Source organism: Rhinopithecus roxellana, chromosome 1 (genome assembly GCF_007565055.1).
Source record: "Rhinopithecus roxellana isolate Shanxi Qingling chromosome 1, ASM756505v1, whole genome shotgun sequence".
Classification (NCBI taxonomy): Eukaryota; Metazoa; Chordata; class Mammalia; order Primates; family Cercopithecidae; genus Rhinopithecus; species Rhinopithecus roxellana.
In genome coordinates this window covers 181,849,807-181,967,633 of record NC_044549.1, presented here as the reverse complement: position 1 = coordinate 181,967,633, position 117,827 = coordinate 181,849,807, and the positions used below count along the sequence as shown (strand labels likewise).

The window sequence follows — 117,827 nt, the reverse complement described above, 5'->3', positions numbered from 1 at the left end:
AGGTGAAGCGCTGAACCCAGAGAGGGCTGCCTCTCCTCGCACCTGTAGCGCGATCCTGCTCAAGTCTGTGACTTATGCCTGAGGAAAATCTGAATTTAAATAAAAATTTAAGAATTCTTAATTAAAGTATAATAAATATACATACAACGTCACATGTCCTAAATAAATGTACTGCTTAATTATCATCAAATGAACCCATCCACATAATCAGCACCCACATCAAGAAACAAAACGTTAACAGAGCTGGCACAGCCCCTCCCGCAAAGGTACCCGTTATCTTGACTTCTAACAGAATAGACTAATTCTGCTGATTTTTGAGCTTTATGCAGATGGAATCATACCATATGTACAATTTTGTGTTTGGCCTCTTTCACTGGAGATTCTGTGTGTGAGATTCACCTATGTTGTGTATAGTTGCCCTTTATTCATTCTCAGCATTGCACATTTTACACTGTATATGCAGCACGTTTTATCTTTCCTCCTGATCGTTACAGTCTTCAGTTTGGACTCCTAAGGATAGTGTTACTGTGAATACAATTTTAATTTTATTTTCTATCTGCTGCTAGTATCTGAAAAAAACAATTGGGTTTTGTATATTGACCTTGAATCTAGTGATCTTGCTGAATTGTCTTATTAGTTGGAATTGTTTCTTTTCTATGTACATCCTTATATCTTATATGGATAACATCAGTTTTGGTTTTTCCTTTCAGGTCCTTAGGAATCTCTTTCCTCTTGACTTACGGCACTGGCTAGAACTCACATTACATTCTACTACATGTCTTTTAGTGCACTTAGGTATGCATTACTGCAGGGTTTCCCCATACATCATGAAGTAGATGTATGTTCAGCTTTAATAGTTACTGCCAAACTATTAACAGAATATTGAGTAGAAGTGGTGATAGGGAACGTTTTCAATAATTCTCCATTATGCAAAATTTTTGCTGGTGTTTTGTTTCGTTTTAAATATTATTAACCATATTAAGGAAATTTCCTTCCTTCCTGGGTTGCCTAAATTTTTTAAAAGTCATGAATGGGTGTTGCATTTTGTCAAGTATTTTTTCTGCACCTAAGATACTTATATGATTCCCTTTTCTTTTTATGTTAACGTGGTAAACTCCTCTAATTGTTTCTTTCTCTTTCTTTTTTTTCTTTCTTTCTTTCCTTTTCCTGTTTACCTTCCTTCCTTCCATCCTTCCATTCTTCCTTTCTCTTTCCCCCTCCTCTCCCCTCCCCTCTCTTTCTTTCCCTTCCTTTCCCTTCTCTTCCCTTCCCTTCCCTTCCTTCTTGCTTGGGTCCTGCTCTACTGCCCAGGCTGGAGTGCAGCTGTGGGATCATATTTCAGTGAAGGCTCCACCTCCTAGGCCCAAGTGATCCTCCCTCCTCAGCCTCCCAAGTAACTGGGGCTACAGCTGTGCACCACCATGCTGGACTCCTTTAATTGATTTTTAAATGTTAAACTACTCCTACATTCTTGGAATAAACCCCCCTTGGCTATTATGTATAACTTTTTTTACATATTGCTGAACTTACTTTTCTTTTTAGGATTTTTTGCATTTGTGTTCGTGAGAGAAATCATTCTGCAGTTTTCTTTATCTTAATGTCACTAAAAGTTTGGTTTCAAGGTTATAATGGCTCACAAAATGAACTGGAATATGCTACTTCTTTTCTTATTCTCTGAAAGACACTGTGTAAGAATAGCGTTCTTTCTTTCTTAAATGTTTGCAAGGCTTCACCAATGAAGCCACCTGTATTTAGAGTTTTATTTGTGGAAAAGTTTTTGATAACAGATTGAGTTTCTTAAATAGCTAGAGAAATATCCAGGTTTTATGATCCTTCAAATTTCAATATTGGTAAGTTTTTTTTTTTAAAGAAATTTGTCCATTTTATCTAAATTTTCAAATTTATTGATATAAAATCATTCACGATCTTATCCTTTGACATTTTTAGTATGTGGTATTTAGTATTTTCATTGCTGATATTGGTGATTTATGTTACCACTTTTCCTTGGTTAGTATTGCCAGGATTTTACCTATTTCATTAATCTTTTCACAGAATCAACCTTGGCTTTGCTGTTTTTCTCTATTGTACAATCATTTATTATTTCATTGATTTCCACTCTGTTGACTTTCTTTGAGTTTTGGTCTTTCTCTAGCTTCTTTATTCTTTCTTTCTTCTTCTCCTCCTTCTCCTTTTTCTTCTTCTTCTTCTTCTTTTTTTTTTGACAGAGTCTCGCTCTATTGCCCAGGCTGCAGTGAAGTGGCACGATTGCGGCTCACTGCAACCTCCGCCTCCTGGGTTCAAGTGATTCCCCTGCCTCAGCCTCCTGAGTAGCTGGGATTACAGGCACGAGACACAGCACCTGGCTGTTTTTTTTTTTTTTTTTTTTTTTTTTTTTTTTTTAGTGGAGATGGAGTTTCACCATGTTGTTCAGGCTGGTCTCTAACTCCTGGCCTCAAGTGATCTGCCTGCCTTGGCCTCTCAAAGTGCTGGGATTACAGGTGTGAGCCACCGTCCCTGGCTTTTCTTGCTTTTTTTTTTTTTTTTTTAAGGCAGTTAAGGTCATTGATTTTTCAGCCTCTCTTCTCTACTATATGTGATGAAGGCTATGAATTTCCCTATAAGCAGTCCTTTTCTTGATATATTATAACTTCATGGTTATTCAGTTCAAAATATATTCTAATTTTATTGTGATTTCTTATTCAACTTATGGTTTATTTAGAAATGTATTGCTTGATTATCCAAGTGGGCCAATATCATCATAAGGGTTCTTTAAATGTAGAAACAGAGCCTCCAGAAAGGAACTCAGCCCTGCTGACATCTTGATTTAAGCCCAGTGAGACCCATTTCCGACTTCCTACCTCCAAAACTGTAAGATACTAAGTTTTGTTACAATAGTAACAGGCAACTCATATACTTGATGTATTTATTGGAGCCTCTTCAAGGTGTGGCATTATCTTTTTATCTCCCATTCCACGGAACTTCAAATTGTGCCAAGTATCTTAAGGAGAAAACTGGCCCTTTGTCAAGCTTAGTTCTCTGCTCCTCCCTTCTCACTGGGATCTTGCCTCCACTTCTGTTTTTCCAGCCCTGAGACTGCCATCAGCTCGGCTGGTTTCTCTGTAAGCCAGCAGTGACCCTCTGCTCAGGCAAAGCCAGATTCCCTCTGACTTTGTGCCGAGTGGTTCATCTTTAACTGTCCTGGCTCTCCCTTCACTTATTCAAACATTTGAAAGGAAATAGAGTCTATGAGGGCAGAGATCACTTTTTCTTGTCCAACATTCTAATACAAGGTTGGAAAATAGTGTCTGCTATAATATTGGGCTCAAAAAATCAAACAGATCAATAAATGCACACAAATATCTCAAAAGTGGGTTGAGCAATCTCCTCTGCAGACCTATGGACAAAAACCAAATAAAGTCCAGAGGTGATCATTCCTTCTAAGGTTAATTATCCACCTAAAACTAACACAGCTTAAATCCAATAGCAGCCACTGTGCCCCCGACCCTAGATTAGATCAAACTCTGAAAACTTCATGTGTACTGAGACAAAGTAATATTGCAAAGATAGGACATCCAAAGTGCTAAAGTCATTTCTGTGCTTTGGTGCAGGCTCTCACAAATAGCAAAGCAGAAGGTATGATGCTTGTATGGTGGAAAACAGTTTAAAAACTTCATGGCAAAGATGATCTTTGGAAAACTTGGGATGTATAGATTTATTATTAATTATGTACCAGGCAGGGTGCTAAGTGCTTCCCAAATGTTAATAGATAGTAACCCCACAAGGTTATTGCCATCCTCTTTTTGTACAGAGAGAAAGTGAAGCACAGAGAGGTTAACCAGTGACTTGCCCAAGGTCAGGTAGCTAGTAGGTGTCCAAGCTGGCATTCAAACCAGGCAGTCTGCTTCCATAGTCCATGCTCTTTCTCATGTGGCCTCTGGCATTTGTCTCTGGAGCAATTTCACACTTTCTGCTTTCCAAGGGATCTTGAAGTAATAATGTCATGGGGGCAACATGTTTGTTTAAACTGTTTCCAAGTTCAGAATTGGTTGGATTGGCACTAACTGCTATAATAGCAAAGCTCCAAAATCTTAATGGTTTAACACAATAGGAGTTGACTTCTTAGTAACATAAAGCCCATCTGGCAGCAATCGTGGTGATTTGTTAGGGTGGGAGTGGGGAGTTCACTTTCATAGCTCCATTCAGTCATTCAGAGATCCAGACTGAGAGAGGTTCTGCCATTTTCAATACGTGCTTCTAAGATTGCTCCATGTGCTGACATTCAAATGACAGAATAAGGAAGAGTGTGGAAGATAGTGCAAGAAATTTTCTTGGATTAAGCCCAGATGTGACAAACATCACTTCTACCTATATTTTATTGGCCATAACTCAGTCCCATGACCCCACCAATTGTAAAGAGGATGGGAACTGTAGTCCCTGGCTAGGAAACTACTTCTCAGCAACAGCAAAACACTATGAAAGGGGAGCACGTGTCTGGGGTCTTTTGTCTTAGTTTGAGCAGTCCCAGAAAATGGACTTTTAGACAAGACTTCTCAGATGTTTTATTTGACAAGAAACACAGGCAAGAAAGTAGAGATGTGGCTGGGCACGGTGGCTCATGCCTGCAATCCCAGCACTTTGGGAGGCCTAGATGGGTGGATCACCTGAGGTCAGGAGTTTGAGACCAGCCTGGCCAATACGGTGAAACCCTGTCTCTACTAAAAATACAAACAATTAGTCAGGTGTGGTGGCAGGTACCTCTAATCCCAGCTACTTGGGAGGTCGAGGCAAGAGAATTGCTTGAACCTGGGAGGCAGAGGTTGCAGTGAACTGAGATCTCGCCACTGCACTCCACCCTGGACAACAAAGCAAAACTCCATCTCGGTTTGGGGGCGGGGGAGGGGGGAGAGAAGAAAAGAAAATAGAGATGTGAGACAGGGAGAAAGGCATCCAAAGAATGTGTTAACAAGTCAATTGCCACTGTGCCACTTGTGGACCCTGGGCCTTAATTCCCCTGAGGAAACTATGAGAGTCAGAGTAGATATCCCATCCATGGGACATGCAAACAAGGGTTTTTGTGCGCCAACTCCTGTCAGCCATCATTTGAGGGTTTTTTTTCCTATGGGTCATAAATCCTTTAGCCCTCTGGCCTACTGTGCAGGTGGCAGAGCAGATTCCTGGTGCCAGAGAATGCCTTCATGCAATGAACACAGATGCTGGCAGCTGGAAGTTTCCTAATGTGCATGAGTGCTAAGGGTGAGGGGGTATGGGTGAGACACTAAGGGTTTCTACATGGTCTCTGCCAGAATCCACCAGTAACATATGGACTCAAAAGACAATGTTTTTGTCCCTCCCTGCCCAAGCACACATCTGCTACACAGTGGGGAATGGGGAGGTACAAACAAAATAACAACAATAAAACTCCTTTTCAAAAAAGGGAGGAGTGGAGACCCATAGCCATCATTGGTCAGTATCAATTTTGAAGTTGGGCAGGCACTAGGAGGCTCTCTATTGGGGGTTCTGTTTAGATCAGATTCTGTTCTGTTACAGGAGCTCCTTTGCTCATTGCTCTTCAAGATCCCTGGTGCCTCCTTCCGGGATGATCTTCATTTTCTATTACCTTCTCTATCCATATCTCAATATTGAGGAGTTTGTGCTCCTTGGGGCTGTATGACTTTTCACCTACTCGTGCTGCGAAAATTTGAGGATTAAATCAAAGTCTGAATACTCCAGGTTTCTGGTTGGGTTCAGAAAGCAATTACCTCAAAATGTTCGTAACCTTCAGATCTATTTGGTTCCAGTCAGTTTCACGTGGTAGCTGTCAACCTCACACATACAAAACAAGGTCAAGGGTAGGGCCTGATTCCACCAGTGAACATACTTGAGACATTTTTAGATTTAGATGGTTTATTACTTCCATAGATAGCAACAGAGAAGAATAAGTGAAAGATGTCATCTCCCTGGGTCTGATGATTGCAATGTGAGTTGTAGGATACTCTATTACCAAGGAGCCAAATCTAGATGGCAGCTAGTGCTTTTATATTCTGCAGGCCTATCATAAGGGGAGTGGGGCAGAAAGCCCCATAGCTCATCAAAACCTGGGAGGTGATGAGAAACTGTCATGACGGCCTCTTAGGAGAGACAGAAAGGCGAGTGAGAGATGCCTTTCTAGTAGCTCCTTAGACACCTCCTTTAAGGATGACAAGGTGTTCTGCCAGGGCTCAGAGAAGTTGCAATTCAAGCCTTTGCCTCTACTGATATGTGTAAGCTTATCAACAGGGGAAGCCATGACAGAGTTGTTCTTCTACGTAAGTAGTCCCCTCCCCAGTTCTTTCCTAGACAAAATTTTCACACCTGATCGCTATCTTTGGCCCCATACCTCTCTCTCTCTCAGTTGATGGTGCCTACCTAGCTTGGGTGAGAGGACCATACTCTTTAAGTAGATCTTTTCCACATAGCCAGGTTGTAATGGACATTTGTTGCTCAAAACCTTTCTTAGGTTTATCTCTTGTTTTTAGGACACAGATGAAGTCAGCTTTTCCAACTTTGCAAAATCTCACATGCTTGAATTTTTTTTTTTTTTTTTTTTTTTTGAGTTAGGGTCTTGCTCTGTCACTCAGGCTAGAGTGCAATAGTGAGATCATAGCTCACTGTAACCTCAAACTCCTGGGCTCAAGCAATCCTCCCACCTCAGCCTCCCAGTACCTAACCTAAGACTACAGGGGTGTGTCCCCCACACTCAGTTAATTTAAAAAAAAACAAACAACTTTTTTGGAAAGACAAGGTCTGGCTGTGTCACCCAGGCTGGTCTTGAATTCTCGGCCTCGAGCAATTCTCCTGCCTCAGCCTTCCAAAGTGCTAGGATTAAAGGTGTGAGTCACTGCACCTGCCTGGATTTTTAAATTCTCTTTATTTTTGTTTGCAAACAGGCCAATTCCCTGAGCTTGTCTTTTCCTTATCTAATTAAATGCAGCCAGTAGCAACCAACATAGAATAGAATGTGCTGCTGATATTCTATTTTACCTCCTCTTCACTAGAGCTCAGCAGACTTAGTAGGCCTACGTTCTATCTTCCGGGTTACTGAAGACCATAGTTTAAACAAATGTTTTGCTAATCAGACTATTTCTGCAGTGATAAATATCATTTACTAATTTCACTTTTAAATTGTACATTCAGTGTTGGGCGTGGTGGCTCGTGCCTGTAATCCCAGCACTTTGGGAGGTTGAGGTGGGCGAATCACAAGGTCAGGAGTTCAAGACCAGCCTGGCCAATATGGTGAAACCCCATCTCTACTAAAAATACAAAAATTAGCTGGGCATGGTGGCACGTGCCTGTAGTCCCAGCCACTTGGGAGGCTGGGGCAGAAGAATCACTTGAACCCAGGAGGCAGAGGTTGCAGTGAGCTGAGATCATGCCGTTGCACTCCAGCTTGGGTGACAGAGCGAGACTCCATCTCAAAACAAAAATAAAAATAATTTGTACATTCATTTATTTATATGTATTTATTCATTTACAGCATTGGAAACAAACATAAAACTATCACTCAAAAAACCTATTTTTAGTTTGGCTTTAATTTTGAGAAATATTATCTATGTAGTAAAATATAATAAGAAATATTCATATTTCCACCACCCATATTGTAAAAGTAACTATTTAGTCATATTTGTTTCCTGTGTTTTCTTTCCCATTCTTTTTTTTTTTTTTTTTTTTTGAGATGAAGTTTCGCTCTTTTTGCCCAGGCTGGAATGCAATGGTGTGATCTTGGCTCACTGCAACCTTCGCCTCCTGGGTTCAAGCGATTCTCCTATCTCATCCTCCTGAGTACAGGCGCCTACCACCATGCCTGGCTAATTTTTTGTATTTTTAGTAGAGCCAGGTTTCTTCATGTTGGTCAGGCTGGTCTCGAACTCCCAACCTCAGATGATCTGCCCACCTCAGTCTCCCAAAGTGCTGGGATTACAGGCATGAGCCACTGCTCCCGGCCTCCTTTCCCATTCTATAAACAGATAAAGTTGCCTGCAATCTCACCCCAAGCAGGGTCTGGAGAGATTGGCTCTAGGTGATAGAAGTGCCAGAGAAGAGAGGAAACTGACCCTAAATGCCAGGAAAGTGATGGGAAAGTTAATTCCCAACCCCAACTACAGTTTTTTTCTTTCTTTCTTTCTTTCTTTTTTGAGACAGGGTCTCACTCTGTTATGCAGTGGCACGATCATGGCTCACCACAGCCTCGACCTCCTAGGCTCAGGTGATCCTCCCACCTCAGCCTCCCGAGTAGCTGAGACTACAGATGCCCGCCACCACATTCAGCTCATTTTTGTATTTTTTGTAGAGATGAGGTTTCACCATGTTGCCTAGGTTGGTCTCAAAGTCTTGGGCTCAAGCAATCTGCCCACCTTGGCTTTCCAAAGTACTAGGATTACAGATGTGAGCCACAGCACCTGGTTCCCAGCTTCTTTTTAAAAAAATTTTGTAAATATTAGAGATGGGGGATCTTGCTACGTTGCTTTGGCTGGTCTCGAACTCGCAACCTCAGGCGATCCGCCAGCCCGGGCCTCCTAAAGTACTAGAATTACAGGCATGAAACACAAAGACTGGCAAATATGGAATGCTTCACAAATTTGCATGTCATTCTTGTACATGGGCAATGCTAATCTCTGTATCATTCCATTTTTTTTTTTCAGTAAATATGCTGCCAAAGCAAGCACCAAAACCTCAGCTTCTGAGGTCATATCACAACCTTTCCCCGTTTTCACCAAAGTCTTCAGGGACCACAAACCCCTGTATCTGTGGGTTCCACATCTGAGGAGGTCAACCAACTGGGGATCAAAAATATTCAGAAAAAAAAATACAATTTTTGTGTAAAATTTGCCATAGTGGAAAAATAAATAAATAAATAAAATTGAAAAAAAAACAGCATAACAACCATTTACATAGTATTTACATAGCATCAGGTATTATAAGTAACCTAGTGATTATTTAAAGTACATGGGAGTGGCCAGGCACAGTGGCTCACGCCTGTAGTCCCAGCACTTTGGGAGGCCAAGTCAGGTGGATCACGAGGTCAGGAGTTCAAGACTAGCCTGGCCAACATGGTGAAACTCGTCTCTACTAAAAATACAAAAAATTAGCTGAGTGCGGTAGCAGACGCCTGTAATCCCAGTTACTCGGGAGGCTGAGGCAGGAGAATTGCTTGAACCTCAGGGGTGAAGGTCGCAGTGAGCTGAGATTGTGCCACTGCACTCTAGCCTGCGCAACAGTGAGACTCCATCTCAGGAAAAAAAAAAAAAGAGTACATGGGAGTATGTGCATAGGTTATATATAAGGACTCGAGCATCTTCAGATTTTGTTACCGCAGGGGGCCTTGGAATCAATCCTCCGTGCATGCTGAGAAATGACTAACCATTTTCACCCTTAACTGAAGGACTGCTATTCAAGCAAACTTTAATGTGTATCAAAATCACTTGAAGGGCACAGATTGCTAGCCCTACCCCAAGTGTTCCTGACTTAATAGATCTGAAGTTGAGCCCAAGAATTTTCATTCCCCCAAAATTCCCAGATGCTGATGCTGCTGATCCAGAGACTACACATCAGAACCACTGCTCTATCCATTTTCCAGGAGTAGGTACTAGAGACAGACCCTCTCTGCTTGTCTGGAGACACACAATGGGAGAACTTGCCCCTAGTGGTGAATTCTTACTCTAAAGACAGGTCACTCCTCTGGTATCAAGTTCTGGCTGGCTAAAAGCTAAACGGTGCATTTTCTTCATCTTCATTAGCAGCATCTATGAATCTCCTTCTCTCATGAGGTCTCTACTTGGCCCAGAAATGCCAGGAATGGGCTCCCTCCCTGCTGTGGACCTTCACACAGAGATGGGCAGACAGCATGTACCCAGGAGCAGTGTGGTGTGTCAGGAAAGGCGCGGGCAAGTGACACGGTCCCTGAACTTCACTTTCCCCATCTCCACAACATGAGACAATGATACCCATCTATTACAGGGTTGCTGAAAAGAGTAAACGGGAATAGTGTGAGGAGTCCCATGTTAACTGTAAAGTGCCCTAGAAATATTAATTATTATTACAGATTCAGGTCAGATTTGCACCTTAACAATTAACTGTGGTTTTTTTTTTTTCCACCTCTAGTGATTTTTGTTTTTTGTTTTTAAGGCTTTCTTCACCTTTCCCCCAGCAATAGGCCTTTACCTTTGAGCCCCAGTGTTAATTGATTCTGACTCATTTTTGGTAATAATAAATAAATAAATAAATAAAGAATGAATGAATGATAGTTATTTATTAAAGCATAGTAAGACAGATTTTATTCAGGACCATCAGGATAGGTATAGCAACCATGGCAATGGGATGCTGACTTAGGAGAAAGAGAGTGGGCTCAACTTTAAATACAGCATGGGCAAGTGGGAATTTATAGCCAAGGAACAAAAGTTTGGGGTCAACTAAGAAGGAACTTCAGGAGTAAAAGGGTTTCTTGCTGAAAATAGGTGAAGGTGATCAGACATCACCTAAGGATGGTAGAGGATGAGGAACCTGATCAGATATTGAGGGTGGAGGGTTCTAACTGGATTTTCCAAGGAAATACACAGATAAACCTACGAGAAAGTTGAGGAGTCTGACTAAAGTTTGGCCAAGCAAAGAATCCTTGTCACCTTCCATCGCTGTATTCAAACACTTAAGACTCAAGCTGCTCACTACTATCTTTAGGCTCTAAAGAGAAAAGAAAAACAAAAACGATCAAGGGACATGGCATTATACTTTTACATTAGTAAATCCAAAGTCATTTTCTCAATCTCAGCAGTCAAGAATAAAATGATCCGCATTAGTATAGTGGCCGGAAGATTTTATAAAATAAGAAAAAAAATTTTTAAATAATAAAATGAAAAGAAGCAACAACTAATCAGTTTACCACTAGTTATCACTGAGCTAAGGTTTTGCAGGCCCATTTTACCCCCTCTCCTTTTGCTCTCCGCCATTTGAACCTTAGGTTCAGTCCTATAATCTCCCCAGTACGAGGCAGATGCAGAGAAAGAGAACGGAGATGTCCACTGAAGGGGAGGAGGAGGGGAGGCCATTGAAGATCTTGGCAAAGATCCCTTTGCATTAGCTGTGTAGTAAGTCATCCTTTCTTCCCTTGCCATCTTGTGGCTGTGTTAGGCAGTGATTCTATTCCTGCTGTGTTGGAGGGAATCCACCCAGTCCGTAGTCAGAAGACCTGGATGCAGTATTAATTCTACCACTTACTAGCCATGTGCCCTTGAACCCATCATTTAACTTCCTCCATTTTTACATCTGCAAAATGGAACTACCACTATTTGCCTCAAGGAATTGTTTTGGATAATACGTTTTCCCGTGCGTGTCTGGTATAAGGCAGGTGTAAAGTAAGTATCTATTGAGGACATCCTTTCTTTCCGTGGCTTTTTTAACAGTAAAGGAGTATTCCTGGCCTGTGGTCCTACCTCTTGAACCGACGGCGCTGGGCCTACTCGCCGCGGAGGCTAGGCCTGCCCAGCAAAGCCCTAAACCCAAGGGATCCGGCCTAAGCTTTCCCTGAAGCCCCACCGCCCACGGACCGCTCACCTTCACTTTTGACATTTCCGCTCTCCTGCCGCAGCTGCCGATGGCGTCACTTCCACCGGAAAAGGCGAGCGCAGCCGCGCGGTTGGCGCGAAAGTCGGTTCCCGTTCTGGGCAATTTCCGGGTTCTCCAGCGTTTGCTTTGGGGTAGGGGCGGCGCCGAGTCGGGGGAGGGGGCTGTGCGCCGGGCTGGCGCCCGACCCCAGCCACCGCCCTGCGGGCAGCGCGTCCCCCGACTCGCCGCCCGGAGACCCCGAGGCTCCAACGAGGTAAGTAAGGCGCGGAGTGGGGACTCACTCCTCCCCGGCCCCAACTGGGGTTCGCGATGCCTTCTGTGGCCTTCGGGACCCTCTTTTCCTGTCCTAGTAACTGGCCCTGGGACTGACGGGTGGGCCTTTGACACCTAAAGGACGTGGCTTCCGTGATCCCAGAGCCAGGCCTTTTTCTGGAGCTGGGAACCGGAACATCTGGCCTTATGTAGGGGCAAGACCATGCTAACTGGCTTCCATGTTTATATTTAAAATCTGTTTACTGAGGGGTGAACGAACCTCGTAGGCCGTGGGTATCCGCAGGGACAGATGCACTCAGTGTATCCATAAAACAAGTGCAATTGAATGTCCATTGGCTTCAAGGGCTTAGAGCCTTCATAGCAGGGCCCTCCTCAGTGTATTCAATTTGGGTTAATTTTGCTCTCTGATTTGCAAGGATTGGTGTTGTTATCTTTTTCTTGGCTTTGCCCACATTCCAGGGTTTCTTACAAATGCCTTTGACGAATTCACCGGCAGAGCCAGAATGTCTGTCTTTAGGCATTCTTGTCTGCGTGGAAAAATAGGTGGGTTAAACATGGAACTTTATATCTAATGTGGTTTTGTTCTTGTTAATGGTTCCTTTATTTTGACAGTTCAGAAATGTCCAGAAATGACAAAGAACCGTTTTTTGTGAAGTTTTTAAAGTCTTCAGACAATTCCAAATGTTTTTTTAAAGCTCTCGAGGTAAGAGTTGAAAACGTCTTAATACCGTGAATTCATTTTCTTGTTTTTAAGTGTTTTTGATTTGTTGGGCTTTATGTCTTAGAAGTAGATAGTTCACTTTCATAATAATTTAGTAGTCTACGTTAATACAGATATATCATTATTACATATTTTCGAATTGATCTAAGTACATTATTAAGTATTTCGGGGGGCTGGAAGTCTATTATCACGTTGCTGTTTAATGTGACTGACCTGCAGTTCTTGGAAATTAAGTTGCTTTCATTTGCCTCCTAAGCAGAGTGGTCCTTTGTGTGCTGTAAAAATTTGAGTCAGTCGTATACTGGTCATACTTGAAAATTTTTTGGTTAATTGTTAAAAATTATGTTTTATCATGAACAGTGTGATAATTGGATGATAGTAGAGGTGATATAGAGCCTTGCTTCTCACAGATCTCAGCAGTATCAGCATGGCCTGGAAGTTTGTTCAAAATGCAGAATCTTGGCCTCCAATCCAGACTTACCACTTAGAATCTGCATTTTTAACAAGATCGTCAGTGTGCATTAAAGTTTGAGAAGATTTGTAGCAGATTTTTTTGAATTTCATTCATTCAGCAAGTATTTATTGAAGTGTTCATGATTTGATAGGCACTTCTCTAGTACTTGGAATTTATCACTGATCAGAACAGGCAAAGATTTCTGTTCTCTCAGAGCTTACATTCTAGCAGGAGGACATAGACACTAATCAGATATGATAAATTAGGAAGAGAGAAAAGCAAAATAGGTTAAGGGGTTCCAGAGGATGTTTCTTGGGGGTGGGAAGAAAAGGGGGTTATAATTTTAAATAGGGTGTGATCAGGGTAGGCTTTATGGAGAAAAAGATATTTGAGTAAACGTGAAGGAGGTGAGATAACCTTGCAGATATTTGGAGAAGAATGTTTCAGGCAGAGAGAGCAACCTTATACAGCCCCTGGGAAAGTGTCTGTAGTCTCTATCCAAGTTTAGTGTTCTGTTGTGTAGTAAGTGAGGGATGGGGGAAGAGTGCTAAGGAATGTGTCAGAGAATAATGGTAAAGAGGTCATGTAGGGCCTTGTGGGCCATTTTTCTCTCAGTGGAGAGCCATTGGAGGGTTTCAGTCAGAAGAGTAAACTTGATCTGACTTACACTTTTAAAGGGATTACTGTATTTAACATAAGGACCTCAAAATTGGTTCAGAACATTTTTGAGTGCTTACTGGGTATCAGGATATAGTAGCAAACAAGATACATAATGAAACTTCCAGGGGAGAGAGACAAAAACTATATATCTCTCTCTCTCTCTCTATATATATATATGTATTTTTAAATAAAATAGACTAAAAGGGTAGAGGGTAGAGGAAGGGTATTTGAGAAAGCATGATTAGGATAGGCATCTCTGGGGAGGTGATATTTAAGCAGACCTGATTGAAGTGGGGGATTAAGTCAGGTGAAAACCTGGAAAAAGAGTATTCCCTGCTGCAAGATCGAGAGCAGAGCCTCTAAATGAGGTTATGGTTGGCTTGTTCCAGGGCTGGCAAGAAAGTGGGAGTGGCTGGAATAGAGTAAGCAAGGGAGATGAGAAGTAGGAGGTAAAGGTGGGAAGATAGGCAGGAACCAGACTGTGTTGTCTTGAAGGCTATAGTAAGAAATGTGGATTTTATTCTGGGTGCGGTGTGAAGATATTAGGTTTTGAGCAGACAGTGACATGATCTGATTTGTATTTTTAAGAATATTATTAGCTGCTGTGTAGAGCACCGATTTAGGGCAAGGAAGGGAAAAAGACCATTTGGGAGCCTTCTGCAGAGGTCTAAAACATGATGGTGACTTTCAATAGGGAAAAGGCTGGATGTGAGATGGAATTTGAATAGGACCTAAATACAGGGGAGTCATTTCAGGTACATTCTTATTTTATTTTTTCTTTCAGTCCATAAAAGAATTCCAGTCAGAAGAATATCTTCAGATTATTACAGAAGAAGAGGCATTGAAGATAAAGGAGAATGACAGATCACTTTATATCTGTGACCCTTTTAGTGGCATTGTCTTTGATCACCTCAAAAAGGTTTGCTGACTTCTAGTGTGTTCCTTTGGTAGTCTGTTTTTTGGTTTATCTTTGCTTCAATAGACATACATTCTTTGCCGATTATGAAGTATTATGCAACTTATGAGTACATTGGCATTCTTTTGGTTTGGCAAGACCAGGATTGAAAGGCTAATTATGTTACAGTAGGCTTTCTTTTTTTTTTTTTTTCTTTTGAGACAGAGTCTTGTTCTGTTGCCCAGGCTTTAGTGCAGTGGCATGATCTCAGCCCACTGCAACTTCTGCTTCCTTGGTTCAAGTGATTCTTGTGCCTTAGCCTCCTGAATAGCTGGGATGACAGATGTATACCACCACACCTGGCTAGTTTTTGTATTTTTAGTAGAGACAGGGTTTCTCGATGTTGGCCAGGCTTGAACTCCTGGGCTCAAGTGATCCTCCCACCTCAGCCTCCCAAAGTATTGGGCTTATAGGTGTAAGCAGTAAGGCAGTTTTGAGTGAAAGGGGCTCTTGAAGTTTATTTTCTTTTCTTTTTCTGATACAGGGTCTCACTCTGTCGCCCAGGCTGGAGTGCAATGATGCGATCTCAGCTCACTGCAACCTCCGCCTCCTGGGTTCAAGCAATTCTCCTGCCTCAGCCTCCCTAGATACTGGGATTACAGGTGCCCACCACTGCACCCGGCTAATTTTTGTATTTTTTTTTTTTTTTTTTTTTTTTGAGGTGGAGTCTCGCTCTGTCGCCGGGACTGGAGTGCAGTGGCCAGATCTCAGCTCACTGCAAGCTCCGCCTCCCGGGTTTACGCCATTCTCCTGCCTCAGCCTCCCGAGTAGCTGGGATTACAGGCGCCCGCCACCTCGCCCGGCTAGTTTTTTTTTTGTATTTTTAGTAGAGACGGGGTTTCACCGTGTTAGCCAGGGTGGTCTCGATCTCCTGACCTCGTGATCTGCCCGTCTCGGCCTCCCAAAGTGCTGGGATTACAGGCTTGAGCCACCTGTGCCCGGCCATTTTTGTATTTTTAGTAGAGACAGGGTTTCATCGTGTTGGCCAGGCTGGTCTGGATCTCCTGACCTCAGGTGATCCACCCCCCTCGGCCTCCTCTGAAGTGCTGGGATTACAGGCGTGAGCCACTGTGCCTGGCCTGAAGTTTATTTCTTTTGATAGTTTGCATTGTTTGATTTGCTTTTGTGTGTGAGTGTTTAATGTATAGTGTATCTGAGAAATTATATAGTCGTCTTTATTTTTTTCTTATAACAATTTGCTGATTTTTCCACAGTGGTCATCAACTTTGGTAAAGAATTGGTGAATATTACAAAATGTAATTTGGTAAGACTGGTGGTCTTTTCCTTCTTAACTCATGTAAGCTTTTCTCTTTTTCGTAGCTTGGCTGCAGAATTGTTGGTCCACAAGTAGTCATATTTTGTATGCACCACCAGCAATGTGTCCCAAGAGCCGAACATCCAGTTTATAATATGGTTATGTCTGATGTAACCATATCTTGTACAAGTCTGGAAAAAGAAAAAAGGGTAGATATTGATCTCATCATGATTGAACAATTTATGTATCTATTATTCTTAATTTTTCACTGCATAGAAGATAACTTAAAAGACCTACCATTTATTGTTCGTGACTTTTAACAAAGTTCAATATACAACCACAGTGTGTATATATGTATACATATACATTTTTTAAGTAAATTGAATATAGAATTTGTTTTGTTGAAAACTGGCTAATTTAAATTTTTTGTTTTAATTTAAAAGGACACTCATTTTTTAATCACTTACATTTTTTTCCACTATAGGTGGACAGCCTTTTAAAAAAAGGATTCTAAATTGTTTGAATCGGGGAGGTGGAGGTTGTAGTGAGCCAACATCATGCCACTGCACTCCAGCCTGGGCGACAGAGCAAGACTTCATCTCGGAAACAAAAAACAAAAATCATTCTTAGAGCTATAGAAATACGTATATATAGATATTTGGGACAAGGTCTTACCGTCACCCACACTGGAGTGCAGTGGCACAATAACGACTCACTGCGACCTTGATTTCCTGGGCTCAAGTAATCTTCATGCCTCAGCCACCCGAGTAGCTGGGACTACAGGCATGCACCACCAAGCCTGGCTAAAACCTATTTATATATTATATAGATACAATTTGTGTTGTTAAAAAACACATGTATATTAAAATATATAGAAGCAAAGATTTATACATGCTCTGTATAGTAGTTTAATACATTCATGGAGTTGAAAGGGATAAATATAGGAAAATAATCTTTTTAAAATATAATTCATATTTATCTCCCAAAAAATAATTTGGTTAATTATTTAACTTTATAATATTATGTAACACTTATGTATTCAAACTATCAACAGCAAAATGTATTTATGAGATAGTGTATAAAAATGGAAGCAATATTGTTTGCTTCATCATTAATGTGTTCTCTTTTGGGGCTGCAGGAAGAAGTTCATAAATATGTACAAATGATGGGCGGACGAGTATACAGAGACCTTAACGTATCAGTAACTCACCTTATTGCGGGAGAAGTTGGTAGCAAAAAATATTTAGTTGCTGCAAACCTGAAGAAACCTATTTTGCTTCCCTCTTGGATAAAAACACTTTGGGAGAAGTCACAAGAGAAGTAAGAAAGACATTTTTATATTTTCTAGATTTGAAAAATGATGCATTCAGTCATTTTTGGCATGTGATATACTCTTTGGATTTATCATTCAGGGAAAAAATTGTATCATTACTGTTTTCTCCAGCGAAAACAGAAGAACAGAATCTACAAGCTCTTATTACCAAGACATAAGTTGACAGGCATAGAATGGGCTAAGGGTTTATCATTAGCTACAGAGTGATAATTGCTTTGGTGATAAAGTTCTCAGCTGTAAATGTTTCTGAAATATTGAGAAAATGAGTTTGGCAATTTTGTAGCTTTTATGTTGCATTATCCTTCAACTCCATTCCCATATGTTAAGATGGAGAATAAATTAGTCATTTTGGCAGTTGCATTCCTTCCAAAAGATGGTATATGTAAGGTTGAATATAAACATATGTAAGTCATCAGCTGAGATGTGATCATTTAATAAATGTTAATTGAGCCCATTTTACATATCTGACCCGAGCTAGGCTTTAGTTATATCTAGTAAGCAAAACAGATAGTAACTTCCCTCATGGAGCTTAGAGCTTATTTCAAGGGGCACACTTTAGTTCCCCTGCAACTAGATAAACAACCACAAGACCAAATACCACACAATTCTATTGGCATACGAATTATATCGGTATTTTTCTGGGCTTGTTTTCAACACCATCCGGCATATCCTAAGTATGTCTCCATGTCAGCAACTCTCATTCCCAATGTGATTACTTCATCAGCACATCTGCCTTGCATGGCAACAGAATAATAATATTTTTGTTAGTATTTTGCCAGAAATCATTGCTTTTACTTATATAGAATAATGGGAAGATTAAAAAGTTCGTTTTTCTAATAGGCAACCAAATTACCTTTGGGTTTTTAAGTAGAGATTCAGACTTACAATTTTGGAAAATATATCACTGTGACCAGCAAGGGCTAGAGTTAAGGAAATGTATATTTTTCCCTTAAAATGGTTTTGAGAGACTGTATCTGGAACAATTACTTTGTATTAGAGACATGTTATTGAACTCGGTGAGCAATTAGTGTAATTCTGTTTGGTGGTTCTCCTTTGTAAAAAAATGATTTTAAATCCTAAAAAATGAGGAAAGCAATAGTGGTATTTGTGTTGTTTTTCATTATTCTTCTGGTAAATTTAATATTTTCTTTTTTAACCATTTGATTCCCACAGAAAAATAACTAGATATACTGATATAAACATGGAAGATTTCAAGTGTCCTATTTTTCTTGGTTGCATAATCTGTGTGACTGGCTTATGTGGCTTAGACAGGAAGGAAGTTCAGCAACTCACAGTTAAGCATGGAGGTCAATACATGGGACAATTGAAAATGAATGAATGTACACACCTCATTGTGCAAGAACCAAAAGGTAAAACTGTGTTTCACAGAGGGACAAATGAAACATTTTCTCTAGTATTTAATATTTTATTTTTTTTTGTTTATTTACTTTGAGACAGAGTGTTGCTCTGTTGCCCAGGCTGGAGGGCAGTGGCACAATCTCAGCTCACTGCAACCTCTGCCTCCCGGGATCAAGTGATTCTCCCAACTCAGCCTCCCGAGTAGCTGGGATTACAGTCACCTGCCACCGTGCCTGGATAATTTTTTATTTTTAATAGACGGGCCTTCACCATGTTGGCCAGACTGGCCTCTAACTGACCTCAAGTGATCTGCCCACCTTGACCTCCTAAAGTGCTGGGATTACAGGCATGAGCCACCATGCCCAGCCACTAGTATTTAATATTTTAAAATCTTTAGAGAACAGCTTTTACTTCTGACATGTCATTAATCTAGTTTGATACTGTTTTCTCTAGCATCTTGCAAAGGTAGTTTGGGTCACAATCTATAAACCGATTATATGACTTTTTTTCATATTTATTCAGGTCATTGAGTAAGTATAAAAAATCCAAAAACTTTTAGTGATGTTTTATTTAAGCTTACTTTTGTATCTTTTGATTTTTTAAAAATGTTCCTCACACAGTTACCAAATAATGACAAGAAGTTTGGGTAAATAACAGGAAAACTAATAAATATAGCTAATTGGCATTTCTTTCTAATGACTAATTTAAAAAGGCTTAACTTAGTTTTAGTTTGACTGAATGAACTACAAGTTTTAACTGGAAGACACACCTTGCGGAACATGAGGCAGTAAAAAATGAAAAAGAAAATTACCAACAAGAAAAATTCTTTAAAATTGCTGTTAAGTTTGGTGTTCCATAACATTATTCTGGATGATTTTTTATCAGCACTCTTAAAATATACACAAATTGATAAAAGATGAGTTTTGTTAATGTTTTTATGATTGCCTTTTATATGTGTACCATGTTTTACTAAGCTACCTAGATTGAGAAGAAATTAAGATTAAATGGTAATGTCCTTAAGTCAGAACTTTGGGTATGGCCAATTGTGATAGAATCACTGTGATTAGAGTTGATACTGCTGTTCTTTTTCTGAATCTGAAGACTGTTCATTGTTGATTCTCTCAAGAATGCCAAAAAACGTTTCATGTGACATATTGACCTCAATTCCTCTGTGATACTGCTTCAAAATACATTGTGTTAAAGATTTTTAAGGTAATAAAAAGATACATATTTTTAACGTAATTTATCTATTGGCTTATCTATCCTGGACTTTAAGTAGCAGCCTGTTGACATTGGAATGGTCTGTTCAAAGTTGGGATTTATTATATTGCACACATTTACAATTTTCACATTGTACAAGCTGGTTTAAAGAAAGTAAATGATGGAGCCTATATGCAAACCCAAGTCCAGTATTAATTCAGTTACCCCACAGTTGCTCCTGTCTTCCAGCAGTTTGTGTAAAAGATAAACCCTCTCACATGGCATGTGTATTTTTACAACACATAGAAAATATAATTAGGCAGTAAGCTAAAATACTACTTTGTAATAAACTATGTAGCATGCTGTTTAAGAGTAAGTACTGGTAACTTTAATTTTGTTGATAGGTTTTTAAAATAACCTGTTACAGCCAGGTGTAGTTGTTCACGCCTGTAATCCCAGCACTTTAGGAGGCCAAGGCGGGCAGATCACCTGAGGTCAGGAGTTTGAGACCTGGCCAACATGGTAAAACCCCGTCTCAACTAAAAATACAAAAAAATTAACCAGATGTCGTGACACGTGCCTGTAATCTTAGCTACTCAGGAGGCTAAGGCAGGAGAATCGCTTGAACCCAGGAGGGAGGTGGAGGTTGCAGTGAGCCAAGATCTCACCACTGCACTCCAGCCTGGGCAACAGAGTGAGACCCCATCTCAAAAAAAAATAAAATAAAATAATTAACCTGTTATAATTTGAATATTTCTGCAAAGATAGATTTTAATGGTTTTCATTTCTTGGTTTCTCCTGTTTTCTCTATTTCTTTCTTAACGCTACAGGTCAGAAGTATGAGTGTGCCAAGAGATGGAATGTACACTGTGTGACTACGCAGTGGTTTTTTGACAGTATCGAGAAAGGTTTTTGTCAGGATGAATCCATGTATAAGACAGAACCTAGACCAGAAGCAAAGACTATGCCCAATTCTTCAACTCCTACTGGCCAGATCAACACAATTGATAGTGAGTCTCACTGAGATTAAATATTCTGAAGACAGTCATATTTCTGTGTAATAATCAGCATGTTAATAGAATCACTGAGATAGGGAATTTCTTTTTCTTGTTTGCTATGCTTCTAGGCATAATTGTATAATAGTCAAATTGTGTAAAAAATTAGTACTGAACTGTTCATGACTTTTTTTTTAGAATGAATGAATGCTTTCTTTTATACCCTGATATAATACAAAAGATGATTAAAGAAATTAAGAACAATGGTAGATGGAGGCTTAATATACAAGTATTAATCTTTTAAACATTACTGACATGCATATATTAATCTTTCCTTAATTTATGGTTTTGCTGCAATTGTTATAGATCGTCTGTATTTGTATAAAAATTAAAACTGTTTCTATTTTGTAGGTGTTGTGTTGGCAAAATGTTTAAAATATTTTTTCAAATGTAAGCCTCTTGGACCTTAAAGTCAGCAACTTCAGATTTTTATGGGAAACAAGACACTATTAGGAAAATGTGTTAAATCTATTTTCATTTAAGTAAGATAGGAGGCTTAATTAATTTCCTTTTCCCTTTTTATACTTTGCCACTAAGATTTCAGTAAACACCCCTGAATCTTACTTTGGAAGTTGTTTATTGCCCTATATTTGTAAGAAAAGTTAATCCATAGACAATATATAATCATGATTATTTTATCTCCCATAAATTAATACATGTTTTCAAAATATGTAGGTCGTACTCTTTCAGATGTCAGCAATATTTCCAACATAAATGCAAGTTGCATAAGTGAATCAATATGTAATTCACTTAACAGCAAACTGGAGCCTACACTTGAAAATCTAGAAAATCTGGATATCAGTGCATTTCAAGCACCTGAAGATTTATTAGATGGTTGTCGGGTACGTCTTTATTATATAATACATGCAGTAAGTGATGATACGCATTAGCATTTCCTGGCCTGACTTTGAAGACCCTTCAGAGTTGGGCTTGCGCCTTACTACCTATGTAAACTCTCCACTCTAGCTAAGTAGATGTGCTTACTAGACCATGTCCATCCTTTGGCTGCAAGAGTCCCTCTGCCTGTGAGGTATCTTCCTCTGTTACCTTTTAAAAGTTCATTTCAGGTTTTAACTCTTCTCTTAACCCTCCTAACTACATTAATCTTTCCATCTGCTGTATTTTGAGAGCACTTAGTTTCTGAACGACTTACTGGATTTTTTATTTTTATTTTTTTGAGATAGGGTCTCACTCTGTTGCCCAGACTGGAATGCAGTGGCACAATCATAGCGTCCTATAACCTCAAACTCCTGGGCATCAGCCAGCCCTTAGTCCCTGAGCAGTTAGGACTACAGGCATGTGCCACTACACCTGGCTAGTTTTTAAAATTTTTTTGTAGAGACAAAGTCTCACTATGTTGCCCAGGTTTGGACTTTTATTTATAACTATCATCTAAGTGTTTACAGTGTATTAGACACTGTACTAATCATTTTATATATGTTAATATATATATAAAATCTCATTTAATTCCCACAGATAACTCTAAAATGGATATTATCTTGAGGGTAAGACTTAGAGAATTAAAATTCTTGTTCAGAGTCACACAGAGAGACAGTAAGTGGCCAGTTATCTACTCCAAAGTCTGTATTCCTCACCATTAGAGCCACTGCTTTGTTTGGTATTTCTTGGGCTATTTAATTTTTTAGTATATGAATAATTGTCTTATGAGTTTGTTGATGGAAATATCATATGCTATACTTTTTCAGCTGTCTTAGATTGGAAAACTTAATGTATTCCTGTTTGTAGAATGACTTGGCTGTGGATTAATTTTCACAGAGTAGCAAAAATTTAACCCTACCTTATTGTTAAGAAGGGAAATTGGAGCTGGGCATGGTGGCTCATGCCTATAATCCCAGCACTTTGGGAGGCCAAAGCAGGCCGATGCCTGAGGTCAGGAGTTCAAGACCAGCCTGGCCAACATGGTGAAACGCCATCTGTACTAAAAATACAGAAAAATTAGCTGGGCGTTGTGGCAGGCGCCTGTAATCCCAGCTACTTGGGAGACTGAGGTAGGAGAATCGCTTGAACCCAGGAGGTAGAGGTTGCAGTGAGCCGAGATTGTGCCATTGCACTCCAGCCTGGTCAACAAGAGTGAAACTCCGTCTCAAAATTAAAAAAAAAAAAAAAAAAGGAAATTTAGCAAATTACCTTGTTTTTTCTTTTTTTTAAACTTACCAACTTACTAGCTAAACAAAAGGTGGGTTTTTTGTTTTTGTTTTGAGATGGAGACTTGCTCTGTCGCCTAGACTGGAGTGCAGTGGCGTGATCTCAGTTCACTGCAACATCTTCCTCTTAGGTTCAAGCAATTCTGCCTCAGCCTCCTAAATAGTTGGGATTACAGGTGTGTGCCACCATGCCTGGCTAATTTTTCTATTTTTTTTTTTTTTTTTTTTTTTTTGAGATGGAGTCTTGCTCTGTAGCCCAGGCTGGAGTGTGGTGGCACAATCTCGGCTCATTGCAAGCTCCACCTCCCGGGTTCATGCCATTCTCCTGCCTGAGCCTCCCAAGTAGCTGGGACTACAGGTGCCCACCACCACGCCTGGCTAATTTTTTGTATTTTTAGTAGAGATGGGGTTTCACCTTATTGGCCAGGCTAGTCTTGAACTTCTGACCTCAAGTGGTCTGCCGCCTTGGCCTCCCAGAGTGCTGGGATTACAGGCATGAGCCACCACACCTGTCCCAGAGATGTTTTGTATGATCTTTTATCCTAGACTACTAATTCTAGATATAACTTTTAATTATTTCTTACATATAGAAAGTATATGATTCCAATTATTTGTTAAAATATATTCTAGTAATGGGGGTGATTTAATTTGGGGTGTAAATACAGTTTGGGATAGATTTGTTATACTTAAATTTTTTTTAAGATCACCTTATGTAAAATAGAGGTAAAATGATTTTTATATTGATTAAATTGATTTAAATATATACATCCTGGTAGTTAAAAATATATTAACTGCATACATGTTATCCTCAAAGCATTGTGTTCAGTTCTTTGATGTACATATATTTTTTGTTCAGTCAACTCTGTGAATAAGGTAACATCAATTTATAGGTAAGAAAATTGGTTTAAAGAGTGTAAGCAACTTGCCTATTGTCGTTAATCATTGGCAGCTGGAAACACCACCCCCCCCCCCCGTGCGCGCACGCGCGCACACACACACACACACACACACACACACACACACAATTTAAGCCCAGGTGTTCTGAATTCAGACAGCTAACTACAATTTACTTTTATAATTACTTTAAAATTTACAAGTAAGCTTCACAGTTAAAGAAGTTACCTACATTTTAGAAATTGGTATGCACTGATATTTAGAAGATGTTGGAATCTGGCTTCTATTTTATTTATAGCCTCAAAATACTTATCAAATATCTACTGTGAAAGATAATAATGCTGTATGAGATTGTAAAGAGTGATTAAAAAATCAATGTTACAGAACAGTTAAAAAATCGAAAGTTTCAGAATATATTTATTCATGTATCTTAAATGTACACAAGTTGTTTTATTTATACACAGTGGATTTAGATATATATTTTGTGGATTTAGATATATATTTTTAGTTTTTTTCTATTGAGAGAAAGCATGTTATATACATTAAATATTTTCTTTCTTGCAGATATATCTTTGCGGTTTTAGTGGCAGAAAGCTAGATAAACTGAGAAGACTTATTAACAGTGGAGGTGGAGTTCGTTTTAACCAGCTTAATGAAGATGTAACTCACGTTATTGTGGGAGATTATGATGATGAATTGAAGCAGTTTTGGAATAAATCGGCCCACAGGTTTTTTCAGTTTTTAATTCAAATCAATTTCTACTACATAATTTTTCTTACAATTGCATATCCATGCAGTTCTGGAAACTGCATGACAAGTGGGGTGATGGTTTTATAGCTTGCACTGATACATAACTATGTGCTGTTTTTGTAGGCCTCATGTAGTGGGAGCAAAGTGGTTGCTGGAGTGTTTCAGTAAAGGTTATATGCTTTCTGAAGAACCGTATATCCATGCCAATTACCAGCCAGTGGAAATTCCAGTTTCACATCAGCCTGAAAGTAAAGCAGCTCTTTTAAAAAAGAAGAACAGCAGCTTCTCTAAGAAAGACTTTGCTCCTAGTGAAAAGCATGAGCAAGCTGATGAAGATCTGCTCTCTCAATATGAAAATGATAGCTCCACAGTAGGTAAGAAATGCTTGATTAGTATTTGTAGTTAGTAAGAAATATTTTAGTAGCCTAATACATACATATGTGATCTCTGCCAAGTTTTCTAGATTTTAAGTTAAATCAACCTTTTTCTTTCCTTTAAGTTCTGCTCACAACTTTTTTTCTGAGCAGGCAAGACAATAGGGTCCTGAATCCTTTAACCCTCTCTCTCTTCAGCTAACTAGCTCTATTTTGATTTGTTGTATATACAGGCATTGCTTGATTTGTGTGTGAGTTTCTAATAGCATGAGCCTTTTATTAAAACCTTGTAACAAATGCCTCTTACTGGATTATTGTGGTCTTCAATGCATGAAACACTGTACTGTGGACTACCACCTCAGTATGTACTCTTATGTAGTAAGGTAAATTGCCAGTGAAGCATTATAAACATCATTACTTCTTTTTTATTAAAAAGAGACTTTATAAAATACCTAATATAGCCAAAAATATATAAATTTAAATAAATTTAATGTGTATCATAACCTAAAATCTAAAGTTAATCAGAATTTTAATCTATCTCAAGCCTGTAATCCCAGCACTTTGGGAGGCCGAGACGGGCGGATCACGAGGTCAGGAGATCGAGACCATCCTGGCTAACATGGTGAAACCCCGTCTCTACTAAAAAAATACAAAAAACTAGCCGGGCGAGGTGGCGGGCGCCTGTAGTCCCAGCTACTTGGGAGGCTGAGGCAGGAGAATGGCGTAAACCCGGGAGGCGGAGCTTGCAGTGAGCTGAGATCCGGCCACTGCACTCCAGCCCGGGCGACAGAGCGAGACTCCGTCTCAAAAAAAAAAAAAAAAAAAAAGAATTTTAATCTATCTCGAATTAAACAAGAACCTTAGAAAACTCTTTTTTTTTTTGAAGCAGAATTTCGCTCTTGTTGTCCAGGCTGGAGTGCAGTGGCCGTGATCTTGGCTCCCTGCAACCTCCACCTCCCGGGTTCAAATGATTCTCCTGCCTCAGCCTCCCAAGTAGCTGGGATAATAGGCATGCGCCACCACCTCTGGCTAATTTTGTATTTTTAGTAGAGATGGGGTTTCTCCATGTTGACCAGGCTGGTCTTGAACTCCCAACCTCAGGTGATCTGCCCGCCTCGGCTTCCCAAAGTGCTGGGATTACAGGCGTGAGCCACCAAGCCCGGCCTAGAATATGTTAATGATCACAACTAGCCCTTCTCCCTCTCCCCACTCATCAACGTACTCAGCTTATGTGATTTTGTCTAGTATTTTCATTATCTTTTAAAATCTCACAATTAGGCATTATCCTTTTATATAGTCAATATTTGTTTCATTTACTAACACGTTTAACTGTTGTTTTGCTCTCCCCAGTTCTTCTTACATCTGAGACCTCTCTTCTGGAATCATTTTCTTTCTTCCTAAAATAATACCCTTTAGAGACTTGTTTAGTTTCTCTAAGACTGTTCAGCTGGGTATACAGTTCTAGACAGTTTCTTTGTTTAAGCACAGAGATAATGTTTCATTGTCATCTGTTTCCCTGACTGCTGGATAGGAAGTCACATGTCAGTCTGTCTTCCTTTATAGGCAATCTGTCTTTATCCTCTGGCTGTTTTTAAGATAGTCTTCCTTTTGGTTTTTGTGTCCTAGAGCTTTACCATTTATTTGTCCTGCTTGAGATTCATTGTGCTTTCTGAATCTGAGAATTAGTAGGTTTTTTGCTTTTTGTTAGGTTGAGAAATGTTTATTATCTCTTTGAATATTGCCTCTCCCCCATTCTCTATATTTTCTTTTTTTTTTTTTTGAGACGGAGTCTTGCTCTGTCGCCCAGGCTGGAGTGCAGTGACCGGATCTTGGCTCACTGCAAGCTCCGCCTCCCGGGTTTACGCCATTCTCCTGCCTCAGCCTCCTAGTAGCTGGGACTACAGGCGCCCACCACCTCACCCGGCTAGTTTTTTTGTATTTTTTAGTAGAGACGGGGTTTCACCGGGTTAGCCAGGATGGTCTCGATCTCCTGACCTCGTGATCCGCCCGTCTCGGCCTCCCAAAGTGCTGGGATTACAGGCTTGAGCCACCGCGCCCGGCCAGCCATTCTCTATATTTTCTTACCTCCCATTTGCTTTGTATATGGGTCACTTAATTTTCCAGATCACGAATCGTCTCTTCAGTTATTGCCTAATCTGTTTTACCCATCCATTAAATTTTCTGTTTTAATAATTTTTCAATTCCTAGAAGTTTTAGCTTTTTAAATAGTCTGTCATTTATTTTTTTACTTTTGAAAATAGAGATGGGGTGCTACTATGTTACCCAGGCTGGTCTTGAACTCCTGGGCTCAAGCAGTCCTCCCACCTCAGCCTCCCAAAGTGCCGGGATTACAGGTGTGAGCCACAACACCCAGCCAAGTCTGTCATTTTGTATTTGTATTTTTTGTTCTTTATTTATTAAAACACATTAAACCTATCAAAATATCTGTGAATTGTTCTGTTGGTTATTGTTTATGGTGCCTGGTTTTCTCGTGTTTTGTGATTTTTATTGTGAACTTGTACTTACTAGGACTCTAGGAATTCTAAGAAACTTGGGGTAGGGATTTGTTACCCCAGAAAAGGTTCATGTTTGGGTCTAGGTGCCTAGGAGTTTACAAATTCAGTACACCTCTAAGTTGGTGTGTTGGCTGGAGGTTTCTTAGACCATCCAGCTAGTATGAATTTATACCCAAACCTACTTTGAGGACCAGCCTCTGATGAACAAATTCTCAAGAGAGATATTTTTTCCACTTGACCCAAAGCCAGTGTTCTTGACCTTTTCCTTTGCAGGGCGGATTTGTTGTTGGTTGCTTGGTTGGTTGGTTGGTTGGTTTTGGTCTCTTTACTAAAGATATGTCTCTTCATGGGTTCTGGATTTGTTCTCTCAGGATATACTCTGCTTTACCTCTAATTTTTATGAATCTAAAGGATTGGCTCCTGTCTCTTGTGTGATACCTTTGCATTCCAAGGGTCTGGGTTACTGCACAAATATTTAATAGATTTTGACTAACCATTAGCTTTAGTAACTACTTAATGTTCTAGATTTAGTAACCACTTTAGTGGTCTGGATTTTAATATTTTATCCTATATTTTGAAGTGTTTTTAGTGAGAGGGTTTCAAAGATCCTAGCCCACCATATTTCTTGAGAGGGAATTCCTAGCATTCCTTTCTTATTTACACTATATCCGTACTACAGAATTGACTTTTCTCAAACCATTTACTTATGCTTTAGTATTGTATCACATCAGGAGATCATCCAAATTTTCCGGGATGCTCTGGTATAAAGAAGCCACAAATTAACTGAAAGCGATTTTTTTTTTTTTTTTTTTTTTTTTGGAGACAGGGTCTCACTCCATCACTGAAGATGGAGTGTAGTGTCACAATCTCGGCTCACTGCAACCTCCTCCTCCCGGGTTCAAGCAATTCTTTTCCCTCAGCCTCCTTAGTAGTTGGGAGTACAGGTGTGCACCACCATGCCCAGCTAATTTTTGTATTTTTAGTAGAGATAGGGTTTCACCATGTTGGCCAGGCTGGTCTCAAACTCCTGGCCTCATGTGATCCTCCTGTCTTAGCCTCCCAGAGTGTTGGGATTACAGGCATGAGCCACCACACCCAGCCAGCAATTTTATATACTATCCTTCAGCCAAGGGTACTTGGTGTAGGGCAGGTGATTAGTTTCTTAAACCTTCCTTTCTAAGGCTGCTAGTGGTTTACTGACTTTGTAAGGATTAAGTGATAGTAAATCTCAGTGGATCACCAAGCATCTGAGAAAATCTACAGTAAAATATTTTATAATTAATTCTTAAAATTGCTTTTGATTTAAGGGAGTTTTTTTTTTTTTTTTTCTGAGACGGAGTCTCGCTCTGTCACCAGGCTGGAGTGCAGTGGCATGGTCATGGCTCACTGCAACCTCCACCTCCTGGATTCAAGCGATTCTCCAGCCTCAGCCTCCCAAGTAGCTGGGATTACAAGCACACGCCACCATGCTCAGCTAATTTTTGTATTTTTAGTAGAGATGGGTTTCACCATGTTTGCCAGGCCGGTCTTGAACTCCTGACCTTGTGATCCTTCTGCCTCAGCCTCCCAAAGTGCTGGGATTATAGGCGTGAGCCACCGCGCCTGGCCCTAGGGGAGCTTTTTGAATAATAGGGTTTGTTACGTAGTATCTCTTAGGCTTTTGGATGCCATGTGTTTGAAAAGAGATCCTACTGCTAAAATAAATGGAAAGAACTGCTGTAAAACATGTTAGTTTGTTATGAGTCTCTTAACTTCAGAGTTTTACTGATGGTTTATTAAGAACTTAGTATTTCTACTTTGTTTTTATAGTAGTAGTCTAAAATTCTACTGGATTTCTTCTTCCTTCCCATCTTACCAACAACATGTAGACATCGAACAAAGTTATTTTTTTCTCCTAGATGTGACTGCAAAATAATTGTACTTGCAAAAAATAAAAAGGGTTTTACTTATAAAACAAACTCGTTTACATTTTAACAAAACTGTTAAAAAAACAAACTTTCCGGAATGTTTTATAGTATTGCATCACCTTTAACTCCATCTAAGCATTTTCATTCTCATGAGTATATCTATAAATTATAAGTATACTATTGTCCTTTATTCCTTGTATTATGAAACCAAGGGTCAAAGAGCCTATAAAACTAGAACCCATCTCTCCTGACTTACTGATCAGTAAACTCTGTAGACAAAGCTATGCTTCCTTAGTGTGAATAAGAACAATTTTAATACTTATGTTTAGTAGGAGTCATAAGTTCCTAATATATATTGCAATGTACTTAATTTACAAGTTCCTAATATATATTACAATTTACTTAAAAATGAAAATGCTAGTGTCTATTGGAGATGAGGATAGAAGTACGAAGATGGCACTATAACATGGTGTTATGAACTCTGGAATCAGACTTTGGTTCGTATCTCATTTCTGCCGCTTAACTGTGTGACCTTAGGCAAATTACATAACCTTTTCTTTTTTTTTTTTTTTTTTTTTTTTTGGAGACGGAGTCTCGCTCTGTCACCCAGGCTGGAGTGCAGTGGCCAGATCTCAGCTCACTGCAAGCTCCGCCTCCCGGGTTCACGCCATTCTCCTGCCTCAGCCTCCCGAGTAGCTGGGACTACAGGCGCCGCCACCTCGCCCGGCTAGTTTTTTGTATTTTTAGTAGAGACGGGGTTTCACCGTGTTAGCCAGGGTGGTCTACGATCTCCTGACCTCGTGATCCGCCCGTCTCGGCCTCCCAAAGTGCTGGGATTACAGGCTTGAGCCACCGCGCCCGGCCTACATAACCTTTTCAAGCCTGAGACTCCTTTTGGACAGAAGGGATGTGCTGATAGTATCAGCCTCACAGTTAGCATTATGTGAGCATTACATGCATGTAAAGCACTTAGTCACAGTGCTTATATAAATGAAAGAGTGATTCTTGAATAGCTTCCAGCCTTGTTGGAATCACGTAGCAGGGCAAACTTTTTCTCTAAAGGAGTAGACAATAAATATTTTAGGATTTGCCAGCCACTTCCTTATAGTTATTTCCATATTAACATGTTCCATGTTAAGGGCTTGACAGTTACACCATTTAGACTTGTTAATTTTTTTCTTAATGATATTTTGTTAATTTTATGGTGAATCATCTAAACCAGTTTTGGAACTAAGACAGTCCTGTAGGAGCTATATAATTTTAAAGGAATTCAAGTGTCTATATTATACTAGGAATACCTAGGACTAACATGATTGCTCTTGTCCTTCCTAATGGATGATGGTAATACTGATAAGGACTCTTGGTAACCCCGAAGACGGGGTGAATCCATATCCCTTTATTATACACATAAGCTTTAGTTTTGTAAGTATGGTCAAAATTCTCAGATTCCATGTTACATTAAGATCCTTGCTAGAAATGAACTTTATAGGGTAAATTGTTGGTTAGAAAACATTTACTTTTCTCTTTCAGTTGAGGCTAAGACGTCTGAAGCTGAGAAGTCTGAAGTTAGGCCCTTTAATGATTCTACTCATGCTGAGCCCTTGAATGAGTCTACTCACGTTTCTTTGCAAGAAGAAAACCAGTCTTCTGTCAGTCATTGCGGCCCTGATGTTTCTACAATTACTGAAGAAGGCTTATTTAGCCAAAAGAGTTTCCTTGTTTTGGGTTTTAGTAATGAAAATGAATCTAACATTGCAAACATCATAAAAGAAAATGCTGGGAAAATCATGTCCCTTCTGAGCAGAACTGTTGCCGATTATGCTGTGGTTCCTCTGCTGGGGTGTGAAGTAGAAGCCACTGTGGGAGAAGTTGTTACAAATACGTGGCTGGTAAGACAACACTGTAGTGGTTGAAATAAAGTATTGAAGAATATCTGAATGCCAAGAAGGTTAATGCTTGTTTCTTAGGCAGTTCAGTTACAGTAAATCGGTGTTTGGATTTGAACACTCTTGATTTTGCTTTTAGCAAGGGAAATTCTAAAGTTAAATGTGCAAGTTTCTTGGGCCTAATCCTGATAACGGTAGAGGTTACTCTTTCCCAGAGGTCACAGCAGCAACATTCCTTCTTAGGAGGTCACTATAGGGTCATCTCATACTATTTGTCTTGTTTTCTTACAACCAAAGCATCACTGGTAATTTCACTGTTGATTTTTTTTTTTAACATTCCAAGAATTATGAGAAAAATAGTATAATACATTGGAGGAATGAAATTTAAAGCAACATTCAATAACTCCAATGATAGATCTTACTGATTGTAATAGCCTAATGTAATCAGTCGATGTATGCATATGTGTGTATGTGTATGTATATTTTAACATTATGATATGAAATGTATTGAGAAAGAGTATACACAGGTTTGTATTAAAGTAAAACTTCTTATCAAAACTAAATTATAGCTCGTGTGCCTGAATGAGTGTTAACCACTGGCTGCTTATTTCAGGTTGGCTTTACTGTTTCTCTTGTTTTTAAAAGGTTACTTGCATAGACTGTCAGACTTTGTTTGATCCAAAGTCGAATCCTCTCTTCACACCAGTCCCAGTAATGACAGGGATGACTCCTTTAGAGGATTGTGTTATTTCATTTAGCCAGTGTGCTGGAGCAGAAAAAGAGTCTTTAACATTCCTAGCAAACCTCCTTGGAGCAAGGTATGTGATCTTTTTAATGCACCTGTTGTGTTGGTGTATCTTTTTATTTATTTTGACTTCTTGGAGAGCATTCAAATTAGAATTTGGTTGGGTGTCTTTATTATATTTATGGATGTTATATGGTTCCTTCTCCCCTCCCACTGCTTCACTTGACTAGCCTTAAAAAAAAAAAAAAAAGTACCTCCATTGTCCAAAGATGAAGACTTAGGTATCATAAGAAGATAGTAACTGCAGTGGATCCAAATACATGAAATAGTGTTTAAGTCGTGACTTCATAATGACACCAAATAAACTAAGGTAATTGATGATCTTTGAAAGATGCTAGGGAACCAGTCCGTTACTTTGAAAGCTGACAAAAGGAAAGGATCAAGTAATTTAACTTGCATTTCCTGTGCAGTTTGCATCAGGGTAACGTGATAGTGGATACGGCAGTTTCCCTTTTTAAAGATGTTTCAACAAACAAACAAACAAACAAGGAATGATAAGATTGTAACCCCTAATGAATGAAAGAATCTAGGTATTGAACATCAATAGTTAATCACACAATAAAGGGACAAGATATGATGTGCCTTCTTATGGAGAATACACCACCACTTTGAAGTAGTCTTGCCAAAATAATCAAACCTCAATCTGATGATGCTTCTAGATCCAATTCCCAATTTATAGGAAATGCAAACAGCAGAATAACACGTTAAACTACACCACAATGATATAATCAGCAAGACCCAGACTTTGGTACAACTCTATGGCATAAATGATCCAGTGTCTTCAACGAATGTATATTAAGGGCATGGAAAAGAAGGTAGGAACCTATAAGCTAAAAGACATGAAAAAGCAAAAGCCTAAATATGGTCTTTAAAGATGCCATTATTTGATTATAGAAAAGTAAAGAAGTGATTACCATAAGTGTCCAAAAAGACTGAGCACAGTGGCTCATACCTGTAATCCCAGCACTTTGGGAGGCCAAAAGATTGCTTGAGCTCAGGAGTTTAAGACCAGCCTGGACAACATAGTGAGACCTCATCTCTATTTAAAAAATAATTTTAAAAAAATGAGCTAGGCATGGTGGCATGTGCTTATGGTCCCAACTACTCGGGAGGCTAAGGCAGGAGGATTGCTTGAGCCCAGGAGACCGGGGCTGCAGTGAGCTGTGATCACACAACTATACTCCAGCCAGGGCAACAAAGTGAAACCCTGTCTCCAAAAAAAAGCCCAAATAGTGGCTACTATTAAGAAGGGAGGGAAAGGGGGTTGTATGGCATGTTGGAGAGGTACTGGGGTGGTTAGCGAGATTCTGTCTTCTGACATGGTTGGTGGACTTAAGGGTTTCACCTTATAACAATTCATTAAGCTGTATATTTCTTTTTTTGCTGTTTTCTGTTTGAATTATATGAAACAAATTCTTTTAAAACCGAAATTGTGGAAGATAATAACATACATGACAACAGACTCCACTGGATACAACTAAAGCTGCATTCAGCAAGAAAGTCATGCAAATTCTGAAATAGAATAATTGGTACTAGCCCTAACAGTTATTAAAATACATTTTGTGGCCAGGTGTGGTGGCTCATGCCTGTAATCCTAGCACTTTGAGAGGCTGTGGCAGGAGGCCAAGTTCAAGACCAGCCTGGGCAATATACTAAGACTCTGTCTTTAAAAAAAATTTTTTAAATGAGCCAGGCAGTGTAGCATAAATCTGTAGTCTCAGTTATTTGGGAGGCTGAGGTGGGAGTATTGTTTGAGCTTGGGAGGTCAAGGCTGCAGTGAGTCACAATGGCGCCACTGTACTCTACCCTGGAGGACAGAGCAAGACCCTGTCTCAGAAAACAAACAAATACATATTTTGTGCAACTTCACTAAATAACAGTGTGGTTGCGTGTAGCAGAAAGTTTAATTCATGGACAGCAAGAGTAGCAGGAGAGTCAAATACACAAAGAAATTTACGATAAAAGTGACATTTCAAATTATTAAGGAAGACATGGCTTATTCAATAAATAGGATTCATTAAAGTTGGAGCAATATCTCATATCTAAATAAGTACTGAATGGATTAGTGGGTTAAATATAAAAAATGAAGTTATAAAAGTACTAGGATAAACACATAACATAGAAAAAAAGTGCTAGGAAACATGGGAAATTTAAAAATCTGAAAAGTTGGAAACTGGAATGTAAAACCCAGAAGTCATAAAAGAAATCATGGAATTCTGTTCAATCTCAAGTCATAGACTTCTTTTTCTGCCCTGTATTCTCTGTGTGTAATATCCTATGATCTTGAGGCACTTAATTTCTCTGTATTTTTTCCCATGTCTATACTTAAATATTGAGAGGATCATATGAGATAATATGTAGAAATGCTTTGGAAAGTTGTAGTAGGTTAAAAAATAATAATAATGTGTTATTTATACACTTTGCTCCTGTCACTTTTTCCTTGCCTTCTTTTGGGAGGAAAGGACAAAGTATGGGGGTGATAACTAATTTAGGAGGTAACTTTGGCTGTGTGAGGTGGTTCACGCCTGTAATCCCAACTTTAGGAGGCTGAAGCAGGAGGATCACTTGAGCTCAGGAGTTTGAGACCAGCCTAGGCAACATGGTGAAACCCCATCTCTACAAAAAATACAAAAATTAGCCAGGTGTGGTGGTTAGGACTACACCTGTAGTCCTAGCTACTGGGGAGGCTGAAGTGGGAGGATAGCTTGAGCCTGGGAAGTAGAGGTTGCAGTGAGCTGTGATTGTGCCACTGCACTCCAGTCTGGACAACATACCAAGACAAGACCCTGTCTCAAAAGGAGGTAATTTTGCTGTCTGTTCTTTGCTTGTCTAATTGTCTAAAAACATAATATGTCTAATTATGTTTTTATAAAAAGTTTGTTACAGCAATACATTTTTACCCTAGAGTAAGCATTTGTAAGGGGATTAGCTTAATTTCAGATAGAATAAACCAACTTTTAATCAGTATTTTTTCCTATACTTACATATCTCTAACCACACTGTTGTGTTGGAAATTTTGTTCTTAGTGTTGCGGATGAATTGTATACGTGACCATTTCCACTTCTTTAAATATAAATTTCAGTGTTCAAGAATACTTTGTTCGCAAATCCAATGCAAAGAAAGGCATGTTTGCCAGTACTCATCTTATATTGAAAGAACCTGGTGGCTCTAAATATGAAGCTGCAAAGAAGTGGAATTTACCTGCAGTTACTATAGCTTGGCTGTTGGAGACTGCTAGAACGGGAAAGAGAGCAGACGAAAGCCATTTTCTGATTGAAAATTCATCTAAAGAAGGTTAATACTTTTATTCTGTTATTTTATATATATTTACAACTAGATGGTTTCTGGGATATAAATGTGCCAATGCTTGTGTTTAGGAAAGGTCATTGATTTTCACTTTTCACATTGGGTGCAGTGAGGGTCTCAGTGTTTGAAGTCTCAAGATGTAAGCTTGGCTCCTATTTATTGCTGATTCCTTCTATGGCTCACAGTAACATACCATGTAATTAATGTGCTCTCTCTCCTCTTATCTTTGGGCTTCTGCATGTTTCCTGTAGACCACCTCACAGTTGCCAGCTCTTCCTTATCTTTCAGTTCTCAGCTAAGATACCACTTTCACTGGGAAGCCTTTCTTTTTCTTCTTTTTCTTTTTTTTTTTTTAAATTATTATTATACTTTAAGTTCTAGGGTACATGTGCGCAACATGCGGGTTTGTTACATATATACATGTGCCATGTTGGTTTGCTACACCCATTAATTCATCATTTACATTAGGTATATCTCCTAATGCTATCCCTCCCCCATCCCTCTACCCCACAACAGGCCCCGGCGTGTGATGTTCCCCGCCCTGTGTCCAGGTGTTCTCATTGTTCAATTCCCACCTATGAGTGAGAACACACGGTGTTTGGTTTTCTGTCCTTGTGATAGTTTGCTCAGAATGATGGTTTCCAGCTTCATCCATGTCCCTACAAAGGACATTAATTCAACCTTTTATATGGCTGCATAGTATTCCATGGTGTATATGTGCCATATTTTCTTAATCCAAATCCAGTCTATCATTGATGGACATTTGGGTTGGTTCCAAGTCTTTGCTATTGTGACTAGTGCCGCAATAAACATATGTGTACATGTGTCTTTATAGTAGCATGATTTGTTTTGTTTGTTTGTTTGTTTGTTTGTTTGTTTTGAGACGGAGTCTTGCTCTGTCTCCCAGGCTGGAGTGCAGTGGCCAGATCTCAGCTCACTGCAAGCTCTGCCTCCCGGGTTTATGCCATTCTCCTGCCTCAGCCTCCCGAGCAGCTGGGACCACAGGCGCCCGCTACCTCGCCCGGCTAGTTTTTTGTATTTTTTAGTAGAGATGGAGTTTCACCGTGTTAGCCCGGATGGTCTCGATCTCCTGACCTCATGATCCACCCGTCTCGGCCTCCCAAAGTGCTGGGATTACAGGCTTGAGCCACCGTGCCCGGCCAATAGTAGCATGATTTGTAATCCTTTGGTTATACACCCAGTAATGGGATCGCTGAGTCAAATGGTATTTCTAGTTCTAGATCCTTGAGGAATTGCCACACTGTCTTGGGAAGCCTTTCTTGACTCACTAAGTATGGCCTTTGTCTTGGTGTAATGTTTTGTTTCACCATGACACTCTGTATCATCCCTTTTATCTCTTACCTCGGTGTTATAATGGTGGTTTATTTTGTGTCTCCCTGCGAAATTATAAGTTCCAGAAAGGCAGTGAACATGCATGTCTTGTGAATTCTGTATTTCCTGTGTCTAACAGTAGGCCTGGCATGGAGTAGCTATCTAATAAGTTTTTTTGTTAAATGTTGAAAACAGGTGGAAGGCAGAGGTGGAAGAATACAGTACCTTCTCTTTTAAGATAATAGCATTCCTGGGCAAACTTCAGGGGCATATCAGCAGCTTGGGAACACCTCTCAGAGTCATTACTTATTTTGCCAGACAAACTGGTAATTTTATGACGGAGGCTAAGTGATTAAATTTTGATTAAAATTTGATTAAGGGCTTTCCAAAACTTTACTGTAGTTAACTCTGAGTAATTCAGATTTTCTTTTTAGCCTGTCATTGACTAGAAAGACATTCACTGATACAATTTTTGGCAAATAGGCTTATTGAGACATAGCAAGATGAAACAGGAAATCTATTTTTATTTTTTCAGTTAATGTGCTTGTCTTAACTCAACATATGTTTAATGCATAATCTGGTTTGTTTCTTGGAAAGTAGGTATATAATTTTGTCATTTAAGGTGTACTGAGAATTGACATGAAAACTAACAGTTAGATTGGGATGACAAGGTAGATGGATCACTTGAGCCCAAGGATTATGCGAGAAAGAAAGGAAATAAAAGAGATGTAAAACATTACTTCTTGTGTACTGGAAAAAAGTGGGCATTAGTGGCTCATATTTGTTTCTTTTCATTTTAAATCTCTAGAACAAAGTTTGGAAACAGAAATAACAAATGGAATCAATCTAAATTCAGATACTGCAGAGCATTCTGGCACATGCCTGCAAACTCACAGAAAAACCGTCATTACACCTTTAGATATGAATCGCTTTCAGAGTAAAGCTTTCCGTGCTGTGGTGTCACAACATGCCAGACAGGTTTCAGCCTCCCCAGCAGTAGGACAACCACTTCAGAAGGAGCCCTCACTACACCTGGATACACCATCAAAATTCCTGTCCAAGGACAAACTCTTCAAGCCTTCCTTTGATGTGAAGGTAAGGTTTATAGGCAATGGTCCCAGAGTTAACAGTTTTACTGTTTATAAAGTTAAAGCACCAAATTTGGCATCACCTCTAAAGTGTAGTAGTAAATTTTCCAGAGATGTTGGCAAGTAGATTTTTGTTATTGCGTTTGAATGTTTTGAGTCCCAATATACATTGAGGGTTAAGGTAAGAGCTATAAATAAATATGGTGTGAAATTAGGACATCTGGGTTCAAGTACTCGATCAATCTTGAACTGCATAACTAGGCCGATCATTTAACATACCTGAGCTTCAGTTTGTTTCTTCATACAAAGAAGATAATACTTGCTCTGAAAATTCATAGATTATAAAGATCGAATGATGAAATCACTTTATAAACTATAAAATGTGGACACACTGCTACTTTATATATTGGTTCTCAGAGTACAGCCACGATTTGCCTTCTGAAAATGTGTGTATATCGCCTTACTTGAATTGTTTCCTGTAAAGACATGAGTTAAGTCTGTGTTTCAGTTTGATCTCCTGAGCAGTATAGTATGGCTCCCTTTCTGAAAAATTTGTTTGCAAATCAGGGGCTAATAAAATCTTCCAAATGATTTTCTTTTATTTTCCAAAGCTGATTTTCATCACTATTTCTTTAGTAGCTTTTGACGTCTTAAGTGGCTGTTCAAACCGTTGTCTATGATTTCTTTATCTACAAACCTTTGCAGAATTATTTTACTCATTCATCTGTTGATATTTTTGCTTGTAGGGTATTTAGAAGCAATATTTTAATAATTTTTATTAGTGTGTTTTGGAGCAGACTTACTAAAAAGTTTACAGATTATTCATATTCAGAAAATAAATATTAATTGATATCCAGGACAATTTTCCCCAAGCTAATTTATGTCTTTATTTTTGGTGAGAATTCCAGTGACCCACATGAAAAAAAATGTCTTTACTATTAAACTCACAATTCTAAGTTTTCACATGAAATCTCTTCTGAGGTAACATTTTGTACTGTGATTAATACTCAGGTCCATATCCCTTAAGAAATAAAGGAAAATCAGTCTTGGGAACTGTGAGGTGTAGGATCAAGCCTCTTCTTTGCCTCCTACTGCCTTTTAAAAGCAAGTCAACCTCTTTCAGCTTCATTATTCTCATCTGTAAAATCCAGATGATCTCTGAAGTCTCATAACTCACAGACTCTCTGAAGAGCGAATGTAATAATATTAGTAGGCAAGAAAATAGTAGAAATATTTTCAGTCATTGAGACCATTCTTATGTAGATACTTTGCAATAAAAGTTTTGCAGTGGAAAGCTGATTGTTCTGAATAGCCTCAGTACAAAAAGCACATTTAAAGATTTTATTGTTTAGAGTCATAATATTGGGCAGTATTTTTTCTCCTTTTTCTTTCTTTTTTGATGGCACATAAATAATGCTTCGTCTTATAATCAGTGGTTCTTCAAACTGATATAATATGGTATGTTGAATTATTTACTCAAAACATGAAAGGGCCTATGGAATAATCACCAAATTGACCATCTATTAGGCCTTACCTTCCCTCCCCACCAAAAAATTCACCTCTTATTTAAACTTAATTTTTAATTAATATACATCAGAGCAGTACAATAAGTATACTGCTAATGAAATATCAGGGTTAATCATTGGGAAGCCACTATACACGTTCAGATAGAGACCATGGTCAGTACTGTAAACCCTTGCTTGTGGCTCCAGCACTGCTTCCTCCCTAAAGTATACTCCTGACTTCTAACACTATAGTTTTGTTATGCTTGTTTTTGACTTTTAAATATATGATATCATAGTATGTATGCTTTTGAGTCTGCTTTTTTTAAATTGTTCTTTAACCCTTATTTAGATGTGTCTGTTTTGCTGCATGCAAATATAGTTCATTTATTTATTCCTTTGTATGGATATACAGAATTTACATTTCCAGTGTACTGTTGATGGGCATTTAGTTGGTTACTGGTTTTTTGCCCTTACAAAATAATTTTACTGTGAGCGTTCTTTTTTTTTTTTGAGACGGAGTCTCGCTCTGTCGCTCAGGCTGGAGTGCAGTGGCCGGATCTCTGCTTACTGCAAGCTCCGCGTCCCGAGTTTACGCCATTCTCCTGCCTCAGCCTTCCGAGTAGCTGGGATCACAGGTGCCCGCCACCTCGCCCGGCTAGTTTTTTTTTGAATTTTTTAGTAGAGACGGGGTTTCACCGTGTTAGCCAGGATGGTCTCAATCTCCTGACCTCGTGATCCGCCCGTCTCGGCCTCCCAAAGTGCTGGGATTACAGGCTTGAGCCACCGCGCCCAGCCGACTGTGAGCATTCTTGTGCATGTCTCTTGGAGTCTATATGTGTGTATTACTATGTGGTATATACCTAGAAGTGAAATTGTTGGGTTCTATTTAAGCTTCAGTAGAGAACGACAAATTTTTTGCCAAAGTGATTATACCAGTTTATGCTTCCACCAGTAGTGTGTTGAGTGTACCCAGTGTTCCTCATCTTTGCTGACACTTGCTATTATAAGCTGTTTTATTTCATTTTTTACTTCAACATAATTTCTAACTTACAAAAAGTTGCAAAATAAAAATGGTACAAGGGGCTGGGTGTGGTGGCTCACATCTGTAATCCCAGCACTTTGGGAGGCTGAGGTGGGAGCATCACTTGAGACCAGGAGTTCTGAACCAGCCTGGTTCAGAGACCCCCATCTCTAACAATTTTTTTTTTTTTTCATTAGCTGGGCTTGGTGGAGTGCTCTTGTAGTCCTAGGTACTCAAGAGGCTGAGGTGGCAAGATGGCTTGAGCCCAGGAGTTTGAGGCTGTAGTGAGCTATCCTACCACTGTACTCCAGCCTGAGTGACAGAGCAAGACCCTGTCTCAAAAAGAAATAAGTACAAGGATGGCTGGACATAGTGGCTCATGCCTGTTATCCCAGCACATTATGAGGCTGATCAGGGGTGGATCACTTGAGGCAGGAGTTGGACACCAGCCTGGGCAACATGGTGAGACCCCACATCTACAAAAAGTTGGAAAAATTAGCTGGGCATGATGATGCATACCTCTTCCTACTTAAATGATATTCTTTATTATTTGTCAGTTTTCAGTTATGTTTTTGGCTCCCACTAATTGCCTGTACAGAAGATTTTATTCTCTTTCCCCCTTTTCTCTCTTCTGGTTTTCACTGCATATTTTTTTACTTTGTCAGGAGGGAAAATACGTTTTTTCAACCCACAGACCCCACCCTCGTTTTGGTCTTAACTCTACAATCAAATATATGAAATGCGTACTCTTCTTTTTGAAGCTTTCCTGTCAGCTTTGGTATGATGAAGTTCATTTTCTAGTAGGTTCCTCAGGAATCTATGTGTACACTTGTGTACAGTATTCCTTGAGTTCTGCATGTTCATAACTTTTACTATGGCCTTGCTTCTTCTACAGATTGTTTGGATGTACTATTCTTAGTTTGCTGTTTTTTTTCTTGAGTTTCCTGAAAATGCTCTTCCACTACTGCCTTGCTTTGTATGTGTTGTTTTTGAAAAAAATCTGATGCCAGTCTAATTAAATTATCTTGTCTTTGTAAGTTATTTCATCTTTTTGCCTGGAGGTCATGTGGATTTTTCTTTTATCTTTTTTTGTTGTTGTTGTTCAGACAGAGTCTCGCTCTGTCACCCAGGCTGGAGTGCAGTGGCACGATCTCGGCTCGCTGCAACTTCTGTCTCCCGGGTTCAAGCAATTCTCCTGCCTCAGCCTCCCGAGTAGCTGGGATTACAGGCATGCGCCACCATGCCTGGCGAGTTTTTGTATTTTTAGTAGAGACAGGGTTTTGCCATGTTCGCCAGACTGACCTCGGACTCCTGATGTCAAGTGATCTGTCCACCTTGGCCTCTCAGAGTGCTGGGATCACAGGCATGAGCCACAACGCCTGGCCTTTCCTTTTATCTTTGAACTCAAATAGTTTTACGAGGATGTCTAGATGTTAAGAATTCTCAATCATTTGAAATCAGTTTTCTACAATACATGGTAGGTTTTAAAATTTGATTCTTTTCAAATTTTTGGTCTGAGAGATGAGAAGAATGGAGCTGCCAATCAACTGAGTTGAACAGAACAGGTTGAGATTGGAGCCTAAAGATCAAGAGTTCACATGTTAGACACATTAAGTTTGAGATGCCTGTTAGATATCCAAGTAGTTGTTAAATAGGCAGTTGCAAATAAAGCTGGAAGTTTGAGGAATGGTTTGGGCTGGAGATAAAAATTTGGGGTTCTGGGTTTGTAGGTAATATGTAAAGCCATGTGAGAATAGACGCCAAGAGATCAGGAGAAGGTGAAGAAAGGAAAGAGGTTTTTTGTTTTGTTTTGTTTTGTTTAAGACAAGGTCTCGCTGTGTCACCCAGGCTGGAGTGTAGTGGCATGATCACAGTCCATTACAACCTTGACCTCTGGACTCAAGCAATACTTCTACCTCTGCCTCCAAAGCAACTAGGACTTCAGGTGCATGTCACTACACCTGGCTAATTTTTAATTTTTTTGTAGATACGGGGATCTTACCACACTGCCCAGGCTGGCCTTAAATTCCTGGACTCAAGCAATCCTCCTGCCTTGGCCTCCCAAAGTGTTGGGATTATAGGTGTGAACCAACATGCCCAGCTGAAGAAAAGAGCTCTAAGGAACATCTTGAGGTGCTCACCTTTAGAGGAGGAACCAGCAAAGGAGACTGAGAAGGAGCTATAAGAGAGGAGGAAAGCCTAGAGATTATTTTAGAAGCCAAGTATTTCAAAGAGGGAGGAAGGGTTAACTATGTCCAATACTGCTCAAAGATCAAGAAAGGTGAGAATAGAAAATCGGCCAGTGGATTTAGCATTATGGAGGTCAGTGGTGTCATCATAACAATAAGGGTTTTGGTGGCATGATGGAGATGGAAGCTGGTGTGGGTTCGTAAAGAAAGGAGAAGAATGGGAGACGTTGAGTGTAAACAACGATTTTGGAAGGAGTCTTGCCATAAAGGGGAGCCAAGAAAATGGAGTTGTAGCTATGGGGCAAAGTAGGGTCAAAAGAAGGTTGTTTTCTTTTTAAGGTAGAAGAAATAGCCAGGCTCAGTGGCGCTTGCCCATAATCCCAGCACTTGGGGAGCCCAAGATGGGAGGATCACTTGAGTCCTAAGAGTTCAAGACAAATCTGGGCAACATGGCAAGACACTGTCTTTACAAAATACACAGAAATTAGCTGGGCGTGGTGGTGCAAGTCTGTAGTCCCAGCTAGTTGGGAGGCGGAAGCAGGAGGATTGCTTGAGCCCAGGAGATAGAGTATGCCGTGGGCAGTGATCATGCCGCTGCACTCCCGCCTGGGTGACAGACTGAGACCCTGTCTCAAAAAAAGAAGAAATAACTGTATGTCAGTGTAACTGCCAGTAGAGAGCCAATTGATGATGCAGATGAGAGAAGGAAGACTTGCAGGAGGCTTGAGTCTGAGAGGCATTGGGATCTACTTAAGTAGAGGAAAGTACTAGTGGCACGTGTGCTGAAGGCAGATACAGGTGGTATGGGAGCTTCTGATTTTTGTAGAAGGAATCCTCTAAAATGCTTTGAAGAAATTAAAAAAATTAAAGTTTAGCATATAGAAAGACTGTGTTCTTGGCAAAATAGATTTAAGCATCGTCAAGATCTGTAAAGGCGTATTAATCTGTTTGCACATTGCTATAAAGAACTACCCCAGACCGAGTAATTTGTTCTTATTTTTATTTTTTTATATTGAGACGGAGTCTTGCTCTGTTGCCCAGGCTGAAGTGTGGTGGCATGATCTCGGCTCATTACAATCTCTGCCTGCTGGGTTCAAGCAGTTCTCTTGCCTCAGCCTCCCGAGTAGCTGGAATTACAGGTACCCACCACCACACCTGGCTAATTTTTGTATTTTTAGTAGAGATGGGATTTTACCATGTTGGGCAGGCTGGTCTCAAACTCCCAACCTCAAGTGATCCACCCACCTCAGCCTCCCAAAGTGCTGGGATTACAGGTGTGAGCCACTACATCCAACTTTATAAAGAAAACAGGTTTAATTGACTCACAGTTCCACAGGCTGTACAGGAAGCACCACTGGGGAGGCCTCAGGAAACTTTCAGTCATGGTCGAAAGTGAAAGGGAAGTGAACATGTCTTTCATGACTGGAGAATGAGGAAAAGATAGCGGGGGGAGATGCCACACACTTTTAAACAACCAGATATCAGCCAGGCGCAGTGGCTCACACCTGTAATCCCAGCACTTTGGGAGGCCAAGGTTGGGTGGATCACCTGAGGTCAGGAGTTCAAGACCAGCCTGGCCAACGTGGCAAAACCGCATCTCTACTAAAAATATAAAAATGAGCTGGGTGTGTTGGCACATGCCTGTAATCCCAGCTAATCGAGAGACTGAAGCAGGAGAATCACTTGAACCAGGAGGTGGAGGTTGCATAGAACCAAGATCGCACCACTGTACTCCAGCCTGGGCAACAGTGAGACTCCATCTCAAAACAAACCAGATATCATGAGAACTCACTCATTATCACAAGAACAGCAAGGGGGAAATCCGCCCCCATAATCCAGTCACCTGCCACCAGGCTCCTCCTCCATCATTGGGGATTAGAGTTCAACATGAGATTTGGGTGGGGACACAAATCCAAACCATATCAAAAGGTAATGTAGATCCTAGAAAAAAATGCAAGCAGAAACAGTATTTAAAAAATCTGAAAAGAATAATTGCAGGTAGGCAGTAACCCTACCATTTATTAAAACCTCTTGTAAAGTTGCAGTAATTAAAGCAGTGTGTTGTCACCTGAATAATCAAGTTAGTGTATAAGATTATACTCCACAAATAGGGGAATGTATTATGTAATAAAGGTAGCATTCAAATTGGACAACTAGGTAGCCATCTGAGAATATGTTTGTAATTAAAGCTCACACTTTACATCAGAATACTTTTTAGATGATCAACTTTTGGGGTTTTCCTTGAAACAGGATCTCACTTTATCACTTGGGCTGGAGTTCAGTGGCATCATCATGGCTCACTGCAGCTTCGACCTCCTGGGCTCAAGCAGCCCTCCCACCTCAGCCTCCTGAGTAACTCAGACTACAGGTACATGACACTGTGCCCAGCTAGTTGTATTTTTTGGAGAGTTGGAGTCTCACTCACCATGTTGCTCAGGCTGGTCTAGAACTCATGGGCTCAAGCAATTCTGCCTTGGCCTCCCAAAGTGTTGGAATTACAAGCGTGAACCACCACACCCAGCCTAGATGATCAGATATTTAAACATAAGAAATGAAGCCATAAAAATTCCCAAACATGTCATTAATTTGTTTTTAAAATAATCCTAGTGTGGGGAAGGCCTAACTATAACATACACTCCAAAAGAAATAGAAGATTTGTGTGAATTTGACAGCATTAAACGTTCTCTAACTGGGTGTGATGGCACACGCCTGTAGTCCCAGCTGACATAGGAGGATTGCTTGAGCCCCAGAGGCAGAGGTTGCAGTGAGCTAAGATCGAGGATCGAGCCACTGCAGTCCATTCTGGGCAAGAGAGCAAGACCCTGTCTCAAAAAACAAAACAAGAAAATTCTCCAGCCAGGCACGGTGACTCACACCTGTCATCCCAGCACTTTGGGAGGCCAAGGAGAGAGGATTGCTTGAGCCTAGGAGTTTGAGACCAGCCTGGGAAAGACTGCAAGACGCTGTCTCTATGAAAAATTTTAAAATTACCTGAGCACAGGGTTGTGCATCTGGAGTCCCAGCTACCTGGGAGGCTGAGGTGAGAGGATCCCTTGAACCCAGGAGTTAGAAGCTATAGTGACGTATGATCATGCCACTACACTCCAGCTTAGGTGACAAAGCAGGACCCCATCTCTAAAAAACAAAAGGCTCCATGGCAAAAATTTGACAAATGATAAATTGAAAGTAAATACACGGATATTTTATCACAGTTGATCCATGCACATATAAATTCATACAAATGAATATAAAAGTATATTCATACAAGCAATTAAAAAAAAAAGACAACCCAGTGGACAAATGGGCAAAGGATAGGAGCAGGTAGTTGTCACAAAAAATTAGATATAAATATACATATAGCCAGGTGCGGTGGCTCACGCCTGTAATCCCAGCACTTTGGGAGGCAAAGGCAGGCGGATCACGAGGTCAGGAGTTCGAGATCAGCCTGACCAACATGGTGAAACCCTGTCTCTACTAAAAATATGAAAAATTAGCCAGGCATGGTGGCGCATGCCTGTAGTCCCAGCTACTCAGGAGGCTGAGGCAGGAGAATGGCTTGAACCCAGGAGGCAGAGGTTGCAGTGAGCCAAGATTGCGCCATTGCACTCCAGCCTGGGCAATAGAGCAAGACTCCATCTTAAAATATATATATACACACACACGCACAAAGATATTTAACCTCATTCAGTATAAAAGAGTAGAAAATTAAAGCATACAGATAAAATTTTTTAGTCACCAGATTGTCAAAAAAAAGTCTGATTACTGCGTTATCAAGCACATTTGGAAAATACACACACTCATACTTTGCTCATGAAAATGTCAACATTGGTAGATACATGTTAGTCTTATTTTTTTATGTTTTTTTTTTTTTTTTTTTTGAAGAAATGGGGTCTCACCATGTTTCCCAGACTGGTCTCAAACTCCTGGCCTTGAGCCATCTTCCTGCTTCAACTTCTCTGGAGTAGCTGAGATTACTGCCAGGAGCTACTGCACTGGGCTGGTAGATACATTTTGCTTAAAAGGTTTCTTTCACTCTTGTATGTGCAAAATGGTTTGTGTACAAGGTTATTCATTGCATCATTATACTAGCAAAAGATTGTTAACCGAAAGCTTACAGTTATATACAGGTTAAATACATTCTGATACATACATGAAATACTGTACACATGCAAAAGAGAATGAGCAAGCCATCCGGACAACAGTAGCTTCCTTTCAGGAGGGAACTGTTGGTGGCTTTAGAACAGAAATATATTTTGAACTTTTGAAGATTTTTTTTTTTTTTGTAATTCTCAGCTCGTTTTGACTTTCTAACCTTCTTTATAATTCATTTCGTGATTATATCCATCGTTGCCTGTTTGCTTCCTTCTGAGTTTGTTTTTTTGTTTTGTTTTGTTTTTTTGTTTTTTTTCAAATTCAACTCTAAGATTCAGGTAAGAGGCAAGCACTGCTGAAAATGTAAGCTTGTTAGTCTCTGAACCAATATGCTGGACAGTATGGAATTTTTGTTCTTCACAGTATATAGATTCGATTAGTTTATTCTTTTCATTGTTATTTGGAGGAAAACTAGAGGAGGTTAAACTGTAACCCATTAATTTTGAGGATTCTCCCCCTTCTCTCTCTTTACCCCCTCTCCTCCTCTTTCTTTTTCCTGTCCTGTTAACCCATCTTGCTTCTCTCTCTCTCTTCGTTTCTCCTTCTCGCTGTCTCCTTCATATGTATAGGATGCACTTGCAGCCTTGGAAACTCCAGGACGTCCCAGCCAACAGAAAAGGAAACTGAGTACACCGCTCTCAGAAGTTATTGTCAAAAACTTGCAACTTGCTTTGGCAAATAGCTCTCGAAATGCTGTCGCTCTTTCTGCCAGCCCTCAACTGAAAGAGGCCCAGTCAGAGAAGGTAGGATTAGTTCTCTTATTAAAAGGAAGTTTTAGATAACATTTCAAACAATAATGACTGATCTGTTTCTTTTATTTTCCATGGACAGGAAGAAGCCCCAAAGCCACTTCACAAAGTAGTGGTATGTGTTAGTAAAAAACTCAGTAAGAAGCAGAGTGAACTAAATGGGATTGCAGCCTCTCTAGGAGCAGATTACAGGTAGTTGGCACATCTTTCTGTTTCATGGTGGTATGACTGAAATTTATAAGGAAACCTAAAGCTATTGTGAGCATCTACAAGGAAATGTTTATTTGGTTGTTTCATGCGTCTTTATCTACAAAATCTCTCCAGCTGATTTTTAATTTACCACATCTGTTGAAAATAGCCTGTCACATACCGGTTCACTCATATATATATATACACACACACACATATATAAAATGTATATTTTTTAGGGTATGCACAACAAACATTGGAGAACCTATTTTGTGCCACTATTCTAGAAAACTTAGGATCCATGAATGATCAGTATAGCTTAAAAGAATCCCTGTGTTCAAGGAGTTTAGAGTCTGTTAATAGTAATACATCTGGATCTGAGATTAAGTTTATTTTTACTAGTGATTTTTCAGATTAGAGCTCTCTGGGAGTAGTACTAAGTACTCTGGCAGCCCTCCTTTATTAAGATAGTCTTTTTTGAGCATGTTTTAATTATCTTTTTTTTTTTTTTAAGACTTTGGAGACTTAGATTATCAGATTTTTCTTCAGTCAACCTGACAGACTAAGCTGAAGACAGATTTCTAGCACAAATGGCATCAGTATCCGGAATTGAGAATGTCTTCCCTATTTCAGCCAGTCCTGAGTTGACTGTACTCCCCTACTATCTGTAATGCTTACTTTGTTGATAATTTGTGTTCAGCCATTCATAGATAGCATAAGAATTTGTTTAACAAATGATGAACCATTTCAGGAATATGATTAGTTTCATCTTCTCCTTTGGTAACTCTTATTTCAGTTTGTTTTCTGTTTGATAAAGAAATTAGGGCAGGAAAATATAGAAGTAAAATTAATCTGTAATAGATATAAGCATCTTAGTGTTTGGTACATCCATTTGAAATAGTGCAGCTCTTCTACAGTATATTTGTATTGCCTATTATGAATTATTATGTAATGTTATCTATTATTATCTAATTACCTATTATGTTACCTATTGCCAGTTGCTGAGCATTATCTCATTTCATTCTCATAGTAGCCCCACAAGGGATGTGTGTATGTTTTTTTCCCTCAAAATTGAATGTTTCCTTGTATATTCTGTTTTGATGTAGACATAAGACTTTCAAGGGAACATATAGGATGTATGTTTTTATACGATTTAAAATGCCAGTCCTCTCAGTATAAAAAATATAATTTATTACTGAAATTCCTAAACAGAATTGAACCAGTGCATTGCATTAAAGTTTATATTAAATCTTTTCCTGAAATGGATTGGTAATTGGTAATTGATAAAAGGGAAGAGCCTTTTAATATGCAGAAGTTATGATATTTATGTATTCATAGAGTAAGCAGTTTTCAAGTGAAGTTGTTCCAAATGTTCCCTTTCTTGATCTAGGACCAGACTGTCCCAAAGAGATCATCCAATACTGTCTTCTGCCTTCAGACAGTTAAACATGTAGGCCAGATCTTTGCAACACATCAGATACAGCATCTTCATTTTATTACAAATATTTGTGTAACATTCCCTCTATTAAAATGAAATTTATAAATATCACCTACCTACTTTTATAATTTAAAAAAGCGGCAGGCAGTACAGCACTCTGTGATGCATAGGAGAAATAGAAGGTGCATAATATAGAAAAGATACATGTTCAGTTATGTAATGCCTAAGGCTGACTACATTAGAAAATGATGGAGTATTAATACGTTTGTATACCTGTGTAAAGTTACCACAAATCCAACAGTCCCAAGGCTGAGACCAGTCTGGGGGCTCAGATATCATGAGTAGCAGTGGTCTTCCGTGAGCTTATACAGTAGTGACCTTTTTGGAATATTAGCATATATTAGAACTGCAAAAAGAAAAAACGTGTTTATATGTCAAACAGGTTCTAGGCTCATCTAATTATAAACCACTTTTTTTACATACGTGAGTTTGTCAGGACATTAGAATATCATGCAAGATATGAGATAATTATATGTATGACTGTTACCCAGAATGTCCAGCATCCTGTACCTTACCCACTGCATGCTAGTAGCACCCTCCAACATACAAACACACATTGTAACAACCAAAATCACCCTCACAAATGTCCAGAATAACCCCTGAAGTAACACTTTTGCTGAAACCACTGATGTAGACCAAGGGTGGATGGACTGGTTCATCTGTTTTTGTAAGTGAAATTTTATTGGAATACAGCAATGCCTTTCCACTTACAAATTGCCACTTACAAATTGTATGCTTTCACATACAAGACAAAAGTTGAGCAGTTGCAGAAGAGATTGTTTGGCCTGCAAAGTCTAAAATATTTACCATCTGGCCTTTTAAGAACAAGTTTGCCAAACCCTGATGTAAACCATCTACAACCACTGACAGTCTGTTCTTGAATGGCCTCTGAAGACTGAAACTCATGGTTTCCATATTGTCACAGTGGAGTTGAATAGTAAACCAAATTGATTCAGGCAGAGATACTCCTCTGTTTTTCTGAATTATCTTGATAATCTACCACTACAGCAGAAAGGGAGACAGTTATTCGGAGGACTAACAAATTAGGTAAGGTATATTTTTACTGTTATGTTTGAGGATACATGGTCAGTAGGAAATAGAGATTTTTATAATGTAATTTAGGAGGCAGTAGTACTTCTTACTTCTTATTCTTAATTTTTTATTTTTTATTTTTTTGAGAGAGAGTTTCGCTCTTGTTGCCCAGGCTGGTGTGCAATGACACAATCTTGACTCACCACAACCTCTATCTCCCGGGTTCAAGCGATTCTCCTGCCTCAGCCTCCTGAGTAGCTGGTATTACAGGCGTGTGCCACCACATCTGGTTAATTTTGTATTTTTAGAAAAGATGGGGTTTCTCCATGTTAGTCAGACTGGTCTCAAACTCCCAAACTCAGGTGATCTGCCCGCCTTGGCCTCCCAAAGTGCTGAGATTACAGGCATGAGCCACCGCGCTCAGCTTCTTAATTCATTTGTCTATTTAAAAAGTTCAGAGATATTCCTTACTTAGAAAATGGAAAACATTAAGTGTCCCTAAGGATAAAATTCTCTTTATTTTGGTGATTGTATTTAGAAATACAATTTTTACCTACCCTTTGGGTTTTACTTGATCTTTCCCAGGTCAAGAGAATATTGAATAGGGGCCAAGTGCGGTGGCTCGTGCCTGTAATCCCAGCACTTTGGGAGGCCAAGGCGGGTGGATCACTTGAAGTTGGGAGTTCAAGACCAGCCTGCCCAACATGGTGAAACCCCGTCTCTACTAAAAATACAAAAATTACCAGGCGTGGTTGCACATGCCTGTAATCCCAGCTGCCTAGGAGGCTGAGACAGGAGAATTGCTTGAACCCACAAGATGGAGATTGCAGTGAGCCGAGATTGTGCCACTGCATTCCAGCCTGGGCAACAGAGTAAGACTCTGTCTCAAAAAAGAAAGAGAATATTGAATAGGAAGAATTGGGAGATCATAGCATAATATAATAGTTAAGAGCATGACTTCTGAAGTCAAACTTATCTCTGTCATTTGCTCATTGAATATCCTTCAACAGGGGACTGAACCATGTCCCTTAGTTCTTTTATCTGTAAGATAAATGTAATAATACCAGTGTTAGGATTGTTGTGAGGAGTGGATGAGATAATGATGTATAAAATATATATAGTCTTGTTTTGGGGCATACAATGAATAGTGACTGCCAACAACTGGAGGGCAAGTTGGATGCTTTGCAGTCTATTAATTTGAAATACCTTTATGGTTACTGTAAAAGTGATACTCTTTCTAAAAGAAAATTGAAACAATTCAGAAAAGCATAAAGAAGAAAGTTATATTTTATTTTATTTTATTTTATTTTATTTTATTTTATTTTATTTTATTTTTTGAGATGGAGTCTCGCTCTGTCTCCCGGGCTGGAGTGCAGTGGCCGGATCTCAGCTCACTGCAAGCTCCGCCTCCCGGGTTCACGCCATTCTCCTGCCTCAGCCTCCCGAGTAGCTGGGACTACAGGCGCCCGCCACCTCGCCCGGCTAGTTTTTTGTATTTTTTTAGTAGAGACGGGGTTTCACCGTGTTAGCCAGGATGGTCTCGATCTCCTGACCTCGTGATCCACCCGTCTCGGCCTCCCAACGTGCTGGGATTACAGGCTTGAGCCACCGCGCCCGGCCGAAAGTTATATTTTAAAGAATATTCTTCTAAACCTCTCTCTGCGTTTATGTACCACAGATATATTCATAAAATCTGTCCAAAAAGATAGAGCCTATCTTCATTTCTTTAACTTTTTTTTTCTTGAGGTGGGGTCTTGCCGGGTTGCCTGGGCTGAAGTGCAGTGTCTGTTCACAGGTGTGATCATAGCGTACTACAGCCTCAAACTCCTGGCCTCAAGTGATCCTCCTGCCTCAGCCGCCTGAGTAGCTGGGACTGTAGGCATGTATCACTTGGCTTGAGCCTGTTATTTTAATGGTCTTGTTTACTCTAGTCTGAAAGTTTTGGGAAGGTCAGGATATTCTGTTCATAGTAAATAAGGATCATCTTCAAGTAGTGTGGATGTTTCTCTTGGTTATTTGTTTTTTTGCATTGGTTATTTCAGGTGGAGTTTTGATGAAACAGTGACTCATTTCATCTATCAAGGGCGGCCAAATGACACTAATCGGGAGTATAAATCTGTAAAAGAAAGAGGAGTACACATTGTTTCAGAGCACTGGCTTTTAGATGTAAGCAGTGCTTTTTTCCCTTCTTTGTTAATTGAAAATGTATACAAACATTATTTCAGAGCACTAACTCAGAGATTTCACTCTTGGTGGAACTAGAAGCCAGTTTAATAATCTTGGTAAACTGTACACATTTCAGTTCTTTGGCATCAAAAACTTAAGATCTTTAGTCCTTAAATACTCAACAAATCTTTAATGGATACTCTTTCTAATTCTCCAATTCCTTTTACTAATTAAAAATGTGATATGAATGGAAAGTTTATAATTATTTGGGGAAAATTTAACATATCAATAGAGTTTAGATCTGTGTTTCTTTTTTTTTCTGGGTATTCTCTGGAGGGTAATTGATACCTTTGCAAAAGCACAGGAATGGTTTCAGATTTTATACTTCAATGGATATGACATTTAAAAAGTGAGGACAATTTGTCATTTGTATGATGCACATTTTTCAGTGTAAACTACTTTTCAAACTAATTTGTGAACTTTTTGCCATCTGACAGTATAATGTATTATTGCTTGTCCTTATCCTACTTAACATCATCTATTCATTAAGATTTTGTCAGTCCTGTCTTAAAGCACACCATTGTATTGCAGTGTGCCCAAGAGTATAAACATCTTCCTGAATCTCTTTATCCACATACTTACAATCCCAAAATGAGCTTGGATATCAGTGCAGTGCAAGACGGCCGACTCTGTAATAGTCGACTACTCTCAGCTGTGTCTGCAGCAAAGGATGATGAGGTAAGAGATATGGATGATACATTTACCCCCTCTTAAGCTAAAGGTATAATCATATATTGCTATGAAACCTTATACAGTGGCTTGGTTTGAGAATTTACAATTTTTCTTTTTCAATAGCCAGATCCTTTGATTTTAGAAGAAAATGATGTAGACAATATGGCCACCAATAATAAAGAATCAGCACCATCAAATGGAAATGGAAAGAATGACTCTAAAGGAGGTAAAATATTTATGTTTTAATTAAACATTTTTTTTTTGAGACAGGGTCTCAGTTTTTTGTGGAGATGGGGTCTTGTCATCTTGCCCACACTGGTCTGAAACTCCTGGACTCAAAGGATCCTCCTGCCTTGTGAGCCACTGTACCCAGCTGTAAAATATGTTTAAATTACTAAATTTCTTTTACAAATGTACGTCTTCCTTTCCTACAGAATGCTTCCTTTATATCAGATAGAAAAATAAAATTATTTTCTGTGTTGCTAAATACAGGCAAAGCATATATTAGAGGATTGATTTGCAGTCCCATGCTGATCATTAAGTGATAATTTGCAAAGTTTTATGTAGTTTAAGTGTAAAGCTTAGGAAATTTATGAAACTAGAGTTTTATGGAGTTAGTATGATACAGCCCTAGTCCATTAAAGGTAGGTGAAGTTGGTGATTTTTTAAAAATCTGGTCTTTGGTCCAGTTCTTTTGAGTGATTTTCAAAAAGTTTTCTTATATGTACAATATATTTTAACATATCCACATGGTTTTAAAGATACAAAAAGACATATGAAGAGTTTCTTCCACCCTTATTTTCCAGCCCCCCAGTGTTACTAGTTTCTTATGTATCCTTCTAGAGCTATTTTATGCATATATAGCGATAAATATGTTTTTCCCCCATTTAAAAAAAAAAAAACCGGCACACATAAATGGTGGACTACTATATGTGCTATTTCATACCCTGATCTTTTTGTTACCTTGGGTAGTGTTTTATATCAGTAGATAACTAGGAGCTTCTTTAGTCTTTTTCTTTCTTTTCTTCCTTCCTTTCCTCCCTTTCCTTCTTGTCCCCTTTCCTCTCCTTTCCCTCTTCCCTTCCTTTCCCTTTCCTTCTTTCTTCCCTTTTCTTTCTTTTTGGGCAACTGTATTGTATTCTTATGAATGGTCCCACTTTGTTTAGGCATCCGTTCTTAATAGGTATTTGGGTTATTTCTACTTTCTTGCTTTTATAAATAGTACTGCACTGAATAACCTTATATGTGGATGTCTTTTTAATAGATTAATATGTTCTATTTTCCTTACTCATTCTAACCTACCAAAGCTTTCCCTATGACTTACCTATTTGGTTAGGCTCACTCTGTTCATTCCAAAAGTATTTATTTAATACTTCAGAGTTTAGGCTTTAAAGAAACCAATGGTAAAGACAATTGTCTTGTCCCTTGGTATCCATGTGGTATTGGTTCCGAGGACTTACCTCAGGTACCAAAATCCACAGATGTTTAAGTCCCTTATGTATAAAATGACAGGATTTGAATTTAACCAATGCACATCCTCCTGTATACTTTAAATCATCTCTAGATTACTTATAATACCTAATACGCTGTAAACGTTTTGTAAATAGTTGTTATATTTTATTTTTTTACTGGTACTTTTAATTGTGATATTTTTCATTTTTATGTCTTTAAAGTATTTCTGACCCATACTTGGTTGAATCCATGCATGCAGAACTGGCGGATGTGGAGGGTTGGCTATATATTGTGGTCTGTGTTTTCAAGAGCCTTTAGGGAGTCTAGGCACAGTGGCTCACGCCTGTAATCTCAGATCTTTGGGAGGCCAAGGCAAGAGGATTGCTTGACGCTAGGAGTTCCAGACAAGCCTGGGCAACATAGTGAGACCTTGTCTCTACAAAAAATTTAAAAATTAGCCAGGTTTGGTGGTGTACACCTGTAGTGCCAGCTACTCAGGAGGCTGAGGCTGGAGGATCACTTGGGCCCAGGAGTTGGAGGTTATAATGAGCTATAACCATGCCACTGCAGACCAGCCTGGGCCACAGAGCAAGACCCTGTCTCTAAAAAATTAAAAGAATCTTTGGGAAAAATCAGACACATGCACAAATGACTGTAATGCATCTCAGAGTGTATATATACCATGAGAGTTAGAAGCAGGCAGGGAGCTTTATAGAGGGATAATCACTACAGGTCTTGATGAAATATCTTTGAAGGGGGACAGGCACAGTGGCTTACGCTGTAATCCTGCACTTTGGGAGGCTGAGGTGGGCAGATAACCTGAGTTCTGGAGTTCAAGACCAGCCTAGCCCATGTGGCAAAACCCCGTCTCTACTAAAAACTACAAAAATTAGCCAGGCAAGGTGGCAGGCAACTGTAATCCCAGCTACTTAAGAGGCTGAGGCAGGGAGAATTGCATGAACCTGGGTGGTGGAGGTTGCAGCAAGCCGAGATCGTGCCACTGTCCAGCCTGGGAGACAGTGCGAGACTGTCACCAAAAAAAAAAAAAAAAGTATTTGAAGGGCTTCCTAGTTACTTCATATACAGTGCTTGTGGTAAGGGCTGCTTTTTATGTTCTACAGTATTCACAGTCTTAGTACATTACTATAGCCTGTAGTTAGTATTCAGTAAATGTTAAGTCAATAAGTTTGTGTTCAACCAGGTCTAAACAAAATAGTTAATGTAAGATATGGTCAGAAAGAGAAACTTACCTTGAATGGTGTATTTGTGTTTGTTTCAAGTTCTGACACAGACCTTAGAGATGAGAGAGAACTTTCAGAAGCAGTTACAGGAGATAATGTCTGCAACGTCAATAGTGAAACCCCAAGGGCAGAGGACTTCCCTTTCAAGAAGTGGTTGTAACAGTGCATCTTCAACCCCTGACAGCACTCGCTCTGCTCGCAGTGGACGAAGTAGAGTCCTAGAGGCACTGAGGTGTGTACCTGTCACTGATGGCAGAAAACCTAGATGACTTGAGAGAAAGGATTTACACACCTGCTGCTGACTCAATTCCATGAGCTTGGCCTAGTTTAGTTTAGTTTAGTTTTGCAGTAAAAGCAGAAATGTAAAATATCAAGACTAGTGAAGGGGTTATACGCCTAGGCCTTATTTAGCCCAAACAATAAATATTATATTCCAGTATTATCTATTGCTTTTGGCTCTCTGCTGACTAGATTTTTCCTTCTAGCTTATCCTTCCGTCCCTTGCTCCCCGCAGTTCTAGACTTCTTACTCGGAGATGGCAGCAGACATGGAGGTTTGTCTTACAGCAGCACCTGCTTCACAGTGAGGCATGATTGATACTTTTTATTATCTCTGTTGAGAAAGAAATGATTTTAAGATCTAATTTGCCTCAATGGATTCAGTAGGCAGTTCTCTCTGTCTACTAATACACTAATATTGAATAGTATTTGTATTAAACAATAAGTACATATATATTTTTTTCAGTCTTTTTCTAATGCAATATATAAAATTTTAAAGTTATTTTTATTGGAATTTTGCATGCATTTTGTATTCTTGTAAAATTTATCTTCTAGAAAAGGTGATTACATTTTTTAGTGTGATGTGACTTAAGCTCAGTTGCATAACTTCATCTTTTTCGTGATAGAAGAAAAAATCTATAATTTTGTGATAAGAATTATGGAACTTGTATTTTCAATTGACTAATTGAATTAAGTATAAGATAAACTAGCATTTATCTTATGCTAACTGTGTATTACATGAGGCAGTTCATTATCTCAGTACTGAGTAAAGTAGCTTTTTAATATGCTTCAGATCAAGTTTTATCATTATAGAGAAACTAATTCCTGTACCAAATCAGAGTAAATAAATATACTCTGAGAACAAAAGACTATATTCTTTATTTTTGAAGCAAAGGAAGTCTTTTTTTGTGGGGGGGTTCCTTTGGTCAACTGTTTTATGGGTTTTGGTGTTTTGTTTTGTTTTTTTTTTTTTGAGACGGAGTTTCACTCTTGTTGCCGAGGCTAGAGTGCAGTGGAGTGATCTCGGCTCATGGCAACCTCTGCCTCCCGGGTCCTGGTTCAAGCAGTTCTCCTGCCTCAGCCTCCTGAGTAGCTGGGATTACAGGCGTGTGCCACCACGCCCGGCTAATTTTTGTAGTTTTAGTAGAGACGGGATTTCACCATGTTGGCCAGGCTGGTCTCGAACTCCTGACCTCATGATCCACCCTCCTCGGCCTCCGAAAGTGCTGGGATTACAGGCGTGAGCCACAGCACCTGGCCTGTGTTTTGTTTGTTTTTTTTTTTTTTTTTTGCTTCTCCACAGTATAAGTTTTATGGTAAATTATTTTTACTAAGAATGATTGAGTGAATATAAAGAACATTACAGGACTTCTATTTACTGTCATGTAGAATCATTACGATCGCACCATAAAATGCACTTCCCTGTAATTCAGCATATTGCTGTTCTACCATAGACTCTGGAAAGTGGTTACCAATAGCCAAAAGGCTCTTCTGATAAGGCAGCCTTTATAGCCAGCCTCCCTCGTAATCATAGTGCTTATAATTTCAAGTAATTAAAAAATACAACTACTGTTAAGTAACCATAGTGTTTGAAACATTGTATAATTGGCCGGGCGCAGTGGCTCAAGCCTGTAATCCCAGCACTTTGGGATGCCGAGACGGGCGGATCACAAGGTCAGGAGATCGAGACCATCCTGGCTAATACGGTGAAACCCCGTCTCTACTAAAGAACACAAAAAACTAGCCGGGCGACGAGGCGGGCGCCTGTAGTCCCAGCTACTTGGGAGGCGGAGCCAGGAGAATGGCGTACACCTGGGAGGCGGAGCTTGCAGTGAGCTGAGATCCGGCCACTGCACTCCAGCCTGGGCCACAGAGCCAGACTCCGTCTCAAAAAAAAAAAAGAAACATTGTATAATTAAGGAAAATCACATTTTTAAATGTACCAGTTACTTTTGTATTTTTAAAAAAATTCTTGAAGTGTTGAATTTCTCCTTCGAAGTTTTAGTTCTGTAGACATTGAGTCAAAATATGTGTTCCTAGCTAAAACAGATAACTTTTCTGGAAGAAACCTTAAACCTTTTTTTTAAAATAAAATGTCCGTAGGTTCATTTATTTAATATTTTTAATGCTTACTGTGTGCTAGATGGTGGCCTATAAAGGTGAGCCACAACTTTTATGGGCTAACTTATGGATTTAATGAGTTTGGATTTGTTATTGCTGTTTATTTAAAACTGTCACTTTTATTCCTTAGGCAGTCTCGTCAAACAGTACCTGATGTCAACACAGAGCCTTCCCAAAATGAACAGATCATTTGGGATGACCCTACAGCAAGGGAGGAGAGAGCAAGGCTTGCCAGCAATTTGCAGTGGCCTAGTTGTCCCACACAATACTCTGAGCTTCAGGTTGACATTCAAAACTTGGAGGATTCTCCTTTTCAAAAGCCTTTGCGTGATTCAGAAATTGCTAAACAGGGTAACAAGAAAGAAATCTTTGCATTTGTTTGTATTAAGTACATGTTGACCTCTTAAAAATAAACAGATAAGCATGTTGTTGTTCTCTGAACTGAATGTGCAAACAAAAAAAACTTAGTAGATATTTCTAGTTTTGGTTTAAACTTGAGTCAGAAAAATAATTTGTAAATTGAGGTACTTCATCAGTAAATTGAAAAACATTTTCATAAATTTGGAAATTTAGAATTGGGCATTTTTTTGTAGACACGATGTTTACCATTGTTCTTTCATTCTAGGCCTTTTTGAATTTGTGGAGTTAATGCTTGGTTTTTCTCCTTGTCATCTTATTTTCATTTAAGTCTTCTGAATTCTGCCTAGCGCATACCTACATTTGTTCTTTGGATTGTATGAGTTTCTTTCTGAATTCTCCTATTTTTTTCTTGAGCTTTACCTTGAAAACAAAATTTTCTTATCTCTCATCTTTTTTCTTCCTTTTCTTCTTTTTCACATCGCATGATTACCTCCCTACCTTAGATATATAGATTTATCTCTGCTGCTGCTTTTCTCCAAGTGTAGAATTGCTCTCATTTTACAAATTTGGGTTACACTTAACCATGAAAACTTGGTATTTAAGGAAAATGTTGGGAGAAGCCCACAGATAACATACTTACTCCCTTTAATGCTAATTAATTGCATTTTTTTCTTTATTATTATTATTATTATATTGCCACATGCAGATGGGATGCATTATTTATAAGTTCTGGAGATAGAGTGCTTTTTTGCATGTACTTTTTACATTCCGAAGTTTGTGCTTAACTTCATCTTGGCTAAGACAGATGAGAATATTTCCTAGAATTTGTTTTTAGTCTTATTTGGATCCTGTCACACTGCAGCATTTTATTGTCCTCAGCTGTCTGTGATCCTGGAGACATACGTGTGACTGAAGCTCCCAAACACCCGATCTCTGAAGAACTGGAAACTCCCATAAAAGACAGCCACCTGATCCCTACGCCTCAAGCCCCCAGTATTGCCTTTCCACTTGCCAACCCCCCTGTGGCTCCACACCCTAGAGAAAAGGTTTGTTGATCCTTGATATGGTGATACAGCTTTTGCATATTGCTGTTAGGCTGTGTTAGAAATTTGTTGATATCAATATCAAGGCTTCATCAAATGTTGAAAACTATTTTTTGCATTGTATTATTATTTGTATATTTCATAACTTAGAAGACTGAGTAAAATACCACTGTAAAAGAACTGTATATCTGATCATTTTTAATGTTAATTTTTTCTAAAATAAAACTTTCATTCCAGATTATAACGATAGAGGAGACTCATGAAGAATTAAAAAAACAGTACATATTTCAGTTATCATCTCTGAATCCTCAAGAACGTATTGACTATTGTCATCTGATTGAGAAACTAGGTACCAGTATTTTACTTAAATCAAAAATGTCCCATATAATAACCATATTTGGAAGTCAAATGTAGTCACTATTAATATCATTTGTAAAGTCTAGAAGTAGAGGAAAAGAACATGGGTGACTTGTCTAAGGCTGTACATTGAGTCAGCATGAGTTTGAATGTTTTGTTAAAATCTTAGAAGGTCCTTGATATGGCCAGGTGTGGTGGCTCACACCTGTATTCCCAGCACTTTGGGAGGCTGAGGTGGGCGGATCACGAGGTCAGGAGTTCAAGACCAGCCTGGCCAACATTGTGAAACCCCGTCTCTACTAAAAATGCAAAAATTAGCTGGGTGTGGTGGCAGGCGCCTGTAATTCCAGCTACTTGGGAGGCTGAGGCAGAGAATTGCTTGAACCTGGGAGGCGGAGGTTGCAGTGAACGGAGATTGTGCCACTGCACTCCAGCCTGGGTGACAGAGTGAGACTCTGTCTCAAAAAAAAAGGAAAAAAAGTCCTTGATATAACTAACTGCCCAACCAGTAGTCAAGTTAACCTCTAAGCTATAAATCAACAGCCATGCTTTACATAAGCTTATGTTTACTTATGCCTTCTTCTTTCCTCGAAGTCAGGCTTCATACATTTATATCTGAGAAGAGGTTCAGTTATTGCTTTTTCCCACCTGCTGTTTCATCTCTTATTTATCTGTGTGTGTTTTCTTCCCAAGCTTCTCTGTTGGTCAGCCTACCTTATTTCCACTCACAAAAAATTTCCTCCTGTTTTGAAGTCTGCAGATGCCCCTATTTTACTTCCATCTCTCTGGTTACCCATATTCAGTGCTTGAGAACTGCTTTGGTAATTGAGACTTAAGAGACATAACCAACTACAGTGTGTGGTTCATGTTTATGTTCCGTTTCTTTTTGTATCCTAATTACAACAATCCAAGTGAAGACAAACAGGAAAAATTGAACAAGGATTTAGTATTGAGACAGCAAAGAATCTTTGTTAATCTTATTAGATCTGATAATGGCATTATGGCTGTTTAAGAAAATTTCCATATATTCTAGAGATGCATATTGAAATATTTAGGGGTCAGTAACATGGTATCTAGAATTTGTGTTAAAATAGTTAAGCAGGGCCGGGCATGGTCACTCACTCCTGTAATCCCAGCACTTTGGGAGGCTGAGGCAGGTGGATCATTTGAGGTCAGGAGTTCAAGACCAGCCTGGCCAACATGGTGAAACCCTGTCTTTACTAAAAATACAAAAATTAGCCAGGCCATGGTAGTGTGTGCCTGTAATCCCAGCTACTCATGAGGCTGAGGCAGGAGAATCGCTTGAGCTGGAGGTTGTGGTAAGCCAAGATCATGCCACTGCACGCCAGTCTGGGTGACAGTGAGACCCTGTCTTAAAAAAATAAAAATTAAAACAGAATAAAATAAAGTAGTTAAGCAAAAAAAGGTGGCAAAATTTTGATAATTTTAGAATATAGGTAGCTAGTGTATGTGTGGGGGTTTTATTTACTTTTTATTTTATTTATTTTTGTACTTAAAAGGTTCATAATAAACATTTTAATACGTATATATGAATATAAAGTAAAGTAATTCTAAGTAAGTCAAGATTTTTTGGTTTAAATGGTTTGGGGCACTTTATTTATAAATAATTTCTATGCATAGGTGAGATTATGTTTTTCCTAGAAAGAAGTTGGGAATCAATAAAGTACAATCTTTTTTTCTGCTTAAGGTGGATTGGTGATAGAAAAGCAGTGCTTTGATCCCAGCTGTACACACATTGTTGTGGGACATCCCCTTCGAAATGAGAAGTATTTAGCCTCAGTGGCGGCTGGGAAGTGGGTGCTTCATCGCTCCTACCTTGAAGCATGCAGGACTGCTGGACACTTCGTGCAGGTGTGTATTCAGATTTGTGGAAGTTTATTTTTCTTTAAAAGCAAGTGTCCGTTGGGTGCGGTGGCTCACACCTGTAATCCTAACACTTTGCGAGGCCAGGGAGGGTGCATCACCTGAGGTTAGGAGTTTGAGACCTGCCTGGCCAACATGGTGAAACCCTCTCTACTAAAAATACAAAAATCAGCTGGGCATGGTGGTGAGCGCCTATAACCCCAGCTACTCGGGAGACTGAGGGAGGAGAATCACTTGAACCCAGGAGGTGGAGGTTGCAGTGAGCCAAGACCATGCCGTTGCACTCCAGCCTGGGGGACAGAGTGAGACTCCATCTCAAAAAAAGTAAGTGTTGGCTGGCAGTGACTCATGCCACTTTTAGCACTCAAGACCAGCCTGGGCAACATAGCAAGAGTCCATCTCTACAAAAAATAAAAACAATTAGCTGGGCGTGGTGGTTTCCACTGAGTCCCAGGCTACCTAGGAGGTGGAATTAGGAGGATTGTTTGAGCCCAGGAGGTCAAATCAAGACCCTGTCTCTAAATAAAGAGCAGACAAATAAATTAATTTTATTTACTTAAGAAAGTAAATATCAGATTTCATCACATTTGCTGACTGCTTATATAATTGAAATAACCAAATATGGCCAGTTAGAGTATACCAACTTTTTCAATAACAAAGCCAAACAATGAAACTTCACAGAGCCAGATTCACCTTTAATCACTTTTTAAATGATTTGATTTGAATGTCAGTGTTGTTTTTAATTGAAATAACATTTTCTTACTCAGAAAGTTTCAAGATTATCTCATTGTAAGCTTTCATCTTTACTACTAGCCTGTTAAACAAATTACTTGAAGTATTTTGCTTCCTAACTGGTCATCACATGTAGGTTCAAAACCATGTAGTTTTTGAAGCTTCCTATCAGGGTCCATTAGGGACCTCTTCTATAGACAGATAATCAAGTTGTCAGTACATACCTCCTCTGAGACTGTGTCCTTTTATGAAATTAGTCTTACAGCAGGTGAAATTTGTCCATGTGAATATTACCAGTTGCCAAGATACAGCTATCATTACTTAGTACTGTCTGTATTAATAACAATTAAATGTATAGCTTTAACAGTTATTAGACTTTGGGCTCCTTGAGGAGCCCTGTGTGTTGCACAGTGGCTCCCCAGATTGTAGCAACTCAGGTTTGTTGGACAAATTCTCTAGGAAGAAGACTATGAATGGGGGAGTAGTTCCATACTTGATGTTTTGACTGGAATCAATGTACAGCAACGAAGACTAGCACTTGCAGCAATGAGATGGAGAAAAAAAATCCAGCAAAGACAAGAATCTGGCGTTGTTGAGGTATTAAAATACATAATTATATAGGTAATACGAATAGCATTCAATATTGTGACTTTATTTTTTTAAAGAGGACGTGCTTGAGGAAATAATGATTCTACTTATCTTTTTCCCTTGATGTAAGATATATATATATATATTTTTTGATGGCTCTTTTAAAAATAATTTATATATGTAAAATGTGGCCCATATTGCATTTCTTCCAAAGAATCTTTTCAGCATCTAATGTTAGGGGTTCTTGACCTGCGCCCACAGACCCTCTCAAAGGAATTTGTAGATCAAATCTGGGAAGGCCATGTACTTTGCATGGAGAGAAAAATACATCCTTATTTTTACTAACCTCTAGTAAAAAATTAGCACTTCCTGTCTTTTTTTTTTTTTAATTTTAATTAGCATACATCATGCTTTGAGAAAACTAGCGCTATCCTTTAATTAAAGGTCTAGGCAACAAATCACAACACCATCAACTTACCTGTAATTTTGCACTAGCAGAAATCACGTTTCTGTTTTGCATTATAATTGCAAGCATCTTGAAATACTGTTTGTGTTCACCAGTACTTTATATTATTTGTTAGCTGTTGGTTTATCAAGAGAAACTATTACTTAGGCCACATGTTCATGTTTCATAGTTCAGGAACACAAGTCAAAGACAAAATTCTATGTATTAATGATTCAGTCCAAAGACATTCTTTATATTCCAAAATCACTTTGCATTCTGAAACATAATAGGACTATTCATCTCAAAATCTTTCATGGAATCATAACTTCTGCAGAAATCTTCATATCCTTTCTGTTTTGGTTCAGCCACAGCAAAAAGAGAGCTGTAACCCTAGGGATGCAACAAATGCGCCCACAATATGAAATCACAGACACTTGGCCAGAAGGCCACATATCTGAGGTTTCGTCAAAGCACTGGAAGCCATATTAGTTACTGTCTGCTACTTTAAAACTATAGTAGTTATTAGACCCACCACTAGGTCATATGATTTAATGCATTAATATAAAGCACATCTATAATTACATCACAAATTTGTTTTTAGTATTTTGATAACTTTCAATAAAATTGCTTCCTTTTGTAATCCTTTATATTTTAACATTTTCTAAAAATCACCCATAAGGTTTGGGAATTATATCTCAATACAGCTATTATTTAGAGGAGTCTAATGACCAGACTGCCAAAGAGATCCATGGCTCACAAAAAGGTTAATTGTATTAGTTCGTTCTCATGCTGCTATGAAGAAACGCCCGAGACTGGGTCATTTATAAAGGAAAGAGGTTTAATTGACTCACAGTTCCACATGGCTACAGAGACCTCAGGAAACTTACAGTCATGTAAGAAGCAAACACGTCCTTCTTCACATGGTGGCAGGAGAGAGAAGTGCAGGGCAAAGTGGGGAAAGACCCCTTATAAAACCATCAGATCTCCTGAAAACTCACTATCACGACAACAGCATAGGGGAACCACCCCCACCATCTGATTACCTCCCACGAGGTCCCTCCCCCAACACTTAGAGATTATAATTCGGATTACAATTCAAGATGAGATTTTGGGTGGGGATACAGCCAAACCATTATCAGAACCCCTGAGTTAAATAGCCTTTTATGTTGTATTCTAAGTTCTCTGATATTTCCAAATCCTTATTAGCCATGATTCCTTCTCTTTTAGAGTAATTCTACTGGCTTTTGTTAGTTGTTATTTCCTACATAAATATTTTGTGTTTCTAATTTGCAAACATTTTTAAGAGAAGTAAAATGCAGGCTTCATCTAACCTAAGAAGCTGTGCTTTAAGCTCTTCCCTTGATTAATCATAAGAAAAAAAATACCAGAAAAGACTAAACATAAATCACACTGCTTTGTTTTAATGTTACCTAATCATTAAATGGTTTTTCATTCCTCAAGTATTTCTTGATGGCCTACTATGTGCCAGATACCATGGATTCACGTTTCAGTGTTCTGACCAGAGATAATTATACTGTGCAAAAGTAAAGTTTGTAAGATTTAATGACAAAACTAAGTCTACAGGTAAAATCATGTCTTATCTGGATTATTTTGTTAGTTATTTTCCAAATGATTTCACCACTGATTATTTTTTATTTGTAGGGAGCATTTAGTGGGTGGAAGGTTATTTTACATGTGGATCAGTCTCGAGAAGCAGGCTTCAAACGCCTCCTTCAGTCAGGAGGAGCAAAGGTTTGTATCGTATTAATTTACTGACCTTTTTACATAAATAATTATCTAACCAAGATTGCTATGATCAGTTCTTCATTTTCTCTACTTTTTGAAATGGTAATCCTTAAGTACATATCATACAGCTGAACTACTTTGGAATACTGGTAGATTGAGATACTACTTGTTTTTTCATTAGGTGCTACCTGGTCATTCTGTACCTTTATTTAAAGAGGCCACACATCTTTTTTCTGACTTGAATAAACTGAAACCAGATGACTCAGGAGTTAATATAACAGAAGCTGCTGCCCAGAACGTGTGCTGCTTGAGAACAGAATACATTGCTGATTATCTCATGCAGGTTTGTGAGAGTCTATTCTTGACCTCATTACTAAAGATATGTTTATATGCATAGATAAGTAACTGCACAACAAAACCTTCAGCTCGTGATTAGTAGAACATTAGTCTCCTGTTATTCTCCTCTATTCAAGCCCTTTCAGTTTTATTCTATTTGTATTTTTTATAATAATGAACACATTATGTAAACATTTAGCTTGGAAGTTAAATATGAGAAGAGTATAAAAATCTAGCTACCTCTCAAGGCTTTAAAAATACCCTTTAAAATGTTGGAGGCTGGGCGCGGTGGCTCAAGCCTGTAATCCCAGCACTTTGGGAGGCCGAGACGGGTGGATCACGAGGTCAGGAGATCGAGACCATCCTGGCTAATACGGTGAAACCCTGTCTCTACTTAAAAATACAAAAAACTAGCCGGGCGACGAGGCGGGCGCCTGTAGTCCCAGCTACTCGGGAGGCTGAGGCAGGAGAATGGCGTAAACCCGGGAGGCGGAGCTTGCAGTGAGCTGAGATCTGGCCACTGCACTCCAGCCTGGGCGACAGCGAGACTCTGTCTCAAAAAAAAAAAAATAAAATAAAAATAAAATGTTGGAATATAAAGAAAGCAGAAATTGATTCCAGGAGTCCAAGAAGAAACATTTTCCCAAAGGTCCTTTAGTTTTCTTGTCTGTTTGCTTTCATGTACTTTAAATACCTATGTTAGTTAGACACTGTGGTAAATGTAAGCATTTACTATATGGTGGGCTTACTACTGTCATATTCAGAATTGGCCTGTGTCGTGTAATTTGAATGGGGTAAGAAAAATCTTCCTGACACCACAGTGCCTAAAAGGCCATCAGGAATCAGCAGGCCTGACACATAATCATAAGGATTAGATTTCATAATCATCATTTATGAAGGATTTCAAATGGGATGGTATAGAAATAAGGGGAGGCCAAAACTCAGTCAGCTTTGTGATTTTGCTGCTTGTGTTTGCAGATTGCTCAGGATTTAATAGAATGCCTAAAACATAAATGTGAAGCCATTATACAGCAGAGGGCATACTGATTAGTATTTTATCTAAGGTTTTCACTCAACGTGATGTTTTTGACATTCATTCAAGTTTTAGTGTATACCAGTAGTTCATTCCTTTTTATTGCTGAGTAGTATTTCTTTGTCTGAATATACCATAGTTTATTCATTTTCCTGTTGATGGACCCCTGGGCTGTTTGTCATCTTGGTTATCATTAGTAAAGCAACTAAAAATACACAGGCTTTTTTATATATATATTTTATATATTTTAATATATTTTTTATATATTTTTTACATATTTTTTCATTTCTCCTGGGTAAATACGACAGAATTGCTGTGTAATAGAATAAGTAAATATTTCGTGGTTTTTTTGTTTGTTTGTTTGGTTTTTTTTTTTTTGAGATGGAGTCCCACTCTGTGGCCCAGGCTGGAGTGCGGTGGCAAGATCTCCGCTCACTGCAAGCTCCGCATCCCGGGTTCACACCATTCTCCTGCCTCAGCCTCCTGGGTAGCTGGGACTACAGGTGCCTGCCACCATGCCTGGCTAATTTTTCGTATTTTTAGTAGAGATGGGGTTTCACTGTATTAGCCAGGATGGTCTCGATCTCCTGACCTCGTGATCCACCTGCCTGGGCCTCCCAAAGTGCTGGGATTACAGGCATGAGTCACTGTGCCCGGCCTAATATTTCATTTTTTAAGAAGCTGCCAGGCCTTTTGCAAAAGGGATTTTTACCATTTTATACTTCCCACCAATAATATAGAGATTGAGCATCCCAAATCCGAAAGTTAGAAATGGTAAAAAATCCTGAACTTTTGAACACTGACGTGGTGCTCAACGGAAGTGCTTACTGGAGCATTTCTGATTTCTGGATTTCCGACGCTCAACCAGTAAATATAAATATTCCAAAATCTGAAATACTTCTCATTCCAAGCACTTCAGATAAGGGATACTCAATCTGTGTAAGCCTTCCAGTTATTCCATATTTTTGCCAACATTTAGTGTTGACAATCATTTGATTTTTACCCATATGGTAGGTTTACAGTGGGAGCACATTGTATCTCCCTGATGACTAAGGACATTGAGCGCTTTTTCTTTCATGGTTTGTGTGTTTGTTTTTTGGTGTGTGTGTGTATTCTCTAATATGTTTTCTAAAAAGTTATTGTTTTCGCTTTTATGTTTATCTCTATGACCTATTACAAATTAATTTTTCTTTATGCTGTGAGGTATGGACTAGGGTTGGTTTTTTCCCATATAGATATCTAGGTGTTCCAGCACCATTTGTTGAACAGATTTTCCTTTCCCACAAAAGCTTTGGCATCTTGATAAAAAATCAGATGATCGTGTTTTTGTTCTGTTTCATTATCTGCTTGTTGATACCTTTCCTACTGTGTCTTGATTACTGTAGCTGTACAGCAACTTTTGAAGCTAGTATTAAGACTACAATTTTAGTTGTCTTTTTCAAGGTTATTTCGGTATTCCATGTCCTTTGCGTTTCCATGTGGACTTTAGAATCAGCTTGTTAGTTTCTACAAAAAAAAAAAAAAAAAAGGCCTAGAGTGGGTTACGATTAGGATTGCACTGACTCTATAGACCATCTTGGGGACAGTTAACATCTGTACAGTATTGAGCATTCTATTCCATAAACCTAGAATGTCTCTAGTTAGATCTTCTTTAATTTCTCTCAGCAACATTTTGTGGTTTTTCAGTGAGGGAACTTGTGTATCTTTTGTTAAACGTATTCCTATTTTGTGATGCTATTGTAAATGAAAATTTTTAGATTTACATTTAGATTTTTTTCTACCATTTGCTGCCAATCCATAAGAGTATAAATTTTGTATATTATTATTTATTTATTTTGAGGCAGGGTCTTACTCTGTTGCCTAGGCTGGAGTGCAGTGGCGTGATCTTGGCTCACTGCAACCTCTGCCTCCCAGGCCCAAGAGATCCTCCCACCTCAGCCTCCAAAGTAACTAGGACTACAGGCATGTGCCACCATGCCCACCTAATTTTTTTTTGGCAGGAGGAAGGGGTAGAGACAGGGTTTTGCCAGGTTGACCAGGCTGGTCTCAAGCAATCCACCTGCCTCGGCCTCCCAAAGTGCTGGGATTACAGGTGTGAGCCACCGTGCCTGGCCTGTCAGTCTTTTATACCCTATGATCTTCATAAAATTCACTTAATACAATTAGTACCTTAGGCTTTCCTACATAAGCAGTCGTTTTATCTACAAAGAGATTTGTGGATTGTCCCTTCCTTATGCCTTTTATTTCCAGTTGTCTTACATGGCTAGGACCTCAATATGCTGCTGAATAGAAGTGGTGAGATTGGCCTCCTTGTCTTTATTCCCTAGCCTAGGTGGAAACTGTTCAATATTTCACCAGTATTTCACCAGTTATAGGTTATTCATAGATTTCTTTTCCAGACTGAGGAAGAGCCCTTTTATTCCTAGTTTACTAAGATTTCTTTTTCATCATTAATTGGGGTTAACTTTTGTTAAATGTCTTTTTCTACTTCTGTTGGAGTTGTCATAAGGTTTTTCTCTTTCATTCTATTACTATGGGAAATTGCATACATTTTCAAATGTTAAGTTTCATGTATCAATCCCATTTGATCATGCCATATTAATCTTTGTATATATTGCTGGATTTATTTGATGAAGAATTTTTAAAATCTGTTTTCAGGGTAGGATATTGGTATATAATTCTCATTTTTTGTAATGTTTTGTCATATTTTGGTATTAGGGTTTTGCTGGCATCATAAACAAGTGGGAAGTGCTCCCTTGGTTTTATCGAAGAATTTGTGTAAGATGCCTATTTCTTCCTTGAATATTTGAAGGTCTGGAGTTTTCTTTTTTATTTTGTTTTATGTTTTTGAGACATGGTCTGGCTCTGTTGCCCACACTGGAGTGCAATCGTGTGATCTCAGCTCACTGCAACCTCCGCTTCCTGTGCTCAAACAATCCTTCTACCTCAGCCTCCTGGGTAGCTGGGACTACAAGCGCACACCACCACTCTCCGCTAATCTTTGTATTTTTGGGTAGAGACGGGGTTTCACCATGCTGGACTGAAGCCTCCCAAAGTCCTAGGATTATAGGCATGAGCCACCTGACCTGGAGTTTTCTTTTCTTTTCTTTTTTTTTTTAAGATGGAGTCTCACTCTCTCATCCAGCCTGGAGTGCAGTGGCGTAATATCAGCTCACTGCAACCTCCACCTCCCAGGTTCAAGTGATTCTCCTGCCTCAGCCTCCCAAGTAGCTGGGATTATAGGCATGAGTTGCCATGCCTGGCTGATTTTTGTAGTTTTAGTATAAACGGGGTTTTAACCATGTTGGCCAGGCTGGTCTCGAACTCCTGACCTCAGGTGATCCATCCACCTTGGCCTCCCAAAGTGCTGGGATTACAGTCGTGAACCACTGCACCCAGCCTGGAGATTTCTCTATATGTGGTTTTTGGTACCGAATTTTCTTTACTAGATACAGAGCTTTTCCTATTTTCTGTTTCATTATATGTCAGTTTTTAATAACTGGTAATTTTCAAATAATATGTCCATTTCATCTTGTCAAATGTGTTGGCATAAAGTTCTTCACAATATTCTTATTATCCTTTTAGTGTAATAAGTTTATTCCTGGCTGGGCACAGTGGCACACGCCTGTCTCAACACTTTGGGAGACTGAGGTGGGCAGATCATTTGAAGTCAGGAGTTTGAGACCAGCCTGGCCAACATAGTGAAACCCCGTCTCTACTGAAAATACAAAAAGATTAGCTGGGCGTGGTGGCGTGTGCCTGTAGTCCCAGCTGCTCAGGAGGCTGAGGCAGGAGAATCGCTTGAATCTGGGAGGCAGAGGTTGCAGTGAGACGAGATCATGCCACTGCACTGGGCGACAGAGCAAGACTCTGTTTCAAGATAAATAAATAAATAAGTTTATTCCTGATATTGGCAACTTGTGTTCATTTATAGCTGACTTATTTAGGAGTCTGTTGTTTAGTTCCTAAATATAAGAGGATTTTTTTTTCTATCTTTTTAATTTGTGATTGCTCATTGAATTCCATTGTAATCACAGAACATACTCTATGATTTTAATTATTTTAAAATTATTGAGACTTGTTTTATTGCCCAGCTTCATCTATCTTAATGAACGTATTATGTATGTGAAAGATTTTATATTCTGCAGTTGTTGGGTGTTATGCTCTGAAAATATCAAATAGGTCAATGTGGTTGATAATGTTGATCAGATTTCCTGTGTGTGTGGTTTTTTTTGGTTGTTTAGTTATATCAATTACTGATACTAAAATCTCCAGCTGATTGTGGAATTGTCTGTTTTTTCTCTTTAATTCTGTCAGCTTTTACACCATTTATTTCAAACTTTGTTGCTAGTTGTTACCCATGTGTAATTTCTGTGATTTTCACATATTGATCCTTTGTTATAACTTGAATCTCTGGGCTTATTCTGCCTTAATGTACATTATCTGAGGTTAATATAGCCTTTTCCTATTTAGTCTGTGTCATGATATCGCTTTTCATGGTTTTTAATTTTAAACTTGTCTGTGTCTTATATTGAAAATGGCTTTCTTGTAGGCGGGATCTAGTTGGGCCTTGCTTTTTTATTCTTTGGAGTGTTCAGTCTATCATGTAATTATTGATATGACTGGATTTAGGGATGGGTTTTTTTGCTGTTTGTTTTCTATTTGTTCTTTGTCTTTGTTCTTCCTTTTCTTTCTTGGCTTTTTTTGTATTAGTTTAATATTTTTAGAATTGTATTTTATCCATTGGCCTTCTAAAGCAAAAATATATTTACCTTTTGGAGGGAGGAGTATTTATATGTAGATTATACATTACTTACTGAGGCCGGGCACGGTGGCTCACACCTGTAATCCCAGCATTTTGTGAGGCCGAGGCAGGCAGATCACCTGAGGTCAGGAGTTCGAGACTAGTCTGGCCAATATGGTGAAACCCTGTCTCTACTAAAAATACAAAAATTAGTTGGGTGTGGTGGTGCACACCTGTAATCCCAGCTGTTTGGGAGACTAAGGCAGGAGAATCACTTGAACCTGGGAGGCGGAGGCTGCAGTGAGCCAAGATCGCACCTCTGCACTCCAGCCTAGGTGACAAGAGTGAAACTCTGCTTCAAAAAAAAGATCTCTTGCATCCAGGTTGGTTCATTTGCTTCCCCTGTCCTTTATGCCAGGGGTCAGTAAACTGTAGCCCCGTGGCCATATCTGGCCCACTGCCTATTTTATAAATAAAGGTTTGTTGGAATACAGCCATACTTACTTATTTATGTATTCTCTGTGGCTGCTTTTGCACTATAATGGCAGTTAAGTAGTTTCAGCACAAATCATCTATCCCACAAAATCTAAAATATTTCTGAGTTTTTACAGAAGGTGTGCTGACCTCTGCTTTATGCAGTAGTTGTCATAGTTTTTACATCTACATCTTATTGCCCCAAATAAGATTTTACTTCAAATAGGTTTTGCTTTTAACACTTCTGTGCATTTTGAGGAAACTAAAATAAAAAATAGTATTTTATAATTACCCTCATGTATACCAGTTTGAGAGTCATTTTTTCCTGAAGATCTGTGTTTCCATCTGATTACATTTTCCTTCAGCCTGAAGAACTAACTTTAGTTTGGAGTGCAGGTCGATTGGGGATCAATTCTAGCTTTCTGTTATATGAAATGTCTGTTCTACCTTCATTCTTGAAGGACATTTTTGCAGGATACAGAATTTTAGATTGACAGGTTTTTTTCTTCTATTAAGGACTTCACTGTCTGCTGGCCTCCATTGTTTCTGTTGAGAAATCAGTGATGGTCATTTGAATTGTTCCCTTGTATTCAATGTGTCATTTTTTTCCTGGCTGCTCAATAGTTTCCTCGTCTTTGGTTTTCAACCATTTGATATATCCAGGTGTGGTTTTCTTTGTATTAATCCTGCCTGGTGTCTGCAGAGCTTCTTGAATCTGCAAACTTAACACCTTTCACCAGGTTTGGGAAATTTTGGCCATTATTTCTTCAAATATTTTTTCTGCTCCATTCTTTCCTCACTGTCTGCAAATTCAGTTACTTATGTTAGAACTTTTTATTTGTCCCATGTGTTCCTAAGGCCATGTTCACTTTTTTGCAATCATTTTTTTGTGTTCTTTTGATTGCTGATTCCTATGTATCTGCCTCCAACTTCACTGGTTTTTTTCCTGTTATCATCATCCTGCTCTGAAGCCCATCTAGTGAGACTTTTGATTTTTTTTTTTTTTTTTTTTTTTTAATAGAGATGGGTTCTCATCATATTGCCCAGGCTGGTCTCAAACTTCTAGGCTCAAGCGTTCCTCCCACCGAGCAGTGTATGAGTGATCGAGTTTCTGTGTCCTCATGAACATTTAGCGATATCAGTGCTTTTTATTTTTGCCTTTTCAGTAGGTATAGTGATACCTACTACACCTGGCTAATTTTCTTGTTGTCTCTTGGGATTGTTTCCTCCTAAGAATGTCCAGCAGCATTTGTTCAGAAAACTGTCTTTTCTTCACTGAGTTGCTTTTGCACCTTTGTCAAAATTCAGTTGGTTTGGCCCGGTGCGGCTCAGTGGATAACTTGAGGTCAGGAGTTCCAGACCAGCCTGGCCAGCAGGGCAAAACCCCATCTCTACTAAAAAGACAAAAATTATCCAGGCACGGTGGCGCATGCCTGTAGGCCCAGCTACTCAGGAGGCTGAGGCAGGAGAATCACTTGAACCCAGGAGGCTGAGGTTGCAGTGAGCTAAGATCGCACCATTGCATTCTAGCCCGGGCAACAAGAGCGAGACTCCGTCTCAAAAAAAAAAAATTCATTTGGTCATATTTGTGTGAGTCTGTTTCTGGGTTCTCTTTTCAATTCCATTGATCCATGTGTCTGTCTGTCCCTCTCTAGTACTGCCCTGTCTTGATAACTACATAAACTCCAGTATCCGCTGGTGATTCCTTCCACTTTATTCCTCTTTCAAGATTGTTTTAGCTATTGTAGCAGCTTTTTTTTGCCTGTATCTTTTTATGTAAATTTTAAAATAAGCTTATGTATGTCTATAAAAACCTTGTTGCGATTTTGATAGGAATTTCATTAAACGTACAGATCATTTTGAATCAGCATCTTTACCACATTGAGTCTTCCATGAACATGACATTTCTTTCTGTTAATTTAGATGGTCTTTAATTTTTCATAAACATTTTGTAATTTTCAGTATATAGATCCTATATATGTTTTTTTAAGCTTATGCCTAAGTATTTCTGTTTATTTGAATGATTCATTTTTTCTTAAGAATGGGTCATGTTTTGCTTCTTTACAAAGCAATTGCTTAATTTTGGATATATTCTGGACGTCATGAATAAGTTGTAGAAACTTTAGATTCAAGTCCGGCATGGTGGTACGCCTGTAGTCCTAGCTACTTGGGAGGCTGAGACAGGAGGATTGCTTCAGCTCAGGAGTTTGAGACCAGCCTGTGCAACACAGCAAGACCCCTATCTCCCCCCAAAAAAGAAACTAGATTCTGTTCTTCTGCTCCTCCAAAGAATTCTGTGTTGTTTAACAGGCAGTTTACTTCATACACTGTGTTTGCGTCCCCAGCCCCACATTTGCTAGGTTTGTTTATTCTCCAGGGTCTGTGGTTGCTTTTAGTATATTTTGGTCAGTGTTTGTAGTTGTTATCCATGGAAGAATTGAATCAAAAGGCACTTACTTAGTATTTTGTGGTGATTCATTTTCAGGTTGCCCAGTCTGCCATATTGCTAGAAAATTAATTTTTATTACACTTATAATAAGGGGGAAAAGATCCATTTCTTCTATGTTGGGAAATGGTTGTGGGTGAAAAATGCAAGGGTTTTGGAGTCAGATGGGTTATGAATTTTGGCTTTGCTACCTGCTAGTTATGTGACACTGGTTGTTTTATTTAACCTTTTTTATTTTATCTCTAAAATGGGGATTATAAACACCAATATGGAATGTTTGTAAGATCTGAGCTAGCCTCACTCTACCTGAGCGATACACGTATTTCTCTGACAACAGGTGAGGCTTTGGTCCCACAGGGTCCATTTTGTTTAATTTACTGGAACCTAGGAATGAATATGCGTTTTCCTTTACGTTTGTCAGATTCATCCCTGAGAGGTCGGAGATTTAAAGAAAAAAATCTATTACTGGATCATGCAAATGTTTGAAATCATTTTAAAAAGTCATTTATTTTTCCTTTTATAGGAATCACCTCCTCATGTAGAAAATTACTGTCTACCAGAAGCTAGTTCATTTCTTCAGAATAATAAGGAACTTGGGACTGGATTATCACAAAAGAGGAAAGCTCCTACAGAAAAAAATAAAATCAAACGACCTAGAGTACACTAATCACATCTACTCTTTAGTTACCAAACATTAAATGGTTTTAAAAATCGAAAGCCTGAATGTGACTGTGATGGATTTGGGTGGTAGTTTAAAGATGAGCACCTGAAGAATTCTGCTTCACAGTGTAATAATGACCCTTCCTGAGCTGAACACCTGAAATTTTAATCACTGAAATATTAACTGTTTCTTAATAAAAAGTTACCTGAAATAACAACAAAGTACAACTCCTCAGCTAGCTTGCTGCTAAACCACATTGAAGTATGTTAGAAGATATTTATTTTTCTTGTAAATATCTAAAGCTGTAGCTTAGTGGAAATTTTAGCAAGGTGATGGATTTTGCTTTAGAAAGTCTGCCTTACAAATTCTTAACAAGATTTGTCAATCAGCATTTATTCATGTTTTCCCTGATTTTTATCTTCTCACCATTTTACCTCTTTTAACAGGAGCGTGAGCACAAGGTTTAATGAAGAAGCTGGGGCTATAAATGTGTGTGTATATATGTATATGTATGTTTGTACAAATCTCCATGATGTTTGCCAAGTTTGGGTGCCAAAACTTGGAAAATGTGATAATAAAGAATAAAAGTAGTGACTCAAATTAGTATTAAGATGTATTTACATAGATGAATTTTTAAAAAGAGCACCCTGGCATCTATTCTTCTGTTGAAGCAACAAAACATTTATGTAACTTAACTTAAAAAATGAATTGCAGGGGGCTGGGGTCTGGGTGCGGTGGCTTACGCCTGTGATCCCAGCACTTTAGAAGGCTGAGGCAGGCGGATCACCTGAGGTCAGGAGTTTGAAACCAGCCTGACCAACATGGAGAAACCCTGTCTGTACTAAAAATACAAAAAATTAGCTGGGTGTGGTGGCACATGCCTGTAATCCCAGCTATTTGGGAGGCTGAGGCAGGAGAATCGCTTGAACCTGGGAGGTGGAGGTTGCGGTGAGCTGAGATCCATTGCACTCCAGCCTAGGCAACAAGAATGAAACTCCGTCTCAAAAAAAAAAAAAAAAAAAAAAAAAATTACAGGCCAGGCACGGTGGCTCATGCCTATAATCCCACCACTTTGGGAGGCCAAGGTGGGTGGATTGCTTGAACCCAGGAGTTTAAGACCAGCCTGGACAACGTGGCGAAACCCCATCTGTACAAAAAATAGCAAAAAATCAGTCGGGCATGGTGTCTGATGCCTGTAGTCCCAGCTACTTGGGGCATGAGAATTACTTGAATTCAGGAGGCAGAGGTTGCAGTGAGCCAAAATCATGCCACTGCAACTCCAACCTGGGTGACAGAATGAGACCCTGTCTCAAAAAAATAAATGAATTGCTTTTTAACATTTCTGATGTTTGTTATTTAGAATATTGCCCTATTAGATTAAAACATAATGTTATTGGAACTTTGTATTGCATTAGCCTTTATTATGCTAAACCTAAACACCTAATACTACATGTGTTAACAGAATTCTCTATAAATACACCTAATTTCATTTGAAGGACAAACTAGAATCCGTTAGGAATGTAATTTTGATGTAAACTGTTCAATTCCAAATGACTTTTTGAAAGGCAGATTCAAATAGTGAAGGAGAGAGCGCTCAACTTGGACACAAAATCCCTTAAATTTTCATCAGATTGTCTTCAAAATGGAGTAGAGGGTATCCCTGTTACTAGAGGATTGGTCCCTCAGAGTTTTCAGCTTTGAGCTAGTTCACAGCTTAGGACAAGACAAATTCTGCAGAGAAATAGGTAGCATTGTGGTGTAAACTGTCCCCCTCCCACCAAACAAAACCACATGGGCGTCTTTATCAGAACTATTTTATTTTAGCTGAATCATTTTGTGGATATATAGTATGTTTCCCTGAATTTTATTATTCAGAATTATTTGAAATAGGCCAGGCGCAATGGCTCACGCTTGTAATCCCAGTACTTTGGGAGACCAAGTTGGACAGATCACTTGAGGTCAGGAGTTTGAGACCAGCCTGGCCAACATGGCGAAACCCCATCTCTACTAAAAATACAAAAATTAGCCAGGTGTGCTGGCACACGCCTGTAATCCCAGCTATGCGGGAGGCAGAGGCAGGAGAATCACTTGAACCAGGAGGTGGAGGTTGCAGTGAGCTGAGATCGCACCACTGCACTCTAGCCTGGGTGACAGAGTGAGAGACTCCATCTCAAAAAAATAAAATAAATTCTTTGAAATAGTTTTTAAATTACCTAATCTACCACTTTCTTTTCTGCCAAAATTATGGTTTTCCAGTTCAAACTCAGACACACAGTTTACCATTTAAGGCTCCAGGTCTCAGTTTCTCCTCCTGACTTTCCAGCATCTGCCTATACCCTGTATAAGCCACTTAAACTCTGGGTTTGGCTCTTAATCTGTAAATGTTCTAATGCCAGCAACAATGTCCTCCTCTTATATGCAAATAATACCAAGCATAGGTAGTCTTCTTGTTTAAAAAGGGGAGGGGGCAGAACTTGGTCTTAATTAGATTATTCTCAGTTTCTTTTCTGGATTGCTACAGTATATTAATCTGTGATATTTATCACCTTATATCCCTCCACGAATTTTCATGTGTGTTAGTCTGATCTCACTAACATTCGTTAATTCAGCAAGTAGGAATCCTCAACGTGTGCCTAGGATTCAGTAACAAACCACCTGGAACGCATGTTCTCTTAGAACTTAGGAATCTTTACTGTAAATACAGTACTCAATTATACTCAGATTTAGTATTTACAGTGTTATGGACTGAGCTGTGTCCCCCTAAAATTCACAGGTTAAAGCCTAACCCGCTATGTGATTGTAGACAGAGCATTTATAAGGGGGTTAAATGAGGTCACAAGAATGAGTCCCTAACCCAACAGGACTAGTGTCCTGGTAAAAAGAGGGAGGTACACCAGGAGTTTGCCTGCACAGAGGAAAAGCCCTGTGAGGACATGGGGAGGGCGGCTATCTGTCTACACACCAGGAAGAAAGGTCTCACCAGATAGCCACGCTGGCCGTCTCCTTGATTTTGGATTTCCAGCCTCCAGAACTGTGAGAAAATAAATTTCTATTTAAGCCACTCAGCCTGTGGTGTTTTGTGGCAGCCTGAGCAGACTAGTAACAATATTAACAGTGATAAAAAGTTCTTCCTTTGGGGCCTGAGATGCCTGGGAGTGGAACAGGCTGTTTTGTGTATGAGCATTTTTAGGGTAGAGTTCATCATTCTAGAGTTTGGATCTGTGACTTTCCACCCAAAGGTCACAAATCACTGCTGTAATGCAAACCTATTATTTCACAGTTACACCTCTCACCTAGAAGTGCTTTAATACAGGCTGCTTCGTATCAGGGCTTGGTTTCCTTCTGACCCTTCGAGACAAAAATCATTATTAGCTTGAGGCCATACAAAAATAAGCAGTGGGCCATAGTTGACTGATCCTTATTCTCTATCCCTAAAAAGATTTTAAAATCTAGATCTGTCAACAAGCACAGCACCCAGCTCTTTTTGTTTGTTTGTTTTTGAGACGGAGTCTTGCTCTGTTGCCCAGGCTGGAGTACAGTGGCATGATATCGGCTCACTGCAACCTCTGCCTCCTGGGTTCAAGCCAGCCTCCTGGGCTCAAGCCATTCTCCTGCCTCAGCCTGCTGAGTAGCTGGGACTACAGACACGTGCCACCACGCCCAGCTAATTTTTGTATTTTTGTAGAGATGGGGTTTCACCATGTTGGCCAGGCTGGTCTCAAACTTCTGACCTCAAGTCAGAAGTTTGAGGCCCGCCTCGGCCTCAGAGTGCTGGGATTACAGGTGTGAGCCACTGCAGCTCCTTTTCTACCATCATGAGTAGCAGTCTATGGCAGACATACTTGACAACAATAACTCAGGCATACCCTGGGAAGTGACCCTGTGGTCTAAGAAGAATGTATGTTTGGAGTTCCAAGTTAAGGAATCCAGGAGTGGCCAATCCAGAGACTCACTCCTTATCAGTGAAGGACGTCCGTACCCCTGCCCCATTCCTTGGAATGCAGGCCGTATAGGGAATGGTGGCCCTTTGTATTGGGTTAAGTGGAAGTTGCTAGGTAGAGGTTGCTAAGTGAAAATATGTTAAACTGCATGCTTTTTAAAAACAGTAGCAATTTATGGATGGGTGCGGTGGCTCACGCCTGTAATCCCAGCACTTTGGGAGGCCAAGGTGGGTGGATCACGAGGTCAGGAGATCGAGATCATCCTGGCTAACACGGTGAAACCTCCTCTCTACTAAAAATACAAAAAAAAAAAAAAAAAAAAAAAAGCCGGGCGTGGCGGTGTGCACCTGTAGTCCCAGCTGCTGGGGAGGCTGAGGCAGGAGAATGGCATGTACCCGGGAGGCAGAGCTTGCACTGAGCCGCAATTGCGCCACTGCACTCCAGCCTGGGTGACAGAGCAAGACTCCGTCTCAAAACAAAAACAAAAAACAGTACCAATTTTCCTGTCCTGCCCACTGCTCCTGGACTGCTGTGTAATGTAAGTCAACAATAAACCCTATGTCTCATTCACTGGCTCCACATCTCTTCTTCAGCCTCCCTCACGTGGCGCCATCCTCATTGGAGTCAATAGTCTGGCAGTGACAAGTAGTAGCCATTATTAAGCAGAGCCATCTCATGCTTGTTTAACAATTGGAAATCTGCAATGAAAATGATCAAGTTTTGGCTGGGTGCGGTGGCTCACACCTGTAATCCTAGCACTTTGGGAGGCCAAGGCGGGCAGACCACTTGAGGTCAGCAGTTCGAGACCAGCCTGGCCAACATGGTGAAACCCTGTCTCTACTAATAATACAAGAAAATTAGCTGACTGGTGGCGGGGGCAATCCCAGCTACTCAGGAGACTGAGGCAGAATTGCTTGAACCCGAGAGGCCGAGTTCGCGGTGAGCCAAGATTGTGCCACTGCACTCCAGCCTGGGTGACAGAGTGAGACTCCATCTTAACAAAAAGAAGACAACTGGGCCGGGTGCAGTGGTTCACGCCTGTAATCCCAGCACTTGGGAGGCTGAGGCAGGTGGATTGCTTAAGCCCAGGAGTTTGAGACCAGCCTGGGCAACAGAGATACCCCATCTCTACAAAAAAATTAATACAAACTTTTAAAAAAGACAACTGGATATGTGGCTCTCACGTGATGCACTAGAAGCACAGAACACAATCTGCGAAGTATTCTTGTCCCTACTGCTAATTAGACTCAAATTTGATTAAGCCTCTAGATCTTATTACCTAGAGTCAGTGAACATTGAGTAAAAACCACACTTGAAAAGGGAAACGTTAAAGAATTGTTAATGAGTAGAAGATAACTACTAAACAGGATTTTTCTAAAATATAAAAGTAAAAGGCCGGGCGCGGTGGCTCAAGCCTGTAATCCCAGCACTTTGGGAGGCCGAGGCGGGCGGATCACGAGGTCAGGAGATCGAGACCATCCTGGCTAACACGGTGAAACCCCGTCTCTACTAAAAAAATACAAAAAACTAGCCGGGCGAGGTGGCGGGCGCCTGTAGTCCCAGCTACTCGGGAGGCTGAGGCAGGAGAATGTTGTAAACCCGGAAGGCGGAGTTTGCAGTGAGCTGAGATCTGGCCACTGCACTCCAGCCTGGGTGACAGAGCGAGACTCCTTCTCAAAAAAAAAAAAAAATAAAATAAAATAAAATATAAAAGTAGCAAGTGCAGAAAGCAACTACTACCCTAACAGAGTGAAGGGGAAGGAACTCGGACACTTAGAAGAGGACCCCACCCTCTCCTGAGACAGTTAACACCTCAGCAAATGATGTGAAGAAGTGCTGGAGACTACAGGCCTTGGCTGACCTAGAATCCTGCCACTAGGTGGCAGGAAAACTTACCAGGGGGCCCGGGTAGCAGCTGACCACGGGAGGCAGTGTTGCAGCGGGGAGAAGCTTGCAGGAGGAGGGTGTGAGGTGCTGCTGAAACATGAGGGCTGCCACATAAACACTTCCAGACTCTACCACATGCTCACCCACTGGCCACTGGAAAACAGCACACCAGGAAGGAGAGTCCCTTCTTCCTGTCCTAGCCTTCTGGTGTCTCCACAGTGCCCTCTATTGACAACATAGTCTGTCCATAATGGAGCCAGTTAATGCTGCCCTAGACCTCTGCTGCTCTGAGATCCCACCACCCTCACTGAAGTCAGGGTGCCCATTTCAACGGCACAGTTGTGCCTGGCCTACAAAGGAGAGCAACCACAGAGATTTCAAGGAGGCAGGTGCTCCCTTCACTAATGTATTTCTCAATGTCTTAATTAAGAGAGTGTCTTCTGGACCATCTCAAGATGCGGTTTGGGAGAGTGCACCCCAGCATTCCTATCTCCCTAAGCCGAATCCTTCCTCCATATCATGCTGTGGAAGCTCCGGCACCCCCAGTTCATTAAACATAGGCCACCTTCCAAGTCCACGTTTCAGTCAACCAAGCAAGTAAGCCCTTAGAGCCTTAATGGGCTAATACTTAAATCCAGAATCTTTAAAGTGCATCCCTGTCAATGAATTCAGCTCAATCTGGCATTATAGCTGGGATACTACCTGTTTATAGGAAACGTAGAAAAGCAATCAGTTAAATACAGAATGTGGAAAACAAGCCAAGTGACCAGGCTTCCTCAATAATTGGCAAAAAATTAAAAATAAGGTGAAGAAATTAAGGCTTAGAAAACTAAATGCAATGGGGCAGCCTTATCCAGATTTTTGTTTTGTTTTGTTTTGTTTTGTTTTGTTTTCGAGATGGAGTTTCACTCTTGTTGCCCAGGCTGGAGTGCAATGGCGCAATCTCAGCTCACTGCAACCTCCGTCTCCCAGGTTTAAGAGATTCTCCTGCCTCAGCCTCCTGAGTAGCTGGGATTACAGGCATGTGCCATCACACCCGGCTGATTTTTTTGTATTTTTAGTAGAGACGGGGTTTCTCCATGTTGGTCAGGCTGGTCTCGAACTCCCAACCTCAGGCGATGCACCCGCCTTGGCCTCCTAACGTGCTGGGATTACAGGCATGAGCCACCACACCTGGCCTCAGATTTTTTTTTTTTTTTAAATAAATCAACTGTAAAGTGGCCATGTGAAATCAGAAGCTTTAACACACAGGATATCTGATATTATAGAAATGCTTTTTAGGTGTGATAATGGTATTTTGGTTGTTAAAAGAGCCTTTATCTGTTGGTGAAATGTTTATGGAAGGAGTAGGTCTCAGATTAGATTTAAAATAACCCAGAAAATGTAGAGCATATTCACAGGTAAAATAAGAGACCACAAAGCGATAATTGTTGAAGCTGGGCCAGGGGTTGACGGACATTTACTATACTATTTTTTATTGTAAATGAAAATTCTCCTTGTAAAACATTCTTAACAAATAAAATAAAATTCCAACCTCAGCAACTGAAAAAAAGGATAGTACGACTCACCTCAACATGAAGAACTTTCTTGGCCAGGCAAGGTGGCTCACGCCTATAATCCCAGCACTTCAGAAGGCCGAGGTGGGTGGATAACCTGAGGTCAGGAGTTCAAGACCAGCCTGGCCAACATGGCGAAACCCTGTCTCTACTAAAAATACAAAAATTAGCTGGGAATGGTGGCGGGCGCCTGTAGTCCCAGCTACTCGGGAGGCTGAGACAGGAGAATTGCTTGAACCCGGGAGGTGGAGGTTGCAGTGAGCCGAGATTTTGCCACTGCACTCCAGCCTGGGCGACAGAGGGAGACTCTGTCTCAGGGAGAAAAAAAAAAAAAAGAACTTTCTGCTGCTTTGAGGGGAGACTGAAGAAGTCAGGCTCTGATGCATCCCTGCTGACCTTGGGATGGGAACAGGGCAAAGCGCGTTTTCAAGTCATTTTGAAGGAGCATTTGGTTCCCATGTTCCTTCTCTACCCTTACTTAAATCTAAGGAGAAGAGTGGAAGCAAAGCCTCATGGTTAAAAACATGCTGGAGTCGAAACACCTGGGTTGGAGTCCTGGCTCCTTCATTACTAGCTATGACTCCAGGCAAGCTATTTAACCTTTCAGAACCGATTTTCCCCTATTTAAGGGGCTTTCAGGGTTAAACGAGTCAACATTTGTTACCTGTTTAGAACAGTGCCTGGCTCAAGGTTAAAAACTATACAATTTTTTAAAATTACAGTAAGTGACGTAACACTCTTGCCAGCTGGAGCTAAGGTTTTAAAAAAAGAAGAGGATGTCAGGGCAGAACAAAAGAATATAATGGGAGCTTGCAACCTCCTCTTCACCCCCATTACCATGGTGCCACTGAGGTTGGGAGTCCCTGACTTCCTTGTTTAATTCAGGTTCTAATTAAAGACATACATTTGAACTGTAAAATCAGAGAATTCCAGAAAGGAAGCCACAGTAGTCCCAGCAAGTTATAATAAAACCAAAGACAAATCTAAGAGATTCGAGTCTGTGCCCACACCTCATTATGAAAAGATGCTTAAGTGTAACCCATATGACCTTTAAAAGGCAGGAACTGGTAAGGTGAGCCACAGACCCAGAGTGTGTAGGCGGCACAAGCTACACTTGGCCCGAGGTTCTGATTCCTAAATAGATGAGCTATAAGATTCCGCGGCTGAAAAAGCTTATCTCTGGTAAGGTTAATTAATGATGGTTGAATTCATAGTCACCAGGGAGAATAGCAGAATTCTAAAGAAACTCTTAAAACCCAGAGGTGCTATAACTGAGCACCATAATGAAAGGGCAAATTTAAAGTGGCAAAGTTAATCTGCCTTACACTACCCATTAGGGGTAATGTAAGGCAGATTAACATTTACAGTGAGTAAACTCAGGAATGGGCAGATCTGCTGTCAAGAGACAAGTCAAACAGCATAGAAGTATTGTTGGAGAAAGGTAACGAGTAGCTACAGAAGTTACATAGATGATGAGGCAGTTATATAAGAAATGACAGATATTAAAAATGGTCTTTATATATTAATAACAACTGAACTACAAAAATGTGTAGTTTTGTAAAAAATCAAAAACATTTAGTATTTCAGTTGACAAGTCTTTCCCTCCAACTTCAGTATCCACTTTCCCTCATTTAACAGTATCCAAAAATGCATTTAGGAATATGATAATCCTTTCTGGTCTAAGAATGGGATTTCCTACTTGAGCTAGCCCTATGGTTGTCTTCCAACTGCCTATTAGGGAAAGAATTGATCATTTTTTTGACATAACCCAGTGGTTCCCAGATTTTGCTGCACATTAGAACTGTGGGACTTGAAAAACATTCCTCTGCTCAGGTCACGCTCCATACCAATTAATTCAGAATGTCTGGATGTAGGAGTTGGGCATCAGTTTTGGGTTTTTTTTTTTTTTTTTTTTTTTTTTTGAGATGGAGTCTTGATCTGTAGCCCAGGCTGGAGTGCAATGGCACCATCTCGGCTCACTGCAAGCTCTGCCTCCCAGGTTCAAGTGATTCTCCTGCCTCAGCCTCCCGAGTAGCTGGGACTACAGGTGCCCACCACCATGCCCAGCTAATTTTTGTTTTTTGTGTTTTTTTTTGAGGCAGAGTTTTGCTCTTGTTGCCCAGGCTGGAGTGCAATGGCATCATCTCAGCTTACCACAACCTCCACCTCCCAGGTTCAACCAGCTCTCCTGCCCCAGCCTCCTGAGTAGCTGGGATAACAGTCATGTGTCATCATGTCTGGCTAATTTTTTGTATTCTTAGTAGAGATGGGGTTTCTCCATGTTGGTTAGGATAGTCTCGAACTCCTGACCTCAGGTGATCCACCCACCTTGGCCTCCCAAAGTGCTGGGATTAAAGGCTTGAGCCATCACGCCCGGCCTAATTTTTGTATTTTTAGTAGAGATGGGGTTTCACCATGTTGGCTAGGCTGGTTTTGAACTCCTGACCTCAGGTGATTCGCCCACCTTGGCCTCCCAAAGTGCTGGGATTACAGGCATGAGCCACCGTGCCCAGTGGGTTTTTTTTTTCTAAGGATTCCCAGGTTATTCCAAAATGCAGCAGTTTGAGAACCATGGACATAATCTTACAGAGTTGCCCCACTTCTTATGATGAAAATTGCGAAAGCTGGGTGCTACTCTCCATCATATTTGGAGATGAATCATTTTACAGAAGTTTCTTGCATGCTTTGACTGGATCCCTGAATGGTTTGGTTGAGGGATTAAAAAGACTTTTAAAGTCGATGACTTAAATCCTACCCACCATCTGTATTACTATATCCAATTATTTAGAATTCCAGTTCCCACTTGGGCTGCAAATTCAAAAGGATTGAACTGCCTTAATGATTACTTTTACGTATATCCTAAATTCCTGATGTGAACATAATTCCTATTTTAGATAATATAAATATGATTATTTAAAGCAATTATTTCTAAGGCCAGGCGTGATGGCTCATGCCTGTAATCCCAGCACTTTGGGAGGCCAAGGCAGGCAGATTACTTGAGGTTAGGAGTTCGAGATCAGCCTGGACAACATGGGGAAACCCTGTCTCCACTAATACATACATATATAAAATAGCTGGGCTTGGTGGCATGTGCCTGTAATCCCAGCTACGGGGGAGGCTAAGGCATGAGAATTCCTTGAACCTGGGAGACACAGGTTGTGGTGAGCTGGGATCGCACCATTGCACTCCAGCCTGGGCGACAGAGTGAAACTGTCAAAAAGATAAAATAAGCAATTATTTCTTACTCAATATATCATTCATAACATTCATTATCTTTATTTCAAGCCCAAGAGAAGCAATTCATAACTTGCCTGCATTCTGCAGGCCCCATTAGTACCTAGTTGTAGTAACTGGTGAATTAAAACTATTACAAACCTGTAGTTTCAGGATGCTAGTTATTAGAACAACTGTCCATATGATTTTCTAACTTCTTGGCTCTCCTTCCAATCTGACTACCTCCATTAATTTGTTTCTACTCCCTAACTTGAGATCGTGACCTAATTTGTTCCTTTGTCAGTCTACACACCCATAGCATGACCTGTCCTAAATTCCTACCCCACACTCTCAACCTCCTGATATCTCCACCTATGTGTACCTACCCCAAAACAATTTCACATTATAACAGAGAGAGATAAACAACCGAAATGTGTAGTGTGCTAAATAAAGAGTAAGAACTATAGGCCAGGCATGGTGGTTCACACTTATAATCCCAGCACTTTGCGAGGCAGAGGTAGGAGGATCACCTGAGTTCAGGAGTTTAAGATTAGCTTGGGCAACATAGCAAGACCTCATCTCTACTAAAAATAAAAAATGTTAGCTGGGTGTGGTGGCATGTACTTCAGTCCAAGCTACTTCAGAGGGGACCTCCCCAGCCTCAGCGGGAAGGATCCTTTGAGCCCAGGCCAAGGCTGCGGTGAACTACGATCACGCTACTGCACTCCAGCCTAGGTGATGCTCTCAAAAACAACAACACAAAATCCCCCCAAAACTATAAGAGTCTAAACAAACGGTGCTGAATAACTGGATATTCAAATGCAGAAGAATGGAGCTGGAACTCTAAGTCACAATAAAAAAAAATTAAAATTGACCAAAGACCTAAATGAAAGAGCTAAAAACATAAAACTCTTAGAAGAAAATAGGCATAAATCTTTATGACTTGGGTTAGGCAATGTTTTCTTAGATATAACACCCAAAGCACAAGCAACTAAAGAATAGGTAAGGTGAACTTAATCAAAATTGAAAATTTTGTGCTCCAAAAGACACTCTGAAGAAAGGGAAAAATGGTAGGAGAAAACATTTACAATTCATGTATCTGACAAAGTAGTAGTACCTGAAATGTAAAACACTTGCAACTCAATAATAGTTTTAAGTACACCAATTTAGAAATTGGCAGAGGATTTGAATACACATTTTTCCAAAGACATACAGATGACCAATAAGCACATTTAAAGATGCTCAACACCACTAGTCATTATAGGAATGCAAAATAAAACCATAATGAGATACTTCACAGCCACTTGGAAGGCTAGAACCAATCTGAAACAAGTGATCACAAGGATATTGGAGAAATTGGAATCCTCTGACACTGCTGGTGGGAAAAATAATATATAATATGGTGAGGCTACTTTAGAAGAGTTTGACAGTTCCTCAGTGATATATGATCCAGCATTTCATTCCTAAGTATATACCCAAGAGAACTGGAAATGTTGACACAAAAACTAGTACATGAAAGTTCATAGCAACATCATTCATAATAATGAAACAACCCAAATGTCCAACAGATGAACGTACAATTTAAACATGGTATGTCCAATTACCTATGTTGTTTCGCAATAAAAACGAAGCACTGATATACACTAAGCCTCAAAAACATGCTCAAAAACAAGTGTAGAAGCCAGTCGCTGAAAACCAAATTTTATAACCCTGTTTATATGAAATGACCAGAATGAGAAAATCTGGGCCAGGCACGGTGGCTCATGCAGCTGTAATCCCAGCACTTTGGGAGGCCAAAGCGGGTGGATCACCTGAGGTCAGGAGTTTGAGACCAGCCTGGCCAACATGGTGAAACCCCATCTCTACTAAAAATACAGAAATTAGCCAAGCTTGGTGGTGGGCACCTGTAATCCCAGCTACTCGGGGAGGCTGAGGCATCACTGGAACCCAGGAGGCGGAGGTTGCATTGAGCCAAGATTGTGCCACTACACTCCAGCCTGGGTGACACAGCAAGACTCTGTCTCAAAAAAAAAAAAAAAAAAAAAAATCCAGAAAAAAACTAGAGACAATACAACAGTGGCTGCCTAGGACTAAGGAATTTGAGAGAAAGGAAGAAAATGACAAATAAATAGAATTTCTTTTTGGGGTGATGAAAATGTTCAAGAATTTTAAGAGTGGTGATGGCTGCATAACTTTGAGAATATAAGAAAGTCTGAAATTGTATACTTCAAAAGGTGACTTTCAGCCAGGTGTAGTGGCTCCCAAAGTGGCTGTAAAACATTCCAGCACTTTGGGAGGCCAAGGAGAATTGCTTGAGACCAGGAAGCTTGAGACCAGCCTGGGCAACATAGTAAGACCCCATCTAAAAAACAAACTAGTGTTTGGTGGCACACACAGTAATCCCAAATACTCAGCAGGCTGGGAGGATTTCTTGATGCCAGCAGTTGAAGGCTGCAGGGGGCCATCATTGTGACACTGTATCCAGCACAAGACCCTGTCTCTTGTTTTTGGAAAAATTTATCTAAAAATTAAAACTGTAGAGGAAATTAAAGCAGGGAAGACCGAGTTTCTGTGCACGTTCTACCTTAAATAGGGCTGTCAAAAGAAAAAAATCTCAATCAAGCGCAAATAATCAAAATAATAAATTAACACTACATATTTAAACTCCATTACCAAAATGACAAATATACTTTTGCTAATTTAGAAATCTAGGGACTCTAATCCAAACTAAATCCTGAAATTTAAAATTACTGCTCTTTTTGAGAATTGTAAGATTCTCAAGGAACAAAGTCTCAAATCCCTAGTCTATATAAAGATTTTAGATTCTTCTGCCGTAATTTAAGGTAACAAAATTTAATACAGCAAGGACAAATGTGTCTTTCAAGTTTTCCAAAAATATTTGTCATGGCTTTGTAGCCACTTTCAATGCCTCATGTTTTGTATTTTTAAAATTTTCCATTTCTTTTTTTACTGTCTTTGGTTTGCCTAAATCCTCATCGGTCTTTTTTATGCTTGAGCACTCCGTAAACACTTCTGAAATGGAAAGTACACTCCTGGCCAGGCCTGGTGGCTCACACCTGCAATCCCAGCACTTTGGGAGGCCGAGGCAGGTGGACACGAAGTCAGGAGTTCAAGACCAGCCTGGCCAACATGGTGAAACTCCATCTCTATTAAAAATACAAAAATTAGCTGGTGTGGTGGTGCGTGCCTGTAATCCCAGCTACTCAGGAGGCTGAGGCAGGAGAATCACTTGAACCGGGGAGGCCGAGGATGAAGTGAGCTGAGATCACACCACCGCCCTCCAGCCTGGGTGACAGAGCGAGGCTGTCTCAAAACACAAAACAAACAAACAAACAAAAAACGTACACTCCTGAGTTTAGAGGATCTTCACCTTCCCACAGCGAGAGGTATGACCTCAACTCACCATTTTCAATGAAATAAGGCTTTAAAATAATCATTACAGTCCAAAATCCATATATTTACTTTTTATTGAATTTGTTAATGTTACAGAGTTCTTGCACTGCCAAACCATGCCTGAGAATTCAAACAAATGGTACAATGGACAGCCTCATCCACCCATCATACAGTATATTAAAACTTGATTCATGTACATTTTGATATTTTCACAAACTTTTAAAAAGTTATAACAAGAGTTGTAATTTAAATCTGCTGCAGGTCTTCCGATTTCGAGTACAGTATGCCTTTACAGAACACCTCCACTTACTCATCTCTGTTCATTCTTCAGTAACATAACCCCCAACAAAATTTTGTGGGGAAAAAAATGCAGGGAAAATACACAGTTCAACGATGAAGAGCCTTTTAAGGTTTTTCGTTCCCAAATAGTCTTCAGTTTACCAAGAATCCCATTTCTGATTTAATCATTCAACCTCCCCTTGGCTGGCTCAACTACTCACCCAAATAGATTAGAAGGCAGGCATCCTGCCACCTCAAATGACAACACTGTTGCCCAGATGTGAGTTATGTGAGTGGCAGGTCCTGTCAGGAGATACTGTAACCCTCCTTGGAGTCCAATTCCTGCACGGACACTTTCATCAAGACTAAATTCCTATCTGAAAATGCTCCCACATCAAAATAGTTTTACTCACCCACTTGCTTCACTCTTGCCAATAGCAAGTCTGCAACTCATGCATTTGGCAAAGGGATTTATTATAGAGAAACCCGGACTCTGCATCAAGTGGTCACATTACCACTTTCAGATATTTCTATTGAACCAAAGATACAAAACTAGGAAAGTGCCAGATCATCTTGTTAGGTGGACACTCTTCCGTAATCCTGGGTGGCTTCCTCAAGTCCCTCTAAAGGACCCCAAACTATTAATAGGTATTTGAAGCTGTAATTATCAAAAACAGAAGTGCTACATCACCTGTCTTTCGCCCTGACTCTCCAAATGAACATAAAAATACAACAACAAAAAACTAGCCGGGCGAGGTGGCGGCGCCTGTAGTCCCAGCTCCTCGGGAGGCTGAGGCAGGAGAATGGCGTGAACCCGGGAGGCGGAGCTTGCAGTGAGCTGAGATCCGGCCACTGCACTCCAGCCCGGGCGACAGAGCGAGACTCTGTCTCAAAAAAAAAAAAAAAAAAAAAAAGACACACCAAAAGGTTGAAAACAGAGCTAGCTGGGACCATCACTGCATCTATAGAACAGCCAATACCTTGAAAAACTGGGCACAAGAACATGAGGAATTCTTATCAAAGATCATGCACAATCCATGACACTTAAATGGGTTTTAGCTGAGGTTTTGCTCATGTTGCTCTGAATTTGTAAGGACAGATCAGTGAACCCCTTAGCCTGAGCAGAAAGCATTTTCTTCCCACTGCAGTTTACTACACAATTTAGACCTGATTAGAAGAGGCATTAGCAGCACCTGAAGTAAAGCCTCCAGAATCCACTGCCCTTTACATCAAAGGCTATTTGGTTCCACCCTCAGGATTGGCATACTCACGAAGACATTTTACAATCCTAATGCATACTTTAGGTTACTTACTTAACCAAGCAATATGCTCTGTCAAAGAACTTATTTCAAGTCAAAGCAAAAAAGGGCTTAATGCAGAACAAAAACAAAACAAAAAAGCACTATCCAAATAAAAAAAAAATTACCAAAAAAAAAAAGTATTCTCTCCCTTACCCCTTCCCGTACTTGGTGGACCCCAGTTTGGTTGAATTTATTTTGTGGTTACCTCAGAATACAATTAAAGTTTAAATTACAAATCACAGCCCTACACAGATGATCTGAACACATCAGTTCTTTTCAGCGGCGTGTTCCGGGAAGTATAATACAGCCACAGCCTACTACATAGAGTATTCCTTAAGGGTAGGGCACAGGACAGGTTAATTAAGGTCACTTAAATCTTCATCTTTTACAGCAGATCAGAACCCAGATGGCTGACTTTTTATGCAGGATTTCTGGTAAGAATCCAGTAGAGCTGGTTGCAAGGTTCACATCGACACTTAATAGTTGTAATCTTCTTATCCAGAAGTTGTGATCCACATGAAGTCCACAATGAGTGCAGCAAATCTGAGGTAGTCAACCCTTATGAAGGCTCAGTATCTGAACATAAAAAGATTTTGAAATGACCACTGGCTGCAGGTTTTGGTTTTTTGTATTTGCAGAGTAAATATGAAAGAACACTGCTTTGAAACTAGTTCACACATTTATATAACAATGAAAATTCCCCTAAATCCAATATGCATAGAGCACTCGCAACACTTTAACTTCCATAGTGCAACAGGGCCGGTCACGAAACTGAGTGGTCTGCATCGGTGTCTGTAGGTCCAGCAGAGATCAGATGATGACTGACTGTTGGTGGTGGTTAGCTGCAGTCTAGTTACCTCAGAAGGGTTAGCAAAGCCCATTCCTTAATTGTACTGTGAGTGGCTGCTTTTCTGATTTTCAAGCACAGCATACTGGTTGTCTAGCTGAAGTTTAAGGGCCTGGGTTTTTGAAACCTCATCCCTACCTCTATTTTTGTGTCTTACTACTTCAAAGCTCTTCTCCATTTCTTTATCCCTAAGGGAAAAGAAATGTAATCAGTAAATATTTTTTCTTCACTAGGGTTTTTGAAAATACTCGTCCTTGAATTTAAAAAAAAAGCCACCCCTTAGAAGAATCCTGGGGAGGGGTAGGAGTGGGCGTATATAAAATCCTTATCAAACCATTTTAAGGCTTCAATTGGAACAGAAAACACAGAACGCTGTACTGAAGCTCTAGGGTCCTATGTTCTACTGAATAGTATTAAATGTGACCCTATTTCAGGACAAACTTGAAGAAAACTGTTAAAAGCTGTGTGATGACATTCCTCCTAAGACTTCCACTTTTAGCAAGTAATAGATAATACATCTCTCTCTTTATGCACAAGGGTAACAATTTTCTCATTCAAGTAAATTCTACTCATTCGTCAATGATTTCTCCTCACATCAATTTTGTGGGAGTGGATCTGATTAGATCAGGTAAAGAAACTTGAGTGTGGTGAATCACTGCCCTCCCAAAGGTCCCTTATACATTTTTTAAGACAGAGCAGAGGAGCAAGTCCACGTGGAGGTTTAAATTCATGCCAGCTGTGCTCTCAAAGTGGCGAAAAGGCTGGGATTTATTCTAAAAGCCACCCCAAAAAACATTTCCATCTGATGTCATTTACATTTCTTCCCATTTTATTTATTTTAAAAAATTCATGTCCCTAAGTAAGATGTAGATGTGCCATATGTAGTCATTTAATTCCAGGTAGCATTCATTTTAAGTACCTGCTGAAATAAGATTATTTTAATATTAGATTTATAAATGCCAACATCTTCTGTCTATAGTCACATTAACTGGGAATATAATTACACAGCGTTTTTATATTTCTAGTTTCCGTATTATAAGGAGCAAAAGCCACTTAATTATAAGAGAATTTTAACTACATTAAAACTTGTCATTGCTATAAAACAACATAAACCAGGGCTAAGAGAAACTTTTGCAGACAGAAGTCAGTCTCCAATGCTCTTTGTCCTCCCCCTTTCCTCCCTTCTAGGTATATAAAGTTCCATCCTGACTCTTAGCTGCCTGTCAGCTGAAGCTCAGGCTTCATTAGTTAAGGAATAGTCTCCCTTGGGTGGGTAAGCCCTATATCCCACTCCCTGCCAAGGAACAGAAGTCCTAAACAAAATGCAATTACTTATAGTACTTACTTCCGGCTTTCTACGTGCTTGGCAGTTGACTGCAGGGATGGGAACTGTGTATCGCTGTAGATTTCTGGTGGTCCTTGTGGTGTTTTTCTTGTTGTGGTTAACCTGGCCCCAGGAGGCCTATAAACACCACTAGTCATTGCCGGTTCTGGGGTTTCTGTAACTAATATTTTAAAACAATTTTTAGATAAACTATTCAAATATTCAGCATTTTAATAAGCTATTCTTGCATTCCCAATCATTTAACAATTACAGAAAAAACAATACCAGGGTCTCTGGGTCAGACAACAGAAGGAAAGTTATTTCAGAAAATGTCTAAAGTGAAAACAGGCCAGGTGTGGTGGCTCACACCTGTAATCCCAGCACTTTGGGAGGCTGAGGTGGGTGGATCACCTGGGGTCAGGAGTTCAAGACCAGTTGGGCCAACATGGTGAAACCGTGTCTCTACAAAAAATACGAAACTTAGCCGGGTGTGATGGTAGGCGCCTGTAATCCCAGCTACTCAGGGGGCTGAGGCAGGAAAATGGCTTGAACCTGGGAGGCAGAGGTTGCAGTGAGCCGATATTGAGCCACGGCACTCCAGCGTGGGCAACAGAACAAGACTCTGTCTCTCAAAAAAGAAAAAAGAAAAGTGAAAACATTCTATTTTTCTAGGGTAGTATTCTAACTCCTCCTCCATGTACAACTTTAGTAATCTACGTAAATGGTGAGTTCCACAAGCCAAATTACTGGAAGTAGAAAAGGAATCTGCTGGGACTGGATGACTGGTCTCATCAGGGACTGCCTTTCAGAATAGGACTTAAATAGTCCTCAATTTCCCTACCAGTAAATATGAATTACTTCTTTACCTAATTGGTGGACTGATTAAGACGCTATATGTAAAGAATTTATTTAATGAAATGCCAGTGTGGTTGTTTTTTTAAGATTCTAGCTGGGGCTGGGCATGGTGGCTCAAGTCTGTAATCCTAGCACTTTGGGAGCCCGAGGCAGGCAGATCACTTGAGGTCAGGAGTTCAAAACCAGCCTGGCCAACACGGTGAAACCCCATCTCTACTAAAAATACAAAGAATTAGCAGGGCATGATGGTGCATGCCTATAATCCCAGCTACTCGAGAGGCTGAGGCAGGAGACTAGCTTGAACCCGGGAGGTAGAGGTTGCAGTGACCCATGACTGTGCCACTGCACTCCAGCCTGGGCAAGAGAATAAGACTTTGTCTATTGGAAAAAAGAAAAAGACAAAAAGAAAAAAAGAAAAAAGATTCTAGTCAGGCATGATGGCTCACGCCTGTAATCCCAGCACTTTTGGAGGTCGAGGCAGGCAGATCACTTGAAGTCAGAAGCCAGACTCTCTCTCAAACAAAACAAAAAGATTCTAAAGATGATTTAAAAACATAAGACCGGGTGTGGTGGCTCACACCTGTAATCCCAGCACTTTGGTAAGCTACAGTGGCGGGACTGCTTGAACCCAGGAGTTGGAGACTAGCCTGGGCAACATAGTGAGATCTCATTTCCACAATAAAATAAACAGGTGGCATGCCCTGGTAGTCTACTTGGAAGGCTGGGGTGGGAGGATCACTTGAGTCCAAGCAGTTGAGGGGCTGCAATGAGCCACAATTGCACCACTGCACTGCAGCCTGGGCCACAGAGTGAAACCGTCTCTAAAAAATATAGTAGTTATCTGTGATTTCAGCATAGCAAGACTTGGAGTGATAAGTTATTCTTTATGCCATTCTAAATAAAACAATGAGTATACATTTCTTTAAAGTAGTGCTCTTAAACTTTCATTATTGCCCTAAGGAGACCTTTCAGACATCTGTTTCCCATCTGCCCCCCACTCCATAAAATTTTAATACTGCAGATAAACTATACATCTGTTTACGCACTCTAGTCTTTTCGTATGCCACAAATGACTGATAAGGTAAAAGATTCCTTCGCTCTGTAAGAAGCAACTTTTACCCCCTTGAGAATGATAACATCAGTCCTGCTGAGAATTCATGCTTCAAAAAACAGTTAAAGGGAATGAAAAAGACAAAGCACAAGTGAAAGACAAGGGCCCCTTGTCTCTGTCCTTACTCAGCTGTCAAAAATATTTTAAATGATAAAAGCTTTAAGAATTTTCTCTCTCATGAAAACTTTTGGAGTTATACCCAACCCTAGGTAATTACTACTAAAAATCCTAAATGAAGCTTACCTTGGATTCTAGTAAATTGAAGTCTTTTCCTTACCTTTTCCTCAACTAGCAAATAGTTAATATTTAAAGTGAATATTAGAATAAATGCTCAATTCCAATAAATGAAACTGGAATCGACTAGTCTATCTACATATAAATTTTACAGCAACATATAGGACAAAAGTATGTCTTTTAACTTCCAGATTCCTTTTCTTTAGGATTTTAAAGTCTTTAACAAGATACACACACATCCCACTCAACCAGGAATGGAAAGGAGCCCCTCCTTCTCACTCCACCATAATCATGCACCGAGTTGAAAGTGGACCACACATAAAATCATATATAAATTAGACATCTTTCTGAAACTGAAATAGTAAAATTACCAATTACTGGAGCAGGAGGTGCTTGGACCGGAGCTGTTTTATTCCAGGGACCTGAAGATTTTTCCATACCTCCACCACCACCTCCACCTTCTTCCCAGTTATCACCTGGATCTTGTCTCTTTTCATTATCATCTTCTTCCTTTTCACTGTTGGAAAAGCAAACATGTAAATTCATTAAGGAACCACCAAGAAAATTTCCAGTCCAAATCCTTAGTTTTATCCATGATCATCTGTACAACCCTGAAGAAGTCACTTAATCTCTTTCAAAACTGAACGTCTTACTTATTTAAAAAGTGAGACCGGTACAGTGGCTCACAACTGTAATCCCAGGACTTTGGGAGGCCAAGGTGGATGGATCACCTGAGGTCAGGAGTTCAAGACCAGGTTGGGCAACATGGCGAAACCCATCTGTACTAAAAATACAAAAATTAGCCAGGCATAGGGGCACACCCCTGTAATCCCAGCTACTGGGGAAGCTGAGGCAGGAGAATCCCTTGAACCCAGAAGGCGGAGGCTGCAGTGAGTTGAGATTGTGCCACTGCACTCCCTCCTGGGTGACAGAGCATGACTCTGTCTGAAAAAAAAAAAAAAAAAATACTGATGCGCCTCTGTGACAATATGCCTGACGGTTTACAGGACCCCACGTAAGAGCAGGACCCCAGTTACCGCCTCAAGCAACTAAGTGGGGGAAGAGAGAATGATACAACCTGAAATGCAGAGAAGAGAGTCAGCTGAAGGATTAAGAGCACGATTACAAAATTTTCCTTGCACCAAAGTGTACAAACAGGCATTATGGTAAGCATATTTTTAGTGACAAATGAAGGGTTTTGAAAGTTGTATAATTTTATTTGCCAATCCTTTAGCACATGTAACAAAATGCTCTCAGAATTAGAATTCACATTCCAGCAGATGAAAACAAGTATGTGCCGTGTTTACAGAGGATAGAACTAGCCCCTTACATCAGACATATAAGAGCTCAGTCTTTGGCTTTCCAGATGTTATAAATGGAAAAGATACCCTCAGTGGTAACACACCATCTTAAGATTGCTTGCCGTATTTTCTCAATGCTAATTAATTTATTCTTGAATTGACTTGAGTCATAATCTATTTCTCTAAGGCATCTTTGATTATTTCTTTTTGTTGGATTACTTTTTATTATTTTATGTAACTTTACATGTACTAAATTACCAAGTGTATATATCTTTTGTCTCCTGACAAACGGGATATTGACCACAGGAATATTAAAGCATAATAATGGCTAAATCAAACGTCCTTTTTGCAGCTCTTCACCTTGAAGATACACCTGGCAGAAACTACCAACCTTTTCATAAAATTATTTTTCATGACGATGGTGGCTTTTCCTAGGTATTCAAGCTTCTCAACTCCTTCACCATTTTACCTTTTCCCCACCTTCCTACAAAAAAAAGGTTGCTTCCCAAAACTCTGTCCCTGGCCTTCCACTTACCACCCTGATTCTCTTAACTGCATAACCTTGGGAACATCACAGCCTCTCTTGGCTTCTGCAAAAGGATATCTAAGGATGCCTTCCTTCCATTTCTATTAAAACAAGACACCAGCTGGCTATGACCAGCTTGACAGTCTCCTTTAAAGATACTTAGAAAAAAATAAAGTGGCACTTTGGGAGGTTGAGGCAGGCGGACCACAAGGTCAGGAGATCAAGACCAAGGTGAAACTTCGTCTCTACCAAAAAAAAAAAAAAAAAAAAAATATATATATATATATATTAGCCGGGCGTGGTGGCAGGCGCCTGTAGTCCCAGCTACTCGGGAGGCTGAGGCAGAATGGCATGAACCTGGGAGGCGGAGCATGCAGTAAGCTGAGATCACAGCACTGCACTCCCGCTTGGGTGACAGAGCGAGACTCCAACTCAAAAAAAAAAAAAGTGGCAAAATGTCATTCAAAAACAATGGCACTGGCTGGGCATGGTGGCTCACACCTGTAATCCCAGCACTTTGGGAGGCCGAGGCAGGCAGATCACCTGAGGTCAGGAGTTTGAGACCAGCCTGGCCAATATGGCAAAACCCTGTCTCTACTAAAAACACAAAAATTAGCTGGGTGTGGTGGCACACGCCTGCAATCTCAGCTACTTGGGAGGCTGAGGCAGGAGAATTGGTTGAACCCGGGAGGCAGAGGCTGTAGTGGGCCAAGATTACGTCACTGCACTCCAGCCTGGGTGACAGAGTGAGACTCTGTCAAAAATAAAAAATAAAAAATAATGGCAAGGCCGGGCGCGGTGGCTCAAGCCTGTAATCCCAGCACTTTGGGAGGCCGAGACGGGCGGATCACGCGGTCAGGAGATCGAGACCATCCTGGCTAACCCGGTGAAACCCCGTCTCTACTAAAAAATATAAAAAACTAGCCGGGCGAGGTGGCGGGCGCCTGTAGTCCCTGTAGTCCCAGCTACTCGGGAGGCTGAGGCAGGAGAGTGGCGTAAACCCGGGAGGCGGAGCTTGCAGTGAGCTGAGATCCGGCCACTGCACTCCAGCCTGGGCGAGAGAGCGAGACTCCATCTCAAAAAAAATAAAAAAAAAATAAATAAATAAATAATGGCAGCATTGTATGAATTACCTACCAACCAGAGGTGACTGCAGAATTTAGAGGCTGGAGTGGCAATGAGGAAGAGAGGGAAAAGAAGAACAGATCTATCTCATCTACATTTACAGCAAGATTTTACTTACAACTTTATCTGAGAGGAAAAAGGATAGAGAATATGTCAACTCATCCCTAAGAGGTCTGAGAAAGAAAAAAAATGCAATTTAAAAGAAAGAAAAAATATAGCCAAGCCATCCCTCAGTTTTCCTTTTCATTAACATGTAAGAGATTCTATACAGCCATTTAAAATGTAAAGCCTATGCTGACTTGGAGGTAGGATTCATGTCATATAAATAAAAAATTCACTAAAACAACAGCTACGTACCTAATATAAATACAAAAATATCTACAACAATTTTAAAAAGTTTTATAGAGTAGCTCTGAGTGCTAGAATGTATGACTTTATCTTCTTCATGCAGCAAGCAATTAGGAGCAGATTCTAAAGTCAGGCTTCCTGGTTCAAATCCAGGCTCTGCCACTTACCAGCCAGGAAACTTTGAATATGGCACTAATTTCTTTATTCCTCAATTTCCTCTTACGTAAAATGGAGCTGACAACGCCTTAATAATCAGCACTATTCACTGATTATTCCTAAGTAGAAGAGACTACAGATAATTCTTACATATTTATGCTGCTATATTTTTCAAAAAATTTCTAAAAACAAACATATTATTTTTATAACCTACACAAAAAAAATCGTTTTTTATTTTTAAAATTTTTTTAGAGACAGGGTCTTGCTCTGTCACCTAGGCTGGAGTACAGAGGCCCAATCTTAGCTCACTGTAATCTTCAACTCCTGGGCTCAAGAGATACTCCCACCTCAGCCTCCCAAGTAAGGTAGAACTACAGGTGCAGACCACCATGACTGGCTAATTTTACTTTTTTACATTTTTTGTAGAGGCAGGGTCTTGCCCAGGCTGGTCTTGAACTCCTGGCCTCAAGTGATCCTCCTAACTCTGCCTCCCAAAGTGTTGGGATTACAGGAGTGAGCCACCATGCCCAGCCTCACAGAAAGCTTTTAAATAAAAACTCCTATTTGGTCTGACGGAATAGTGACAGTATCTCAACTTGAAGTTTTTTTTTTTTTTTACTGTCTAGTGTCTAACATCTTCTTGCCCTTAGGAAAAAAATTAAAAAATTAAAAAACCACAAATTTAAAATACACCTACGTTACAAACTATTACCAAAAAATAAGCATAATCTATTTAATTAGAGGGATTGTACATCAATAATAAAAGGCACAAGGAGAACAACTTAGTATTTTGGATTCTTGGCCAGGTGCGGTGGCTCATGCCCGTAATCCCAGCACTTTGGAAGGCCGAAGTGGGAGGATCATTTGAGGCCAGGAGTTCAAAACCAGCCTAAGCAACCTGGTGAGACCCTGTCTCTATTTTTTTTTTGAAATGGAGTTTCACTCCTGTTGCCCAGACTGGAGAGCAATGGCATGATCTTGGCTCATTGCAACCTCCACCTCCTGGGTTCAAGCGATTCTCCTATCTCAGCCTGCCAAGTAGCTGCTTGCACCATCATGCCCAGCAAAATTTTTTGTATTTAGTAGAGACAGGGTTTCACCATGTTGGCCAGACTGGTCTCAAACTCCTGACCTCAGGTAATTCACCTGCCTCAGCCTCCCAGAGTGCTGGAATTACAGGCGTGAGCCACTGTGCCCGGCCAAAAAAAAATATTCTTTAATAAATATTTTGGGTTTTTCCAAATGTCCATCAATAATAGACTAGATAAAGAAAATGTAGCACATACACACCATGGAATACTATGCAGCCATAAACAGGGATGAGCTAATGTCCTTTGCAGGGACATGGGTGAAGCTGGAAACCATCATTCTCAGCAAACTATCACAAAGACAGAAAACCAAACACTGCATGTTCTCATCATAAGTGGGAGTTGAACAATGAGAACACACAGACACAGGGAGGGGAACATCACACACCAGGGTCTGTTGGGGGGTAGGGAGCTGGGGGAGGGATAGTGTTAGGAGAAATACCTGATGTAAATGACGAGTTGATGGGTGCAGCAAACCACGATGGCACATGTATACCTGTGTAACAAACCTGCACGTTGTGCACATGTACCCTAGAACTTAAAGTGTAATAATAATAAAAATAAATAAATATTTTGGGTTAAGATTCTGAAATACTAAACTAAGCATGTGGAAATTGTTTAGTCAAGACCCTTCATCAACTGGGCATGGTGGCTCACGCCTGTAATCCCAGCACTTTGGGAGGCAGAGGCTGGCAGTCACCGGAGGTCAGGAGTTCAAGACCAGCCTAACTATCATGGTGAAACCCTGTCTCTACTAAAAATACAAAAATTAGCTAGGTGTGGTGGCATATGCCTGTAATCCCAGCTATTTGGGAAGCTGAGGCAGGAAAATTGCTTGAACTTGGGAGGCGGAGGTTGCAGTGAGCAGAGATCATGCCATTGCACCCCAGCCTGGGTAACAAAAGCAAAAACTCAATCAAAAAAAAAAAAAAAAAAAAAAGAATGACCAAGGCAAAAAAACTCTTCATCCAGCAATTGGAGGGACTGAAGCCGAGAGATGCTTAGAGGGCTTGCCTAAATGCCAGTCAGCAGGGTAGAAATGATTTACATATTTTATTGCTTTTTCATATTTACGTATTTCAGAAAGTATCAACTCTCCAAATGTCACAGCAGAACAAGAAACAAGTTCCAAACGGTTATTTCCATGGGAGACAGGCTGAAATTCAGTGTTTGATCCTAATATATAGCTTCTCATTAGCTAAATTTTATAAATAAACACTACGATACTGCTGTAAATTCATCACAATTCCACATACACAGTCTTAAATACATGTAAGTCTGTAAGGCACTACTGGTAGGGTGAGGAGAATAATGACGATACAAAAGGAAAATTTACTGAATATCGACTATGACAGCCAGCATTCTACCCCACTGTACAAAGTTAAACCTCACAGTAACACTAAGGCAGGCAAGAGACCCACTGTATGTATGTATGAGGAAACTTAAGTACCTTCCCCAGGCCTACAGAGTAGCAGAGTCAAAATAGTATAGGATTCCAGAGGCTATATTATTTCACATTACCTTTTAAATTCATTTTATCCTCTTTATAGCTCTAAGGTATGATGCAGAAATATTCTCTACTTTGAGATTTGAGAAATGCATTTTCTTTAGTAAGGCTGATACGATCACACATCCTGCAGCAGTATATTTATAAAGAATAGAACAGCCTTATCTCTTTACCTCGAGACATGGGAATTTATATATCCTAACTCCCCTTCCCCAACACTAGGGGGAAGCAGCTAAAACAAAAATCAGACTGGACTGAGCTGTTGGAATACCGGGCATCTCACAGGTTTGTCCCGATTATACCTAGCACTGCTGCAACAGTAAACTGGCGAGATAAACATGGCCTGATTAGCTATGCCTGGCCTGGAGGCTTAAAATGTCACTGCACCTCATCCAAAGAAATCTTTCCTGACCCATTCATGGATGATGAAATGCCTCTCCTCTGCCCCAGAGCACCTTGCACATCTCTTTGAAATTATCTACTGTTGTCTATTAGAGCATGACTTATTTCTACAACCAGAAAACCTCACAGTGTCTAGCAAAGTAGTCACGTAAGTATTTGCTAGAATAATCCACCTTGAATAACATGACCAGCTCTACCTAACAGGTTTAAGTCTAGATTTCTCACCAAAGTCTCTAGAAAACCACTGGGCTCCAAGAACTCAATTATTTATTGAAATATGACAAACACTCAACACTGTATGCCTTCAAGAATTAAATCTTTCTAACATTCTCCCAAAAATCCATTTTAAAGATGGAAGTAGCTGGGCCTAGCAGCTCATGCCTGTGATTCCTGTACTTTGAGAAGATCATTTGAGGCCAGGAGTTTTGAGACCAGCCCAGGTAACACAGTTCCCATCTACAGAAAAAAAGTAAGTTTAGTCAGGGGTGGTAACTCACACCTGTAGCTCCAGCTACTTGGGAGGCTGAGGTGGGAGGATCACTTGAGCCCAGGAGTTCAAGACTACAGTGAGCTATGATCATGCCACTGCATTCCAACCGGGGTGACAAAGTGAGACTGTCTCAAAAATATAAAAAAATAAAAGATGAGAGGCCTACAGGGCCTACAAACAACCAAGAATCTAACTCAAGTGACAGCTTCCTTTATAACCACCTCAATGGCTTCCTGCTCAAGAATTTGTCTATAATGGCACGATCTTGAGTAAGATTAATTTAGACACAAAATTGGACACATTAAGTACCCTGGTACTTAAATATTGAGCTGGTTGGTAAATGTGAAATAGGATCTTAATATACAGCATGTTTGCTGCTAATGAAAACTTTCCCCTTTCAGTACAGGTAAAGGCCTAACATGCTAACTACAAGGACCAGGGTCAAGAACTTTAAGATTGTATGTGACATCTGGCTGGGCTCAGAGGCTCACGCCTGTGATCCCAGCACTTTGGAAGGCCGAGGCAGGCGGATCACCTGAGGTCAGGAGTTCGAGACCAGCCTGACCAACATGAAGAAACTCCGTCTCTACTAAAAGTACAAAATTAGCCGGGGGTGGTGACACATGCCTGTGATCCCAGCTACTCAGGAGGCTGAGGCATTAGAATCGCTTGAACAAAGGGGTTGGAGGTTGTGGTGAGCTTAGATCGTGCCACTGCACTCTAGCCTGGGCAACAAGAGCGAAACTCTGTTTCAAAAAAAAAAAAAAAAAGACTGACGGTGATATCTGCAGCTAACTCTCAGTATACTGAGAAAGAGAATAAGATAAAGCACATGTAGCAGAGATTGGTGGATGAGCAGATGGGAAGGAGAGTTTCTCAGCGTTGCAGGTTAGTGGAATACCTCTACTAGGATGGCCACTTCGGGCCAGTAACTAGATGCTAAGAAAACAAAAAACAATATAAAAGCTAGTCTACTTCAGGTTGAGCAGAACTTAAATGCTTGTACTAGCTGATATTTACTTATGTCCCTGGCAAGGATGAAGTATGTAAGTTATTTAAGACACTTTTCATGATCTCAAGAGTAACCAAAATAGATCAAGACCAAAATAACCCTGAAGATGAACACGTAACTTATAGTCAATAACAGAAAAAACACAGGTTCTGTTTAAATAATATCCATAGTTTAACAAAATCAATTTCTAATCATCAGTGAACCTGAAACCAAAATTTTATCTTCAGAAAAGTGCTACTTTTGCCAAGTTCGACATGGCCAAACACTATTCTTCCGGTCACTCACGTTTTCAAGAATCTGCAGTCACTTAGGAAAGAAAAGACTTAAGAAGAGCCAAACTTTACAACAGAACAGGAGCCACACACACAGGCAGTTCCACCACCTCAAATGGTAAGAACCTCACATTCCCTCCTCCCCCATTCTTTACAGGTCAAGCCCCAGGAGACAGAAAAGAGGAAGATACATGAAGGAAGCCAACAAGTGGTTGGGAATCAAACTTAAGTCTAATCACTTCTATTCAACACCACTACAAAGAAATCTCAAGAGTGTTGAGAAGCTACCGTTCCTGAAAGTTTCCCATTATCAATCAGGGGGTTTCACTTTGGCTAAGCTCACAAAATGATGTTTTCACAGGACATTAATATCTAGCTGTGGTAGGTATTCAACAAATTATTAACCCTGCTTTTTGAAAAAGTTATCTAAAGCTATGGATACTAACATCCAGAGAGGCCAAAAGACAGTTTTCAGTTAAGGAAAGTATTTCCTCCACTGTGCCTCGCACTCACTGGCATTGCTTATAAAATGCAAGCTTCAAACTGGAGACAGTTTATCAAAATCCATTTTTCTTTAAACCAGGAGCAAAGGATTTTTTAATCTTAAAACAGATCCATATCTTCACTTGTTTTTTTCCTACTTTATGAACCCTCCAAAATATGGCACTTACTTAGCATCAAAGTTGACTGCCATAGACTGGACTTGACAAAATGTTAATTTCAAATCTTCTAAACTACTCAATTTTTAAAAATTACTGTTTGCTTGAACTTTAAAAAATAACATGTTTACACATATAATTCCATTCCTATTAAGTTTTAGAAAAAATCATGGCTACTGGTTGTGTTGAAGATGAATGCAGTGAGTAGGTGTTAGGAAGGGAACCTTGTTCTGTATTAGTAATACTCAGTTTCTTGACCTGCGTGCTTATTGCACAGGTTGGTTGCACTGTGTGAACACATAAAACCTCTATCTCTCTTTAAGTATGATATACTTCAATTACAAAAATACATTCACTGGCTTATTGGAAAAGATGTGAAAAACATCCACATTATTTTTGAAACCAAAACTAAGTACAATCACCGATGTTAACAGTGAAAATTCTGAAGTGACAAAATCCATTTTAGTTGTCTCAAATGAAAAGGCCTAACCAGAACTGGAAGTAGGCAAGCTCTCACAGGATTTTAGAGTCAGCAGCTAATTTGATGAGCACACGGAAGGGCTGCCTTCATGGAGTGAGAAAGAGTAGACAGAACCCATTTGAGTCCTAATAAGCATATCTAGAGCACAAGGCTACTATGATGCTGCTTTGGGGCTAAAGGAAAACCTAACTTGTATCCAGTATCTGTCCTAAAGGTTATCTAAACACATTTGTAACCATACCATACCTTATTTGCATTGCCTGAACCCTGAGGCCGCTGTAATCAACCTCTTTTTGCTCTAATTCTTTCCATTCATCTTCGTCCTGTAAAACAAACGCCATTTGATCAATTAAAGCTATTTGTAGACATATAACTAAGCAAGTAACACACTACGAAAAGTGGATCAAGTGGCTGGAACCTAAACTAAGTATGCACTTATATTCCGGTCAAAGCCCTTGCTTCGTTCTGGGGCAAACTAGGCTACATGGAGGACAAACATGCTCGCAGGCTAACACTGTACTTCCGCTGGGTTCCTGCATGAGAGCTGTTACTTTAAGCAACTAAGAAAAGCCCAAGGAAGAAGTCAGTAGGAATTTCACAACTACATTTCTAACCCAACCTTGCCACTGAGACTTTTCTTTTTCTTTTCACGGGCTTAGAGACTAAGTCATCACAAAAGAGCTGTTACAAATGCGGCTGCTGAAAGCGAAAATTCAGCTCAAACTACTGGGCTGAGGTCAGCACAAGGAATTACTCAGCCTAGACGTCACCCAATAAACGCTGCTCTGTGCTGGGCGCTGCGGCCCTAGACCTAGTGCCCCTGGAGGGTGGCGCCGCCCGGGCCTTGGCTAACGCCGAGCGACGCGGGGTGAGAAGGGCGGCTCCAGGGCGGGTGTCGAAAGGGGTCCCGGCCCCGGCGAGCCCTGCCCGAAGTGGGGAGCCTGCGTCACGTGGCGGCCCTCGCCCGTCCGCCCGGCCCCCGCGGCCCCTCCCGGACGCTTCCCCGGCAGGCGGGGGCGGGCACATGGGGCGCCCGCGCGCCGCCCGGGCCCCGAGTGCCGGCCTCGCGGCCCCTCACCTTCGTCACAGCCTTGGTGGCGGCCCCTGGGCCCGCAGTCCCCGCGCTCGCGGTCCCGCCGTCGCCCGGCCGGGTCCCCGTGCCCGCCCCGCCGCCCGCCGCACCCGCGGCTCCACTGCTCCCGCCGGCGCTGCCCGCTGCACCCGCGGCACTCGCCGCCCGGTTGCTCCGCTCCTTCTTCTTCTTCTTGTCCCTCTTGGCAAAGAAGTTGTCCAGGCTCCGCTCCTCCGTCTCGGCCATGGCCTCGGCCTCCTCGACCTGGATGGGTGGGGCCGACGGCGGGCGCGGCCCGCGGGGCTCCGAGCTCGGGGTCGGGGCCGGCTCTGCGCTCACGCTGCCGGGCACGGCGACGCCTCAGCCCCGCGGGGTCGCCGAGGCGTGCGCGGCGAGGCGGGCGGCTCCCCCTGCGAGCTGGCGAGCGGTGGTACGGTCCGCCTGGGGGCTTGCGCGCCGCCGCTGTCGCCCGAGGCTGCCGGGGCTGCCGCTGCTGCTGCGGCGGCGGAGCAGGATCCCTCTCTCCCCACAACCTGAGGGGAAAAGGCACGCGCGAGCCAAAGGCTCTGGCGAGAGTGCTGGGCTAGCGGCGGCGCGTGCCGGAGGAAGACGCGCGCGCGCGCGCGCAGGGCCGGAGAGGAGGGGAAGGGGGTGGGGAGGGAAGGGAGGGGGAGGAGGGAGGGCGGGCCGCTAGAAGAGAGAGGCAGCGCCTGCGCCTGCGTACTTTGCTCTGCCTGCCGCTGTGGGACCGCCAAGGGGCGGGCGGCGGGTGGAGATGGAGGCGGAGCTGGAAAGAGAGCCAATCAGGTGCCAGGACGAAGCGCTTAGGTGACAATCCGTGACCCAGACGGGGCGGAGTCCAGGAATGGGGGCGGGGAGAGGAGGGCATATGCAAAGTAAGTGACGTGCCTGACGATTCCGCTTTCCCGATTGGCGGAAGGTTTAGTCTTGAGGGCGGGCATTTTGAGGGCTGGTTGATGACTTGGCTAAAGAGGTCTAGCAGGAGGGGCAGTGGGTTCCTTTTGGGCGCATGCGCAGGATGCACGTGTGTTTCCTGGCCCAGAACAAACCGTGGCCCCAGAGTAGTCGTTTGAACTTTCGCGAAACGGACAGGCACTACGTTAAGGCAACTGTGTTAAAAAATTGTTCCTCTCCTCTGATCGTTTCTGTACTTCCACCCTCTCTGGTGTGGCAACCATTACTTTTTTTCTTTACAGGTTGTGAAAGTGAGAGGAGCAGTGATCCTGAAGTTTAGGTCCCATTTATTAAAAGATCTTTCATAGGCCGGTTGGTAGGTAGGGATTTTGTCTGAACTCTACCCTCTGGATTATGTTTACCAAGCTCAAGTTCAATAAATCCTATCTTCAACTCCCTAATCTGTAAAGTGGGTATACTAGCTCTTACATGATACGGGGGAGGGAGGGAAGAGAATCAGCATTAGCTGACCAGCACATTGCTTAACGTCCTGACTTGAGTCTAGATGATGATGCAGTTTATCCTTAGCTTCTATCCCTGATAAAAGGAGGAGCCTGTCTTATCATAGGGGTGGAGACCAAAATGCCCAGGCGAAAGCCCTGTTTAAATGGGTTTAAAGTCCATTTAAATACCCTTGGGGCCTTGAAAATGAAATGAATTCTATATGCAAAAGGTGGTCTAAAGTAAGCTCTTAAACTTTCTACTTCCTCCTTCTAAAAGCAGGAGAGGGAGCTGTCACAACCACTGAGGAAATGACTCAGACAAATGTTGGTAGCCCTATGGGGTAGATAGAACTCAGCCAGTAAATGGAGTGACTTCTTCGCCTTTTCCTTTACAGTTACCCCATTAAAGTTTCTCTTTTCCTACCCCCTGCTTACACTGCTATTAAAGAACTAACTAATGGCTGAGCGCAGTGGCTCACACCTCTAATCCCAGCACTTTGGGAAGCCGAGGCAGGCGGATCACCTGAGGTCAGGAGTTCGAGACCAACCTGACCAAAATAATAAAACCCCATCTCTACTAAAAATACAAAAATTAGCCGGGCGTGATGGCTAACGCCTGTAATCCCAGCTACTGGGAAGGCTGAGGCAGGAGAATTGCTTGAACCTGGGGGACGCAGAAGTTGCAGTGAGCCGAGATCGCGCCATTGCACTCCAGCCTGGGCAACAACAGCGAAACTCCGTCTAAACAAAAAAAAAAAGAAAAAAAAATCTAACTTCTGAATGTCAAATAAATCAAGGACCTAGCCTTGGTCAGCAAGTAGCTTGGGCTTACACATATGCTATTCCCCAAACATAAACAGCTGCCAAGGTGACTTCCTTCTATGACAACATGTATCTTCCTGTGATGCAGGCCAGGTTTAGTACTGCCCATCACCATCACCCTCCCTTACCATGGCTAATCAAATTTATTTTCTTTCTTTTTTTTCTTTCCTTCTTTCTTTCTCCCTTACTATTTTCTTCCTTCCCCTCTTTCCTCCTTCCTCCCTCCCTCTCTTTCATTTATTTATTTATTTACTTACTTATTTTTTGAGACAGAGTCTTGCTCTCGTCACCAGGCTGGAGTGCAATGGCACAGTCTCAGCTCACTGCAACCTCTGCCTCCCAGGATCAAGCGATTCTCCTGCCTTAGCCTCCCGAGTAGCTGGGATTACAGGTGCCCCACCACACCCAGATAATTTTTGTATTTTTAGTACAGACGGGGTTTCACCATGTTGGCCAGGCTGGTCTCGAACTCCTGACCCTCGTGATCCACCTGCCTCGGCCTCCCAAAGTGTTGGGATTACAGGCGTGAGTCACCACGCCCAGCCCCCTCCCTCTCTTTCTTTCCTCTTCTATGAAGCACTTATTTAGCTATATTTAGGGCAAAGTGCTTTATTCAAAAGTGAGTAATTTATGATTCCTGCCTTCAATTCCCTTATAATCTAGAAGAGAAGATCTAGATATAAATGAGTTCCAGTTATTTATATATTTCTTAAGTCCTTATCAATTCATCGTCTTGAAAGAATTAATGACTTGAGAAAATACACAGAAGGAACAGTCGTTGAGGGCTGACACTGCAGAATTTCCCACTACATTTTTCAGTGTGATTGATGGCATGCTCCCAGAACTTGATCATGTGTAAGAAATTCAGGTCAGGCCAGTAGAGAGAACAGCGTCTTTGTGGTTGTGTCATTGTTTGTAGTAATTCTCTCCTCTGTGAAGCTAGTCCCTTACTCTTTGAATCACCTGCCCTAAAATGAACAGCATCTGTTCCCACCAGTTGCTCCTTATAAATCTCCCCTGCCAGCCTCCTCCAGATTGGTTGCCCAGTGCCCTGAATCCTGCTATCATTATCATCATCACCAGGCACCCCCTCATCTTTGAAACATCCTTCTGCCCTCCCTCTCTCTCTCTTTCTTTCTTTTTCTTTTTAAGAGGCGAGGCTCTGGCAATCCTCCGGCTTCAGCCTCTCCAGAGTAGAGAGGCTATTTTTTTTTTTTTTTAACATTTTTAGAGAAAGGGATCTTGCTATGTTGCCCAGGCTGGTCTGGAACTCCTGGGCTCAATTGATCCTGCTGCCTTGGCCTCCGTGCCCGGCTCCTCCAGTTCTCTCTTGACGGAGGTATCTTCCCCTCTGCTGTTCAATGTGTTTGGACCGTTTGCATCCTTAAAGCAAACAGACCTTCACTTGTACTTGCCAGATGGAAAAGTTGAATAGTAATGCGGACTATTCCCAGGTATTTCTGCACATCTTCCAAGGTTCCTAATGCTGTCTGAACATGGCAGTTTCCCTCTGGGTCCTCTGAAGTGGTACAATCTGAAGGACATCATGTATCTCCCTCAACAAGGACTGCTGAGCTCCAATATTCCATGAGCTCAAGAGCTGGCAAAGGGCAGTTGAGCCCAGCCCCATTGTTTCTGGGTTCTTTTCTGCTGAGCTATTTGTTCCAAGTTCCATTCTGCTACCTAGGCTGGAAATTCCACTCATGCTCAGCTCAAAGGAATGCAGCTCATGCTGGCCAAAGTGCTCACCAGGAAATGGGTGGCTAGAATTCTTCTTTTCATTCCTGTCTTCCTCTCTAACATCTGTAAGGCCAGCTATGTCACTGCCTGAACTGTTCCTCTTTTCAACTGGGGAGCAACTACTTACAAGTCATCTCTTCTGGGACTCTCTTCTTATTCTCTACAGGCAGCTTGATTTCCTAAACTTCAGAGGCCCAGAGTCTTCATTTGGTATGCTAGTTGATGCCTTCCTGGTATTTGCATGATTGGTTTTTTAACCACTCTCATTCATTCACTTACTTATATAAAACATGTATTTAATGAGCACCTACTATATGCCGGGCCCTATGTTAGGAGTTAAATGAGAGATAAACCCTACCTTCACAGAGCTTGTTGTACGCCAAGCTGGTAACTGGAAGGAGATACACAGGTACACCTACAATAGCACATTGAAAACTCTGGAAGGTAGGAATGTCATTGAGCATATAGCCTATATCACACAAACATTTAGCTGATGTTTGTAAAATGAAAAATGTCTCCATTAATCTCCAGTTTTCCACATTAACAGAGGACTGCACAAACCATGGACTCTAAAAGTGTTTCCTTGTTGGCTTATGAGCATAGGCTAACTCTGCCACATATAACAAATAATTCAGCCTTCTCCCTCAACCTCAAGTTCCTCCTTAGCTCATTTTTGACATTAGGGCCCTAGTTGGAGGATACATGAACAGCAAGAGGAGGCCCCAGACACCAGTGACTATCCAGGAGAGCTTATTTCCAGAAAGAAAGGGCTGCCATACACCCCCCATCCTAGACACAGACACACACACACATACACCCACCACAATGGCTTGAGAAGGCAGTCAGACTCATTAACTCCACTCCCAATGGGTCTGGTTTGCTGACTGTTGAACCACATAAAATTGCTGCTATTTGACTGTTTTTGACCTGCCAAAAACAATCATTTCAAAAGGTTAAACCTAACATATTAGAAAATAAACCAAAAAGTTCTGTAAATGAATGAAGAGCTTGGGAACAACAAACCTATCCATCAAGGTGACCTCCTTGAGCATCTCAGTGAGGGAAGGGCTGCAATGTGATGACAATTGAATGATTAGCAACTGAACCGACTTTATTGTACGGAGAATGTGTGAACTGAAGAATGAGGGAAGAGGCTGGAGAATAGAAAGAGGAAGGAAAAAGAAGTAGGATAAAGCCATGAGGCTAGAAGTTGGCAACTTACACTGTCCAGGAAAGAGCAGTGTGAAATTTGTGTTCACACAGACATGCCCTGTTGTAAGGTGGAGATGATTCAGTAGACTGCACCCGGATTTGACTGAAATAGCCCTCAAAAGGTCAGCTTCCCTTAACTCTTGGGATACACTCACCAACCAGCCTGTTGCTGACTAACTTGACTCTCTGAGACTGCTGATATTGGGAAAAGGGTGCATTAGTTGGGAGAACATTCCAGTTACTGAAAGACTAACACTATTAATCAATACATTGGTAGGTATGTAGTTATATAGTCTGGCCTCTTATGAGTTGGATTGCTGGGAGTCAGGCCTTCTCAGGCAGATGAACCCTGACAGGACACTGATATGGCTATGAACCAGGTTCAGGTCTGTGGCAAATTCGCCAAGGAAAAGCTACCCTGGGTGGCCGCTTTGGGAGCCAGTCAAATGACTCTGGCACAAAGCAAGACATTCTGACTCAATCGTTTTGATCACAGAGTGCAAGGGATATAATTACGTTGGCAAGGCACGATTATCCTGTTCCTGACCCCAGCTCCATTCCTGATCTTACTTCATGATCCAACAACTACATGTGAGATTGTCTGGCATTTTCTGCTTCTGACTCAGAGTCTCCATATTCCTGGTTACTAGGTCACTAGGTCAATGGTATTGCAATCCTCCTTAGGCTGACAAAAAGCAGAGAGAGGGTCAGAGTGCAGGGAGTGCAGGGAAACCTTCCCCATGCTGGGTAGAAGGCAAATCCTATGCTTTCTCTCGGGGACCCTGCTTTTTACTCTGTAGTCAAGCGCATGCTTTCTGGAGTCAAACCTAGGTTCGAGTACCAGCTCTGCTTCCTCCTAGCAAGTCACTTAACTTCTCTACATCACAGGTTTTTTCACCTGTAAAGTATGGATGATAAACACAACTGCCTTCTGGAGTTGTGAGAATGAAATGTGGACGTGAATTTAAGACCGCTCAGCTCTAGCGCTTGGCAAATGGGCAACCTAATTAATGTTACAATTAATGTGAGGGATGATGATGGTGATGGTGATGATGGCATGTATCTTGATTTATAATTACATGGTGGGGGTCTGTGGTGATTTTTTTTTCTTTTTTCTTTTTTATGGAGTCTTACTCTATCACCAGGCTGCAGTGCAGTGATGTGATCTTGGCTCACTGCAACCTCCGCCTTCTGGATTTGAGCAATCCTCCTGCCTCAGCCTCCCAAGTAGCTGGGACTACAGGTGCACACCACCACACACAGCTAATTTTTTGTATTTTTAGTAGAAACAGGGTTTCACCATGTTCGTCAGGCCGGTCTCGATCTCCTGACCTTGTGATCTACCCGTCTCAGCCTCCCAAAGTGCTGGGATTACAGGCGTGAGCCACCGCACCTGGCTGGATTATTCTCTTATCTGTCCTCCCTAACTCTGCCCCTCATTCGTTATTGGATCCTCAATGCATTCTTTTTTTTTTTGAGACAGTGTCTCTCTCTGTCACCCAGGCTGGAGTGCACTGGCGCAATCTTGGCTCACTACAATCTTCGCCTCCCAGGTTCGAGCAATCCTTCTGCCTCAGCCTTCTGAGTAGCTGGGATTACAGGCTCGCACCACCAAGCCCGGCTAATTTTTGTATTTTTGGTAGAGATGGGGTTTCACCATGTTGGCCAGGTTTTGAACTCCTGGCCTTAAGTGATACACCCATCTCAGCCTCCCAAAGTGCTGGGATTGCAGGCGTGAGCCACCGCGCTCGGCCATACATTTGCAGCTTCTAGATATGAAATAGCTTGGTATTTGGGGGCTTTTTTCTCAAATATTTGATTATATATAGTTTCCGTTCCTTATGCTAAACCATCCATGACCTCAAAATGACTGAAGGAGGCTGGGTGTAGTGGCTCATGCCTGTAATCCCAGCCCTTTGGGAGGTCAAGGCAGGAGGATCATGAGGTCAGGAGTTCGAGACCAGCCTGACCAACATGGTGAAACCTCGTCTCTACTAAAAATACAAAAAAAAAAATTTGGCCAGGCCTGGTGGCAGGCACCTGTAATCCCAGCTATTCCGGAGGCTGAGGCAGAAGAATCGCTTGAACCCTGGAGGTGAAGGTTGCAGTGAGCCAAGATGATACCATTGCACTCCAGCCTGGGCGACAGAGCGAGACTCCGTCTCAAAAAAAAATGACTGAAGCAAAATGACCACTCCTGGGTGCCCTGTCTGCCTAGTGACACTGGCTTATTCCTGAGTACATTACTGCTACCTGCTTTCTCACTCAGTCTTTTTGGGAGCTGAGGAGTCACTCTCCCTCTCAGACCAAATAGAACTGGACTGAGGGCAGGGGCAAAGGTAGCCTCAGGCAATCACCGATTATTCTCCTATGGAATAATTTGATGACTGTGACCCAACCCACTTCATGGATTTAATCCTAGACCATGTGATTCTGGGATCTGCTCCCCTAACCCCTTCCTGGCCTCAGGCAGGCCTCTCCATGCAATGGGAAGCCCAACCTGAGGACGGCCGGAGGTTACAAATTGAAAATTTTTGTGAAGCTCTCTGGGGCTTTTTCCCTTGTTGCTGGCAAATCTTGTCCTCATGGGCATTTGTGGGCCAAGAGGCCCTGAAGGAACAAAGTGCATGTCATGTATTTGTAAACAATTGTGAATTTTGGCCTGGTGAGGAGGCATGAGCCTGTAGTCCCAGCTACTTGGGAGTCTGAGGAGGGAGGATTGCTGAGGCCAAGAGTTTGAGACTGTAGTACACTACGATCACATCTGTGAATAGCCACTGCACTCCAGCCCAAAATGCTGGAATTACAGGCGTGAGCCACCTCGTCCGGCCTGGATTTCTTTTGAAAGATAATTCAGTGCTGGTCATGGTGGCTCACACCTGTAATTCCAGCACTTTGGGAGGCCCAGGTGGGTAGATCACCTGAGGTCAAGAGTTTGAGACCAGCCTGGCCAACAGGGTGAAACCCCAACTCTACTAAAAATACAAAATTAGCCAGGTGTGCTAGCACATGCCTGTAATCTCAGCTACTGGGGAGGCAGAGGCAGGAGAATCGTTTGAATCTGGGAGACAGAGGTTGCAGTGAGCTGAGATCATGCCACTGCACTCCAGCCTGGGCAACAGGGTGAGACTGTCTCAAAAAAAAAAAAGAAAGATAATATGATACATTTTGTGTTTTGTGGGGTTATTTTTACATACCTTACCTCCTCCTCTAAAGGCTTAAGTAGAAAGAAAGCAATAGAAACATATATTTAAGGCCGGATGTGGTGGCTCATGCCTGTAATCCCAGGACTTTGGGAGGCCAAGGCGGGCGGGGGGGAGGGAAGGGAGGATCGCAAGGTCGGGAGTTCGAGACCAGCCTGGCCAATATGGCCAAAACTCCGTCTCTACTAAAAATACAAAAAAAAAGTAGCCGGGCGTGGTGGCAGGCTCCTGTAATCCCAGCTACTCAAAAGGCTGAGGCAGAATTGCTTGAACCCAGGAGGCGGGAGTTGCAGCGAGCCAAGATCATCATAATTGCACTCCAGCCTGGGCAACAGAGCAAGACTCCGTCACAAGCAAACAAACAGAAACATATATTTAGGAAAGCAAGATGTATGGAGATATGAAGCTGGTATGAAACATGTACATCTGGGAAGTTGTGTTTTGGGGTTGGGGACAGGGCAAGTCAGGGACTGAGCTTACTAGCATTTCCCCAGGTGACATCACCAGGAAATTTCTAAATTTCTATCCCAGTCACTGATGATAATGTTGAATTCAGGGCCAAAGCTAGGTCATTGCCCTAGATTCTCACATTCTGGGGAATCTGGGCAGTATGAACAATTGTGTGTCCTTGCATCTAGAAAGTATCATGCCTCTGCAAAGCTCCCTCTGCTCCAGCACGTCCTGTATTTTTTCAACTTTGGATGTTTGCACAAGCTATTATCTTTTGTGAGAATGTTCTGCCCTGTTCTATCCCTCTGTGGAAGTCAACCTTTCTTTAGGGCCCAGAGAAAGACCTGTCACCTTCGACACCTTCCCAGATGCCCACCATTCGGGTTAAACTCTGCCTGCTCCAGGTTTGCCCTGGTCTTTTCCCTCTCTTAAAGCACTGGTCCCAGCCCGTGCCATTGTGTGTCACCTTGGCAGCTGTCTCCTACTGGCTGTAGATCTTTGGGAGGGGAGGAACTGGGGAATTTTCATCCTGGGGCTATGGGATGATGCTTACCCCTAAGTATAAAATTAGCAAGAATCCTTGAATTGAAAAGCTGCAGTGACGTGATAGCTTCCACCAGCCCCTAAAGATGGGGCAGTCCACTGCTCCCTATATAGGAAGGAAGAGGTTCACAGTCTCAAGGATTTAGCAGCCTTCGTAGCCTCAGGATCTTTCCCAATGTCCTTAGTTCTCCTGCTGGGCCAGCTGTGGCCTCTGAGAATGCTCAGTTCCCTGGGCTAGGCTGGCCTATGGGACCCTCCCTCCTGGGCCTGGGTCCATGTGACCAAGTGGCCAGCCAGGGAGAGAGCCATGGGGGATGAACATCTGGAAGTCAGCCTGCTTGTCTGCCCTAATCACAGTCCCGGACTCTACCCTCAGGTGTCCTACTCACCTGGTCCAAGAGGGAACCACTCTCCTGTCATTCCCTCCCCTTCTGCTCCTCATCCTACCCACCCAGCTGTTCTGGGCAGGATCCTGGGGTTATGATGGAATCCTCCCTTTTCTCTACCCTCCATCCCTTTGATCACCGAATCCTACAACTGCCCTCCAACTAAGGTATTCTTTCTAGATCAAAAAATCTGATCAGGTCATCACTCCTCTGTTTAAAACCATTCAACGGCTACCCTCTGCCCTCAGGATAAAGACTAAAATTCTTAACAGGATTTACAAATTCTTCACCTGGCCCTTTTGAGATAAGAGGATTTATAATCTTTTCAAAGCCAACAATCATCCTGAGACAATCTTAATTTTTGCAGCTGTCCAAGCTATTTAAGATTGATGAGGTCTGCACTAAGTTGTTAAACGGTGATTAATTTATCTAGCCTGAATGGCATGTGAATTCCAAGGGGATCATTTTTCTCTACCTTCCCTGCTGCATACTGGGAAACAGCAAGGCCAGGACACCCTTCTTAGGTGACTGGGTAACCAGGTTCACTAAGGCAGTCGGTGCAGAGAAGAAGCAGAAAATGGGGAGGAGTTATGTAAATGAAATTGCCTATAATACCAAAGGAACCCCAAGAGAGGCTCAGTCTCCCAACAATTGCAGCTTAGCTGCAAAATGGCAGGATGGGACAGGGGTAGGTTAGGATCTGGGCTGCTTTGCCATGGAAGTGGGGTTAAAGGGCAGGGAGAGGTTCACCATCGCTGAGCATCTTTAACTGACTTTGTCATTTTACTGAGAACTTACTAATTGAGTTATTCTTCATTGAGTTATATTTAGAAGCAGGTTCAATACATAATACATTCCTCCCTCTTGAATTTCTGCTTTATGTCCACATGGTGCAGCTTGTTCATTTCTGAATTCCTTTTAATGACAAAAACATGTGGAAGGAATGTAAATACTCAAAAAGGGTGTGGCATGTAAATTATAGTTGGAATAATATGTGGCCATTTAAAAGGAGGGTTGTCCAGGAGGTGGAGGTTGCAGTGAGCTGAGATTGCACCACTGCACTCCAGCCTGGGCCATAGAATGAGACTGTATCTCAAAAAAAAAAACATTAAATTAAATTAAAAAAATAAATAAATAGCCGGGCGCGGTGGCTCACGCCTGTACTCTCAGCACTTTGGGAGGCCAAGGCGGGTGGATCATGAGGTCAGGAAATCAAGACCATCCTGGCTAACTCGGTGAAACCCCGTCTCTACTAAATATACAAAAAACTAGCCGGGCGAGGTGGCGGTCGCCTGTAGTCCCAGCTACTGGAGAGGCTGAGGCAGGAGAACGGTGTGAACCTGGGAGGCGGAGCTTGCAGTGAGCCGAGATCACACCACTGCACTCCAGGCTGGGCAACAGAGCGAGACTCCGTCTCCAATAAATAAATAAATAAATAAAAGGAGAGTTTTGGGGGCTTTGTAGAAACATGAAAACCACACATGATGTCATACTAAAGGGAATGTAGAACACCATCAGAACCCAGAGAGGTGGTGCAGCTATGTGAGATAGTGACAAGAACATGAATTTTCTTGCTGGATAGACCGGACTGGGGGTTCAGTTTCCATTTCCCCCACTTACAAGCTGTGTGATCATCTTCAAGCTCATTAACTTCTCTGGGCTTTAGTTTTCTTCTTTTTTATTTTTGTTTTCCCTTTTGTTTTAAGCTCCTTACTATCATCACTGAATCTTCGCTTTTAAAATGTGGGCCAGGAGTAGTGGCACATTGCTGTAATCCCAATGCTTTGGGCAGCCAAGGAAGGAGGATCGCTTGAGGCTAGGAATTAGCCAGGCACGGTGGCTCATGCCTGTAGTCCCAGCTACTCTGGAGGCTGAGGCAGCGGGTCGGAGTGGGAGGGTCACTTGAGCCCTGAAGTAAGAGGTTGCAGTGAGATAAGATTGTGACACTACATTCCAGCCTGGGTCACAGAGTAAGACCTGCCTCTGAAAAAGGAAAGAAAGAAAAAGTAAAATGTGGGTAAAATACAAGCTTGATTGTTTTCAGTATTGGATAAAGTAATTCATGAGGCCGGGCACAGTAGCTCACGCCTGTAATCCCAGCACTTTGGGAGATGGAGGTAGGCAGGTCTCTTTTATTTTCCCAGCTGTTTCAGTTATCTATTGCTATGTAACAAACTGGCCTGTAAGTTAGTGGCTTAAAACAACTACTTCATTATATTTCAGTTTGAAAGTCAGGAATTTGGGCAAGTCTCAGCCATGGAATTCTTCTGCTCCTTGTGGCATTCGCTAAAGTCACTCAATAGTCTATCTGATGACTGGACTGATGTGGAGGGTCAAGATGCCTTCCTTATTCATAGGGCTGGTACTGGGCTCAGTTGAAACTCTTTTATTTTTTATTTTTATTTTTTGCTCTTCAGTCCTACCTGTGGCCTCTGCAGTATGGAGGTCTCAGTATAAATGCATTTTTACATGGTGGCTCAGGACTTCTAGAGTGAGTGTCCGAAGGACAGGAAGAGGAAGCTGCCAGACTCTTAAGACCTGGGCCTGGAGACTGACACAGAATCACTTCTGCTGTGTTCTCTCTCTCTCTCTTTT

The 117,827-nt window shown here is 40.8% G+C and overlaps 2 protein-coding genes and 1 pseudogene across 8 annotated transcripts; 1 reads left to right on the top strand and 2 right to left on the bottom strand.

Moving 5' to 3' along the window:
* Nucleotides 1–8,591: 8,591 nt before the first annotated feature.
* LOC115892107 lies at nucleotides 8,592–8,689 on the bottom strand (annotated as a pseudogene).
* A 2,986-nt stretch (nucleotides 8,690–11,675) lies between these two features.
* Nucleotides 11,676–75,667, top strand: TOPBP1 (DNA topoisomerase II binding protein 1). 3 transcript variants are annotated; one of them, XM_030933986.1, is made up of 29 exons: nucleotides 11,676–11,848; nucleotides 12,486–12,571; nucleotides 14,488–14,622; nucleotides 15,979–16,122; nucleotides 17,052–17,233; nucleotides 18,420–18,616; nucleotides 20,636–20,815; nucleotides 21,536–21,702; nucleotides 24,484–24,647; nucleotides 24,793–25,043; nucleotides 30,997–31,355; nucleotides 31,998–32,170; nucleotides 35,240–35,451; nucleotides 37,604–37,890; nucleotides 47,320–47,493; nucleotides 47,582–47,691; nucleotides 52,261–52,384; nucleotides 52,976–53,122; nucleotides 53,240–53,342; nucleotides 55,849–56,041; nucleotides 56,295–56,396; nucleotides 58,339–58,559; nucleotides 59,448–59,614; nucleotides 59,849–59,960; nucleotides 61,677–61,840; nucleotides 63,044–63,181; nucleotides 65,280–65,369; nucleotides 65,545–65,706; nucleotides 74,920–75,663. In XM_030933986.1, exons 2-29 carry the CDS (start codon nucleotides 12,488–12,490, stop codon nucleotides 75,061–75,063), a joined length of 4,686 nt encoding a protein of 1,561 aa, XP_030789846.1. In that variant the 5' UTR covers nucleotides 11,676–11,848; nucleotides 12,486–12,487; the 3' UTR covers nucleotides 75,064–75,663. The 3 variants fall into 3 exon arrangements, with proteins under 3 accessions (XP_030789846.1, XP_030789839.1, XP_010377829.1); XM_030933979.1 differs by having other exon boundaries at nucleotides 12,481–12,571; XM_010379527.2 differs by lacking the exon at nucleotides 56,295–56,396 and having other exon boundaries at nucleotides 11,682–11,848; nucleotides 12,481–12,571; nucleotides 74,920–75,667.
* A 13,457-nt stretch (nucleotides 75,668–89,124) lies between these two features.
* CDV3 (CDV3 homolog) lies at nucleotides 89,125–105,731 on the bottom strand. 5 transcript variants are annotated; one of them, XM_030933952.1, is made up of 6 exons: nucleotides 105,465–105,731; nucleotides 104,633–104,709; nucleotides 95,391–95,536; nucleotides 92,841–93,000; nucleotides 92,415–92,417; nucleotides 89,125–91,683 (listed from the first exon to the last, which is right to left on the bottom strand). In XM_030933952.1, the coding sequence occupies exons 1-6, from the start codon at nucleotides 105,702–105,704 to the stop codon at nucleotides 91,533–91,535; spliced, it is 777 nt and encodes a 258-aa protein (XP_030789812.1). In that variant the 5' UTR covers nucleotides 105,705–105,731; the 3' UTR covers nucleotides 89,125–91,532. The 5 variants fall into 5 exon arrangements, with proteins under 5 accessions (XP_030789812.1, XP_030789833.1, XP_030789821.1 ...); XM_030933973.1 differs by lacking the exon at nucleotides 105,465–105,731 and adding an exon at nucleotides 105,006–105,237; XM_030933961.1 differs by lacking the exon at nucleotides 92,415–92,417 and having other exon boundaries at nucleotides 89,125–92,414.
* Between the last annotated feature and the right edge of the window lie 12,096 nt (nucleotides 105,732–117,827).

What these genes read in the sequence shown, in the direction of transcription:
- TOPBP1 (XM_030933986.1), top strand. Translation starts at nt 12,488, where the DNA reads ATGTCCAGAAATGACAAAGAACCGTTTTTTGTGAAGTTTTTAAAGTCT. An exon ending in ATTTATTAGATGGTTGTCGG is followed by an intron (nt 21,703 to 24,483) that starts GTACGTCTTTAT and finishes TCTTTCTTGCAG; the next exon opens with ATATATCTTTGCGGTTTTAG. An exon ending in AGCCTTCCTTTGATGTGAAG is followed by an intron (nt 37,891 to 47,319) that starts GTAAGGTTTATA and finishes TCATATGTATAG; the next exon opens with GATGCACTTGCAGCCTTGGA.
- CDV3 (XM_030933952.1), bottom strand. Translation starts at nt 105,704, where the DNA reads ATGGCCGAGACGGAGGAGCGGAGCCTGGACAACTTCTTTGCCAAGAGG. An exon ending in CCACCAAGGCTGTGACGAAG is followed by an intron (nt 104,710 to 105,464) that starts GTGAGGGGCCGC and finishes TTTGTTTTACAG; the next exon opens with GACGAAGATGAATGGAAAGA. An exon ending in GTTCAGGCAATGCAAATAAG is followed by an intron (nt 95,537 to 104,632) that starts GTATGGTATGGT and finishes CTTTTCCAACAG; the next exon opens with TGAAAAGGAAGAAGATGATA.